This window comes from Rhineura floridana, chromosome 8, assembly GCF_030035675.1.
Source record: "Rhineura floridana isolate rRhiFlo1 chromosome 8, rRhiFlo1.hap2, whole genome shotgun sequence".
NCBI lineage: Eukaryota > Metazoa > Chordata > Lepidosauria > Squamata > Rhineuridae > Rhineura > Rhineura floridana.
This window is the reverse complement of record NC_084487.1, coordinates 32,857,553-33,001,731: the sequence shown is the minus strand read 5'-3', so window position 1 is coordinate 33,001,731 and position 144,179 is coordinate 32,857,553. Positions and strand designations below refer to the sequence as shown.

At 43.1% G+C, this 144,179-nt stretch overlaps 1 protein-coding gene and 1 non-coding gene across 2 annotated transcripts; one reads left to right on the top strand and one right to left on the bottom strand.

The window, feature by feature from the left end:
- The first annotated feature begins 51,324 nt into the window (after positions 1-51,324).
- Positions 51,325-143,334, top strand: AKR1D1 (aldo-keto reductase family 1 member D1). Its single transcript, XM_061638815.1, has 10 exons — positions 51,325-51,407; positions 53,934-55,001; positions 101,134-101,301; positions 118,131-118,247; positions 128,786-128,863; positions 130,609-130,731; positions 136,031-136,140; positions 137,372-137,537; positions 139,483-139,565; positions 142,813-143,334. The coding sequence occupies exons 2-10, from the start codon at positions 54,903-54,905 to the stop codon at positions 142,853-142,855; spliced, it is 987 nt and encodes a 328-aa protein (XP_061494799.1). The 5' UTR covers positions 51,325-51,407; positions 53,934-54,902; the 3' UTR covers positions 142,856-143,334.
- LOC133363513 (5S ribosomal RNA) lies at positions 104,171-104,289 on the bottom strand. The gene has a single exon (XR_009757688.1). It is a non-coding gene; the product is annotated as a 5S ribosomal RNA (ribosomal RNA).
- Positions 143,335-144,179: the final 845 nt, after the last annotated feature.

Below are 144,179 nucleotides of genomic sequence, written 5' to 3'. Positions count from 1 at the left end.
GCTTACAATCCCATGCCAGCCTGTGATAAATGGAAAAATAGAAAATCATATTTCTATGCTTGCTTGTGATACACAGAGGAATAGCAGCTCATACTCCTGTGTCTGCTTAAACATGCAGTAGAAAGGCCCCCATAGAGGCCCCAATGGCATACAAGGAACAAGGAAATGGAAAATATAAAATCGCTTTCATGCTTAGGTTAATGATGTTTTGCTAGAGAACTTCGCCCACAATAACAGGATGCAGGATGTGGACAAAAGATCGTAATGGGTGCAAAGTACGCAGAAGGGTGTTATGTACACCACATTGAGAGCCAGGTGCAAAGGGTGGTGCTGAGTGTATTGATGGAAAATACCAAGATGGAAAGTCCCCAAGGAGCAGAAACACGTATGCACTGGCAAGCAGCCAAAGGGCGGGGGCCCAATGTAAGTCTGTGAAGGGACTGGAAATGTACTCAGATGGGAGGGGGAGTGAGCAGCAAAATATATAAAGCTGTGACTATGTAACCTGCTTCAGACTCTTCTTGGGAGCGCTAGCCCCAGGAGTGTCTCCTTTTGCAAAAGCTGTTGGCAATAAATAAAGGTGTTGGTTCTTAATATTTGGTCTCCTGTCTGGTGTGTATTGGAGCTTCCACCAGGTGATTACGGACCCCTTGTGTAACAAGCCTTTCCTGCTCAGTGTGGGGAATTCAGAGGTGGAGAGATGATCCAGCATGAGAAGCCTTGCCCCTCTCCACAGGTAGAGTTTAGAAATGCCTGAAGAGGGCTGATTGGTTCTCCTTTTCAGGATCCTGGAAAACGTTGGCAACATGAAAACTTAGAGTGCTTCTAAGCTGTTGCTATTGTCAGGTGGGATCCAATCACATACTTGGAAAATTCAGGCTGCACAATTAAAGCTGATTTGGAGCTCTTGCTTAACAAACCTACTTCCTCAAACTATCTGCAATAAAGAGACAAGAAAATGCACTGGGATATCACTTGCTTTCATGCAACATCATCTACCGTCCCCACAAACATAAGAACATAAGAAGAGCCTGCTGGATCAGGCCAGTGGCCCATCTAGTCCAGCATCCTGTTCTCACAGTGGCCAACCAGGTGCCTGGGGAAAGCCCGCAAGCAGGACCCCAGTGCAAGAACAGTCTCCCCTCCTGACGCTTCCGGCAACTGGTTTTCAGAAGCATGCTGCCTCTGACTAGGGTGGCAGAGCCATTGAGCCATTGGTGGTAGTAGCCATTGATAGCCCTGTCCTCCATGAATTTGTCTAATCTTCTTTTAAAGCCATCCAAGCTGGTGGCCAGTACTGCATCTTGTGGGAGCAAATTCCATAGTTTAACTATGCACTGAGTAAAGAAGTACTTCCTTTTGTCTGTCCTGAATCTTCCAACATTCAGCTTCTTTGAATGTCGACAAGTTCTAGTATTATGAGAGAGGGAGAAGAACTTTTCTCTATCCACTTTCTCAATGCCATGCATGATTTCATACACTTCTATCATGTCTCCTCTGACCCGCCTTTTCTCTAAACTAAAAAGCCCCAAATGCTGCAACCTTTCCTCATAAGGGAGTCGCTCCATCCCCTTGATCATTCTGGTTGCTCTCTTCTGAACCTTTTCCAACTCTATAATATCCTTTTTGAGATGAGGCGACCAGAACTGTACACAGTATTCCAAATGCGGCTGCACCATAGATTTATACAACGGCATTACAATATCGGCTGTTTTATTTTCAATACCTTTCCTAATTATCCCTAGCATGGAATTTGCCTTTTTCACAGCTGCCGCACACTGGGTCGACATTTTCATCGTGCTGTCCACCACAACCCCGAGGTCTCTCTCCTGGTCAGTCACCGCCAGTTCAGACCCCATGAGCGTATATGTGAAATTCAGATTTTTTGCTCCAATATGCATAATTTTACACTTGTTTATATTGAATTGCATTTGCCATTTTTCCGCCCATTCACTCAGTTTGGAGAGGTCTTTTTGGAGCTCTTCGCAATCCCTTTTGGTTTTAACAACCCTGAACAATTTAGTGTCGTCAGCAAACTTGGCCACTTCACTGCTCACTCCTAATTCTAGGTCATTAATGAACAAGTTGAAAAGTACAGGTCCCAATACCGATCCTTGAGGGACTCCACTTTCTACAGCCCTCCATTGGGAGAACTGTCCGTTGATTCCTACTCTCTGCTTTCTGCTTCTTAACCAATTCCTTATCCACAAGAGGACCTCTCCTCTTATTCCATGACTGCTAAGCTTCCTCAGAAGTCTTTGGTGAGGTACCTTGTCAAACAATTTTTGAAAGTCTAAGTACACTATGTCCACTGGATTACCTCTATCTAAATGCTTGTTGACACTCTCAAAGAATTCTAATAGGTTACTGAGACAGGACTTTCCCTTGCAGAAGCCATGCTGGCTCTGCTTCAGCAAGGCTTGTTCTTCAATGTGCTTAGTTAATCTAGCTTTAATAATACTTTCTACCAGTTTTCCAGGGACAGAAGTTAAGCTAACTTGCCTGTAATTTCCGGGATCCCCCCTGGACCCCTTTTTGAAGATTGGTGTTACATTTGCCACTTTCCAGTCCTCAGGCACAGAGGAGGACCCGAGGGACAAGTTACATATTTTAGTTAGCAGATCAGCAATTTCACATTTGATTTCTTTGAGAACTCTTGGGTGGATGCCATCCGGGCCCGGTGATTTGTCAGTTTTTATATTGTCCATTAAGCCTAGAACTTCCTCTCTCGTTACCACTATTTGTCTTAGTTCCTCAGAATCCCTTCCTGCAAATGTTAGTTCAGGTTCAGGGATCTGCCCTATATCTTCCACTGTGAAGACAGATGCAAAGAATTCATTTAGCTTCTCTGCAATCTCCTTATCGTTCTTTAGTACACCTTTGACTCCCTTATCATCCAAGGGTCCAATCGCCTCCCTAGATGGTCTCCTGCTTTGAATGTATTTATAGAATTTTTTGTTGTTGGTTTTTATGTTCTTAGCAATGTGCTCCTCAAATTCTTTTTTAGCATCCCTTATTGTCTTCTTGCATTTCTTTGGCCAGAGTTTGTGTTCTTTGTTATTTTCTTCATTTGGACAAGACTTCCATTTTCTGAAGGAAGACTTTTTGCCTCTAAGAGCTTCCTTGACTTTGCTCGTTAACCATGCTGGCATCTTCTTGGCCCTGGCGGTACCTTTTCTGATCTGTGGTATGCACTCCAGCTGAGCTTCTAATATAGTGTTTTTAAACAACTTCCAAGCATTTTTGAGTGATGTGACCCTCTGGACTTTGTTTTTCAGCTTTCTTTTTACCAATCCCCTCATTTTTGTGAAGTTTCCTCTTTTGAAGTCAAATGTGACCGTGTTGGATTTTCTTGGCAATTGGCCAGTTACATGTATGTTTAATTTAATAGCACTATGGTCACTGCTCCCAATTGGTTCGACAACACTTACATCTCGCACCAGGTCCCGGTCCCCACTGAGGATTAAGTCCAGGGTTGTTGTCCCTCTGGTCGGTTCCATGACCAACTGGTCTAGGGAATAGTCATTTAAAATATCTAGAAATTTTGCTTCTTTGTCATGACTGGAACAGTCTATGTCCGGGTAGTTGAAGTCACCCATTACTACCACATTTCCTAGTTTGGATGCTTCCTCAATTTCATATCTCATCTCAAGGTCTCCCTGGGCATTTTGATCAGAGGGACGATAGATTGTTCCCAGAATTAAATCCCTCCTGGGGCATGGTATCACCACGCACAACGATTCTGTGGAGGAGTCTGCCTCTTTTGGGGTTTCGAGCTTGCTGGATTCAATGCCTTCTTTCACGTATAGAGTGACTCCGCCACCAATACGTCCTTCCCTGTCCTTCCGGTATAGTTTATATCCAGGGATAACCGTATCCCACTGGTTTTCTCCATTCCACCAGGTCTCGGTTATGCTCACTATATCAATGCTCTTCTCTAAGACCAAGCACTCCAGTTCTCCCATCCCGTACAGGCACTTGTAAGCAGTGTCTCTCTTCAAGTGTCTTTGGCACTTGTGGTTTGGCCTGTGGTAATTTTGCCCTTCTGAATTTATATCCTGTGCCCCTGCTCTCACAATGCCTACTTCTAGGCCTACCCCTTTTAAAATTTCATCATTTCTTTGGTCTTTATCCAAGGGGGGAGGTTTACTCCGAACCAGACCTTCCTCAGCCCCTGTCGGGTTTGCCCCCTCAGTCAGTTTAAAAGCTGCTTAAAATTAAAAAGGTAGCAGAGCAGCTTTTAAACTGACTGAGGGGGGAAACCCGACAGGAGCTGAGAAAGGTCCGGTTCGGAATAAACCTCCCCCCTGGGATAAAAACCAAAGAAATGATGAAATTTTAAAAGGGGTAGGCCTAGAAGTAGGCATTGTGAGAGCAGGGGCACAGGATATAAATTCAGAAGAGCAAAATTACCACAGGCCTAACCACAAGTGCCAAAGACACTTGAAGAGAGACACTGCTTACAAGTGCCTGTACGCTAATGCTAGGAGCCTCCGAACCAAGATGGGAGAAAATTTCATAATTTCTTTGGGCTTTGTCAGCTGGAGCCTTGACGCTTTGTCAGCTGGAGCCTTGACGCTTCGTCAGCTGGAGCCTTGACGCTTCGTCAGCTGGAGCCTTGACGCTTCGTCAGCTGGAGCCTTGACGCTTCGTCAGCTGGAGCCTTGACGCTTCGTCAGCTGGAGCCTTGACGCTTCGTCAGCTGGGGCTCCCTCTAGCTCGTGGAACAGGCTCCCTCGCTAGGGTGCTCTGAATTTATACGTGTGGCTGGTCCCTCCCAGCTACTGCTGCCAGCCAATGATGTGTTAATTGAGGCTGATGGCTCAACTATCAGCTGGGGCTTAACTCCTTAGGATTATCTCAGGCTTCCTTCCTTTGAAGGCAGGAAAGCAGGCTTCCTTCCTTAGCGAGGGGCAGGGCTGTTTAAGGACTTTTGTTTGTTTGTTGTTTTCCCACCTAGAACAGCCTGATCTTTCTTTAACCTAGGGCAACAGAGCTTGTGGTTGTGTTTAAGGAAGGCTAAAGCTGCCCTTTTTAGCAAAGACTGAGCTGACTCTCTCCCTGTATGTATTGGTGGAGTTTCCTTTTCCCCCTTCTCTCCGACTGGAATTTAGCCTTGTTTACAGTGTCCCCTGAAGCTTTTCTGCTAGGGTGGTGTTGAAAACTAGCTTTCTATAGGCTTCCTTCTCCTAGGATCTGTCTCCTGAGATATAGGTTCTTCAAGGATTTGGCTCCTAGCTCAAGGTGACCTTAGGCTGACCTTATTACTTATTGCTCTGAGCTGTTTTAGTTCAATTAAAGAATGAAATAAATGGGAGCTACTTACCCTCTTTTCGCTCTGCTGCTTAACTCGCCTTGACGCTTTGTCAGCTGGGGCCTTGACGCTTCGTCAGCTGGGGCTCCCTCTAGCTTGTGGGAGTGCTCTAGCTCATAAGAGTGAATGCTCATGAAATACTGATGTCATCTAATCTTCCAGCAAAAAAATCAGGATGAATGCTTAATACACAGGTCATCTGGAAGCAACCTTACTCACGTGACAATTAAGACACTAACTTGTGACAACATACAGAATATTGCTATGGCATTGTTTCTTAAGCCTATTGCTTGCTAATAGCCCAGAATAAATGATGGATAGATTTCCTGAATGGGTGCTAATAATTTGCAAGTTTTCCTGGAGAGACAATTTGCCAGAGGGATGGGATCTGTGACCAGTGTTCCAATTACTTTGTGTATGGAAAGAGAAAGTGGAAAGAGCTTAAATTTGGACACAGAAAGAGGCTGAGAATTCAGTTGCACTGGAAACAATTGGGGAACGACCAGTCGACACAATTGCTGTCTGAGAACTAAAACAGGATAGATAGTTTTACTGTCTCCTGCAAGAATATTTGCTTCCACTATGCTCTGCTTATATATTTGTAAATAAAGCGTATCATCAATAAAGACACTGTAAGCTTTCAGCCTTCTCTCCTCCAAAGGAAACTAAGTCCTGTAATGCTTCTCACTAAGTCCTCTAATACAAGGGGAAATGATGAATGCTTAATACTTCTGGGAGGAAGGGCAGGATATAAATGTAATAAATAAAAGTAAATAAACAAACAAACAAACAATATGCTTGCTTTTCAGTATCGCTATTCTGATGCACCTTCGCAATACATATATATGATGTGTCTCTGCAAGAGGAAAAGCAGTATCAGATGTATTATAAAGTGTCAGGTCTCCAAATCTGTGGGTTGAATATTTATGACCTGTCACAGACTGCTGCAGGGCTTGGTGGAAGGGTTTAGCCAGTGCTCTGTCATATAATATTAATTGTGGCTGCAGACGGGGGCAGTATCTTCAACTACACAGGAGCTAGGGCTTTGTTACAGAGGTAGTGGAATAAGGGAGATAAAGGTGGATGGTTGCAATATCTTCAGATAAAATTGTGCTGTGATATGCATGATGAGTGAGCTCTTTGTCGTCCATTCCTAGGGGAATTCACCAATAAGTGCAAATATTCCATTTTTAAGAATTTATGGTTTCAACAATCAGTGTGAACTAGCAAATTCACAACGAACAATGAGGTTTGTTCATAGGTCTTCTGGCTTGAAATCCCATGGTTTATGGCTTGGACCACATTATCTCAAATGCATTAATGGTGTATTTAACATTACAATTAATAAGAGAGAAAAAGAAACAATCTCTTTCTGTGGGCCTTCTGCTTAAGGAAACAGGTCAAATCTATATAAATGAGTTTGAGGAAATCCTTCATTTCATACACATTTCTGCTATATTATGGAAAAACAATTAAGATGCAGATGCCTTTGTGAGAGGAAGATTTGAATGTCAATTGACTGAGGGGGCATGTTAAAATCCTAGTAACCATCTTAGGAAGAAAAATAACTGTTACATGATTACATCAAGTGAAACACAGCATGTGGTTGCATATCATCATGAAAGTTCTGATTCCAAAAATCTTGCCAACAAAACCTGCTTCTTAACCTTTACCAATTTGTCTTCTGTCACATACCTTAGGTTCATTTTACCACTGAGGTAATTATCCATATTTTTTTCAGTCAACCTGTTATTGATGGACAGTTATCCACCATCCCTTGAGTCAGAACTATTGATGTCACAGTTCTTCTGTTTCAGGTAACCATTCAAGTAAGACATGGAGGGGTTCTGCTAGTCTATGATAACCCATCATTTCTTCAATATGCGGTAAAATTGAGGATTAGTACAGCATAATTTTGGGTCAGCTCCACAATATATGAACTGAAGCTCCTCCTAAATTACATCTCCATCATTTGTCATGCTTCAATTTATTCATCTTTTAGACTGCAATAATATACACACTTACCTGGGAGCCAACCACATAGATAGAGCTTACATCTGAGCAGGTATATATTGGATTGCAGCCTTAAAAACCTAGATGGAACAATGTACTGTCCTGTGAGGGGCAAAAGGTTGTTTTTAGGATTTGGACAAGGCAATAAGCATACCAGGTTTGTTTCTTTCCAGATTATTTTATTCAGAGGGAGAGGAAAAATAACAGCAGCAAAAAGGAAAGGGAAAGGCAGGAAGAGTAACTCATGTCCCTTCAGTTGCTGGGAACCCCGCTACAGCAATGGATGAGCTCCAGGACCAGTCAACAGTAATGTGGGGGCATGAACCTTGCCCATGGAGAGGTTCTCCATTCTGTACTCTCTTGGGACTGAAATACTGTTTCTCCACCATAGGCTCCAGTACATTGTGCTGACTCAGGTTCATCAATCACACCTGTGCATTGACTAGCCTCTAATCAGACTGGGTCACAAGTGAGCTATTGTATTCCACAACTGGTACCTGACTAGTTAATCTGATACACCTGGCTGTCTTGTACTCCCTACACTAGAGAAAGTCTAGGCATGGAGGACACACCAAGGGAAATTCAGGCTTGGAGATTTGAGCATGGGGGAATCATTGTCATACACCACTGTTTCTCTACTTGTAATCACCAAGGTCTTTTGGCATGTCCCACTACATGTACCAGGAATCAGTAGTGGCTGTTGTGATGGGATGGAGTTGCCCTCTTTGCAGGGCAGCTGCTGCAGCTTACCGGAATGGAACTGGAGCGGGGCTGTTTGGCCACATTGGCGGGAATGCTGGATTGGCTCCACTGGTGTGTCTATGAAGCCCCACCTTTGCCACTGCCCCTCCCCAGGTAAGCCGCAGCAATGTTGAAGTGATACACAGAGGTGGCTACTTCTAATGATAGTGTACTTTGTAATAGCTGTCTTTAAGATTTAACTTGTTCTCAGAACATTAGTACAGAACCAGGTCCTGTTGATCAGTTTATTTCATTTTTTTGAAAAGAGAGCTTGAGAGATAGTAGTAGTTGTAGTGCTAGAACTGGACTTTGGGGGTTGAAGTGCAGGCACTCATAGCCCAGGAAGCTCCCAAAAGACTATCTAGAGAGTGGCAGATGATGTGATAGCAGCAAACAGGCCTGACAGCAGCATCTCAGCATGCTGGGGCACACTTTGGTCACCACAACATCCTTCTGTCTTATTTTTTTAAAAAAAATTGGCATCAGCAGCCACGAACACGGGTTAGAGATGCTAATTTTCTTTTTTTTCCTTAAAAAAATAACATTCTTTTCTATGATAAAATGGTGCCTATTCTGATGTAAATGTATTTCACATCACAGCAGCAGAAGCAAACTCTATTTTATGCCTGTAGTCATGCTGGTGCTTTGATGAGAGTTAAATGCTTACAGTCTTTTTTTTAAATCAAGGTTAGCATAATTACTCTAAGATATCACAAATGTAGAAATAGTGATAAAACATGGAGTGGTGGTGAAGTATTGATTGCATGCTTCACAAATGGCCACCTAAAGCCCTTTGCCCCAGACAAAAGTCCAGGGTCTAAAATTGTCTAGTTTCAACCACTGGATGTTAGAATCTAAATAAACTGAATATCTCCAATCTAGACAGGAGATATTAGGATCTCCTAATAATCAACCATGGCCCAACCTTCTCTCTAAAAACTAGCACAGTATAATCAAGATATGAAGACCCTTCATACCTCTAATAAAGCTTCCCAGCAAATTATTCAAACCAGAAGATTTGTTGCCGATCTAAATGTTAGGGGGCATCATGATAATTTAGGTGACAGGATATAAGAGTAAGGCTATTATAATCTGCAAACTGATTTTGAAACATTTCTCAACCACTTTTACTCTTATAATATTTATTTAATCAATTTCTAGCCTACCCTCTAGTGTAGAAACATTCTCCAGGTAGTTTCCAATATAACATCTAAAACGAGAAACACTTTTTTTTAAAAAAAATCCTTGTGTTTTACCTCTGTGTAAATCAAATCTTTCTGAAACATAAACATTGACACAGTCACGTTGGGATCCAATATAAAAGGCTTCAAGAACACTAAATAACTAATTCCATTCAGTGCTGTTGAATGCCTTTTTTTGGTACAAAAGCACTTTTTTTATAGTTTTACCTTATTGAATGCAATAATATATGGACATTTTGAAAGAGAACAACATTCAGTAACAGCAAGTTATCTAGGCACTACTGTTTGCCCCTCAAACCTCTATGCTAATACTTTGAGAACATAAGAACAGCTCTGTTGGTCTTGACCAAAGACACATCTGGCATAATAAAAAGAGCAGCTGGGAACCAAAAATACTTCTTACAAACTGCTTTAAATAACTCCAGTATCAAACACTTTCTATGAAATCAAAGAGCAAGTTAAAAGTAAACGATACACATACACTTTTTATTACAGAAACATGAAAAACTAAACAGAAATTTGCATTTATTACAAAAACTTATTACAAAAAATTGTAATAAATAAATGCACATTGTTTCTGTTTAGTTTTTCATTATTCTGTAACAAGCATATGTATATTGTTTGCTTTTCACTTGCTCTATAATTTCATAGAAAGTGGTGTTTGTATATTGGAGTTATTTAAGGCAGTTTGTAAGAAGTTTTTTGTTGTTGTTGTTCCCAGTACTTTTTATTACATCTTTGGTTTGTTGGGACTTGTTTCCTTTTTTGTTCAAAGACCCATCTGGTTCAGCATCCTGTTCTCACAGTGGTCTGGTCTTACAGATGCCTATGGGAAGGCTGTAAGCAGGACTTGAGTACAACAGCACTTTCCACACTTATGATTCCCAGCAATTAAATAAAAGTGGATGGGGAGGACCCATCAGCTCATATTGATAGTACATTTAAACATCAATACATCCATCTGAGTTTACACATATAGATCAATATATTCCATCCAAATGTCCAAATATGTATCCAAGCAAAGTTGGTGTTTATAGCAAAGTTGGTGTTTATAGAAAGTATGCTCAAATGCAGCAAGGGTATATAGGCCATCAGACTTTTTTTTTAAAAAATCCCCCACTTTTCCTTATTATGTGTTTTTATTTTCTTTCCTTTTTTATTTATTATTTTTTCCTCTCTTTTTTAAATGAAATTGCAATTTTAAAAAGCAATTCACAAAGTGATTCCTAGCAACTGGTATTCAGAGGCAGACTACATGAACTGCATAAACTGAGGATTAATTTCCAATTTGTGATTGATTACATTAGTAAGGGAGTTGTAAAAAAACACCACCACCAAACCCTTTATATGAGAGTAAGGAGTTTTTGTGGTACAGAAAAGAATATAAAATCTTTGAGGAACAACAGATGTGACTGTGGTGTGATCGAACTTAGGTGATACTAAATCCCTATAAAGAGGTGGGGTGTGCTTCTATGTGCGAGCTCTAAAGTTCAGTATATACACGAGTGGAGACATGCACCCTTACCTTACCTGTACTCTTTTTAAAGCTGCTTTTTAAGAGGTGTTTTTCTCCTGGCAAGGGTGCTATCCAGTCACAGTAGTCAATCCATGAGGCAGCTGATCCTTTGTTGGGGTATGGAACCACCAGTCCATGGGCTGAATCTGGCCTGCACTGCTCATCTTCCAGTCTTATATATACCATCCTTAAGAGGTGACCATACCGAAAGAGAGGAACTTCAAAAGGAGATTTCAATGAGAATGCAGCAACTGAATTAGAATTCATCAAGAGGTTCAACGCTATTTCACTTGTGGACTGAATTGGCACAATTAATGCTTGTGACACTACATTTGTTAATTGGCTTACCAATGCCAGAATGTCTGTTATCAAGACAGCTTGTTTTGGTGAATGACCACTGTTAACAATGCAGTTAGCACTGTCTGTGCTTTCCTGCCTTTCCTGCCTTTCCTTCTGATCTCAGTTTACAATTTCATCTCATACCATGCGTACAGGTATCTGCATCTCAGAATAATACTTAATGCATCTGAAGTGTAACCCATGAAAGCTTGTGCCATAATAAAACTTAGTCTTATAAGGTGCCGCAAGATTTCTTTGTTATTTCAGAATCCAACTCCTTTTCCCACAATAGAATTTGACTCAGGGAGGTTGGCATGTGCACCCAATGTGCCTCTCAGTAAGAATGGTCTACCTGCATTGCTTTCAATGATGCTCACTCAGATGAACATCAAACAGAGTTCCAGAGAAATGTAGTGCAACACAGATAGCGCATCTCTGCTCAGATGTGCATCTAAATGAACACTACAAACACCACAAATATTTTCTGCAGGCCTACATAATCTCCTGGCTTACTTAAGAGGGTAGTTGCAAGGCAGGGGCCCTTAGGCATTACCCTTGCTGGAGCAACGGCCACTGGCAGGCGTTATCAAGCTCACCTCCAACAACAGAAGTTTAAATTGGAGACGCCCTTCTTTCCATCTTACTTGAAACACTGACAGAAGCTGCAGAGTTGGGAAGGGAATAGCAACTCAAAAAGCATGCAGGCCCTCCAGAGAGGGTCCCTCTCTCACATCCTGAATTCAGTTGATTGCTTCATTACCATTCTGCACAGTGGGAGGAATCACTTAGAAAAAACACTCAATGATCAGAGGGCTTATTAATGCCTCTCATCTACAACTTGGCCTGCTGTTTTGTGGGGCTTAGAGTGTCAGGTCTCATTTTTACAGAAGAGATTTGAGGATTTAAAATGGGGCAGAGCAACATTTTTATTTTTAGGTTTACAGTACAGCGAACTCCGTTTTTGCTGTCTATGTTTAAACCACACACACACACACCCTTAATTTTTGTGTTTGGTTTTAAAGTTAAATATCGAAATGCCATAGATACTTCCCTAATTTCAAAGTACTTATTCTGCTTCCATGACCACTACTAACTTCATTAGCATACTTAAAACAGCAGATTTGAGAGCATCTTTCCTCCCAGAAAGAGAAAACTGATACCATGAAGTAGGACTATTTGTAGAAATAAAAACATGTGGCTTTTCATATTCCTTTCTAATTGGAGACTGCACTGAACTCAGTGGAGACTGGTGGCTCTGGTGACTTTGTACCTTGGACAGCTACTTGAAAGTTCGGAATAAAACCCAGAACAGATTCACTTCCCCGCTGACATTGGAGTCACTAGACTCCACTGACTGAACTCCTAGATGCATTGGTCAGTGTCAAAGGTTACTCTTAGGCTGGAAATCTTCTATATCTATGAGTAAGTCCCATTGAAGCCAGGCTTGCACTGTCAATGTTTCTATTTAAAATACTCTTAGAATTCATTTTTAAATTTATTTATTAAAAACATTTCTATCTCACTTTTTCATCCTGGCACCTTACTATTCACTGTGTTGAGATTCATGAACATCAGAGACAAGTTAGCATCAATAAAACAAGATACCAGCAATAAAACATTCCTTTTTAAAAACAACAACATCAATTTAACATCTAAACCCCAATACAACAATGAACATATATATCACAACCCAATCCTGTGCACTATTACTCAGAAGTAATTCCCATTATCTTCAATGAGTCTTTCTTATAGATAAGTAATAATTGAACTGCAGCCATAATGGATATTTTTCTTTTAAATAGGATAGCATAATTTTGGGATGTTTATCAAATAATTAGATAGCATTGTGGGCTTGGTGACTTACACAAAGTTAAACACTGCAAATTGATTTACTTCTGGGAAATATGGCAACAGTATATTTCTCCCAACACGCCTTTGTGTTACTTAAATAAATGCAACCTCAAGGAATAAGTGGCTCCAGCAAGTTGTCGTAATGAAATTCCCTGAACAAAGCTCAGCATGAATTGTTTTAATCAAAACCCTTTTGGAATATATATATATATATTCCAGTGGCTAGCCTACTGCTGTCTTCCTGAACTCCAGACAATTCAATAGTGTTGCAAGCTGATTTCCCAAAGGAAGAAGAACCATTAATATTCAGCTATATTATCTTATAGTGTCATGCTTTATTTACACTTTACTCTGTATTGAAGGAACATTGAACTATATGTGTTTTTACATGCGTAAACAGTAGAGATCTCAACCACCACAAGCAGATCAAACAACATGGTCAAGAAACTGTTATTTTTCTCTGCTCCTTGGTTTTACATCACTTTTCTGCATACTGCTGTTTTCCATATCTTACTTTCATGCTCTTACAACTTTCATAGGATTGAAATAACTCTGTGACACATCTTGGGGCCAGTGGCACACCAGTAGTTAGTTGCTGTGCACCATACCAACGTACCATGCATACCTCTCAACTTCCCTTTCAAACTTCCTCATTTTTGTGCAAATACATAATAAATTACATAGCACATTTCTAAAGCTGATAATGCAACACACACAAAAAGTTTCCTCTACAAAAACCAAACCAAACCAAACCAAACCACAGGAAGGAAATTCTAACAATACACGTCTCTGGCTAACAGGAAATGGCACTGTTTCCTTGTATGAAGATATTTTAATTCACTTGACAAACAAGAATTGTTGTTGCATTTAAGTTAAGAACACACTAGCCAGAAAACAATAAAGCTACTTTAAAATATTAGAAAGGAAGTTTAAAACCAGCACTGGATAATTATTTATGTAGCTGTTCTTTTGTAATTATCTGCTAAAGTTATATTTGTTTATCTATTAAAAATATTTATATACTGCTAAATCTTATAGAAAACATCTAAGCAGCGTACAGTAAATATTAAATCACAACATAAAAACAGAAAACATCATAAGGAACTGGCCAATCACATAAAATTCAACCAAATGAAAAATCCTGTTGACACATACATGTCTTCAGAAGACTTCTAAAAATAAAAACAAGGATGCTTGACCAACTTCCATCAGGAGAACATTCCACACTGCTGGAACAGTCATGCACAATGCGTGATTTCTTGTAGATACCAAGTGGGCCTCATCCACACAGGGAACAATTAACAGGATTCCTCCAGCAGATCTCAGTGACTGATCTGGCATATAAGAGCTCTGGTGAACCTTCCGTTACCCTGGACCCAAGTTCTTATGAGTCAATGCAATCCCTCCCCCCAACATCTATTGAAGCTTCTGGGGTGACATCAAATATTAATTTGAATATGACACTAGTAGAGTGATAGTGGGGTGCCATTGTAAGTACCTTTACAAATATTCATCTTTTAAATTATTTTCTCATGGTGACCTGGCAAGTTCAGTATAAAAACATAATCATCCCTCCTCTAATTTGGTAGTTAAATATTAGTCCTAGGCTCTCGAATAATACTCTGCCATAAAAAGGATATTTACAATCAAGAGGCTGGGTTGGTTTAAGTGAGCTATAGGAGAAGTCCCGACAATAGACTGATCCTCTAACCAGCACTTCTAAATCCTTTGGATATGTATATGGTTCTTTTAAGAGGGAGAAGAAACATGATTTCAGGATGCCCGGGTAAAGAAAGTAAATGACCTTAGTATGTGGCTAAACTAGGACAGTCTTTATACCTTCTCTTCAGTTTACCTTTCATCTGTTGGTTGGAATATGGTCTTGACTCCAGACAGCATTAAAAGTTTTAAGTTTGGGAATATTTCATTCAAAAGATTTTTAGATTGTCCTTCAATAAAGCTATTGGGGCAGTGTACAACCAGGATAATAAATCACATGTAGAAGAAAAGAGCAAAGCAAGCAACATATATATAAATAAGCCCAACATAATGTGAATTGCATTGGATGCAATTACAAAATTCATACAATAAATTTTGAGAAAATTCATTCAATAACTAAAGATTAAACACATGGGAGAATTATAAAATAAAGGCTTTGCCAGTTTTGTTTTCAAACTATCCAGTGCACATTGACTAAAGTAATCAGCTTTTCAGAACATGACATACTGCAATTTGTTCTTCTTATTGATGCTGCCTACATTAACATGCTTTACTTCTATATTCAATGGCTGAAAAGCCACGCCCCCATCAAGTACAAATTCAATCTATACATGCTTTCTCAGAAGTAAATCCAAGTGAGTTAAGTGTCAGTTACTCCAGGCTTCCTCCATTAGCTGTAAATTAATATATATTTTAAATACCAACCGTCTCAAGTAGGAACTCTCTCTGACTTCCTCTTTTGAAAGAGGAAGTGGCATCACATTTTCTTGTAGGGAAGTGGCAGGAAGAACAGAGAAAATAATAAAAAAGGAGCAGCTTGATGGCTCATTAGGCTGGAACACACCAAGAAAAAGAACCAGTTTGCACAAAGAGCCCTTTCTTATATTTTGTCCCCTCTGAAGGGTACTACACAACTAGAACTCATCCGAACACCACAGAACATTAATACATTATATTCATTGCTCAAGTGAAAATATGTTATGAACGAACAAGAGGCTGTTTTTAAATTGAGAATGTGAATGTACAATGATAAACTACATTCTACCAGATCATCACCTACAACTGTATTGGTAACTAAGCTGTTTGGTCGATCTCATAAAAAAAGATTTACACATTCTTAACAATTTGCTCACATCATGGATTCTCTTTCCTTACTCAATGGAAATAGTTATTTTGAATGGTGAGATTATTCTCCTATTCACCAATGAACTGAAAAGTCATTAAGCAAACACTACTCTATTAGCACTGACACCAATGATACTCAGAAGAATTTGGGAGTTTTGTTTATTCACACAAGAACTCAAATAAGGGGTTCTTTAGGAGCTCAAGTGGGTTTGTGTAAAGAACTGAGCTAACCTTCCTGAAGCTAACAGCTGCCTGCAAGGGGGGAGGGATCTGGTCTCCATGGAAACATTTGAGGTGGACCGAGCATGGATTAATCATAATACAATGAATCCCTTTTTTTGCAAGATACTGAAGGGGGAGGAGAAAATTCATTCACACTTGAAAGAATGGGAAATCCACCACAGATGTGTCTTGAACATGCACTTCAATGCATTTATAATTAGTGTGTGGCATGGATTTCTTAGTGAAGAAAGTATTTTCCATGTTAAAGGGCCAAAAGGAAATTGTGTATGCTGGTTTGGTCTCCCTTTTTTATCCACTGCTGGTTTTCATATCAAATTCACTTCATTTGAATTACTTTTTTTTGGGAAAAGACTTCAAATAAATTTATAACACTGCTAGCTTTTTATACCACCAGTGAGTGAATAGTTGCCTACGTACCTCTGAAGCAATTTCATTTGGTTCCTTTTGAAATCAGTGAGATTGAATTTGTACATCAGGCCTAATTCTATAGCAGTCATTCAGTCTCAATAACTCTAAATCATCATCATCACCATCATCATTATGGAGTATTACCAAATATCAAATATTTTACCTGCCCATGTGATATTTTTTCCTAGGGCTTGGTATCTGGTATTCTGTTTTTTTAAAAAACATTTATATACCACTTAATATTTCAAAACTCTAAAAAACAAATATATAGTTAAGAACATAAATATGAAAATTGTTGAATAAGCCAACAATTTTGAGCTGGGGTGGTGGCAGCTAGAAAAATCTTTCTACTGTCACCATACTCTGATCCATCAGATTGCCTCCTGATTTGCCAAATCTAGAAGCTCTGCCTTCTGACGCACCAAACCTGCCACATTCTTCCCTTGTCCTATCAAAGCTTACTAGACCTCAACCTCTGGATTGGAACACAGGAAGCTGCCTTATCCTGCAGTCCGATAATTGGTCCATCTAGCTCAGAACTGTCTGCACTGACTGGCGGTGGCTCTCCAGGTTTTCAAACAGAGGCCTGTTCCATACATACCTGGCGATGCTAGGGATTGAACCTGGGACCTTTTGCATGCAAAGCAGATGCTCTACCACTTAACTACGGCTCTGCCTCTGACCTGTCAACACCGCACTGGGACTCAAAGTCATTTATGTTAAATGTACGTTCGTGTACGTTCAGCATGAAATTGTCTTGTAGTCAGCCACTGGGTTCCTAGTATCACATTTAAAACTTCCCATGAAAAATTATAAGCCATATTATGTTGCCCAGTAATTTGTACACATGGTCAAATAAACACTCACACATTCTATCTAGAGATATGCAAGTTATCTCATGAACGGTTTCTTCAAACGTGCCAGATGTGACCAATTTTTCCTTCTTTGTAGTGGAAAGAAATGGGAACACAGAGATGCATTAGGTGCATCTGATTTTTTTCTTTCTACAAAGACCATGCATAAGCTTAACTATTGTTGGAGGAGGAGATATATACTTGGGAGGTTTTAAAGGAAAAGGGAAATCCATATACATATATGCCAAGAGTTATGGATTGCATGGAATCTACCACACACACACATTAGTGACATACTCTCAGATCAGACATGAGTGCAAGATGACTAGGAAATAGAGGAATTCTACATGGGAGAGAAGTTTGAGGTTCTGAAGTGGACAAAGGAAAGCATGCACCTGGAATTGTTGAAGTTGAAACACATTTTAATACCGCAGCCCTTGAGGGAGCACCCAGTATGATACTGATACATATAGAGGGGTATCACACAGAGCAACTCACCATTTGAGGTGGGAAATACTTCAGGGACAGAGCTGATCAGCAAGCTATTTCCTCAATATCCTGCTGCATTCATTAGTTTTATAATCAGTGCTTTTTTGTGCGATGGTATTAACTACTTTCACATTTTTTCCTCTTCCCATGGCAGCCATTTTGTGCTGGCACCTATGGTACTTTCATCAAGGTCTGAGTACAGGCACCACATTTTTAACTGGTTATAGTGGTTATAGTGGTTGCTAGAAAGGAATAGAATTGTGTGGAATGGCCTGTTGGCCACTGTGAGAACAGGTTGCTGGACTAGATGGGCCACTGGCCTGACCACGCAGCTCTTCTTACGTTAATAATGAACATCAGTAGAGTGTTATATAGATGTCCTTATTAATCAAACATCAAATAACCTGAAGGAGGTTAACAGAAGCATAAAGCTTACACAAACATAAGGATTACAAGCATAACATACATATACATAAACCTTTTCTGTAGAGACCTTATCCCAGTCTGCGTCTGTGTTGGAAATGCTTTTTAAGATTTTTTAAAGATGTTTTGTTTTAACATATTTTAAAATATTTTTTAAAAGATGTTTTAAGTGTTTTTAGTATTTTTGTTTGCCACTCTCAGCTCCTTCTGGGATGAAGGATGGGACATAAATTTAATGAATAAATAATAAATAAATAATGAATAACCACAGTTCACAGACAGAGACCTAGTGTAGGCTCTTGGTATAGAACAGAACAACCCAAAGTTAATCTAAACACTGGAAATTTATAAACCTGCCTATAGGAGGCCTATGCAACAACCCAATTTAATTACCACAGGTGCCATCCCATCCAGCAGTATTAACTCTGGTGATTACCAGTATTAAATCTGGTAATTCTAGAGTCGCCATTTTCACCTGTGGAAGCAGGACACTACATGTGTTCTTGCATCCATAACAGCAAGCATGCTAGCAGTTAATGTTCAAGGTCAAATTAAAGTATGAATTTTAAACAAAAGCAATCCTTAAAAGATATGCTAATTCAATTTTGAATGCTCATTCATAAGGCAGAATATTCAGATGTGTTCCTTGAATTGTAAAATTTCTTACAACCCTTCACATACGCCTTCAAGAGTAAATTCTAATAACATCAATGAGTTAAAACCAAGGGGCTACATCTGTAGGAAAGGAGGCTTAAATTCAAAGAAGCATCTGCAGTTAACAAGGACAAATCCATATTATTTTTGTTTTTTTATCATTAATTTTTATTCAAATTTTCAAAGACAAAAAACAAAACAAAACAAAAATAATTAAACAATAAAATAAAATGTTGAGTTCCGATTTGTTGCAGATCAGTTATAGGTCTACAATATATAACAATCCTGTCTCTTAAATTATATTATAAAATCACTTTCCTCCAGTACTTATCTTAATTAATCATCAAATCACATAAACATTACTTTATTCTTTCCACAAAAAGTCAAAGAGAGGTTTCAATTCCTTGAGAGATATATCTTTCAATTTTTCTCCAAATAAACATGTCGATTAATCCATCTCGTTCAAATCTATTAGGTCCAGTAATTTCAGTAGCCATTCTTCCATTATCAGTATCCCATAATAATCTTGTTGTCATAGCCATAGTCCAAATAAACATATCGATTAATCCATCTCATCAAATCTGTTAGGTCCAATAATTTCAATAGCCATTCTTCCATTATCAATATTAATTCCATCTTCCATCTTCAATAGTCCTGTTCAGTCCAGTAATTTCAGTATCCATTCTTCCATTATCAGTATCCCATAATAATCTTGCTGTCATAGCCATAGTCATATAATAAGAGTCTGATGGGAATTTCCTTTATCACAAATATTTCCTTGCCATCAATTCTGAATATGTTGCTGAAATATTGTTGTAAAGTCATATCTCTGTTCTTTTTTACAAAATGCACTGGCTCATCTCTTGAAAATTTTTCCATTGTCACATATCTGTAGTTAATTCCATAGATTTTTTCTATGTCAAGCTCCATCACATCATTCCAGTCCAGAAAATTATCCAAGACCTTGATAACTTTATCTCTAATATCTTCATTAATTTCTTCAGAGACAACGTTGAATTCCAAACAATAAACTTTGTTTCTAATATCCATAAACTCCAAATCTTTTTCCAATTCCACATTTATTCCAATCTCCAGGGCTTGTATCTTCCCTTTAATTTTTCTTTTCTCATCTCTAATCTCATCAATCTCCTCTCTCACAAGATCCCTTATTTCTTTAAGCTCCTGCGTCATTTTGCCAAATTCAATTTTCATCTCCTGTCTACCCTGTCTCAGGGTTTGTTTCGTTATCTCAATCTCATCCATTATTTTCTGAAACATAATTTCTTCCATGGTCTCAGCCACTTTCCTGATCGCCATTCTTAAAACCACGAAAACAAAAATTATTTCAGCCACAATTGGGTTAATATTCCAGGCTTGATGACATCACAGTGTAGACAGTACAGCCTGCCTTATCTCTTATATGTTCAGGAATACAAAACAAATTTAGTTCCCAGCTTCAAAACAGTTAGTGGCATCGTGAACAAGTAGATTCGTCAAAATGAAATAGACCAAAAAGAAAATAGTCCCGGACATATAATACTCCAAAGTTCATAAATCAAATTTATTTATTTATTTTTCCTCCTCGAAATAGAAATCTCTCTTCCGTTTGTATCTTTAGAATGCACTTCCAGGCCAGCTTTTTGCAATAAAAACAAAGATAAGCTTTTTCAATTTCTTTCCTCCTTAATTTCGTGAATAAAAGAGAAGAGTTATAACTCACCCAGAAATTCTTTATAGCTGATTCATTGACAAATCTCTTTTGGCTGCAACAATTTAAACCAAGTGAAAAAAAAATAGAAAGAAGGATGCTTGCCTGTTAAAGTCCATTTTTCTTTGAAGAAAAGATAAACGTGTCGCTTAATCAGCTAGAGCTTGTTGGAAGTCCGTCCATCCGCTGCTGGCTGAACCTTCTCTCATAAATTAATGAAATCCAGTCCTCCCAACAAAAACAGGCTTTTGTGGTTAATCTCTACGTTTCTCCCTGCCCGGGAGAAAATCTTTACCAGTCAAAAAGAACATTCTGACTGATTTTAAAACTGAAAAACCTTCTTCTGAAATGAGAGCTCGTCTCAAAAAGCAGGCACAAGCGAAGTCACCCTTCCCGGAAGTCCCAAATCCATATTATTTTTGTGATGGTGTTATATGTTATGACATATTGTAAGCATTATGCAATTTTACTGGCATGGAAATATTTATCCACCAGCCCTTTCATTAGGCACAGCAAAGCAGCCTTATTGTGTAACAGATCTGCGATGCCTTTAAAGCCTGACTGCCAAAGGGCTGGCTGTGGTGAACACTAGCCATAGAAACATTTGTTAAGGTGCCTGTATGGGCACATCTGGATGTACCGAGGAGTTTTAGAGTGGCATGCCCGTGTCCCATATTCTTGTCTCACACGCCTGTTTTTACTGATCTTTAGGGTTTATTGCTTTCTCAGGCTTGGTACAGTATTCTGAGAAGCTCTGTTTAGGACAGTAAGCTCAATTTGCAGGCCCCCTGCATATGTTGACAAAAAGCTGGGAAGAGGACTTTACTCTGCCTGTGCTGAAAACAAAAGGTGGGAAAAGGCTGTTTAATTAGCCAAAACAAACAGTGGATGAGCTCATCACATACACTGACAGGGGCTGGGAATGAGCTTCACAGCTGTATTCTCAGACCTGGCTAGCACAAATCCAGGGCCACTGAGGGATAAACAAAGGGCAGAGGAGTGAGATTCAAGTAAACTGGCCACTGGGAAAGATTAACATCTCACAGATATAGGTGCCTCCCAGAGGATCTTTTTGGTATAAATAATGGGTCCTAGCAGGGCCGGTTCTAAAGGGCAGCCAGGTGGAGCACTGGCCTGATGGCACCTGGAGCTACAGGGGGCCCCTCAGCTGCCCCTCCGCTCCCCTTCTGCGATCTGCAGCCCCCTCACACACCCCACCTACCTGTCTGCTGTCTTTCACCATTGCCCTTAACGAAGATGGCAGCTGCGGTTTCCCTAAGGTACTGAAGTCTCTGCCGCCATCTTAGTTGATGGCAGAGATGTACGCACATAGCACGCACGGATGCCATCAACAAAGATGGCGGCGGAGGCGTCATCCCCTTAGGGAAACCACGGCCACCATCTTCATTAAGGGCAATGGTAAAAGACAGCAGACAGGTAGGTGGGGGGGTGCGTGCATGCGCGCGCACCCACATGCACCCACACATATGCCCGGGCCCAGGGCAAGCTGATGCCCAAGAGTCCCGGCATTCCTGGAGTCGGCCCTGGGTTCTAGATTTGGGAAGATAAGCCTCAACACCAGCCTGAAGAGAAGCAAAGGGGATTTCTTCACTGTTGCTGTCTGAGGCTTCCAACAGGAAAAAGGAGAACATAAGATAAGATCTGTGCTTGTCATTAGCTGCTTTAAGTGTTTTAGTGCCTGCCTGCCTGTCTGCCTGCCAAAAAACAAAGCTTTACTTCAATAAAGCACTAACTTTTCTTTCTTCACAAGTGTTTCATGGTCTTTGAGATCCCCAACTTTCTTGCCTCTGGCAAAACCACCTTTGGCAAAACAGTGCCATAGAATTATGTGGTACTATTGAAAACTGAGATGAAGACAGATCCCAGGATGAATATGCATACAATGGAGCAATTGTTTCACTAACATTTTATTAAGAATGAAAAGCAGGGATTTGTAATTCTGCAATATATTTCGCTTACTGTAAGGATTTCCAGCTTTTTTTCTCTTTTCAAGAAGTGATGTTTTACTTGTCTTATTTTATTTATTTATTTATTTATTTATTTATATCCTGCCCTTCCTCCCAGCAAGAGCCCAAGGTGGCAATTTTATAATTTTTCATTTTATTTATTCAAGGCATTTACGTATCGTTTAATCATTAGCATTTCCAAGCAGTGTACATAAAAATAAACTGTACAGAGAACAGAATAAGAAGTCATCATAAAAGCAAACATTACCCTAAAATGCCTGCTAGAATAAGAAAGTCTTTGTCACACAGCTGAAGTTCAGCAAGGAGGGTGCCCATCAGTCTAATCTCTGTTGGGAGGGATTTCTGCAGGCTTGTGCTCACAACAGTGAATGCATGAGTTCTAGTAGTTACAAGCCATGCATCTGAGCCATGGTGGGGCCACCAACAGATATTCCTGAAAATATCTCAGGGACTGGCCAGGGATATAACGGATCAGAGAGCCCTTAAGATATCCTGGACAAAAGTTGTTAAGAGCCATGTAAGTTAATACAAGAACCTTGAACCTGGCCACGTCAGCCACTGTAAGATTTTAAGCAGTGCAGTTATGTGCTGGTGGCAGTCTACCCACATTCTAGCTGCAGAATTTTCCACCAGCTGGAACTATGTTGCCCCACATAGAGCATGTTACAATAATCAATCAGGAAAACTGTCTTCACTTTTAAAGTTTTCAATTTTTTAAAAAAGTGTTTGCCCTATTTTATTTTCACATTAGGTTTCTTTCTTGTGCAGAGCAATCTAACTTGTCAAAGGCCGGCAGGAGTGAAGCTGGCAGAGGCAGTGCAGAAGGGTCCGTCACATCCAGCTGCCACTCGGAGGCCTCGTGGTGATGATGACACTGGCTGTGCTGGCAGGGTGTGGTGGAAAGAAACAAAATACATGTTTCCTTCCACCGCCCCTTTTCCCAGCATACTGGCTGCCATGACAGAAGGGCATGGGAGGGAGCTGAATGGGACCTGGATATTGGGTAAATACCCCCCTCAGCCCCACCTCCAACATGCCCCCAGAATGCCCCTTTCGTTGGCCTTCCATTGGCTTCCACCAGCCCCCCTTATGCCGGGCTGGGTTTCTCCAGCAAACCTCTGGCTGCTGGGATGAGGGGCTTATGTTGGTGTAGACTGGCTGAGCCAGGACCCAGCTGGCGGTCTGCCATATCCATCTCCCCTCAGCCCAGCATAGATGCAAGTTGGATTGCACCCTGAGCCTCATAATATCTCTTAGCTGTGTAAAATTAATTTGTCACTTTCTATAAAAACAGCTTAGCACTAAAATGCACAGCAATACAAATAGTTTTTATTTGTTTAGCAAGATTTATATACTGCTTAATAAAAAAACTCTAAGTGGCTTAGATAAAATATTCATTTAAAATAGCAATAAAACAGACTTTAATAACATTAGACATAATAAAGTTATCAAAATATGGCTAGATAACAGTTTTAGAAAAAATGTACATAATAAAACTATACGAATAGCCATACTAAAAGTGTTCATTCACAATAATCACTCATGAAACTAAATACTCTTCCCCCACATAACATATAAAATCAGAACCACAAGAAGCACAACAAAATTAATGTCCAAATGCCTGGGGAAAAAATCCAAGGAATAGTCAGATTCCTGTTTTTAGCTGCCCTTTAGTAGTTATCCATTCTGGTTATTGCTAGTTACATATTATGTATTAAAGAATCAATCAGGGAAAATGATATTTAAAAGTGTTTCGGTGACAATTGTATCTGGTGGTTTTGAAGAGCCATCTAGTGGTTGTCTTATCTTTCTTACATAGGAGACTGCAGAAATGCCGTGGTTTATTGTGCTTTTGGTAGATTTCACTAGTCACCAATAATTGAAGACACGGTGACTTAACTACAACTTCAAAGTTTCAGTCTTCCAGTGAACTTAATTTAAGTGCAACTGCAAACCTATACATGTCTAGTTAGAAGGAAATTCAATGGGACTTTATCCCAGGTAAGCGTATATAGCAGCCTTTCCCAACCAGTGTGCCTCCAGATATTGTTGGACCACAATTCCCATCTTTCCTGACCATTGGCAATACTGGCTGAGGCTGATGGGAGTTGTGGTCCAACAACATCTGGAGGCACACCGGTTGGGAAAGGCTGGTACATAGGATTGCAGCATATGACATCCACAACCTCCATTTCACACCAGGCAAGTTACCATGTCACACCTATCACAGACCTAGCTATCTATATCCCTAATGATCAAATAACCTACTACCAGGACCCTCCCATCCCCCAGATGAATGTCCTCAGCATGAGATAACTACTCATGCCCCAAGGAATTGGTCCCTTCTAGGGGATTATTTCCCTCTTCCTCGGAGTGACACCCTTGTGTCCCTCCTTCTCTGGAAGCAGAGGAGATGTTACCCTAGGAGTGGGCCGCATCTCCACAGGTCTCATCCATCAACCTTTTTACCTCTCTCAGCTTCTCCAGGTCAACTGTCTTGCCCTCGCAGGAAAAAAATGGTTCCCTAACATCCAGATGTTCATTGCACCAGAGCTTGGAAAACTTACTTTTTTGAACTACAACTCCCATCAGCCCAATCCAGTGGCCATGCTGGCTGGGGCTGATGGGAGTTGAAGTTTTAAAAAGTAACTTTTCCAAGCTCTGCATTGCACCAAACAAACATCCTTAAAGTCTGACCTGCAGGCAGATAGTATACATGTGTCATGGCCCCGTCAGAGGACTCATCAGATGAGGATGACTCAGGAGTAACAGCAGCAGACCCAGAAGCAGCAGACCCAGAAGGAGAAATGGAGGAAGCTCCTGAGAACCCAGCTTCTTCTCCCCCTCAGCTGCAGAGCACCGCAGACACAGCTGAAGCCCTTCAGCCAGACGCAGACAGTGAACAGGATACTCCCCCCTCACCTGCAGAATGTAGACAACAGAAGGTCAGGCAGAAGAGGGGCAGGACTGTCCACTTAAGGCCAAAACGCTGATGGCTCACACCTGCTGACAAACCTGCTCCTTAAAAGTCAAACCTTGGCTTCAGCTTGTTGCTGACTACAATGTCAGGTGTGACCACTGTGTGTCTTCCTATCCCCTGAACCTTGACTTGGACTGATCTCTCAGCAAACTAGACCCGGACCTTCACTGATGTCTCTTCTGGATTTCTGGCTTGGCACGTAAGCTTTGAACAGCGTCTGCCCTTATCTTGCTTCCTCCTTGCTAGCCTGGCAGATTTATAGCCAAGCTGCCAGCTGAGGACTTACGGCCTGGCAATTACCAAGGAATCTCCAGCCCTGCCTGCACCCCCACCAACACTGCTGTCTCAGTGAAGAGCTGACAACATGTGACATTCTGTATAATACACTGGAGAGGCCACACACCTCTGCAGGCTTTCTGCATGCATACATGTGTTTACTTACTTTGGATTGTGAGTTGTATTAGGTCAAGAAAAGAAAGGGAGCAGTGTAGCCTGTACTAGCATTTTTGCTCTGCTTCCAAACTCACTTGTTAGCATTATCACAGGGGCCAAAACACTGCATCTGGTGGATCTTCCCTCTTGTTCATAGAACAGTCTCCCTCACTAGGTTACCTTAAGTTTATAGCTCTGGCTTGCTTCCTCCAGCAGCTGCTACAGTCACTTAAGGAGATAAGGCTCAACAATTGGGCTCACCTAATTCCAGTAAATAGAAATTTGAAAATGTGATTTAGGTCAGTTTAGCCCTGATGGAAACTGGGGAGGGGGTTGTCAGACGAGAGAACAATCAATTGTACTTAAGTTGGGATGAAGGGTTATGTGTGGGCAGTTGAAGTCCCTCTAGAAATGCAAGGGACTCCCCGTGGAAGTTTTAACTGCTTTAAATCAATTAAATAAATAAATGGGTGGCACTTACCCCCTCCTTAGTGGAAATAGGTGTGCTTATGTTGTTTGGGATGCTGGGATGGGTTAGGCTCAGATGAGGAGCAAATGGAAGTAGTGGTGTGGCAATTAGGGTTGGGTGAAAATTTTGCTTCAGTTTGCATTTCAAGCAGAATTTATCAAATTTGCAATTTCCGAAACAATATGAGAACCAAAACACATCCTTTGAAATTTGCATTTATTAGAATGTTGGGATGCAGTTTGCCAACTAAACAACATTTACAAAAATGCATATAGTAGGGGAAAGGGTGCATAAAAATGAATACTTGAGTGAAAATAACATGCAAAAAGGCATGAAACGATCAGAAATAGCTTGCAAAAATGTGTACCTTTGTCAAAACTGCTTACAAAAATGTGTTTATTTGGAGAAATTCGCACTAAAATGGTGGAGAATTTTCATGAGGCTTTTTTTTAAAAAAGTTGCAGATTGCTGCAGAAATGTAGAGAACTGAATTTAACATTGGAAAAATGAGAAACTGAGAGAACCGAACAAAGAATCTTTCCATCCCTAGTGGCAATACAGTCAATCTTCTGATACCCTACCACACACGTGACAAAATCCCCCCCCAAATCTGCTAATAAACTTCCACACTAGCAGTGACTGCAGATGTATAATGGGCTATCTCCTTGCTGGAACAGGAGAAGCCTCTTCAGTGTTGGCATTCTGCTGTGAAGACACAACTGTTGAGATAAGCATTTCCCTGATCTTCTGGTGGAACCTCTGGTTTTATCTCTTTTAACTGCTGTTTTAACTGTTTTGCAGTTTTAAGAGGTTTGTTTATTGTGTATTTTAATTATGGATGTTTATTTTAATGTTTTGATGAAATTATTTGATTGGGTTTTTTAATTATGTTATGCAGCCATTTATTTTATTTTATTTCATAAATATTCTTAACAACAACAACAAAGAGGTAACAGTATCAAATTTATGAACACACAAATTCTCTCCCTCCCTCCCATGGGGATCCCTTTTTTCTGTAATTGCTCATTATATTCATCCTTACAGGCATATTGTACATTAATAGATATGGTAACAGAATAATAGAATAAACATTTAGACTGTCCATAAACTTTTCTATGGTTTTGGGACTTGACGATTTGTGTTGCCTCCAGCTGTGAATACAATAAATGGATGTGGCCATATTTTTATACCTATTGCTATCAATTTTATGTTATGCCACCAGTTAGCCCTGTCATCTCATGTTGTGCAATGGTGTGTGTGTGTGTGCCACATGGCCTGCCCTATGTTCCCTAAGCTAGTCTATTGGCCGAAGATGTGGTGGAGGATAGTGCCTCATCAGCTCCAGTGTTGATGTAAGAGTCAACTGTCAGCTTGTTGCCTTCTCTGCATGGAATGGGAGGCAGGGTGCCATCTTGTCTTTCATCTCAAGTAGCAAAATGTCTTTGGCTTATGTAGCCAAAATAACCATGCCCACATTTAAGGGGGAGGCGTCAGCAGCCTCAGGGGAACTCAAAGATTTGCAGAAGTACAAAAGGTGTTTTGGGGAAAATGATAAGTGGGGAAAGAATCCCCATAACAGCCCAATGAGGACCAAATTTCAATGGCCATAGAATGCTGACTGATGGGGGGGGATAGGGCAGCCAGCTGAAAAAGGGGTACAGCTATGTGGATTTCAGAAGGTGTGGTTTGTCATGCAATCTATACCTGCAGATATCCCTCTTCCACACAAGTATTGAAGGTGCAGGAGCCCCCTCTTCTTTTCCACCTTATATGCATGTTACTATTTACAAATGTGTGCATCGTAAATAGCTCAGTCTTTGGCATCTTGACTTTAATAGAGTGGGTTGGAGGATGTCAGGTACCTAAACTAGGAAAGCTCTTTGCTGAGACCATAGTAAGTGTTGGAAGTGCAACAGCAGAGATCATTCACTTTGTAACTTAAGGGTTAATTCTGTTATCAGTAAGTCATCTAACCAAGGGGCGGGGGCAGAGGTGTTGCTTAGCACCTGCACAGAGTGTCATATCTTTATTGAGGTAGTATATGCTCTGATTGGCCATGTAGTTCTGAGGGAGTTTTTTGTCTGTATGCTTTTAGTTGAGTATTTTCCTGCCCTATGCAAACCCTGACCTGAAAGATAAACCCTCTCTCTTCCTTGCTCCTCAAATTATCCATTGTTTTGTTCAGTTTCTCTGTAAAGTGTTATCAGGACTTTTCCTTTTGGACTTTGTCTGCATTATTTACACGAGTTTGCTAACAGTGTGTCCTGACAACCAGTGTTGACCGTACAGTGCTAGATTGTTTACCTTGGTGCCAGACTTCAAGTGATATTTATAAAACAGTACCTGAGCTGCTATAGGCATTGTGTGTCTGGGCTTTCATTTTTGAGGAGCCTCATGAGAACCTCAAAATGTGGAAATTATTTCATTCCATTTATTAATCATTTCCTATAAAAACACCTCAAAGCAATTTAACAATAAAAGCATCAACAATTAAAATTTCACGCCCACACAATTTCAAGTCTAATAAAAACACAAACAGGGATAAAAATCTCCACTTAAAAGGCTTGTTGAAAAAGAAGGGTCTTCAATAGGCTCTGAAAAGACAATAGGGACAGTGCCTGCCTAATATGAAATACTAAAAAGCCCTGTTCCTACAATGTATGGAATGGACTTCTTGATGAGATGGCATCTGTAGGAGGCCCTCTCCTATACAGCATAGTAATCAGTTGGGTAGATAAGGGGTGAAATGACATTTTAGGTATCTTTTAGATCCCAAACTGTATAGGGCTTTATCAGCCAGAACCAGCACCTTGAAGTTAGTTGGTAGCTAATTGGTAGCCAGTGCAATTGTTTCAGTAGTGGCATAACATGATGCCGATAGTCTGCCCCAATGAGCTGTTGAACCACTGATTTCGCTCTAGCTGCAGCTTCCAGGGCAACCTTGGGGCAGTCCCACATGGGGGTTATAATATTTTTCATTTGAGCTAGTTTTAGTGAGGAAAGTTGTTGTTGGGATTGGTTGTAGAATTCATAATATTTGGTTTGAAATGGAAAAGTTTACATTCATTTTAAATGCACTGCTGGTTTTTTCTTCAAGATGGGGCAGCCAATACGTCTTCACAGAAGTGTGCTTTCTTATTACAAGAAAACTGAAGGCAAGTAAAATGGTAGATCAAAAGTTTAGTGATTAAGTGGCATGTCTGTTGCGCCCATTAGTGTGAAAATGTACACCGTTTTTGAAGTCAAATTATCCAGCTAGTCAGAATCTCCCATTCCTCCCGCGCTCTCCCCACCATCCAGTTTGTCAAAGAAAACACTTGCTTATGGCATGTTGAGACAATAGATATGTTTGCAGGCAGTAGCAAATTTTTATTATTTATTTTTCTGCAAAAATGCCTGCTTGAGGTTACCTATAGAGTAGGCCTTGATGGTTTTTCTGCTTTTCACCGATATAAGTAGCAGCCATTAGTGGTCACTGTTGCTCCATAAGTAAGGTAGAAGGTAGCTGTAGCAGATCCTTAAAGGCTCACCAGAGGATTGGAAAGGTTCCAAAGTAGAAATAATGTTAAATGTGTGGCTGCCTGCTGAAAAAGGCAATTGTGCATCTAGCTCCTCCATAATATCTAGTACAACATCGTACTCCCTTAGAATGTTGGTCATGAGCTATATATGCTGAACAAGTGAACTGCAGTTAAGGAACTGGGAGCAAATATCTGAGCTGAAAAATAGATGGATGACAAGTGACAGAGAGAGATTTCACTGAGAACAGCTGTAGGCTGAAACATCAAAGAAACATCAAAGACTTTCACAATTCAGAACATGAGACAAGCCCTGCTGGATCAGACCAGAGATACACATAGTCTAGCATCCTGCTTCCCCAAATAGCTAGTGAGATACCTCCAAGAACTTCATAAGCAGGGCTTGAAGGCAACAGACCTGCTATTGCGTCCCAGGAGCTTTTATTCAAGGCCCCTCCAGACTAGGGATGGGGAATAAACTTTGCATTTAAAGCTCAATCTATCAAACTTGCGCTGTCTGAAAGAATATGAGACCCGAACCACAGCCATCCTTCAAAATTAGTACTTCTCTGAATTTTGCTATGCAGTTCTCCAATCAATGTTTACAAAAATGCATATATTAGGGGAAAGTGTGCATCAAAATGAATATATGTGAAAATAGCATACTAAAATGCATTATATTAAGATAAAATACTTGCAAAAATATGTACATTAGTCAAAACTGTACAAAAATGTGTTTAGTGTGAGACATTTGCATTAAAATGATGAAGAATTTTCATGAAGATTTTTTTTAAAAAAAGACATCTTTTATATTGCACATTCATGATGATTTATGCTGATGATGCTGGAGGGGCTTTCAGAGGTCTGTTGCCTTGAAACCTAGCAGTGTTTGATTTAATTTAATTTAATTATTTATACAACACACTTTCATAAAAGTACAGAAAGGTATTATGCAACATGAAAAACATTACATTAAAGTCCTTAAAAACATCAGTAAAAACAAAAACAAAAATTATCATCAATAAATATTGGGTGGTGAAAAGAAATCTGAGACATTTTGTCTTTGGAAGCCAAATATAACCTTTGCTTGTGTTCCCAGTCAGTTCAACAGCACTTACATCTCACACTAGGTCCTGGGCACTTAAGATTAAGCCCAGGGTCATCTGTTTCCTCTTGTTCTCCCTGAAGATTGTTTCCTATTCATTTATTATTTTGTCTCATTTTAGTCATCTTCCTACAGCAGCAGTCTATTGCAGAAATGTATTTAATACATAATGATAGTTGTTCATAAGTCCTTTTATATACAGATGTCAACATGCCATGTACTATACCTCCAGGCTTTGAAAAATAATTCACTTAGGCTTATCTGATAATAGCTATTTTTATTTATTTTATTTAGATATTTAAGAACTGCACTTTCATAGAAAATTACCAAGGAGGTCTACAATACTGCAATCCAACAGGAAAAACATTGACAACTTTTATTATTATTATTATTATTATTATTATATCCCACAGTGTAAACAACAGTGAGCTGAAGAGCACTCTCCCAGTGCTACTATTTGTACAAGACCCTGCAGCTAGGAACAAAGCCCCCAACAGCACAGTGCCACCTGGTAACAGCTGGTAACATTTTAGCATGGTATTGCAATTTTTAACCTTGCTGTTTTAATCCCAACAGGACTTGTCCAGCACTTATATAGGAAAGTGTGCCATTACACATGTGCAAAGTGCTACTGTCTCCTCACTAAAAGTAAATATATCCGTTTTCTGCACATCTATGAACAGCATAAGAGCTTCCGTGTTAGAGGACCGAGTATGATTTTCATACAAGATTGACTCCACACCTCTTATTTAGAAATTAACCCATACCACATGACAAAGGTTTTTGAATTCATGTATTGATTACACCTGTACATCTATTAAAAGAACAAAGTATTCCAACCAATAGACACAATGATTGTCTTATTTGAGCCAGTGCACTTCAAGCACAGCAGAACATATTTTCAATGCATGGCTCAGTCCTGAAAATGTGAAGTAATAATCTTTGCTGATGTGTAGAGTACACCACACCAGTCTAATCATAATCAGCCTCTGTTATGTCTGAGATCAGGGAAAATATCTTCTAGGTTTGGGGAAGGATGTGGAGTCACAGTCACAGAGCCCAAACTTTTCATTTTAGAAATCACTGACAAAACTCACGAAAAAGCAAATGAGAAATAATAGCACTAGCATTTTCCTCCATTCCTCTGCACTGAAAACATTCTGAACTTAAACTGGAGAAGGGTTTGTTGGAAGCAGATCCACAACCTTGTCTGGAAATATTCTCAAAACTATTTTCTAATTGCAAGTGGCTGAGATCAACCTGCCCTGCTCCACCCAGGTTTTGTTGTTGTTGTTGTTATGTGCCTCCAAGTCGACTACGACTTATGGTGACCCTATGAATCAGTGACCTTCAAGAGCATCTGTCATGAACCACCCTGTTCAGATCTTGTAAATTCAGGTCTGTGGCTTCCCTTTTGGAATCAATCCATCTCTTGTTTGGCCTTCCTCTTTTTCTACTCCCTTCTGTTTTTCCCAGCATTATTCTCTTTTCTAGTGAATCCTATCTTCTCATGATCTGTACAAAGGATGATAACCTCAGTTTCATCATTTTAGCTTCTAGTGATAGTTCTGGTTTAATTTGTTCTAACACCCAATTATTTGTCTTTTTTGCAGTCCATGGTATCCGCAAAGCTGTCCTCCAACACCACATTTCAAATGAGTTGATTTTTCTCTTATCCGCTTTTTTCACTGTCCAACTTTCATATCCATACATAGAGATCGGAAATACCATGGTCTGAATGATCCTGACTTTAGTGTTCAGTGATACATCTTTACATTTGAGGACCTTTTCTAGTTCTCTCAAAGCTGCCTCCCCAGTCCTAGCTTTCTTCTGATTTCTTGACTATTGTCTCCATTTTGGTTAATGACTGTGCCAAGGTACTGATAATCCTTGACAAATTCAATGTCCTCATTGTCAACTGTAAAGTTACATAAATCTTCTGTTGTCATTACTTTAGTCTTTTTGACGTTCAGCTGTAGTTCTGCTTTTGTGCTTTCCTCTTTAACTTTCATCAGCATTCGTTTCAAATCATTACTGGTTTCTGCTAGTAGTATGGTATCGTCTGCATATCTAAAATTACTGATATTTCTCCCTCCAATTTTCACACCTCCTTCATCTTGGTCCAATCCTGCTTTCCATATGATATGTTCTGCATACAGATTAAATAAATAGGGTGATAAAATACACCGCTGTCTCACAACCTTTCCAATGGGGAACCAATCAGTTCCTCCATATTCTGTCCTTACAATAGCCTCTTGTGCAGAGTATAGGTTGCGCATTAGGACAATCAGATGCTGTGGCACCCCCATTTCTTTTAAAGCATTCCATAGTTTTTCATGATGTACACAGTCAAAGGCTTTGCTGTAATCTATAAAGCTCAGGGTGATTTTCTTCTGAAATTCCTTGTTCCGTTCCATTATCCAACGTATGTTTGCGATATGATCTCTGGTACCTCTTCCGTTTCTAAATCCAGAGTGAATACAGGGAAATGGTTAATACAGGCTTTCCTGCAACACAGCTATACATTTGGATTAGGATTGGCTGAGTGCAGACAGCTGATTGGCCAGAGAACAGGAGATTTACAGAAATGCCTTCAAATGTAAATCATAAAATGCGTTTGGGACAGAAAAGAGTACGTAGCTTTGAGACTGTTGAGGGGTGGGGCTTAACATTGCTTGACATTCTCATCGGGAGGGTTGTGCCCAAGTAGCCCCAGTGGACCAGCCTCCAGTGGTGCCACTGATACTCATCCTGTAGTCGGCATTTCTCCCCATTTGTCTCCACCCCAGGAAATGCATTACTTGCTAAATAGGGTATGTGTCCCGCAGCTCATAGAGCAAGGAAAAAGCAGTCAGCGTTAGTTCAGGAAGTTCTAATTTCTTCCCTGATTTCTGGCCCTATTCACCAGATTTCATGATAGGCCAGAACTATGCCATGCCACAGTTACAGAGTGCTAGGATTATAAAGTGAGAATCTTCCCTATTTAGGGTAGCCAGATTGAAAAAGATAACAAGCTGGGAAAAGCTGGCGAAAGGGTTTTTTTTTTTCTTTTTAAAGAGAGCTGAAGGGGGCAGAGACAGAGCTGTCATTGCCCTCAGTGTACACACATTCATTCTTGTTTTTCATCCCACTATCTCCTAGAGGTCAAACATGCTTTGAAGGTTTTTGAAGACCTGTAAAAGCTCTGCAAAACCTGTTTAGTCAGAGAGAGTGTCACACTGTGGGCAATGATGCCCCTGCCACAGGCAATGATGACTGCCCCTATAGCATGATCTGGAGGTTGTGATTTGGTTCAACACTAAAGCTAAGGTGGTCCGGGCCAGAGCAGTGCATGGTGGGACAGTACTGGAGGACTCTGCATAAGCTCTTTTGAGCTCCTTCAGAGAGGATAATAAACATGCCAATATAGAGAGAGAGCCATGGGTAGGGGTAGCCAACATGGCGCCCCCCTGATGTTGTTGAACTACAACTCTCAACATTTCCAGCGTGCAATGGTCAATGGTCAGGGATAACATCATCTGGAAGGCACTATGGAGCATGCCCTGGTTTAGTGACACAGCAATGTTTTGCAAGCAAAGCAAGCCCAGGTTCAATTGCCAGCCTCTCCAGTTTGACAGGTCTTGGTTAGGAGTATAGGAAAGGTCTCAGTTTAGAGCAGCTGCAGTATACGGCAGAGCTAGACATACTGATATAGCCTTTGCCCATCTGCTGTCCTCTATGTTTTGGATTACAACTCCCATCAGCCCCAGCTAGGGATATTCAACTGCTTGCAAAAAAAAGCATACATTAGTCAAAACTGTATACAAAAATGTGTTTATTAGAAGAAATTCACACCAAAATGCTGAAGAATTTTCATAAAGTTTTCACAAATTGCTGCAGAAATGTGGCGAACCGAATTTAAGATTAGAAAAATGAGAAACGGAAAGAACCAAAATTGATTGATCTCTCCATCCCTAGCCCCAGCCACCTTGTAGTCCAAAACATCTGGAGGATCACCAACTTGGTGAAGGCTAGACTAATAGCATATTCCTATGGACACTTAGTGAGCCTCACTGAACACATTGAGACTTTGGGTTGTATTCAACTAAATTCTACTCAGAGTAGACCCACTGAAATTCATAAACCTAAGTTAGTCATGTCTGTTAACTTCAATGGGTCTCCTCTAAGTAGAACTAGCATTGGATTACCACCCTTACTTCTGCATAATGATATCGGATTGTGCTGTAAGGCTTTGATCCTATGCATACTTTCTTAGGAATAAGCCCCATTAAACTCAGTGGGACTTACTTCTGAGTAGACATGTTTAGGTTTACAATGGTTAGGTGCAGAAGAAGGCAGATTGATATGTCCAACTCTCAGTGAAAACTCAAGTCTCACAAGGTGAGTCAGTGTGGTGTAGTGAGGGGTGGTGAATTTTGGCACTCCAGATGTTGCTGAACTACAATTCCCATCATCCCCAGCAAGCATGGCCCATGGGCAGGGATGATGGGAGTTGTGGTTCAGCAACATCTGGAGTGCCAAAGGTTTACCACCCCTGGGACTGAACCTTGGGAGACCAGGGTTCAAATCCCTGCTTGGCCACAAAACTCACTGGATGACCTTGGGCCAGTCAGTATCTCTCAGACTAGCCTATCTCACAGGCATGTAGTGCAGTCAAAATTGGGAAGGGGAGAATTCCACTTTGAGTGCCTTGGAAGAAAAGTGGGATACAAATGAAATAAATAAATGAATAAATCTGCCTCCAGCCACATAGCTTTACCTCAAGATCAAGACTCTCAGTAGCATATAATATAGTATAACCTTTAGTACTGTTTTCAGATATGAAGCTGGTTATATTTAGATAAGAAAACCAATAGTAAATCTAAAAAAGGATTTTGACTTTTCTCTTTGATTCGCACATGTAAAAACACTATCCTTGATGTGTTTCATGTTTTGGGTTTTTCCCCCAAGAAATATCAGGCTGAAGGCTTTGTTCTTCACCCACCTATTATTATTTCTTTATATCTATATGCTTCAAGCTTTCTGCTCTAAATAAACATCAAAAGAGTGAAGTCTCCCCAGACAAACAGTTTACTGACCTTATCATAATTTGGAAATTGTTAATCACAATTCTGGTTACACCAGTAACCCCCCCAACCCCCCAACCCCGTTTTTCACTTTATATAGACGTTAAATAGTAACTCTGCTAAACAGCAAGGTCTTAAGTAGACATTTGTGCCCCTGCTTCCACTTCTCATCCCCCCCATTAAGTAAACCTCTTGCTTTTCTTCCATACATGAAACTTTACCTGTCAGACTAGACATGGCATTTGTCAACCAGTCTGGTGTTGTGTAATGGATTTTTGTTTAATAAATAGCTGTGGTGGTAATAGTGGGGTTGTTTGTCTAAGCTGAATTGGAACATGGTTTGTTTGTGTGTGGAGGGAGCTTTAGGCCTTTGCCCCTTCTGTGGTTGTAACTGGAATTGCACGTACATAGACCGCTTTTTGCAAATGGAGAATAAATCCCACTGGCAGCAACGTAGTTTCCCTCCCATTATGGCAGAGGTGGGGATCTTATGGTCCTCCAGATGAAAACAAATGATGCTTCCAGGGAAGGTGGCCATTTCCACACTGTCAAAAAAGAGGAAGTAACTCTCCAAAACAGAGGACACCGATTTGTATAGGAACATAGGAAGTTGCCTTTGGTCCATCTAGCTCGGTATTGGGTTGTATCCAACTAAGTTCTACACTGAGTAGACCCCATTGAAATTAATGAACCTCAGTCATGCCCATTAATTTCAATGGGTCTACTCTGAGCAAATCTAGTCTTCGATACAGCCCATTATCTACGCTAACTGGCAGCGACTGTATCTGGAGATGTTGTTGGGGATTGAACCTGGGACTTTCTGCATGCAGAGCTGATGCTCTATCACTGAGCTATGGTTGTTATGACGTAAAATGTGCTTGTTCTAATTTATATGTATAGATGTAAATTTAGAAATAATTACTATAATTTAAATAAAAAAGCAACACATCTGACCATAGTGAGCTCACCAACATCCTCCAACATGTGGCCCACTTTTGGCCACTAAAGGGGAAGGTAGCTCGGTGGTAGAGCATCTGTTTTGTATGTAGAAGGTCCCAGGTTCAATGCCTGGCATCTTCAAGTAGGGCTAGGAGAGACTTTCTGAGTGAAACTCTAAAGACCCATTGCCAGTCAGTGCTGCCCTAGATGAACTAGTAGATCTGAGGCTGTGAGCACACTAGTTGCCTAGAGCAAAGCATTTCCATTGGCCACACCTGGAGGGAGAATGGGTTGATCTGCCAATCAGTTGCGAAATCTCTTGAAGTGAATTTTTTTTAAATGCGTTTGAGTGGATCCCAGCAGGCTTTATAGTAAAAAGGGGAGGAGTTTGACTAGCGTCACATGCCCCAGTTTTCAGAAAAGAGAGGTGGAGATGCACTGGAACCAGCAGAACAATGAGTGCATCTCTAGCCTGACTCTGTATAAGGCAGCTTCAAATGTTCCTATGACGTTCAGATCATGCAAGAATGTTGAGGTGATGGATACATAATGGATTTGAGAACAAGATTTCGAATTGTATTTTAAAAAATAAAATAGAGAGCAGGGTGCTTGGGACCCTTCTTTCCCATGATGCTATTGCTTTACTGAAAGGTCTATGTTAGGGCCCACAAGTGGAGACTATATTACATGTTGTTTTGCTAAAAATCTTCTACTAAAATTGCTAGCATAGTATTGAGGCAGTGCAGAGAGAATTATCAAACACACATAAAGCTTTGCCAATAAATGTCATTGTTAAGGCAAAGTAGGTGAACACTGGAGTTCATCACGGTAGGTTTTTAAAGGGAAAAATAAGGACATGCTTTGCCTTTGAACTTTTGCAATACTTCCTTTGGCCTCCTTTGGTTCTACATCCATGGATAATGAACAGCTGGAACATATTGTTCAAGGGTGGGTCATGTGTCAGGTACCACATCGATAGAAATCTCCAGAGAACTACCATCACGCACAGCCCCCTTGCTTTATGTGCCTTCAAGTCGATTATGACTTATGGCGACCCTATGAATCAGCGACCTCCAATAGCATCTGCTATAAACCACCCTGTTCAACCGTATTATTCAAACAATCCAGGCTAACTAACTGCATTATACGCTATAAGAAGATGAAATGCTGCTGCATGCACAGTTGAGGAGACTTAGGTTGTAATCCAATACACACTTCCCTGGGAGTAAGTCCCATTGAACACAATGGAGCTTACTTCTAAGTAGACATGTATTGGATTGTACTGCCAGGCAAGAAGGCCAGGGTGGCCTCTTGGAAATCTCCTGAAGCTTTTTTTAGGAACTGTGCATTTTTGGCCCAACACTTTCTCCAGAGACTGAGGCTGCAATAAGTCTATGTACATTGTGTGGATATTGCTGTTATAGCATTTATTTATTTACTAGTGGAAAGCGCCTAGAGTCACTTGGGAATTCTAAGAAAACAAAAAAAATCAGTGCAGGTTTAGAAACAGTGGCTGAAATCGATGGCTAAAATCAGTGCAGTTTTGAAAGGTTCAGTCTGCCATCTTGATTCAAAATGACATCCAATCGTATCCACACATAGACAAAAGCCTGCTCCTTCATCTCAGGAATTATCATGCAACATTTGGTTGTGATATCTTAAGAGATGTCTAAAAGCATAGCTAACAAACAACTTTCTAAAACATATAGTAGCTTGGAATCGCCCTACTGGGATTCATTCTCAGGTAGTTCAGAAGGAACTCAAAAAGAGGCTGATGGGACATGGTATCCTAATATCTGGAGGGCCACAGATTCACCATCCCTGCCTTAGATGAATATTCTGCTCTCCAGTGCCTCCAAAATCCTGGTTCCATATGGATACCATATAACTTCTGTTCCTGCAGTACTTTTCAGTATTCTTTTATTTTAAGTATCTTTTGTAAGCTGCTTTAAGAGCATCTCAGGGTTCTAAAGCAGGATACAAATATTCTAAATAAGCAAATGCAGCATGTACAGTAGATTGTAGCCATTTACTACTGGCCTTCCAGATGTGGGTAGACTCCATCTCTTATCATCTCCAGCCAGCACAGCCAACGAGGATGGAAGCTATAGCCCAGCAACATGTGAAGAACCATAGATTCCCCACCCCTGCATTAAAAGATATGGACATACTATGGCTCCCTTGTCCTTCATACTGTGCAAGGTTGTCCAAGCAACTCTTGCCATCCTTTCTAAATGTGCCATCCTTTCTAAAGGTGTCATCATCAGGAGAATTCTGAATACAAAAAGAATTCTTGGACGTATATTCATTTTTAATGGTAGCAACTCTATTGACCATAAGAGCTTCAAGTATCTATCAAGAACTTCCTTGACTATATTGATAGTTAATACAGAGGGAGAAATGCTTAACCATTATGAATTTGCATGGGCATTGAGATCATCTTTGGAGACCCTCTTCCAGATGCCCCTGCATTCAAATGGTTTGCAACTGAATTTAGGGACTCATGTAATTCCCTCCTTAGAGAAGCCTGACACCCACTTCTTTGAGTTTGTAGCATAGACTAAAATGTTTTATCCAGGGGTGTCACAACCGGGGTGCGGAGGGTGCAGATCGCACCTGGGTGACACCCTGAGGGGGGTGACACCCAGAACCGCCCCGCCCCGCTCCCTTGGCCGGCAAAGGAGCCAAGAAGCACTCCGGGTCAGCACAACCAACTCCTCCTTGGAGGCCAGTGGGCGAGACCGACAGCAGGTGCCCGCTCACTGGCGGTGAAGCCGGGATGGGCCTTCCACCACCAGCCTGGAGCGTGTGGTGAATGCATGCGCGCACACACGCACGCACGCATGCACACACGCGCAAGACCAACCACCCCCGTCCATGCACCTGGGAGGGCGCATGCCGGAGGTCCGCACCCCCCCACACTCCCGCTAGTGACGCTGCTGGTTTTATCCACCCAGGCTTTTAATGAATTAAGAGGTGTAATGCTGCCACTGCCGTTTTTGCCTGTTGTTTTATGCTGCTGCTTTTATCAATCTTTTGCTTTTGCTTTTATGTATATGTTAGTTGTATTGGGTTAAATCCAGTTATTTCCTTTCCTTTCCCCTGTGTGCAGCCCCTGTGTACCCCCCAATCTGCTCCGAAGGATTGGGGGACCCTCCAAAGCAGTACAGTAGTGGCTGGTCGCCATTGGCACTGGCAGGGCAGAAGGCCAACAGTAGGTGGAGCCAGAGCCAATGACAGGCAGAGTCAACAATGGGTGGACCCAACTAACTCTAGCCTTGTCCCCATCCTCCTTTCTCCTGAGTTCTACAAGGACAATGCTGAGACTAGGGAACAGGAAACTGGCAGGCAGTGCCACCCCTGGACTGGATGTAAAAAGGCAGGCAGGTGGGGGCTGGCTGAGGGCTGAAGGAACTTAGGGGTGCAGTGCTCCATTTACCCTAAAGGAACCCCCCTACACTGAGATTTGTGGGAGCATGGAAGTACGAGAAGACCAATTTCATGAGCAGGATTCCCCTCATGCAATCTAGGATTTCATGCATTGTCTTGGATTGTAAACTATGTCACAAATCCATATACTGTAAATTGTTCACAATTAAAGAATAAAAATGCCTAAAATACATAAAACAAAATCAGCCTTCCTCCACCTGCTACTTCCCCCCCCCACCACACACAAGATGCTTCACTTACCCAGGGCTCCAGATGTGCATTTATCTTGCTCACAAGTGCATGCCCAAAGAATATTTTTGTTGCGTATTCATTCCCTTTCTTAATGGGCCACTATCTGCAGATTGTTCAGAGTATGTGAACTTTTCCCTTTGATCATTTCATTTATTGCATAATAACACAATTAGTTCAGGGTTAGCAGTCCAAAGTAAATAGACTGCTTGCAGGTGTATCTTCTCTCTAGGAAGAAAGGGGGAAGAGGGCATCAGTTTCAGAAATGTAGAGAACAAGAGATCTCAGAGGTGCACACTGTTCGACCAATGGGGATCCAAGAGAACCCAGTCAGATATGATGCCAGATATTTGAGCTTGGATCTGAATGGATCAGGACAGTGGGGGGGGGCTACTTTCCAGGCTACCTTGGGATGCAGTGGTGTTGAACATTGTTAATTGTCCCATTGGTAAGCTTTTCACTCACTTTTGATGTATTTTAAACGAGCTGTTAATTGTTTAAGTGTTTGTGTTATGCTGGAGTGATATTATAACTTTTGTTATGTATTATGATTATGTGTTATAATTGTAGATTGGTTATTTTCTGCGAACTGCCTTGAGCACAAACATATTTGTAGAAAATGTGGTATATAAATAAACTGGGTATGACTAAATACAGTGCATCAAAGCAAGGAGGGCTATGACCAGGTGATCTGTGTACCTATCTGCTCAGTCTGCTGTTCAGGTGCTATTTCTTGATGGGCAACTTCAAGGCCCCTGCTGCTCTCCCTTCTTGGGGAAGGGCAGTAGTTCAGTGGTAGAGCATCTGCCTTTCATGTAGAAGATCCCAGGTTCAGTCCCTGGCATCCCCAGGTAGGGCTGGGAATATTTCCTGCCTGAAACCCTGGAGAGCCACTGCTAGTCAGTGCAGACAATACTGAGTTACATGGATCAATGGTCTGTGTTCCTGTGTTGGTTTATCTTTAAAATGGGCTTAAACTCAGAGAAATATCCTCTAGGATACATGACAATACCCCCATGGCCTAATCACTTACACTAGCTTTAAAAAAAAAATCAGCGGTGACAGGCCAAACCACATGACACATGTCATATTTAGTTTTGCTCTGAGATAAAGTATTTTATACTTTAAAGTATAAAGATAAAGTCTTTGCTCAATTGACTATTGATCTTATGCAGCTTGGCATTTTTTTAAAAAAGTCCTAGCAATATTTATAGCCCATAAAATAATTACACACAAAGGTTGTGAAGCTTTTGAAGAGCTAAAGTTCTAGAGTGCATTTACACTGATTATATACATGTACATATACACACATCCTTGTTTTTGCCTTGAGACTTGGGTTGAACTCCCTGCCAAGGTGAAACTATCAAGGTCCCTCTGCCAGATTTTTCCTTGGCATTTGCCCTCTTTTTACGCTGAAGCACACATACCCTAGCCATTAAAAAGTGTGTGTGTGTTGGGAAGAAACAACAGCACTACAAGTAACCCAGTCCCTGGGCAGGTAGCAAGGGGAGAATGTCTATATATTTATTGCCTTTGGCTCAGAATTGCTTGTCCATCCTTCAAAAGCAGAAGGGGCACAGTGTGGTGTGTCATCCAGTTAACAAAGCCTTAGTTGATTATTCATACAAGTCATAGAAGAGTAGAGTGGGAAGGGGCCTATAAGGCCATCGAGTTCATCCCCCTGCTCAGTGCAAGAATCCAACTTAAAGCATACCTGACAGGTGTCTGTCCAGTTGCCTCTTGAATGCCTTCAGTGTTGGACAGCCCACCACCTCCCTAGGTAATTTTTTCCATTGTCATACTGCTGTAACAGAACGCTTTTTCTCATGATCAACCAAAATCTGGCTTCCTGTAACTTGAGCCCATTATTCCATATCCTGCACTGTGGGATGACCAAGAAGAGATTCTGGCCCTCCTCTGTGTCACAACTTTTCAAGTACTTAAACAGTGGTATTATATCCCTTCAGTCTTTTCTTCTCAAGACTAAACATGCCCCGTCCTCAACATGTTTAGTTTAATCAGAGCTTTTCTGGTAAAAAATAATAATGAGGTGCTGGTACTCATATCTTAATAAAAGTGCTATGGGTGCCAGCACAAAATAGCTGCCATGAGCAGCATGAAAAATAGGTGCCGGTACTCTGTACCGGTGATGTCTGCCACCAAAAAAGCCCTGAGTTTATTAATATGAGTGTTTAGTTAAACACTTGGTTGAATAATCAACTAAAGTTTTTGTTAATTGGGTAACTGCATTGATTTTTGTGTTAATACAATTGTTTTACCAAAACAAAAATGCTGTTGTGGACCACACCCCTCCCCAGCAATTTCCTTTTAAAAAGCCATTCACACACATGTTCACTATCTGAACGCTATCTTTTCAGTATCTGAGCATCTGAGTGCTTGCTTGCTTGCTCTGGGTTGCTGTCTCTTGAGACAGCTGAAGTCCTTGGTAAGTGCTGCAAGGACTGGGACCCCCTGCCTAACCCTGAGTCCAGAGAGAGGCTGCAGTTTATTATTTATTTATTTATTTAATTTAATTTATATACCGCCCTAAGCCAAAAAGGCTCTCTGGGCGGTGCACATAAGAGATAAAACAAGCATAATATATAAATACAATAAGTATAACAAAATCAAAGATCAAAACAAACAATAACAAAGAACCAACAATGTCAAAATACAACAATAATGAAAATACTGATAAAATACACTATAAAATACAATTTAAAATACACTTTAAAATGCCTGGGAGTATAAAAAGGTTTTCACCTGGCGCCGAAAGGATAGCAGCGTCGGCGCCAGGCATACCTCATCGGGGAGACTATTCCACAGTTCGGGGGCCACTACCGAAAAGGCCCTAGTTCTAGTCACAACCCTCCGGGCTTCTCGATGGGATGGCACCGGAGGAGGGCCTTAGATGTTGAGCGCAGTGTACGGGTAGGTTCATATTGGGAGAGGCGTTCCACCAGGTATTGTGGTCCCATGACGTGTAGGGCTTTATAGGTCAAAACCAGCACTTTGAATTTAGCCCGGAAACAAATAGGAAGCCAGTGCAGATGAGCCAGAACAGGTGTTATATGAGCAGACCTTCTGGTCCACGTCAGTAATCTGGCCGCTGCATTCTGGACTAGCTGTAGTTTCCGAACTATCTTCAAGGGCAGCCCAACGTAGAGCACATTGCAGTAGTCCAGCCTAGAAGTTACCAGAGCGTGAACAACTGAGGCGAGGTCGTCACTGTCCAGATAGGGACGTAGCTGGGCTACCAGTCGAAGATGGTAGAAAGCATTCCGTGCCACCGAGGCCACCTGGGTCTCGAGAGACAAGGAAGGATCGAAAAGAACTCCCAAGCTACGAACCTGTTCCTTCAAGGGGAGTGTAACCCCATCAAGAACAGGATGAACATCCTCCATCTGGGCAGTGAAGGCACTCACCAACAGCGTCTCAGTCTTGTCAGGATTGAGCTTCAGTTTGTTAGCCCCCATCCAGTCCATTATCGCGGCCAGGCAACGGTTTAGCACGTTAACAGCCTCACCTGAAGAGGATGAAAAGGAGAAATAGAGTTGCGTGTCATCAGCATACTGATGACAACGCACCCCAAAACTCCTGATGACCGCACCCAGCGGCTGCATGTAGATGTTAAAAAGCATGGGGGACAGTACCGATCCCTGCGGGACTCCACAATGGAGAGTCCAGGGTGTCGAGCAATGTTCCCCAAACACTACCTTCTGGTGACGACCCACCAAGTAGGAGTGGAGCCACTGCCAAGCAGTACCCCCAACTCCCAACTCCGTGAGTCTTCCCAGAAGGATACCATGGTCGATGGTATCAAAAGCTGCTGAGAGATCAAGGAGAATCAACAGAGTCACACTCCCCCTGTCCCTCTCCCGACAGAGGTCATCATACAGGGCGACCAAGGCTGTTTCAGTGCCAAAACTGGGCCTAAAACCGGATTGAAATGGATCAAGATAATCAGTGTCATCCAAGAGCCCCTGGAGCTGGCCGGCAACCACCCGCTCCAGGATCTTGCCCAGGAACGGAACATTCGCCACAGGTCTATAGTTGTTCAAGTTGTCTGGGTCCAAGGAGGGTTTCTTCAGGAGTGGTCTCACCACCGCCTCTTTTAGGCAGTCAGGGACCACTCCCTCTCTTAAAGAGGCATTTATTACCTCCTTGGCCCAGCCGGCGGTTCCGGTCCTGCCAGCTTTCACCAGCCCAGAGGGGCAAGGATCCAGTACAGACGTGGTTGCCCACACCAGTCCAAGGATCCTGTCAACATCCTCAAGCTGCACAGACTGAAACTCATCCAATAAATGAGGACAAGACCGTGATCTGGATACTTCATTAGGTCCAACTGCTATAATATTGGAGTCTAAGTCCCGGCGAATGCATGCGATCTTATCTTGGAAGTGCTCGGCGAACTCATCATAGTGGGCTACAGATGAATCTATAATATCCTGAGGGCCAGAATGTAAAAGCCCTCGCACAATTTTAAAGAGCTCCGCTGGGCGGGAGAGTGATAATCTTGTAGCCTCTTGCATCAGCTCCTGGCTGGGTCAGAGGACGGAAAAGCCTGGCTGCCCTTGGGGAGCCCGGAGGGCGAAGGTGCTACCCCCTGCAATTTTTTCTTTTTCTTTTTTTTACCAATCTAGATTGGTATTAGGGAAGGTGTATGGTACATGTGTAGTTGTGAAGCAGGATGAAAGCCTGTGCAGTGAACTGAACAATAGGAGAAAGTCGCCAGAAGCCTTCAGAGTCTGTAACTGGGAGAAGGCCTGGCCCTCCCTGGCTGTGAGATGGGGGGGGGGACACTAGTAGACATGCCCTGATTGAAAGATATCGCCAACATGGCACCCTGCTGCTGAAAGAATTGCACTGGCTACCTATTAGCTACTGGACTAAGTTGAAGGTTCTAGTTTTGGTGTACAAAGCCCTATACTACTTGGGACCAGGATACCTGAAAGACCGCCTTATCCTTTATATACCCAGTAGATCATTGCACCCTGCAGGCGAGGGCCTCCTGCAGATACCATCTTATCAGGAGGTCCATTCTGCACAACACAGGAAATTGACCTTTAGTGTAGTGGCACCTACCCTTCGGAATGACCTCCCCTTAAATATTACACAGGTGCCATCTCTGTATCTTTTCAGCACCTACAGAAGACCTTCCTCTTTCAACAAGCCTTTTAAGACGCAGTCTGCATCTGTGTTGGAATTCCTTTTTAAGATCTTTTTAAACCTTTTCTTTAAAGATGTTTTTAAAGCTTTTAAAAAAATGTTTTTAAAGATGTTTTGTTTTAATATATTTTAAAGTCTTTTTTTATGACGTTTTAAAGTATTTTTAGTGCTTTTGTTTGCTGCCCTGGCCTCCTACTGGGAGGAAGGGCTGGATATCAATCAATCAATGTGGACCACACTGCATCTGGTTTGGCTCTAGGACCTCTTGCTGAGATATAACTTCTTTACTTATCAAGAGCATCTCACCAGGGAGGCCAGATGGAAAGGAGCTTGGGGCTTTTGCACCTTTAATAGCTGTGTAGAGAAGGGGCTTTTCAGCAGGCATAGCTTATGACAACCCACAGCTGCTGAAAGTCCCTCTTCTACCCATGGGTGGAGGAGACCTGTCCTCTCTGGCATCTGGTCACCCTACATCTAATCTACTCGTATTATTACATTTATATAAGTAGAAAGCAAGTTATAATTATGTCTCTTTACCCTAGCCTTGGAGAGGTGAGACAAATGTTTTCAGAACCCACCCTATTCCTGTGACTGGAATTTTTTTAAACTGTTTCTAATATTGATTTTTAAATTGTTGTAACCTGGTCTGGGACCTTACGGTGAAGGGCAGATGAGAAATCTTCCTCCAACCTTTCTTCCAAGGAGCTCAAGGAGGTGCACATAGTTCTCTTCCCATGTCCAATATATCCTCACAACAACCCTGTGAGGTAGGCTGGGCTGACAGATATTGACTAGACCAAGGCCAGCCAGTCAGCTTCATGGTTAAATAGGGATTTGAAGCCTGGTCTTCCAGGTCCTAGTCCAGCAGTGGGTAACCTTTAGCCTGTGGGCTTAATTGGGCCTACCAGGTCTGCCATTTGGCTCATGATGCTATTTTGGCCAAATATCCATATGCAACATTAAGTGTGGGGCAGTTAGTCTGTTCTTATTATTCTTGATTTTAATTAGGGTTTTTTATGTTTTTAAATACCTGCTTTTAATTTTTTACTGATTATTTTAACGGGTTTTTGTAAACCCCTTTGAGGTTTTATTCCAATCAAGAGGTATATAAGTATTAATAAAATAAAATAAAATAAAGCACAGTTGGACCAAATGGGGGTTTGTGAGTGACCTGCGGATTGGCAGCACACTCAAAGCCCCATGCATGGCTCTTTGCAGGCCCCCACAATCAGCTGATTTGTCCACATGGTTTGATTTCAGACCACACAGTTAAAAATGGGTCACCTACTGTCATTGTGACATCAGGTAACTGAAGTCCCACCTCTGCCCAAGTAAGACAGGAACCACTACAGCTCCCCACTTGTTGGACTAATGCTTCAGTATAAGTTTTATGAAATGCCTTAAGGACCAACCAGGAGCATTGGAACAGGAAGGAAACATTGTGTCTCGTTGCAAATGAAAATAAGGCCTGGAAGATAAAGAGGCAACTTTGAACATTCCATCATTTGGGTATTTATAACCTACAGATTAGTAATGAGCAAGTGCTGTTATTACCCAGAGAATGTTATTTCTTTTTTATGGGTTCAAATTCTCCTTTAATAGCTACAGCTACTAGTGTGTGTTATGTTGACTGAGATGGGTGGGGTGTGTGGGCAAAGGTGTAAATGATCCAAGATGTGGGGCAGAAAGAATAAACAGGTCAAATTTGACCTGGAAGAGAAGCAGTATTGCAAAAATACTGAGTTCCCAAGTTCAGATAATTGGTCAGTTGCCTGCTTTGGATGGAGTCGTACTCCCTCTGAAAAAGCAGGTCCATAGTCTGGGGGTGCTCCTGGATCCATCTCTGTTGCTAGAGGCCCAGGTGATCTTAGTGGCTAGGAGTGCCTTTTATCAACTTTGGCTGGTATGACAGTTGTGGCCATTTCTGGACCGGTATAGCCTGACCATTGTTGTCCATGCACTGGTAACCTCTAGGCTCGATTATTGTAATGCACTCTGTGTGGGGCTACCCTTGAGGTTGGTCCAGAAGCTGCAGCTGGTGCAAAATACAGCGGTGAGACTGCTCACTGGGGCAGGGTATTGCCAACATGGCACCCCGCTGTTGAAAGAATTGCACTGGCTGCCCATTTGCTATCGGGCCAAGTTCAAGGTTCTAATCTTGGTGTACAAACCCCTATACAACTTGGGACCAGGATACGAAAGACCGTCTTATCCCTTATATACCCAGCTGATCACTGCACTCTGCAGGTGAGTGCCTCCTGCAGATACCATCTTATCAGGAGGTCCATTCCACACAACATAGGAAATGGACCTTTAGCGTAGCGGCACCTACCCTGTGGAAATCCCTCCCCTTAAATATTAGACAGGTGCCATCTCTGTTATCTTTTTGGTGCCTATTGAAGACCTTCCTCTTTCAACGAGCCTTTTAAGTTGAGACCTTATCCCAGTCTACGTCTGTGTTGGAACTGATTTTTAATATGTTTTTAACCTTTTTTAAAGATGTCATGAAAGCTTTTTAAAAATGTTTTTAAAGATGTTTTGTTTTAATGTATTTTAAAGGCTGTTTTTATGATGTTTTAAAGTATTTTTAGTGCTTTTGTTTGCTGCCCTGGCCTCCTACTGGGAGGAAGGGGAGGATATAAATCAAATAATAAATAAATAAAAAGACTAACAGTGTGACCCCTAACTCAGAATAAAGCTACATTGCATTCATTGGGGCTGATTCCCAGGTAAATGGGGTTAGGATTGCAGTCTAAATTCATGTGTTCTTGAAAACAACAATGACAAAAAATGCTCATAAATAAAGATCAATGGTGATGAGGATAGCAGTGGAATAACAGAGGACGCCAAAGGAAGAAAGCATGACCCTGGCTCCAGACTTTTCTCTCTTGATACAGAATATCATAGTCCCATCCAATACAATGGCTATGTCATCAAGCTCTCTTTAAATCATCTTGACATTTTTATTTGCTACCCAGCTGGGCTTCTTTAGTTCCCTCTCAGTGCAGACAATGGGCAACTTAAAATGTGCATACATCTGAATGGATGAACACAGGGTACTTGACTGACAAAGTCCTTCCCCCTCCCCACTCTCAAGGAGGCACCTTTGGTCCAGTGACTGGAGTGATGACTTAGGAGATGGGATCCCTCTTCTGCAATAAATTATCTACAGCCCTCCAGCAGCATCCTTATCTGTGAAATAGGAATTTTCATTTCACCCCTGACTGACCTTCCTCCCATGTGCCTGGTGGTTTGCTATGTGGGCACTTAGGAACTGGAAATAATTCTATATTCTCTCACTCCCCTCTCCCCTCAGCATTGCATCAGGTTTGGTCCTAAAAATTTATTTATTTATTTATTTATTACATTTATATACCACCCCATAGCCAAAGGTCTCTGGGCGGTTTACAAAAATTAAAAACATTGAACATTAGAAACAAATATACAATTTTAAAAACAATACAAAGTTTAAAACCATGAAGCACCAATAAACCAGGTAAAAGACTTGGGGTCAGAGCTCAGTACATGCTGTTAGAACAATACAATTCATTCATATTTTATTTATTTATTAATTATTTGATTTATATCCTCCTCCCAGTAGGAGCCCAGGGCAGCAAATTTCATACAGAAATTCATTCATAATTGGAATGATGAAGTACAAGATGCAATCCAGTCGTACATTGTCTTAGGAGGAATTTAAGCACTGGGGGGGGGTTATTGACCCCTTATCTCTTTCTTTACGGTTTTTGCATCTCAGTGGCTCTTTCACCTTATTTATTGGTGAATGTAGTTAGGAAAATATATGATAATGTCCTCATATCTTTAATGTTCTTATATATATTATCCTGGGATACCTTGTTACTGAACTTCCTTGACTAAGAAATCTTATAAAGTGTACCATATATTTATGCTGATTCTGCTGTTACATAATTGTAATAAAACAAAATATATTGGGGTGGGTTTTTTAACAAAAGTAAAGCAACATGCCTCACAAGGATGCCCGAAAGCTATACATACATAAAAAGGAACTTTCCATTTCTAGCTTATCATTCTTTGCAAAAGGCTGGACCTGTGTCTACCTACTTCTTAGCTCTCCAGTCCTCTCATATCAGCTTTGTACATATACAAGCCTAGGATTGTGAACTAATTTGCCAAAAATGTGCAAGAACACCCCCCCCCGTAAATTTACCCAGCCCGATAAAGGCTTGACCTAGATATTACGATGTCTTGAAGACAGGGCTCCACCATGCACCCTTTCTAAATTTTCCTAAGTGGTTCAGAATCACAAGCTGAATATGAGCCAATAGTGTGATGTGGCTGCAAAAAAGGCAAATGCTATATTAGGCTGCATTAACAGAAGTATAGTTTCCAAATCGTGTGAAGTACTAGTTCCCCTCTATTCAGCACTGGTTAGGCCTCATCTTGAATACTGCGTCCAGTTCTGGTCTCCGCACTTCAAGAAGGATGCTGACAAAGTGGAACAGGTTCAGAGGAGGGCAACAAGGATGATTAGGGGACTGGAAACAAAGCTCTATGAGGAGAGACTGAAAGAACTGGGCATGTTGAGCGTGGAGAAGAGAAGACTGAGGGGAGATACGATAGCACTCTACAAGTACATGAAAGGTTGTCACATAGAGGAGGGCCAGGATCTCCTCTCGATCGTCCCAGAGTGCAGGACATGGAATAATGGGCTCAAGTTGCAGGAAGCCAGATTTCGACCGGACATCAGGAAAAACTTCCTAACTGTTAGAGCCATACGACAATGGAATCAATTACCTAGGGGGGTAGTGGGCTCTCCGACACTGGAGGCATTCAAGAGGCAGCTGGACAGCCATCTGTTGGGAATGCTTTGATTTGGATTCCTGCATTGAGCAGGGGGTTGGACTTGATGGCCTTATAGGCCCCTTCCAACTCTACTATTCTATGATTCTATCATCCCGACACACCTTGCTTTCCCTTTCTCCTGGTTAATCCAGAATAGGTTAAAGAGCACATCCTGTGCTTATCTCCCCACCACTCTTGGAATCTGGAAAATGGCCAGGCTACAAAGGCCCTTCCTTGAAGCACAAGCAACCAGACCCACAGATTAACTGCAGAGGAAATATGTTAATTCTTACAAAGAATATCGAAGAACAATCTTGATCATTTCCTTGTCTGTTATAGTTTTAACCTAGAGTTCTAAAACATATTCCTAGTTTTGGTAGAAATATCATGCCTTAACAGTTTGTTAGGAAGAAACATAAGACAAGAAAAAGCTTTATTTTCCTAAGCTTTGAAACCCCTGGAGACGTGCCTTTAATATCAGCTTGTTCTGCACACATTAGCAGGTGATCATGTTTATATCTCAGCTGCACAAGGCTTCACTTGATGAATTCTGCAGATGAAACTCCTACTTAAGACATAAAAATCAGTCCTTTCTTGTGGCAGCACCTGCTCTTTGGAACTCCCTGCCCCTTGACATTAGGTAGGTGCTGTTGCTGGACTGTTTTCAGTATACACTAAAACATTTTTATTTCAGCAATCCTACCAGGGTGTGTAATCTTATTGTGTATCATTTTTTCAAAAATGTGGAATGGACCTCCTGATAAGATGGTATCTGCAGGAGGCCCTCACCTGCAGAGCGCAGTGATCGACTGGGTGTATGAGGGATAAGATTATTAACTATTGTTAAGGTGGGAGATATTGCAAAAAAGCACATGCATTCTAGCCAAGACAGGCTTTATATCTGCAATCAGATGAAAAGGAGGACAGGTATATAGAGAGTTGTGCAGCTGACCATAACTCAGGCATGTACATATTTCTCACCTTTACATCAGTTGCATTAGCTAAAATTCCCTCTTCCTCAACTGTTAAAGATAATGGGGGAAGAGGGCTTCCCATTCCTTTGCACCGATTTGCCTACCCTTTTTAAATTGCCAGAAGGCAGGTGTACCACCTTTTATTCTGGACACTGCTGCTGCGCCTTTCACCTTGGCATAGATTGGGACCCACTACCAGGTCACAGCCTGATTTAAGGTGGGTCACAATAGCAGCACTGCCACCAAGGAAAGCAGATGGTAAACAAGCAAGGAATGGGTCCCCCAAATGCTTGTTTAGGTCAAATCCAGCAGAGTTTTGGCAGGCATCCTTGCTTTTGACCTTCAGGCGTCTCTTGAAGACTTTTCGATGCCAACAGGCCTATGAAGTTGTTTAACAGTCTTCTTGAGCAACCAGCCATGTTAATGTTTTCGGTGGAGGCTGGTGGCTCCCTTGTCAGTGGAGCAATGAATCTGTTCCGTGTTTTAGTCTGAACTTTCAAGGAGCTGTCCAAGGTGCTCAGCGGATTCACTGCCCCACTGACATCAGCGTCACCAGCTTCCACTGCTTGAATTGCTTTGAAAGTTTGTATGTTGTTGTACACTGTCCTGATATCTTGGAAAAGGGCGGTATACAAATACTTTTATAGAAATAAAAGTGGGTCCCAGCTCTGGAACCACTGAGAACTGCTGGCATTGCAAAGACAGCATATATGAGGTTGTTTAACAGTTTTCTGGAGTAGCCAGTCATTTTAATGTATTAAAATGTTATTGTATTAACATGAGGGCTATATATGAGAGCAGAGTGTATTTATCCATTATAATTGTAACACATTGTTGTTTCGTCCAGGGGTCTTCAACCTTTTTGGACTTGGGGATACATTTGGAAATCTAAGAAACTGTTGTGGACAGAGCCGCCCCTAGGCATTGGGAAGCAGGGCAGTTGCCCCAGGCCCCGTGCTTTGGGGGGGCCCCGCGCTTGGTGATCTGCTCACCAGCCGGCTCCTCCCTCCCTGCCTGCTCGCCTTCGCCAGGCAGGGCGCAGCACTCGCTTGCTCTCTTTCCGCCCAGGACGGAGACTCGCTTGCTCTCTTTCCGCCCAGGACGGAGGCTCGCTTGCCTGCCCACCCGCCCGCCATGCCAAAGCCGCCACCGCCACTCCTGCTGCGGTCAGTGAGCGGTAGCCGTCCCGGGGACAGCGAGCTGGGCCAGCAGTTCTGGAACTGGTGCCTGCGCACCTACGGCAGTGACTCGGCCAAGACCATGACCCAGAGCAAATGTGGGGGGCCCCCACTTTGCTTTTGCCCCGGGCCCCGCACATGCTAAGGGAGGGCCTGGTTGTGGACACCACAAAAATACCCATTTCACAGAAGAAACATTGTTAGTGCTCAGTGGGAAAGCATCTCCTTTGCAAGCAGAAGGCTCCAGGTTCAATCCCCAGCATCTCCAGGTAGGACTAGGAGAGACTCCTGCCTGAAATCCTGGAGAGCTGCTACCAGTCAATGTAGACAATACTGAGCTAGACCGATGAGCAGCCTTAATATACAGCAGCTTCCTATGACTCCCCCACCAAAGCAGGCAAAATATTATATTCTGCCCCAAACAAATATGTTTTTTAAAGGTCAATTTAATTTTTTTAAAATTGGGAGGGGCAGAGGGCCTTGGTGAGCACCAAAAGAGAGGGGTGTCTGAGGGCACCATGATGCCAACAGAATCCTAGGAAGTGTGGTTTGTTAAGGGTGCTGGGAACTGTAGCTCTGTGAGGGGCAAGCTTCAGTTCCTAGGAATCTTTGGGGGAAGCCATGTGCTCTGAAGAGAGCCAGTGTGGTGTAGTGGTTAAGGTGTTGGACTGCGACCTGGGAGATCAGGGTTCGAATCCCCACACAGCCATGAAGCTCATGGGGTGACCTTGGGCCAGTCACTGCCTCTCAGCCTCAGAGGAAAGCAACGGTAAACCCCCTCTGACTACCGCTTACCTTGAAAACCCTATTTGTAGGGTCGCCATAAGTCAGAATCGACTTGAAGGCAGTCCATCACCATCATGTGCTCTGAATGGATGGTGTGCATGCCGCCTTAGGTAGAAGGTTTTCCCATCACTTGCTATCTGAGCCTTTTAACGGAAGGTGCCAAGGATTGAGCCTGGGACCTTCTGCATGCAAAGCAGGTGCTCTACTAATTGAACTCATCTCCCGCAGGACCCATCCATGCAGCCCTACAGCGTGTGTGCATGCTTGACGGTGCATCAACTGAACTTCCGCCATCCCACAACAGCGCTTAGTGGTTTTAGTGGGTCCCAGGCCTGCAAACATTGATGGAAACGTCCCAGGTCCCAGGCACAGCGGCCACCCCGAAGGAAAAGAGAGCCGACAAGCCTTTGATCGGAAAGCAGGAGTGCCAGAAGTTGGGCAGGTGCCCTTCAGGCAGGCAGGGTTAAGCCAAAGCCTTCCATCTGCCATCATTTCTTCTGTGATGCACCTGTGCAAGGCACAGGAGCCTTGCCTCGCTGTGCAGCTGGCCGTCCTGCAGTTTGCATTTATAGGCGGGCTGAAATCGATTCCACAGCATCGTGTGGGAACGCCCGGTGAAGCCTGCGATCCTATGTGCCGTGCCTTTGGTGGAAGCCTGCTTGGAGTCAGGGCTTGACTGCTGAGTGCTTGGGGCCTGGATTATAATAAGCAATGGCCCAATACAATGCAAGGATAGCCTGGAAAGAGCTGGAGGACAGCGGTACGAAGGTCGCTTGGTATTTCCTCCATTTGCAATGGGGCATTATCTCGCTCCGCCCTGTGTTTCGATCGCACTGGCGAAAGTTGAGAGTGAAAGATCTTCCCTCTCAGTTTTGCCACTTTTTCTCCTGAGAACTAAATCAGCCTACCCTTTCCCTGAGGGCAGCTCTGCAGACTGCCAATAATTTTCTTCCCACGAAAGCCTTACGGCGCCGGCTTGTATTTAAACAGATGGCGAGTTGATCGCTAGCCCCACAATAAGTCGAGCGACAGAAGGTTGCACCATTCCCTGCTCTCTTGCGCCCTCTGCCGCTAGTTGTGGGCTGTAGCCTGGAGCACGTTGAAGCACACAAAAGGCGATACTCTCAGAAGAGTCTCGTGCACACGAATTGTTGTAAAAAAATAAAAATAAAAAGCCCTGCAATATCTGTTTGTATCATGATGATTAATCTCACCGCTGAAAATCACCGTTTGATGCTGAGTGACGGAAACAGTATCCCTGTGGTTGGACTTGGGACTTACGCTGATCCTAGGAAGGTAAGATCCTTACTTCTCTTCCCCCCCATTATAAACTCACTACAGTGTTTCATTGTTACAATTTATTTAAAATTAGTGCGTCCTTCTCTCTCTCTCTCTCTCCCCCCTCCCCCCCCAGTTTTGGACGCTTATTTGGACTTCAGACTCTTTGTGTGCAATTCCAATTGAATTTCTTGGAATTCAAGCCCCTTTGAACTCTTAAATGTATGCCATGATGTGTATAGCCTTTAAGAGTAAAATGGGGTTAACTCACCCGTTTCTATGGGGGTGGGCTTTTACAAAATCCACTAAGCATGAGTCAACAGATACAGAAACTTTAGGTGTCTTTTAAAACCTGATGATCCATCCATGTTGACTCTGATGTTATTCAATGAGACTTGCTTCCGAGTAAGGCTACAGCCTTATAAGCGCATCCCTGAGGGTTATGCGCACTGAGGCTGCAATGCTGTACACACTTGTCTGGGAAAAAACCTCAGTGAACACATTGTGGGTGGTATCCCACGAAGCCAAACTCAGAGGAGTCCCACTGAAATCCATGGACTTAAGCTGTGCCTTTAAGTCCATGGATTTTGGTTGGTCTACTGTGAGTGTGGTTTAGTCAGCCACCATCTAGCAGGATTTGCTTCTGAGTAAACATGCCTGGGGTTGGACTGTGAAAGTGGGATTTACTTTTCTGAGTTTAGATGTGTGTAAGATTCGGCAGCAAGCCTGTTTACGGATGCCTTCTTTTAAACAAGTTAAGAACTTGTCTATAGAAATCAATGGGACCCTACAATGACTCAACTCTGGCTGGATCCTTCCCTTCATTGTGTGGGCAGATGGCTCCTTGCAATGTTGTAAAGCAGGAGTGGGCAGACTTCAGACTTGTTGGATCTACTTTGCTTCTTACGGAAACCCCAAGATCTATCAGCCAGAGCCCGGTACAAAAGACATACCATTAGAATGGAAGAACAGGGTGCATTTCAGAGCCCTAGAGTTTTATTTCCAGCGCTAGAACTGAACTGAACTGAACTCGCAGTCCTTTCATACAAAAGCCCACTCCATGAGGGTGTCTGCAGAGGGGGCAAGGGGGCACCTGGAATGTAGTGGTGAATGGGTTGTATGAATTGTTACTACAGGTCATTGACATCTTCCCTTGCAGTCCCCCCCCCCAATATTTCTGCAGACACTCTTGCCGCTCTGGTTAGTTTTTTTCATTTCAGCAGCCTAATTTAGGTGGAAAGTCATTTTCTTGTTGCTATTGTTAAATCTTGGAATCGGGAGCACTTGCAAATCTCCTGCAAATCACTCAAAGGTCTACTGATAAATCCCAGTCTACCCTCTGTCCACCAAGGCAAGACCAAGAGTAGGCGGACTTTAGCCTTATCAAATCTACTTCTCTTTTTTCCCCTAGAAAGGCACATGCAAAACTCATACAGTTAGAATTAAAGACCAGGCTGCCTCTGAGCCTAGGGATGTGTTGTTCAGTACCAAGACTGATTTGCGCTCTCTCAAATGCCCACTCCCACTTACCCCCAAATTTCCTTTGTTTCAGGAGCTTTATTTTAGGGAAGGGCTATAGCTCAGCAGCAGAGCATCTGCTTTGCATTTGGAAGGTCCGCGGTTTACTCACCAGCATTTCAAGTCAGGGCTGGGGGAGACCCTAATCTGTAATCCCGGAGAGGCGCTGCCAGTCAGTGTAGGCAGTACTGAGTGGGATGGAGCAGTGACTGTAGGTCCAGATTGACCTTCTGCTCGCCCCTTGCTGTTGAGTGGAAGTTGTTTCAGAAAGTTTACACGTTTGTTCTGATGTGTGTCTTGCCTTGTAGTGGTGGCAGGAGGCCAGGGCAACTATAGCAAGAGGGTTTGAGGTGGAACGAATTGCACTTCTCCAGAACTGGTTCCTCTCCAAGAGTGCTCCTGTTTGCTTTCTATTATCCTTTGGGAAATAGATCCTCTCTCCCTCTGAAAGATCTTTGTTTTTTTAAAAAACAACAACTCTGCATCGGAACAGCTATTCTGTATCTTTTTGGAGGGGGGTTGGCAGTATATTGTGGGCTCAGTGAGTCTGCTATAAATGGCTGTGTGGAAGCACCCTAACAACTGTCCTAAGGCTGCAGTTCAAGGTAATGGAAAGCCCAGACTGGTAAGGGAAGTTCTGCCTCCCTGCAAGAAATAGCTAGTGTGGAATAGTGGTTAGAGTGTTGGGCTAGGACCTGGGAGACCAGAGTTCAAATCCCAGCTCAGCTATGAAGTTCATTGGAGGACATAGGAAACTGCCTTGTATTGAGTCAGATCCACTGGTCCATCTAGTTCAGTGTTGTCTACACTGACTGGCAGGGCTTTCCAGGGTTTCAGATTAGGAGTCTCTCCCAGCCGTACTTGGCAATGTCTGGAATTGAAACTCAGACCTACTGCGTGCAAGGCAGATGCTCTACCACTGAGTTACGGGGTAGCCACTCACAGCTATTCAGTCAAATCTACCTCACAGGGTCATGGGGATAAAATGGGGAAGAGGAGAACCATTTATGCCACCCTGAGCTCCTTGGAGGAAAGGTGCAATGTATGTACTGCCTTCGATTCTGACTTATGGCGACCCTATGAATAGGTTTTTCATGAGGCTGAGGGGCAGTGACCGGCCCAAGGTCATCCAGTGAGTTTCATGGCTATGTGGGGATTCGAACTGTGGTCTCCCAGGTTGTAGTCCAACACTTTAACCACTACGCCACACTGGCTGTGTAATGAAATAAATAACATTCTGTTCTCCTAGGACTGCAGAACCAAAGGGAAGCATGTATTGCCGGGGTAGCCAATATGTTGCCCTCCAGATGTTGTTAGGACCACAGCTCCCATCATCCCTATGCTGACAGAGCCTGAAGGGTGTTGTAGTTCAGCACCATCTGGCAGGCACCATGCTGGCTACTCATGATGCATTAGCCCCATCCATCAGTCAGAGGGCTGCTGACTCATCTCTCTCTCTCTGTGTATACATATATATTTTAACAGCCTGATGTCAACTTTCTTGAGTATCATTTGAATTTATAGTGGAATCTGGAAATGGACTGCCTTCAAGCCGATTCTGACTTATGGGCGAACAGTGGAATCTGACTCTTTAAAATAACTAAATAAATTGAGTATATGCTGGAAAACTAAGTCCCATGGCACAAAGGTACTGCTGCAGGGGTGAGACTGTGCTGGGACCATCAAGGGGCAATTTTTTCCACCTGCTTTGCCCTCTCACCCCTGCTCTTAGTGACATTTTTCTGGGGACTGTCCTTTACCAGGAAGATGAGTGCTTTGGTTTTTAGCCATTGTTGCTTTTTAGAAATGCCAGGATTTTGTTGGCTTGAATTTTTGTAAATTGTGCTGTTTTTATTTGTATTTTGTATTTGTGTTTTTCTATTTGTGTGTAAGCCGCCTTGGGGGCCTTTTTGGCCAAAAGGCAGCCTAGAAATAAAACCTAACATAACGTAACATAACTAAGCAAGATATAATTCTGAGTAAATATCTGTAAGATGAGACTGCACCTGTTTGTTTAGCTTCAGAATATATCTCTAAAGGGAAAGGGAATCTTTTTGTTTGCTCATGATGTCCCATCATGAATGTGTAATGCAACTTTAGAGATGGGGCTTTGTCAGATGAGGGGATTTACTTGTACAGACAATAAGAGGATTTTGTTCTGCATGGTTAAAAACATTTTTTAAAGGCCAGCTCATGTTTATGTACACAGTGGTTTTCCTCTATCTTGACTTCTCACTCAACATTTGATGATTGGCCACTGAATGTGCTGGACAGAGCTGCATTTGCAGCAGTGGGGGAAGTGTTTAGGGCGCTTAGGGCGGTATATAAATTAAATAAAATAAATAAATAAATAAATGTCACATCAAGCAATTGTTATCCCACACTAGGGATGCGAGAGAAATTTGATTGCTTGCATTTAAAGCCAAATCTGTCAAATCCGCACTTTCCAAAACAATATGAGAACCGAAACACAGCCATTCTTCAAAATTTGCACTTATCTGAACTTTGCGATGCAGTTCTCTAACCAAGCGATGTTTGCAAAGATGGGGAAAGTGTGCATAAAAATGAATACATTAGTGAAAATAGCATATAAAAATGCATTTGATGCTTGCAATAATGTGTACATTAGTCAAAACTGCATACAAGAATGTGTTTAGTTGGAGAAATTCTCACTAAAATGCTGGAGAATTGTTGATGAGGATTTTTTTAAAAATTGCAAATTGCTACAGAAATGTAGGTAATGGGATTTAAGACTGGGAGGGAAATGAGAAAGTGGAAACTGAAACTGTCAAAACCTTCCATCCTTATCTCACACTTTCCAATGCATTTTCCCCTCACTTTCTTTATTGCAAGAAATCCAGGGTGTTCTTTTGCAGGGGGTAGGGAGTGCATTTGATGTGCAACAGCATCAGCTCAACTTTAATTCTGCAACCTGGATTTGCAAGTTCATAACAACTGCCTGGAAGTAGCCCCCTAAAGAGCCACAGCCAGTCACTGTTTTCAATACTAGGCTAGATGGACCAATGGCTTGACTCAGTATAAAGCAGCTTCCTCTGAGCAATAGCTACACATTACTGTAACCCCCCCCCCCAAAAAAAATCCCCAAGGATCTGAAAAGACTCCCATAAGAACCCTTTCCTGTTGCTTGCAGACTGAACAATCCCACTGCTGGTTTCCATTATAAATCTGTAAATTGTAGAGGAAATCTGAGATGTAGGCTGGGATGGTGTTCTTTGCAATCACAACCTTTGTGCTTTCCTAGAAACTTTGCACTGAGGGCATATCCAAACGGAGCGGGATAATCCACGGTTTCCATATTCGGTTTGTCATCTGATAGTCCTCACTTGGCCTTTTAGTTCGCTCTTTCCCAATTAAAAAAAATGCTTTTTTGCACCCGCACACACAGTGGTAAGACCCCTACATTCGTTATGCTTTCTCCAAGCTCCGCCTCTAAAACCTCCCCCTATCAACCAATTGGTCAGCAAAAAAATGACATATGCTCCTCTCCCCCTTTGCAAGGAAGCACAATATGGCTGTAAAGGAGTTCTCGCCTGGGAAGGAAAGGCTGCTGGTCGGTTTCACGCCTGCCTTGTTTGTATTTGCGATATTATGCTTAAATGAATGTATGCTTTTCTGCCTTTATGGATATTTAAGGAGATACACATGCTGGCAATTGCACTTATTTCTCCAAAAAAGCAAGAAACGTGTCACTCCCCCTTCTCCCTTTCCTTCCCACTGAGAATGAAATTGACAAAGCTTTCCTGAGGCAGGCTGAAACCGACCACCACCCCCTTTCTCGCTTGCTGTGCATTGCAGATCTCACCCAGAGTGGCCGCCCAGTTTGCAGGCTGGCAAAAAATAAAATGCATCTGCGCAGTAGTTGCAGACCCCCCCCAACACCCCACCATTGTGAAGATTGGTTCAATTTTCCCAGGCTTATTCTCGCACATGCGCAAAAGTGCAGATACGTGATTGGCTGGAATGAGGAGAAGGGGCAAGGGGAAATGCCCAAGAACCGCCCATCAGCTGTAAAGTCTGCGGTATTGCATCCTACCTCCTGAAGGCACAGCGGATGATTCCCGATTTTAAACAGCAAATCACATTTTTGCCGGTATTGCAAGGAGCGGATTTAACCCGCAAAAATGCATAACAGAGCGAGACGTCATTTGGACGACCGAAAAATAATGAACACACATAGCGGGTGTGTCACACATTTTACAGTCGTCTGGATGAGCCCTGAGTCTTCCACTGATGCTGCTGCGCAAAAAGGTGTTTGCGCAGAATGGGATTTTGAGACTCCCCAACTCCAGACATCCATTTCTAAGGTTTGGTTTATGCCTGCCTGTCAATCCTGCTGCACTGAGCAAATATAAAAGATGAAGAAATGCTTCGGTTCCTCTTGCAGCTGGCTCTGATGCTTTCAAAGGAATATTCCTGAAACAAAAGCCCAGATTCCATCATCCCAATTCCTGGGGCTCCTTGAACTGCATGCCAAAACCAACTGTCGGAAGAGGCCAGAGCATCTGTGTGTGCCCCTTGATGTGGCACGGTGGGCATTGGAGCTTAGTCTCTTCTTTCTACAGCCTTAATATCTTCCAAAGCACACTTGATGCTTACAGTCTGTCCCTCCCTGCCCATGTTTACTTAGCAGTAAGCCAGGTTCTACTCATGCAGTAGGGGGAAAGCGGTAAGATGATCTGTACCACCTCAGACTGCTGGTGGGAGGTGCTCATTTTTTCAGTGCTCTCCTACTTTAATGTATATACATTAAAACCTTCCTGCACATAGCAGCACACCAACAGCTCCTTGACTGTTATATTGGTTTTCTATTTCTGGGGGGAAAAAGTAATGTAAAGGAGTATTAAAAATGCTTCCTGTTTGCAGAACATCTGGGTGATACCATCTTTTACACAAAGCGTTTAGCATAGCCCCTTAGTCCCAATACACTACTGCGGCTTACTCCAAGTGCCCTCCAGATGTTGCTGGACTCCAGCTCTCATCAGCCACAGCCAACATGACCAATGGTCATAGATGATGGGAGATGGGAGTTCAAAATCTCATCTAAACCCATTTAAAGCATATTGCTTCCCCCAAAGAATCCTGGGAACTGTAGTTTACCCCACACAGAGCTACGCTTCTCAGCACCCTTAGCAAACTACAGTTCTCAGGATTCTTGGGGGGGGAAGGGGTGTGTTTTAAATGTGTGGGATGGTATTTAATTAATGCATTCCATTAACACAAGGTTTTTTGCTTGCACAATGGGACTTGCCCCATGCATGCCTCATGCCCTCCCCAAATCTGCACCAGATTGTTGGGAGAACCACTATAACAGATTGAGGGGGTGTGCAGAGGAAGGAGACGCGAAGAACGTCCCTCTGTGAAAGCAGAAATCTTTGTGTTGATGGAACACTCATGTAGCGCTACATTGGAGATGACCCATGGCGTGGATGTGACCTAGCAACATCTGGAGGGCAGCAAATTGGAAGAAACTTCCCCACATATGCCCGAAAGAAATACATGGTCTCCCCCTGCTTACCGCTGTTGGCCATTTCCCTCCCTCTCCTGTTAATCTCCTGGGTTGCAGTTTGGATTACAAAGCTCCTTGGAGCAGGGACTTGCCCATCTGTGGTTACTATGCATTTTGGTGGCACTACACCAGTTGTGGGGAACCTTGGGCCAATGGTGGCCCTCCGGGGTCTATCCTTGCTATCCTCCTCTGTTGTTCAGTGTTTTAGCAAGGCTGGAATGTGTCCGTGAACTCTCATAATGCCTCTTGCTTGTCGGGGTGAAGGATAGAGGTAGGTGTGTGTGTGTGTATAGAAACTAGCTTATTGTGCAAAGGCTAAATTTACCATCATTACCCTGCCCACTTTTGCCTCTGGCCCCACTCATCGCTGGCATATGACTTTTGGGAGGTTGCCCAGAAGGAAAAGCAGCTCTTTGGCTGAAAAGGGGCCCTGAACTGCATCACAGAGTTCAGTTGTAAGCCATCTAGTCCAATTGCCTGCTTGATGCAGGAAATCCACAGCTCGGCTTGAAGTCATTCGGCAAGGGACAGCCTGCCTGTCCCTTCCAGGCAGGGGTGTAGTCATCTAGGGTTGGGGTGTGTGTCTGAGACCCCATATTTTTTTGGGAGTCAGGTCTCAGCAGGGTCCCTGTGTCTCCAGCATCCTATTGGCCAATCAGCATGAAAGGGGAGTGTGTTAGCCACTGAGAAGAGTAGTCTAACTTGCTTCCTTGTCCTTTCATGCTGATTGGAGCCAATCAGAGTGACAGGAGATGAGTCAGCCACTGAGACGACCCTAGCAGCAGGCAGATAAATATGTAGACACTGAATTTAGTAATTCAAGCAATATCTCTTGACAGTGAGGAAATACAATCAAATGGTGATAGTGAAACAGAGACCAGTATTCAAGCCTGGCCAGATTATTCTACAATCTTATAAAGTTGTATAATCTTAGAAGGGGGCATGGTTGTGGGGTGTGTGGATGTGACTATAAGGACTGAACTTCTGAATTTCCGCTACTCTGCTGTTTTCAGGTAATTGGTTCCATTAGTGAACTTTTCATACCACAAATGTTCTGGGCTTTGTTTTGTTTTGGTCCCTCTCATGTTGCGCTATAGTCCCTCCGGACAACAATAATATAGTAGCACTAGGGAAGCGTCGCAGAACAACTAATGAAAGTAGAATAAATCCACCACTATTGCACTATTATTATCTTTTATTTATTTATTTATTATTTGATTTATATCCGGCCCTTCCTCCCAGGAGGAGCCCAGGGTGGCAAACAAAAGCACTAAAAACACTTTAAAACATAATAAAAACAGACCTTAAAATACATTAAATTATCTTTATCATTTACTGTTTATTATCCTTCTTGTTTGTCTTTACAGGAACAGAGGAGCAGTGGCAAATTCAGAAGTGCAGGGTTCCTTCATGATAGTTACAGTCATGTCCCTCCCTCCCCTTCTTTGCTGCTGGGTTGAGAATGAGGTCCTTGTTAATACCTTCTCCCACTGCAACAGACGTTCCCTAGGAGCCAATAGGCATGACAGGGAAGAGTGTTAGCTACTGAAAAGAGTCTTCTCAGTGACTGACTCACCTCCTTTCACTCTGATTGGCTTCAGTCAGGAAGAAAGGACAAAGAAGCATGTTAGAAGACTCTTCTTAGTGGCCAACACACTCCCCTTTCATACTGATTGGCTTGTAGGATGCTGGACACAGAGAGGCCCAGCCGAGGCCCAGCTCTGCAAAAAGTAAGGGATCTAAGACCCCCAAAGCCCCCGAATGATTATAGCCCTGTACAGGAATTGTTACTGGGACCTCAGATATGTTCTGTTATGCAGAGAAGGTTGGTCTGTTGGGGCTAGTGGGGCACTGACCCACTAGTCTGCAGTCACCAGTCTGCCCTTAGCCATCCCCCCGGCAGTCTCAGTGTTGCCCTTCCAGAACTCGGCAGTGAGGAGGATGGGGGCAAACCCAGAATTTGCTGGAGCTGCCTGTCATTGACTCTGGCTCCACCTGCCGTTGGGCTCACTGCCTTCCGTCCTAGTGGGCATCAGCCACCAATGTTGTTACGTGTTGATTATTGAAAGTAACTACTTATAAGTAATAAACAAATTTAAAAAATAATGCAGTGCCCCAAAGGAACCCAGGAGTCCACATGAGGTCTCATGTGTGTGTGTGTTTCAATCCAGCTCAGTCTTCCTCATCCTGGTGCCCTCCAGATATTTTGGACTACAAATCTCATCAGCCCCAGCCAGTATGGCCAGTATCAGGGGTAATGTATTGGAATTGTTTTTAAGATTTGTTTAAAAAAATATTTTTTTAAAGGGTTTGTGGGTTTTTTTGGTAAACTGTTCTTTGAGATGTTTTTAGTGTTTTCTCACTTGTTGTCTGATGCCCTGGTCTTGTTCTTGGAAGAAGGGCAGGATATAAATTTAATAATAAATAAAGTAAATAAATAAAGGAAGCTGTAGTCTAAACCAGAGCTTGGAAAAGTTACTATTTTGAACTACAACTCCCATCAGCTCAATCCAATGGCCATGCTGGCTGGGGAACTACACCCCCCATCAGCCCAATCCAGTGGCCATGCTGGCTGGGGCTGATGGGAGTTGTAGTCCAAACTATATAGGGGTTCCCAGGTTAGGGGAAAAGATCCTCCATGGCGCAGAGTGGTAAGCGGCGGTAACGTAGCCGAAGCTCTGCTCACAGCCAGAATTCGATTCCAACAAAAGGAGGAAGTCGAATCTCTGGTAAAAGGGGTCGAGGTCCACTCAGCCTTCCATCCATCCGTGGTCGGTAAAATGAGTACCCGGCATATGCTGGGGGGAAAAGAAAGGCCGGGGAAGGAACTAGCAATCCCACCCCATATATACAGTCTGCCTAGTAAACGTCGCGAGACGTCACCCTAAGAGTTGGAAACAACTCGCACTACAAGTGTGGGGACACCTTTACCTTTTTTAGGTTAGGGAAGGCTGATCTAGAGTCTAATGGTGAAGTCCATTCAGGCACCTCATTCTGCTTCTGCTTCAATAATCACTCATGTGATTATCGAGTCTTGAAGACCTGCAGGCATCCAAAGCACTGCAGCTCTATTTCTCTATAAAGCTGTAGAAACCGAATGCATGAGTTGCCCCATCAAACTTGCACTTCTTGTTTATGTGACCTATCACAATCGCTTGGCAGAACAGGTAAGATAAAAGAAAAGGGAGGGAGCCCACCATCTTGAGCTTTGAGCTAAAAGCCGGCGGGGTGTGTGTGTGTGAACACTTTAAATGCCCAATTCCTTATGTGATCCAAGAATGTCCCTGAGCTAAATACCACTGTTTCCTATGCCAGCAACAAGGTGTGCTGGAACAGTTGCCCACAAATACTTCCCAGTAAATAAGATCAAAGACAAAAGGTCATTTGAATTAAAAAAAAAACACCTTGGAGGCTGAACAAGAGGCAGTGTTTTTAAAGACTGATCCTAGCTGAGTGATCACTCCCTCCCCATGTGCTGATGGAGGCTCTGTCTGCCCACAGGTAGAGCTCTAGCTTGGTGGTAAAGCAAACTCATTGCATGCTGCCCTGAGATCCGTCGGGCAGGAATGGTGGGATATACATTTAATTAAAAAAATAATAAATGCTGATGGTTCTGGGTTCAACCCCCCCCCCCACACACACACAACTTCAGGTAGGACTGGGTGGGAAGGACTCCTCTCTGACACCCTTGGCGATCCATTGATTAGCCTTGGGTAATCTAATATTGGTTCACCTTTAGGACAGACAGAGAATCAACTAATGCAGGTTTCCATATCTTTTCCCAGCCACGCCAGGAAATACTGTATTTTTGTCTTTCATGCAGCTGTTAAAATACAAATAACCTCCATGAGGACATACCCTGATAACTCTAGATCCTAATTCACTTTCTCTTAGAAGAATGGATGCCAACTTTTAAAAAATTGGCTCTGCTTTTGTGCCTTTAACAGCAGTCTGATCAGGGCCGGCTCCAGGCATCCAGGGGCCCTTGGGCATCAGCTTGCCCTGGCCCCCCAGTGTGTGTGTGTGTGTGTGTGTGCGTGTGTGCTTGTGCGCGGCCCCCCGCATGGCCCCCACACGCCCCCCCACCTGTCTAGTCTTTACCATTGCCCTTAATGAAGATGGCGGCCGTGGTTTTCCTAAGGGGAATGAAGCCTCCGCCACCATCTTTGTTGATGGCACACGTGCGCGCTACGCGCACACATCTCTGCCATCAACTAAGATGGCGGCAGCGGCTTCAGTACCTTAGGGAAGCTGCGGCCGCCATCTTCATTAAGGGCAATGTTAAAAAGCTGGCTGACAGGTAAGTGGGGGGCATGGGGGGCACGGATCGTGGAAGGGGAGCAGAGGGCCCCTCAGGGTCTTCTGTAGCTCTGGGGCCATCAGGCCAGTGCCCAACCTGGCCGCCCTTTAGAACTGGCCCTGATGTCTGATACCCCCAAATCAAACTGATTTTCCCCCATCATGACTTCTTACTGGGAGTAAGGGCAGGATATAAATTTAATTAACAATAATAAATAATACCAAAAACTGTACAGTCGAAAGCAACCTGAATCTAGTCCAGGTGTGGGCTTTCCAGATTCTTGCTGAACTACAGCTCCCATCATCCCTGGCTATTCTCCATGCTGGGTAGGGCTGATGGGAGTTGTAGTTCCCATATCTGGAAGGCCAAGGGTTCCCCACACCTGAGCTAGTCCAATGCCCTGCCAAAGCAGGAAATCCAGTGCTACAGAATCCCTGACCAGCGGCTACCCAGCCTTTGTTTAAAAGCTACTAATGTACTAGGCACCTCCTTTCAAAGCAGTCTGTTCCATCTTGAACAGGTTGTAATGACCTAATTTGCATACAGTGCTAAGCCAAACCATGGTGGAAATGGCAGTGCCAGCAACACCAATTTTATTTATGCAGTAACAACAATTACATACATGTATAAAGCGCAAAGCAGCTAGGAACGTCAGCTAATGATGAATTTGACCAAGCCAAAAGTGTAACTGAGGGCTTATCCAAACAGAGCTGGATAATCCACGGTTTCCATATTCGGTTTGTCATCTGATAGTCCTCACTTTGCCTTTTAGGTCGCTCTTTCCCAATTAAAAAAAACACTTTTTTGCACCCGCACACACAGTGGTAAGACCCCTACATTCTTTTTGCTTTTTCCAAGCTCCGCCTCTAAAACCTCCCCCTATCAACCAATTGGTCAGCAAAAAAATGACGTATGCTCCTCTCCCCCTTTGCAACGAAGCACAATATGGCTGTAAAGGAGTTCTCGCCATGGAAGGAAAGGGAGAAGGAGGGGGGTGGTCAGTTTCAGCCTGCCTCCGGAAAGCTTTGTCAATTTCATTCTACTCACTGGGATTTTTGCTTCAAATCATTTCGCCGCAGGAAGGAAAGGGAGAAGGGGTGTGTGACACATTTCTTGCTTTTTTGGAGAAATAAGTGCAATTGGCAGCATGTGTATCTCCTTAAATATCCATAAAGGCAGAAAAGCATACATTCGTTTAAGCGTAATATCGCAAATACAAACAAGAAAGGGGCTGCTGGTTGGTTTCATGCCTGCCTCCTAAAGCTTTATCAATTTCATTCTACTGCCTGGGCTTTTTGTTTCAAATCATTTCGCGGCGGGAAGGATAGGGAGAAGGAGGGGGGGTGACACGTTTCTTGCTTTTTTTTGGAGAAATAAGTGCAATTGCCAGTGTGTGTATCTCCTTAAATATCCATGAAGGCAGAAAAGCATACATTCTTTTAAGCGTAATATCGCAAATACAAACAAGAAAGGGGCTGCTGGTCGGTTTCACACCTGCCTCTGGAAAGCTTTGTCAATTTCATTCTACTCGCTGGGTTTTTTGTTTCAAATCATTTCGCTGCGGGAAGGAAAGGGAGAAGGAGGGGTGGTGACACGTTTCTTGCTCTGTGGTTCTCCAGTCTCTATGGTTCCGGGCGGCGGGGATGCTGTAGCAAACCACTCATACGCAGGGCAGGGAATGCCCATTACTTTCAACAGGTAGAACTGGGGGCAGAAAAGCCCATGCGTCTCAATGGGTAGACCTGGCATCACAAAAGCCAATGCATTTCAATGAATAGATCCGGCATTTCAATGGGTAGACCTGGCGTCTGGAAAGTCTATGCATTTCAATGTCGTTTGTATTTGCGATATTACGCTTATGTATGCTTTTCTGCCTTTATGGAATGTATGCTTTTCAGCCTTTATGGATATTTAAGGAGATACACACGCTGGCAATTGCACTTATTTCTCCAAAAAAGCAAGAAACGTGTCACACACCGCTCCTTCTCCCTTTCCTTCCTGCAGCGAAATGATTTGAAACAAAAAGCCCAGCAAGTAGAATGAAATTGACAAAGCTTTCCGGAAGCAGGCGTGAAACCGATCAGCAGCCCCTTTCTCGCTTGCTGTGCATTGCAGATCTCACCCAGAGCGGCCGCCCAGTTTGCAGGCTGGCAAAAAATAAAATGCATCTGTGCAGTAGTTGCAGACCCCCCCAACACCCCACCATTGCGACGATTGGTTCAATTTTCCCTGGCTTATTCTCGCACATGCGCAAAAGTGCAGATACGTGATTGGCTGGAATGAGGAGAAGGGGCAAGGGGAAACGCCCAAGAACCACCCATCAGCTGTAAAGTCCGTGGTATTGCATCCTACCTCCTGAAGGCACAGCGGATGATTCCCGGTTTTAAACAGCAAATCACATTTTTGCCGGCATTGCAAGGAGCGGATTTAACCTGTGAAAATGCGTAACAACGCTAGACGTCATTTGGACGACTGAAAAATAATGAACATATATAGCAGGCGTGTCACACATTTTGCAGTCGTCTGGATGAGCAGTGAGAGTGCAGTGGCTGCTGGGTGCAACCGTCCTTATTAGGGAAAGTTAAAAAAGGCCACCGCATTTCCTCAAATTTATCAACTTTTTTAATCCCTCAACTAAACTTACTTTGAGTAAGCTTCTCTAACAGAGCCAATTCCCAAACCTTGTGCCACCACGCATCCATAGTAAATGAGGAATTATGCTTCCAATGGTGGGTGTTAATCAGGTCATTGCTGCACCTTTTACATGTACATATGGCAGTCAGGGTAGACGTAGATGCACAGAATAGAGCAGCCAGAGTGAAGCCATGATGAATTAAGAGGGAGGGTCAATTTCACGCTGTGCATGTCATTTTTGGCTGAAGGCTGCTTGTAATTCTATAAACAGTGCACTTTCTACTGCCAGAGAAGAGCTTCTGATAAGAAGTCGGTATGAAGCTGCTTGATAGCCAAAACAATATCTAAGTGAAAGAACAATTACTTATGTGTGTTGACAATTTGCTGAAGGACACTGTTTGGAAAACCACAGATGCAAGGGTCTCAGGTACCAATTTTACTTCCCTCCCAGACAGATTATGGCAATTCATGGTCTGCATATTGTGGGGTGCCACCTTCAATTATTTGAAATTCATATTCTGTTACTGGATAATTCCAGCCACCTGATCCAAGTTTGCTGGGTGATATAAAGGGATGTATTTAAGCTGTAGAAATAAAACTTTTTCTGGGAGGGGGGAATTGCCTTTTGATTACTTTTTCTTATTTTCTTGCTGCTATCTGCTCTGCTTTCACATGCTTTGCCAAGCTGAAGGCTTCAGGCCTACCCACTTGTATTTAGGTTGCTAGGTAGGATGCTGAAAGCCAGGACCTCCAAGGTGGCTTTCTCTGAAATGCTACCGGTTCCACGCGCAGGACCAGCCAGACAGGCCCAGCTTCGCAGTCTCAATGCGTGGATGAGACGATGGTGTCGGGTGGAAGGGTTCGGATTTGTTAGGCACTGGGGAACATTTTGGGACAAGCCGGGCCTGTACAAAAGGGACGGGCTCCACTTGAACCAGAATGGAACCAGACTGCTGGCACTTAAAATTAAAAAGGTAGCAGAGCAGCTTTTAAACTGACTGAGGGGGGAAACCCGACAGGAGCTGAGAAAGGTCCGGTTCGGAATAAACCTCCCCCCTGGGATAAAAACCAAAGAAATGATGAAATTTTAAAAGGGGTAGGCCTAGAAGTAGGCATTGTGAGAGCAGGGGCACAGCATATAAATTCAGAAGAGCAAAATTACCACAGGCCTAACCACAAGTGCCAAAGACACTTGAAGAGAGACACTGCTTACAAGTGCCTGTACACTAATGCTAGGAGCCTCCGAACCAAGATGGGAGAACTGGAGTGCTTGGTCTTAGAGAAGAGCATTGATATAGTGAGCATAACCGAGACCTGGTGGAATGGAGAAAACCAGTGGGATACGGTTATCCCTGGATATAAACTATATCGGAAGGACAGGGAAGGACGTATTGGTGGCGGAGTCACTCTATACGTGAAAGAAGGCATTGAATCCAGCAAGCTCGAAACCCCAAAAGAGGCAGCCCCCCTCACAGAATCGTTGTGGGTGGTGATACCGTGCCCCAGGAGGGACTTAATACTGGGAACGATCTATCGTCCCCCTGATCAAAATGCTCAGGGAGACCTTGAGATGAGATATGAAATTGAGGAAGCATCCAAACTAGGAAATGTGGTAGTAATGGGTGACTTCAACTACCCGGACATAGACTGGCTGCATATGTGTTCCAGTCATGACAAAGAAGCAAAGTTTCTAGATATTCTAAATGACTATTCCCTAGATCAGTTGGTCATGGAACCAACCAGAGGGACGGCAACCCTGGACTTAATCCTCAGTGGGGACCGGGACCTGGTGCGAGATGTAAGTGTTGTTGAACCGATTGGGAGCAGTGACCACAGTGCTATTAAATTAAACATACATGTAACTGGCCAATTGCCAAGAAAATCCAACACGGTCACATTTGACTTCAAAAGAGGAAACTTCACAAAAATGAGGGGATTGGTAAAAAGAAAGCTGAAAAACAAAGTCCAGAGGGTCACATCACTCGAAAATGCTTGGAAGTTGTTTAAAAACACTATATTAGAAGCTCAACTGGAGTGCATACCGCAGATCAGAAAAGGTACCGCCAGGGCCAAGAAGATGCCAGCATGGTTAACGAGCAAAGTCAAGGAAGCTCTTAGAGGCAAAAAGTCTTCCTTCAGAAAATGGAAGTCTTGTCCAAATGAAGAAAATAAAAAAGAACACAAACTCTGGCAAAAGAAATGCAAGAAGACAATAAGGGATGCTAAAAAAGAATTTGAGGAGCACATTGCTAAGAACATAAAAACCAACAACAAAAAATTCTATAAATACATTCAAAGCAGGAGACCATCTAGGGAGACAATTGGACCCTTGGATGATAAGGGAGTCAAAGGTGTACTAAAGAACGATAAGGAGATTGCAGAGAAGCTAAATGAATTCTTTGCATCTGTCTTCACAGTGGAAGATATAGGGCAGATCCCTGAACCTGAACTAACATTTGCAGGAAGGGATTCTGAGGAACTAAGACAAATAGTGGTAACGAGAGAGGAAGTTCTAAGCTTAATGGATAATATAAAAACTGACAAATCACCGGGCCCGGATGGCATCCACCCGAGAGTTCTCAAAGAACGCAAAGGTGAAATTGCTGATCTGCTAACTAAAATATGTAACTTGTCCCTCGGGTCCTCCTCCGTGCCTGAGGACTGGAAAGTGGCAAATGTAACGCCAATCTTCAAAAAGGGATCCAGAGGGGATCCCGGAAATTACAGGCCAGTTAGCTTAACTTCTGTCCCTGGAAAACTGGTAGAAAGTATTATTAAAGCTAGATTAACTAAGCACATAGAAGAACAAGCCTTGCTGAATCAGAGCCAGCATGGCTTCTGCAAGGGAAAGTTCTGTCTCAGTAACCTATTAGAATTCTTTGAGAGTGTCAACAAGCATATAGATAGAGGTGATCCAGTGGACATAGTGTACTTAGACTTTCAAAAAGCGTTTGACAAGGTACCTCACCAAAGGCTTCTGAGGAAGCTTAGCAGTCATGGAATAAGAGGAGAGGTCCTCTTGCAGGAAGGGATTCTGAGGAACTAAGACAAATAGTGGTAACGAGAGAGGAAGTTCTAAGCTTAATGGATAATATAAAAACTGACAAATCACCGGGCCCGGATGGCATCCACCCGAGAGTTCTCAAAGAACTCAAACTTCTAGGCCTACCCCTTTTAAAATTTCATCATTTCTTTGGTTTTTATCCCAGGGGGGAGGTTTATTCCAAACCGGACCTTTCTCAGCTCCTGTCGGGTTTCCCCCCTCAGTCAGTTTAAAAGCTGCTCTGCTAACTTTTTAATTTTAAGTGCCAGCAGTCTGGTTCCATTCTGGTTCAAGTGGAGCCCGTCCCTTTTGTACAGGCCCGGCTTGTCCCAAAATGTTCCCCAGTGCCTAACAAATCCGAACCCTTCCACCCGACACCATCGTCTCATCCACGCATTGAGACTGCGAAGCTGGGCCTGTCTGGCTGGTCCTGCGCGTGGAACCGGTAGCATTTCAGAGAAAGCCACCTTGGAGGTCCTGGCTTTCAGCATCCTACCTAGCAACCTAAATTTTGCTTCCAGGACCTCACGGCTGCATTTCCCCATGTCGTTGGTGCCAACGTGCACCACGACCACTGACTCCTTCCCAGCACTGTCTACCAAACTATCTAAACGACGGGCGATATCCGCAACCTTCGCACCAGGCAGGCAAAACACCTTGCGGTCTACACGCCCATCACACACCCCACTGTCTATGTTCCTAATGATCGAATCACCCACTACAAGGATCCCTCCACCCCTTGGAGATATATCCTCGGCACGAGAGGATAGCTGCTCATCCCCCAAGGAATGGGTCCCTTCTAAGGGATCGTTTCCCTCTTCCTCAGCTGGATGCTCTCCTTCCCCGAGACCATCGTTGTCCATGATAGCAGGAGAGCTATCATCGTTGGAGTGGGACACAGCTATAACGTCCCTGAAGGCCTCCTCCACACACCTCTCTGCCTCTCTCAGCTTTTCCAGGTCCGCCACCTTGGCCTCAATGAAATGAAGTCGTTCCCAGAGAGCCAGGAGCTCATTGCACCGAGAGCACACCCACGACTTCTGTCCAACAGGCAGATAGTCATACATGCTGCAAGCGGTGCAAAACACTGGAAAGCCCCCACACCCCTGCTGGCTTCTTACCTGCATAGTTTTGTTTAAGGTTTATTACGTTAGTGGGTTGGAGACTGTGGTTTGTCTCTTGCAATAGAAAAGCCAGTGGTTATCTCTCCGAGGTAGGGAATGTCACAATCTTGGCATGGCCCACAGAGAAAAAGCCCTTTCCCAGGCCCCAACCACCTATACTCATGTCAAGAAAATATACAAATCAGAGCTTGCACAGCAGATCTTGGAGGAGTGGACCAACAGGTTGGTATGGGAGGAGACAGTATTCATTTACTTTTATTTGATTGAATAGATTTTTCTTTCTTTATTCCATCTTCTGCTCTGCACATTTCATTCAGGTGTCCGCATTAAAGATTCTTATTGACTTATTGTATTTTTATGGTTTCTTGTATTACTTAGATTGCATTTCAGTTTGAATTCTGTGGGATGCAAACTGTAATACAATATGATATATATGTATATAAAAGAAGCAATAAAAATACAATTAAAAATCATACAGCACCTAGCACAGTACATTTCAATTGCTCCAACAGGCAGAAAAAATATTAAGTGGTCCCCAAGACCCTCAGCAATTTTCATGTATAGTCCATGGGGGGGGGGAGTTGGGAACGCTCTGTTTTAGGGTGCTCACCCTCCCAAGGTAGCTTACAAAGCAGCCAGTAAGCAACGATGTCCGCTAACCTCTCCAGGATTATCTCTTGAGGGATTGTAATATATTTATCTAGCTTTTGCGTTTCTTATATTTATTCCCACATTTCCCCTGAGGAGCTCAAGACAGCATACATGGTTCACCCCATTTCATCTTATCTTCACCACCACCATGTGAAGTAGGTTAGGCTGAAAGGTAGTGACTGGCCCATGGTCACTTAGTGAGCTTCATGGGGATTTGAACTCGGAGCCTTTCTAATCATTATACCACACTAGCTCTCTAATATATTATTTTATACTTATATGGTGTTTTTTTCTATTTATTGTCAGTCGCCCAGAGCGCTTTTGCTATGGGGCGGTATGCAAATACTATAAATACAATACAAGAAGACCACAAGCTCTCAAAACAAAATAGATAAAACTATAAATGTAAATGTATTGCCTTCAAGTTGATCCCGACTTATGGCGACCCTATGAATAGGGTTTTCATGGTAAGCAGTGTTCAGAGGGGGTTTACCATTGCCTCCCTCTGAGGCTGAGATGCAGTGACCGGCCCAAGGTCACCCAGTGAGCTTCATGGCTGTGTGGGAATTCAAACCCTGGTCTCCCAGGTCATAGTCCACCTTAACCACACACCACACTGGCTCTCAGAAAAATCCAGTCTGCTTGTGGGTGATTGTATGGTACTGTGTTTTAATAGGTTTATCTATTGCCTACAGATAAAACTATAGGCAATAGATAAACCTATTAAAACACAGTACCATAAAATCACTCATAAGCAGACTGGAATTTTCTTAAAAGTTTTTAGGGCTTTTCTAAAACCCCAAAAGAGGGAGATGTACATATATCCCCGGGATGAGCATCCCACAAATGAGGAGCCACCAAGGAGAAGACCCTGGAACTCACCAAATGGGTTTCACTGATGGACCAGAGAATAGAATATGTGATGGAGATTGTAAGACTTGGGCAGGTACTGTAGGTGGTTCCTTGAGGATCCTAGCCATTTAAAGATAATCACCATTCACCAACATGTTTGAATTGCACCTGGAAATAAATGTGCAAATCCACACAGCAGTTGCAAAATGGGTATAATATGCTTACCCATGGGTGAGCTTGCACTAGCATCCTTGCTGCCTCATTCTAGACCAGCTGAAGTTTCCAGACACTCTTCAGAGGTAGCCCCGTGTAGAGCACACTGCATTCAATAATATTCCAATCTGAAAGTAACGAAAATGTGCATCAACGGATGCAGTATTCATTCTTCAAAATCGGTTGGAGAGAGTTAGGTAGTTGCTTGCAGTACAGAATCTGAGTTCAGGAAGGGGAATCTTTCTTTTAACAATCATCATTGGGAAGAGAAGGGTTAGGAAATTGGGGTGGAGAGAGAACCATATTGAAGTTTTTTTTCCTGCTCCCTTTAGACTGGAAATGTCACACAAAGGTGGCTAATGCCTCCCTTTTTGCATTCAAACAGGAATGATAGAATCAAAGCATTGGAACTTGGGAAGGATCTTAGAATTGTTTAGATCAGTCCCCTGGGCTGAGGAGGGCATTGTTATTATAGATAAATTATTCTTGACAGATGTTTATCTACCTGCCTCTTTAAAAAGCTAAAATGGAATTTTTTCATCTACCTTTTAAACCCACTTGTTTAAATGAGCAAATAGTCTTGTGTTTAGGACTGTCTAAATAGTATTTAGCCCACTTCTACTTCATAGAAACTTTGTACATTGCCATTATTTTTTATTATTTTCTCATACATCTTCGTACCTCTAAAAGTGGTATGATGGGCAGAAACTGGGGGTTGTAGTCTACTAAGGCCTTCTCTGAGCAGACCCATCGAAATGAATGAATCTAAGTTAGTCATGTCCATTAACTTCAATGGGTCTAGCACTGAACACAACTCTGAACAGTTTAGCGTTCTCTCCCCTCCCCGTTTCTGCCCCCTCACAGTTGGGGAGAAGCTGCATCTGTTGTATTTCTACCTGTTACGTGGCTATGAAAGGAACAATGTTTCTGCTAGGGGTGAGGAAATATGACAGCTGTGATATGAATTCACTACAACAGAGAGTAGAAGTACTTGCTCATTGTTTTCATGGAAGCCTTTCAACTCTCACAAAGCAGTTAAGTAACTCACTTTAACTTTTATTGTGGTGTACTTTTTCCCCTGGCTCAAGATGCTTTTGAAATCACATTGATCAAAGCAGAACTTCTCAGAATTATGTAAGCATGCAGAAATGTACCAGGTGAAACCTTTTCTGGGATGGAAAAGAGATGATGATTTGTGAGGAGGAGCCGAAATGCTGCTTGCAAAATGTTTGTATGTTGAGCTGGTACGAAGCACACAACAGCCATGCCAGAGCAACCCTCCTGGCCCCCAGAGTTATGCTCTTAGGCTGCAATTCCAATTCCACTTACGTGGCAGTAAGTTGCCTTGAATTTAATATGACTTACTTCTGAGTAGACATGCTTAGGCTTGTGCTATGGGGATCTGAGGATGTTCTCTTACATTAAAGGCTTAAAAATCCACAAGGCACAGCAAGAAAAAAATATTTACAAAGTAGGGGTTGCAGAGTTTCCCACAGTTTTCCAGAGCAACACAATATTGGGGTTGTTGGTAGATTTTTGTTAAAAACGGTGGCTCGCAGACTCGGCGACCTAGCCTAGGGCAGAAGCTGACACTAATGGGCCCAGCTTGAGGTCTGGGGCCCTCGGGAGTTAACTGAGGGCATTGCACTCAGTTGCAGTTGGTAGGAGCGAGTGGGGTGGAACAGTGTTGCTTACCTGACTTCCCAACACGGAGGTTGCTGGCAGTAACGGGGAGGGGGAGGTGTTGGGATCTTAGCACAGTGTTGGCACGGCATTGGCTTGGCTTCACTGCTGTGCCCACACCATGCTAACCTCCTCGCCGCCTCTCCCTCTCAGTTACTGGCAGAGACCAGCACATTGGGAAGCCAGGGAATGTTGCCAGGGCCGGATTAAGACATGCTGAGGCCCGAAGCCGTGTTAAGATTCAGAGGCCTCATACTGTAAAAAGACAATAAAGAGCGGGAAAGTGTTGGGCAAGTGGCAAGGAGGGGATTAGGGGAGATGATGCCTGGTGTGGAAGGAGGCATTAGATTGTGTTCGTAAGCTAGCTCCCATTGTCTCCTCTTGGGGTCTGAGGTGAGGACGATGCGCAAAATCCAGCAGCCCTGGAAGGGGATTGGATTGGGTATGGATTGGGACGCGGAGGCCAAGTCGTAGATTTTTGGTGGTGGATTTTATATGAAAGGTTATTTAAGCCAAAGCATTTTCAGTAACAATAAATCTTTGTTATCTCAACCGTATTTAGAGGCTTCTCATAATTTGAGGCCTTAAGCTGTGGCTTCTTGGGCTTGTTCCTAAATTCAGCACTGAATTCTGCTCCACCCTACTCTGGCCTGACAACTGCTACTGGTTGTGCTGCTGGACCTGGTCAGGTCGCCCTTCTCTCTTGGGTCATGCTTAGCCGGGGGGGGGGAGGGAGAGAAACCCATTCTCCCTGCTTTCAGCAAAGGCTGCTGAGCCCAGCACTAACTTGCTGCAAACTGGTGAGATCACTACCAGCTTTATTTGCCACAGCAGTCAGCTAGCCCCTGTTGTTGTGTAATAATGACGTTTGCGTGGAATCTTTTTTAAAAAGTAATGAGATGTTGCCTTTTTATTCCACTCTTCCCCAAGGGACACAGAGCAATGTACATAGCCTCCCCCTCCCCAATTGTATCCTTGGGAAAAGGTTGTGAGGTATGTTTAGTGTGAGTGTGTGTTACGGGCCTGACATCACTAGTGAGCTTCATGTCTGAAGAAGGATTTGAACCCGGAGCTCCCTGGTCATAGGCTGCCACTCTAACCTACTAGGCAGCAACCTTTGCCACCAATGATTGCTTGTGTTCCTGTTTGGAGATGCCTGCCAAGATTCCAGATGGCCAGTGGGAGAAGCTGTGCTGTCCTACCAGGTTTGCCCTTGACTTCGGCTGGGCTAGAGGGCCAAGGTGCTCTCTCCATTGGCCTCTTATTATCAAATGACCCCACAATGATGTTAATTTTTTAAAAACTAGCTGCTATTTACATAGGAACATTGAAATAGCTGACCATTTAAGTGCAATCGCTTCTGGAAGGAGGATGTGGGTAAATTAGAACAGGGTCAGAGGAGGACAACAAAGACGTCATATGAGGAAAGATTAAAGGCACTGGGTATGTTTACCCCGGTGAAGAGAAACTAAGAAACAAAGAAGAGCCCACTGGATCAGGCCAGTGGCCCATCTAGTCCAGCATCCTGTTCCACAGTGGCCAACCAGAGGCCCATGGGAAACCCGCAAGCAAGACCTGAGTGCAACATCATTCTCCCCTCCTGTGGTTTCCAGCAACTGGTATTCAGAGGCATACTGCCAAAAACAGTGGAGACAGAACATATCCACCAAGTTTAGTAGTCATTGAAAGCCTTACGCTCCTTGAAATTGTCTAGTCCTCTTTGAAGCAACCCAAGTTGGTGGCCCTCACTGCCTTTTCTGGGAGTGAACTCCATTGTTTAATGAGGCACTATGTGAAGAAGTCAGAGGGAGCATGATAGCACTCTTTGAATATCTGAAGGGTTGTTCTACAGGAGACAACAAAGACTTGTGCTCAGTGGAGATTGGTGGCTCCGATGCCAGTGAGGCAGTGAATCCACTCCAGGTTTTAGTCCGAACTTTCAATGAGCTGTCCAAGGTGCTGCAGCTCCTTGAAAGTTCAGACTGAAAGTTCAAATGAAAACTTGGAGTGGACTCACTGCCCCACTGACATCAGAGCCATCAGTCTCCACTGCTTGGACTCTGCTTACCCAGAGTACAGGACTAGATCTAATGGGCGTAAGTTATAGGAGTGTAGATTCTTGTTGGACGTGAGGGGAACCCTTTCGGATGGTAACAGCCATTTGGCAATGGAATGCATTACCTGGAGGGGTGATGGGCATTCCCATGCTGAAGGTCTTCCATCAGAGGCTGACCAGCTATCTGTTGGGGCTGCTGTTGTTCTGGACTTCATGCAGTAAACAAAGGCTTGAACTAAATGGGCTTCAAGGTCCCCCTCCAAGTATGTGATTCTGTGATTTAGCATTTGTTTGGCCCTTCCTCTGTGACTTCTTTCCAGTCCTCAGCTTGCCCCCTCTTGTAAAGTCTTTAGCCTTTCAGCCACTTTCCATTTCCTCATAGAGGTTGGACTGCAAACGGTTCAGTTCCCTGAGCAGCTGAACATTCTGTGGCACTAGATCAGATCAGCCAATCGGCATTGGGAGCTTCACAAGCATAGTACACAGTATAAGCCAGGTGTAACCAACCTTTTTGGACCAGAGGGCACAGTTCAAGGTGTTGGTTTTAACCTTTAAAACCCTATACGGTTCCGGCCCAGTTTATCTGAAGGAACGCCTCCACTATCACAAAATATGCCGCCAAACAAGATCAGCCTCGCAGGACCTTCTCTCGGTCCCACCGACGAAGACAGCTAGGTTGGTGCGGACCAGGGAGAGGGGTTTTTCGATTGTGGCCCACACCCTCTGGAACTTACTTCCCTTTGACCTTCGGCATGCCCCCTCCCTGTTGACTTTTTGCCGAGCCTTGAAGACCTGGCTCTTTAGGCAGGCCTATGGGATCTCTGGGGTGGGCTAGACTTTATACTGTATTAGCGTAGGATGGTCTGTTAGATGAGATGTTATGATATTAATATTATGATGATTATGTATATGTTGAGATTGTATTTTATATTGTATTTTATATTGTACGTCGCCCAGAGTGTCCGTTCGGTCAGACAGATGGGCGTCTGATAAATAAAATATTATTATTATTATTATTATAGTTCAATTTTTGAGAGTACTGGGGGCACCAGTCACAAAATAGCTATCATGGGTGATGTGGTAACACACAAAATTAGAGACTAATAATGGCTAAGTTTTTCCCATAATTTAATTTCCGTACGAGAAAAAACTTGACCTGTTGAATTTCTGTCTGCCATACAGCTGTTAAAAATGCAAGAACCCTGTTTTTCCCCAATGCCAACCCTAAACCAAAGCCCAGGCTGCCATCCTGTATTCACTTACCTGGAAGTAAGCCGTGTTAAACACAAAGAGACTTACTTCTGAGTAGACATGTATGCCATTGTACTGTAAGTATACAGTGAATTCTTAAATTCAATGGTCTTTAGCTCCTGCAATGCAGGAGACATGCCTAAGCCTCTTTGCAAAGTATTCACATTTGCCTCTTTGTGGAAGGGGGATTCTCTAACATTCACCCGCACTTATTGCACAGTAGTATTTGCCGAAAATAACTTCTAGGAGCTACCTGATGTCGGGCAAACCCAGCACAAGAAAGATACATCCTGGATGCTAGGAAAAAAGGTGAAACTCTGGAGCAAAAGAAAGAAAAAAAGTCAAAAGCAGGAAAAGCACAACAAAAGGAGGGGAAAGCAACAGCGCTTTAGGATCTCAGGGATTATATTATTATTTTATTGTTACCATTATTATTATTAGATTTATATCCTGCCCTTTTTCCCAGTAGGAGCCCGGGGTGCCAAACAAAAGCACCAGAAACACTTTTAACACATCATAAAAACAGACTTTAAAATATATTAAAACAAAATCAACATTAAAAACATATTAACACAAAACATCTCTAAAAACATTTTTAAAAGCTTTAAAAACATCTATTTTTTAAAAAAAGAAGGTTTAAAAACATATCAAAAAGCAATTCCAACACAGATGCAGACTGGGATAAGGTCTCTACTTAAAAGGTTTGTTGAAAGAGGAAGGTTTCTATTACCTGGTGTCCAAACAAGTCACTTGTCAACAACAGCTCTGACTTCACTAGTTGGCTAATAATACTGATAGGCAGGAGCAGCCAGGCTGGCTCATTTCAGAGAAATCACTTTCATGTTTTGCTCCATAACCTTTCTTCTAGGAGCATAGAGACTTTTTTAAAAAATGAAGGCTCATATTCTGGGCTACCGGCCAGGGGTACTTCGCAGGTTACATGGCACCCGCAGGTGACAAGTTAGCAATCCCTGATATAAGCCCTGTAAGGGTGTTGATGCCCTCATGCATGATATGTTCACTGGCCCTGCCCCCTCAGTTGTATTGAGGTCATCCTCCATGTGTTGGATGGGAAGTTCTGCAGCAGGATGCCTGCTGTACTAGTGTAGGCTCCCCGCATGAATTTGAACCCTGCACAATCAGGGTTCAAAATCCCATAAAAAGCTTATCCATGTACAGTGGACTCCCCACTGTAGACCTTCAGCCGCCAATGAATGCTGGAATAAGGATACAGAAGGTGTGCATTGCCCCTAAAGAAGCAGGCACTCATTTCTTACAGTTATACTCTGCATAGCAGCTGTGGGCAGATTTGTGGGATATATTTCATTATACAGAAACAAAAGTGAAAATACTCAAGAGTTAAAAGAGTTAAATTGAAAATACCCCCATACTATTTTGCTGCTTCCCATAAGCTCATTTCAAAACAGAATCTTACAAAACATATCGTCCTAAACTCAGAAACACTTCCTTAACAACCCTCTAAGTTTTCATGGCAATACATAAAACACTCAGAAAACTGAGAGTTCAAAGTGTAAAACAAGAGGGGAAAAATTCAGACCCCATTGGACTTTTTTTCTGTTAGTGGTCCCGTAATTTGTTGAAATTAATGAAAAATTAGCCATGTTCACAGAGTACATGTACTCTTATTACTGACCTTGCCCTATACTCTGACCTTCATCTTCTACACTTTAAAAGTTTTAAAAAATCCATGGCTGATTTTTAATTAATTTAAGAAATTTAACATTGGACTCTATGATAGCACAGGCATGCTCAGTAAGAACCAACTGCCAGTGTTCTAAAAGCCAGACTCACAGCTGCTGGGCTTGGCTAATCAGGGGGCCACACCCATGCCAGACCTTTATTCCACTTTAAACAGCCATGGCTTCCCCAAAAGGATCTTCGGAAGTGTAGTTTGTGAAGGGTGCTGAGAGTTGTTAGGAGGCTTCTGTTTCCTTGACAGAGTTCCAGTGGCCAGGGTGGTTTAACAGTCAGCCCCTCTTCTGGTAATTGTAACTCTCAGCCCCTGCACAAACTACACTTCCCGGGATTCTTTGGGGGAAACCATGACTGTTTAAAGTGGAATAATTGTCTGGTGTGGATGTGGCCAGGGACAGCTTTGGTTTGAATTTGGGTAGGAGACAAGATGTGTCTGCTGTAGAATAAAAAGGTGGGGGAAACCCTGAAAAAGAATGATACTGTTCACAAAGTTTTCCTTTTGGAAAGGAAAGGGGCTTTCCCTCAGTCTAGTGCCCACCCACCCAATCTCTTCCCCTCCCTCCCCTCCTCCTCCCCTCCCTCCCCTCCTTCCCCTCCACCTTCCTCCCCTTCCCCCTCCTCAGGTCAGTTTCACCTATCCTAAGCATAATTGCACCAGAGTAAATCCCGTTGAACTCAATAAGCATGCAAATAATCAATTCATTCTCAGCAAACTTCCACAGGATCCATTTGTTACCTCCTGGATTAAAAAGCAGAGAAATTCAGTACAGTAATACGCAAAAAAACCATTGTGGTTTACCACCAACAGGTATTTCTATCAGACTTTTAAAAGCAGGGAAATTGAGCAGCTGTAGTGAATGCACCAGGGCAGCAAGAGACTTGACCTCCTCCCAGAGATATTGTACTGCCCTACAAATTTCTAAAAATGCAAGCAAAGTTTGGATTGGTCTTTCACAGTCCAATCCACAGTCCAATTTCACAGTCCAATTCCACTGTAGCTTGGAAGAATTTGGGAACATGTGTCTCTGAGCATATAGTGAGTGGTGGCAACACCTGCAATCAAGACTGCATCTCGAATGATAGAGAATTACATTTTTGTATGTTTGTTGGTGTTGTTACGTTGCTTCTTTCCTGTGTTACTACTGTTTCTACAGTGAATCTAACCTAGAAAATTATATTTCTCATTATTCATCTTAGAATCTGAAATTTATTTTTATTAATTTCAAAGCCTTTTTTGGGGTCAATGTCATATGATAGTGAAGATAGCCTTTTGTGTTTCAAACTGGAGGTTATTCTATTTCTATTTTGGGTGCACTAACGGTTGAATCTGAACTGCAGTTTTATGTAAAATTAGACTGATTATTTATTGATTTATTAGATTAATATCCCGCCCTTCCTCCCAGCAGGAGCCCAAGATATTGATTACAATATCTTGCTTCTTAAGCTATGAATCTTGCAATGAATCTAGCTGGGCATGGTCAATTAAAAACATAGAGCACACCTAGAAATTTTCTAAACTATATTTCACCTCTCACTGTTTTATTTTGTGCAAACTGAGGCACTCCTCATGTGCACTGGAGACTATTCTGCAGAATAGTCATTGCCATTATTCCACCATTGTTTTTGGAGTTTTTTTAGTCTAAATTATGGAAAGTGTTGCTGTACTTTACATATTCACAGAAACAGAAGTAAAAAAATAATTTACCATAGGAAACTTCATTAAAATTGCAAAGTAAATCAAACATATTTAAAGTGACTATCTGAACTCTGTCAACTGTCTTAATATAGTTGCTTCCTCCTTGCTAAAACAAGATCAGCACAGCACATGTTTTGTTTTGTGTTATTTGGGTTAATTGCAGGTGTTGCCACCACTCACCATATGCTCAGAGGCACATGTTACCAAATTCTTCCAAGCTACATAGGAAGTGAGAGCCAGTGTGGTGCAGTGGTTAGAGTGTTGGACTACAACCTGGGAGACCAGGGTTTGAATCCCCACACAGCCATGAAGCTTACTGGATGACCTTGGGCCAGTCACTGCCTCTCAGCCTCAGAGGAAGGCAATGGTAAACCACCTCTGAATACAACTTACCATGAAAACCCTATTCATAGGGTCACCATAAGTTGGGACATAGGAAGTGGATTGGATTGTGAAAGACCAAACCAAACTTTGTTTGCATTTTGACAAATTTGTAGGGCAGTACAATATCCCAGAGAGGAGGTGAGGTCTCCTGCTCCCCTGGTGCATTCACTCAAGGTCGATAGAAATGTCTGTTGACTATAGGCACATTTTTAAACTGCAAGGTTTTTGTCTATTAGTGAATTTTTTACTAGAACCGCAAGATCCACCAACCAGAGCCTGGTTCAGAAGACATATACTTAGAATTAAAGAATTCTATGCAGTCTCCCTTTTGGTTAGAAATTGTCCATATTAATTCTGCTTTGGAAAAATCTTTGATGTTTGCAGATGTTCATGCACTTTTAAACTATGTTCCTGCAATGTGAGGAATAAGAGATGCACAACAAAAGTGGATCCTGTGAGCCATCGTGGTTGCAAAGAGACTTATATTTCAAGGTTGGAAGGATAAACCAGGTGTGGGCCCTCCAGATATTGCTGAAGTACAACTCCCATCATCTCTGACCATTGGCCATGCTTGCTGGGGCTGATGGGAGTTGTAGTTCAGCCAAAGGTTCCCCACCCTTGCTTTACTGAGTGGTCTGAAGATCTTACTCGTCTTTCTAAATTTCAACGCATATCTTATAATTGTTAATCTCATTTGGACATGTGGACGGATTATATTTATGTATATGTCTAAATTAGGATTAATAGTTTCTTCTCTTTGTTGAAGGATTGATGGATTATTCATATTGTTAATGGGAACTGATGTCATTTCTTTGCTTCCTCCTCCACCTTTTTTTATATTTGCAATTAAAAAAAAAAATCTGAGACCAGAAATTAATGGAACTCACAATGCTTCCATCTCAAAATCCACTCTTTGTTACCCCAACCTTTTTCCTTTCAATCAGGGCTGTGGAGTCGGAGTCGAAGTCTTGGAGTCGGAGTCGGGAGCAATTTTGGGTGGAGTCGGAGTCGGGAGCAATTTTGGGTGGAGTCGGAGTCGGAGTCAGTAGAAATGTACCAACTCCAACTTCCAAATAAATTTCTATTGACAAGAAGCAATTTTGGGTGGAGTTGGAGTCGGACAGTAGAAAAATAGAGGAGTCAGAGTCAGAGTCGAAGGTTTGGCATACCGACTCCACAGCCCTGCTTTCAATGGTAGCATAGGGCCAGGGGGGGCAGGGATAGGTGGGAGTAATATTGTTGCTGATGTTGTTTAAATAATTGGAAAGTAAGAAAACCTTTCTGATCTACTGCAAGCTACCCAGAGATCTACCAGTTGATCCAGATCTGTCTTCTACCCACCAGGGCTTGTGGAGTCGGTACACCAAACCTTCGACTCTGACTCCTCTATTTTTCTACTGTCTGACTCCCAACACCAAGTCCACCCAAAATTGCTTCCAACTCCACAGCCCTGGAAAGGGCTGTAAATGTCTTTTTAAATTGGAAGCTGTCATGTTGTTGTTGTTATGTGCCTCCAAGTCGACTACGACTTATGGCGACCCTATGAATCAGTGACCTTCAAGAGCATCTGTCATGAACCACCCTGTTCAGATCTTGTAAGTTCAGGTCTGTGGCTTCCTTTATGGAATCAATCTATCTCTTCTTTGGCCTTCCTTTTTTTCTACTCCCTTCTGTTTTTCCAAGCATTATTATCTTTTCTAATGAACCATGTCTTCTCATTATGTGTCCAAAGTATGATAACCTCAGTTTCATCATTTTAGCTTCTAGTGATAGTTCTGGTTTAATTTGTTATAACACCCAATTATTTGTCTTTTTCGCAGTCCATGGTATCCGCAAAGCTCTCCTCCAACACCACATTTCAAAGGAGTTGATTTTTCTCTTATCAGCTTTTTTCACTAGTTGGCTAATAATACTGATAGGCAGGAGCAGCCTTCTTCCGATTTCTTGACTATTGACTCCATTTTGGTTAATGATTGTGCCAAGATATTGATAATCCTTGACAAGTTCAATGTCCTCATTGTCAACTGTAAAGTTGCATAAATCTTCTGTTGTCATTACTTTAGTCTTTTTGATGTTCAGCTGTAGCCCTGCTTTTGTGCTTTCCTCTTTAACTTTCATCAGCATTCGTTTCAAATCATTACTGGTTTATGCTAGTAGTATAGTATCGTCTGCATATCTTAAATTATTGATATTTCTCCCACCAATTTTCACACCTCCTTCTTCTTGGTCCAATCCTGCTTTCCATATGATATGTTCAGCGTATAGATTAAATAAATAGGGTGATAAAATACACCCCTGTCTCACACCCTTTCCGATAGGGAACCAATCGGTTTCTCCATATTCTGTCCTTACAGTAGCCTCTTGTCCAGAGTATAGGTTGCGCATTAGGAGAATCAGATGCTGTGGCACCCCCATTTCTTTTAAAGCATTCCATAGTTTTTCATGATGTACACAGTCAAAGGCTTTGCTGTAATCTATAAAGCTCAGGGTGATTTTCTTCTGAAATTCCTTGTTCCGTTCCATTATCCAACGTATGTTTGCGATATGATCTCTGGTGCCTCTTCCCTTTCTAAATCCAGCTTGGACATCTGGCATTTCTTGCTCCATATATGGCAAGAGCCTTTGTTGCAGAATCTTGAGCATTACTTTACTTGCATGGGATATTAAGGCAATAGTTCGATAATTACTGCATTCCCTGGGATCCCCTTTCTTTGGAATTCGGATGTATATGCAGCGCTTCCAGTCTGTGAGCCATTGTTTGGTTTTCCATATTTCTTGACAGATTTTAGTCAAAATTTGGACTGATTCACTCTCAGTAGCTTGTAGCAACTCTATTGGTATGCCATCTATTCCTGGTGATTTGTTTCTTCCAAGTATTTTAAGAGCAGATTTCACCTCACATTCTAAAATTTCTGGTTCTTCATCATATGGTTCCTCCATGAATAAATCTGTCATCCTGGCATCTCTTTTATAGGGTTCTTCAGTGTATTGCTTCCATCTTCCTTTTATTTCATCTCGGTCATTCAGTGTGTTCCCCTGTTGATTATTCAACATCCCTACTCTTGGTTTAAATTTCCCTTTCATTTCTCTAATCTTTTGGAATAGGGCTCTTGTTCTACCCTTTTTGTTGTCCTCTTCTATTTCTATACAGTAATTATTGTAATAGTTCTTTGTCCCTACGTACTAGTCGCTGTATTGTTGCATTTAGGGTTCTGACTGTGTTTCTATCTCCTTTTGCTTTTGCTTTCCTTCTCTCTTTAACCATTTAAAGAGTTTCTTCAGTCATCCATTGGGGTCTTTCTCTCTTTTTAACTAGAGGTATTGTCTTTTTGCATTCTTCTCTGATAACGTCTCTGACTTCGTTCCATAGTTCTTCTGGTTCTCTGTCAACTAAGTTTAAAGTCTCAAACCTGTTCCTTATTTGATCTTTATATGCTTCTGGGATGTTATTTAAATTGTATTTTGGTGTTATGATTGCTTTGTTGGTCTTCTTTAGCTTTACTCTGATTTTCGATACAACCAGTTCATGATCCGTACCGCAGTCTGCTCCTGGTCTTGTTTTTGCAGAAAGTATGAAACTTCTCCACCTTCTGCTACCAATTATATAATCAATTTGATTCCTATATTGACCATTTGGTGATGTCCACGTGTATAGTCGTCTTTTTGGTTGTTCAAAAAATGTGTTCTCAAGAAACAAATTATTGGCTTCACAGAATTCAATAAGTCTTTCTCTTGCATCATTTCGGTCTCCTAGGCCCCATTTCCCCACAATTCCTAATTCTTCTCTGTTCCCTACTTTTGCATTCCAATCCCCCATGATTATCAGCACATCTTGTTTTGGTGTGTGATCAATTTCCTCCTGTACTTCTGCGTAAAATCTCTCCAATTCCTCTTCTTCTGCGTTTGATGTTGGAGCGTAGACTTGGATGATGGTTATGTTGATAGGTTTCCCATTTAATCTCATTGATATCACTCGCTCAGACCTTGCGTTGTAGCTCCTAATTGCTCTTGCTACATCACTTCTCACTATTAAAGCAACCCCATTTCTTCTTAATTTCTCATTTCCTGCATAAAATATTTTGTAGTTGCCTGATTGGAAATGTCCCATTCCCGTCCATTTTAGTTCACTCACACCAAGTATTGTCATGTTGATGCGTTCCATTTCTTGCGTGACAATTTCTAACTTTCCCTGGTTCATGCTTCTCACATTCCATATTCCTGTTGTGTGCATCGTACAACTCCGGACTCTCCTTTCGCATTTGTGCGCATCAGCCTCTGGGCTTCCTTTTGGCTTTGACCCAGCTACGTCATTAGTCACAGCACTACTCGTACTTGTCCTTTGTTCTTCCCCAGTAGCTTGGTGAATGCCTTCTGACCTGGCGGTCTCATCTTCCAGCACTATCTCGTGTTGCATTTTGGATACTCTGTTCATAGGGTTTTCGTGGTAAGAGATATTCAGAGGTGGTTTACAATTGCCTTCCTCTGAGTTTGAATGCATCTTAGTCTGGTGTTTCAGCTTTGACCATTCCGCCTTGCATGCCCCTGCTACGAGTCTAGCCTCTTGGTGTAGACTCCTGACGGCATTCCTCTCAGCTTCTTCAACACACTCAAACCCCCTCACCACGTCAAGGTGTGCATCCGAAGAGGAGGGGAAGCTCTCATAGCAGCATTTTTATCGCTGCCTGAATATGCGCTGATCTTGGCATCACAGCATTTGTCTTCATCTGGGTCCTGTGTCATACACTGACACACAAAATGTTTTCCATCTTGAGTTATGGTGAAATGCTCAACTACAGCTGACTTCATGGGAAGCTTCTTTGACATTTTGAATTTATATTTTTAAAAAATTGTCAATCAAGATTTATTTTGAAGCCGGAGTCGGAGTCGGTACATTTCTACCGACTCCGACTCCACCCAAAATTGCTTCCGACTCCACGACTCTGACTCCGACTCTACAACCCTGCTACCCACTCTTGGGCTGCATTCAGACATGGGGTGTATTGTGTTACTTTTACTGATTCTAATGGTAGCACTTCTGTCTCGATTTCTAATGTTCCTGTTAGACTGCAGTACCTGTTGCATTATGGAACTGTGGCTTTTTGACCAATGTACCGCCACATTGCACTAAATTTGATTCACACCAGTGGGCATGGTGTGACACAAGAATGAACGTAATTAGACATGTTGCTACTCCCCCACTCTTTTTGCACGTGCACACTTCTGTTCCCCCATGATGCCCCCATCAAGGAAAAGTGGGAAAGAACTGCATGCCAGTATACTGCCCCAAATTCCATCACTTTATGACCACAATTTTCTGGGTTAATGGGGTTGCAAACAGATTCTTTCTGGAATCAATTAACACAGAAATGAGTGCTAAACTTTCCGCCATATTTCCAGAAGTAGCTTTTATGTCATGTGAAAGATCAAATAAAATGAGGAAATTGTCAGGTAAGGAAACATTGGGAAAATGGAAAAACTGCTGTCTGAATGCAGCCATATATTGCAGCCATATGTTGTGTACCGCCCAGAGAGCCTTTGGCTTTGGGCGGTATAAAAATTGAATAAATAATAATAATAATAATAATAAGGAGCTTCTCATATACACATACACCTCTGCTTTCTTTGTTCTTTTACTTTCAACATTCAAAAAATGTAATATTCGTAGATTCCCCCCACCCCAGGTTCTTTATCTTGCTCCTTCAACTTATTTTTCAAGAGGCTTTCAGCGGAGAGAGAGCAGCTGTACAGTTGTACAAACATTTGTTCCTAATAACGCTGACAGATGAGAGCAGAGAATCTCAAAGGGAACTTGATAGTTTGTTGAGAAGTCTTTTCTTTGTAAATGGGGGTTGCTTCTCGCTTTCTCTGCCCATCCCCTCCTTTGAATGTAGAACATACAGGAATGCTTATTTACCCTTTCTCTGCCAGTTGGTCACTTCTGTCATGTTACTGGGTTTCTTTCCCAAAATGTGTATCATGAATTATGAAATTATGTTGCGTTTGGAACAGGGGCCACCATCTATTTGGGGCTTGTGGCACATTTGCAAACTGAAAAAACTGTCATGGGCACCACACACACACAGCAACCAAACACATCCTACAAGCTATTATATTGGCTACAATGGAATGCTTATTTCAGCATTGGGGATGGGGTGGGGTAACCTGTGGGCAGCAGGGAAGGCCTTTGCAAGTATATGTGTGCCTGATGTAGAAGACATTAGTTCCATTTTCATGGCTGTGATTGACTTAGTAAGGGACCAGGGCTTAATCTTAAGGACTCCTAGTGAAGACAGGGCTGCTTAGCTCAGAGGAAACAAGGCATGCTTGCATTCTGGCTGATATCATTGTTCCACCTTTGTGGGAAAAGGCCCCAGACTCTAATCTTGTGCTTTCCCCCTTGATTACACCCTTGCAGTTCCATAACTCATAATTTAAGGCTCAATTAGAAAGCATGCTTGCTTAGATGTAAATCCAGGTGAAGTCAATAGGATTTACTTCCAAATATGCATAGTTAGGAATCAGATCTGGCTGTAAAAATAGATGTCTGTTTTTAAGAACTAATCTTCATGGAACATTTCCACTTAAAATTTCAGATCTGAAGAAGGAACCTTGGGTGACCCAAATGGAGGTTAATTTCACTGCTGTTATCACAGAACTGCAGCTAAGCTCAGTGTATGTGTGCGTGTGTGGTATTGTGGTTCAGATTTGAGAGGTGGGGTGAAAGTGTGCAAGCCATAGTTAAGCACCCCATTGTGTCATAGCTGTTAACAGCCACCCGAGTCTACACCCCAGTGAATTGCTTTCCCCTCAGTGAACTGCAGTCCCTAGCACAACTGCACATGGCGAATGTTGATTTCTGAAATTAAATTTCCTATTTCATTCCAGCTGACAAACCAGGCATCTGTTTTCAAGGAGATTTGCAGTGTGGTACTGAAGTTTGAGATATTTGATATGTTCAAAGTGGGGAGGACATTCGCCATTTTTGAAGTGAGGCCTCTTGAACATGGCCTGACCAGTTAGGTTTATGCCTTAATGGATTACATGTGAAAAGGATGTTAGGATTGCAGTCAGTCAGAAGCTGAGTGAGAGTCAGCAATGTGATATGGCTGCAAAGAAAGCTCATGTGATTATAGGCTGCATTAAGAGAACCACAGTTTCCGAGTCATGAGAAGTAATAGTTCCACACTAGTCAGTCATCAGTCGGAATACAATGTCCAGCTCTAGGTATCTTACTTTAGCCTGGAGAAGAGATGGCTGAGGTAGGATCACTCTTCAAATACCTAAAAGGCTGCCACATAAAGGGCAAAGATTCGTTCTCTGTTGCCCTGGAGGGCAGGACTTGATCTAAAAGTTACAGGAGGGTAAATTTTGGTTGAATATTAGGATAAATTTCTTGATGGTAAGAGCAGTTGGACAACCGAACCAATTGCGTCGGTTGGATTATTGCAATATACTTTACATGGGGCTGGCTTTGAAAATGGTTAGGAAGCTCAATTACTGCAGAACGTTGACAGGTTCGAGGTGAACAAAACATATAACTCCAATTCTGTTCCAACTACGCTGGCTGCCTGTACGCTTCCGAGCCCAATGCAAAGTGCTGGTTTTGACTTTTAAAGCTCTATATGGCTCAGGACCCCCAATATTTTCGGAAACACCTTTCCCAGTATGAACTTACTTGGACTCTTAGGTCTTGTTCTGAGGCCCTTCTCCAGGACCCCCTTTGAGGGAGGCTCAGAGGATGCTAAAGCCTTTTCAGTTGTGGCTCCCCATCTGTGAAATGCTGTCCCCAGCGAGGTCCATCTGGCGCCTTCATTGACATATTTTCTTTTTTTACCAGGCTTTTGATAGACTAAGATGATACTGTTGGTTATTGATGTGCTGCCAAAGTTTCTTGTGGCTGTTATGGGGGTTGCTGATGCTTTGTTTTATGGTGTAATTTTGGGGGGGGGGTAACAGTGTAATAAGTAATAATCGAATAAGTAACAACATCTAATAAGTAATGATAATGATGATAATGATGATGATGATGATAATAATAATAATAATACCTAGAGGAGCGATGGGCTCTTCCACACTGGAGATCTTCAAGCAGACTCCAGTCTAAAGATTTGTACTGAGTAGGGGGTTGGACTAGATTATCTATAAGGGCCAGGGCCAGAATAAGACATGCTGAGGCCCTAAGTGAAGTGTGAGCATTTTAAAAGGTATAAAAATTATCAGAGAAAGTTTTTGGAGACTTTTGACACCTTATTTTCCTCCTTTTGGAACAAGCTCAAAAACAGCATTTGGGCAAGACTTTTTTTAAAGAAAGGTTGGCTGTTTTTGAAACCTTATAAACTTTTTAAAGTATGTTTTTGCTAATTACAACTCCCACTGTTGTGTTTTTTATCTTTGTTTTAGGCTATCATATATCTGGTTATCCTGTAAATATTGTTTGATATTTTGAAGTAAACTGAGTTTTTTTAAAAATAAAAATAAAATAAAGATCTTTCTCTTATGAAATTTGATTCATATTTAATGTCTGTACAGTACCTGTCAGGACTCATACAAAATACAGGTGTGTGTTCTTTATGAGTAATCTCATGCAATCTGTTAACATGGGAATCTCAGAGTTTTGCTGAGCTACTGGGGTTTACGATCTTATCTGTAAGAAGCGTACTGCAACAGTCTGGGTGTTTTTTTTTACATGTAAGAATGACTGCTGGATTAGAGAGTGGAATTAGGTTAGGTCTAGGCAATTTAAAGTGTTAAAACTTTTATTTTTCTCTTGTGATGTTCTGTTGGCTTCCCCTAAACCTGTCTGGAACCCCAACCTATTCTTTTAATAAAGCTTGCTTTAATTTCAGCCTGCTTGGTTGTGGGGTGGGGACTAGAAAAGCCAAGGAGCTTTGCTTTCCCAAATGTGTGTTTGAAGGAGGGTGCTGAAGCCCCTCTGGTCAACAGTGCCTAGAAAGAATAGAGCATCACCCATGAGGTGCCTAAACTCCCCTTCCTGCCCCTATGATGATGGGATTTCTTGCTCTCTGTAGGTCAAGTGCAAGGTGTGAGGGGGATTTGGGTAAAGTATCCTGTGGTGGGCTCCCTCCTTTGTTAGTGGGACCTGGCTGTTTTATCTGGCTGTGCTGGCTGGCTGGCTGACTTTAGCCACCTATTAAATTTTGCACAATTCCCCAGAGTGACACTAAATCAGAGTGACAATAGATTGTGGGAAATGTAGATGATGACTAGATCCAATCATCTGGCACTGTGTTGGGCAAGAAACAAAACTAAGGAGGGTAGCAGGCATAAACTGTGTCAAGGAAATGTGCCCTTGGCAGCTGCCCAAGGATGCCAGGTGCTGGTGCTAGCCCTGAGACCCTGATCTCAGGAGGGCACAAGCCTGGTCAGAACTGGAGCAGCTGGCAATTCTGCTGGGCAAAGGATTATCTTATGGTCCAGATGGGGGACTGAGGGGAAAGACAAGACAGGGGCTTCTTATAACTCTGGTCAATTCAGTGGCACATACCACTTGACTGCTGTGTTCAACGTACTTTAAAGTGTGTATTTGTTTTGTGTCTCGTAGTGGGAGGGAAATAAATTCTCTTAAAATGCATTCTGTTTTCACTTTGAAAACAAAAACTGGAGTGTTTCAAACAGTAGACTCCTGAAAGTTTCCTCTTGCCCTCCCTTCTCTCACAAAATCTGAAATGATGCACCCATTCCAAGAATTGGGCATTGTCTTTTGTCCATACTTCCAAGCCAATTCACCAAATATGCTAGCATAACCACACATACACATCAGCTCTCTGTTTTCGTTTTTTGCTTTCTGTGCTCGGGAAGGAGATCAAAGGGTTGAAATTGTAACAAATCAAGGGAGATGAAAGTCTAACTAGAATTTCAGGAAGTTTTCATGGATCTGGGCCTCATTTTGTGTTAATCAGTCCCTGCTGTTTGGCCACAAAGTCAAAGCATTATGGCTTCAGGTGAGATATTAAAGAGTCAAAAAGACAATAGCAAACTTTTTCATGAAAGAGGCCTTGGTAATAAGCTATAAACTGAGAGGTTGGAAAGAACAGGATTACAGGGTAGAAAAAATGCTACAAAATAACCTTTTCATGCTGTTTTTAACAGCCACACTTTTTTCTGTAAAATGTTCAGATCTGGGGCTCAAAATTGCCAGTTTTAAATTGGGTAATTGGTGGCATTTAAGATCATATGCATGAATGCACATACCCTTGTCTATAGACACATTTGGCTGTCATGTATGTTGAAGCATAATGCAGCAACCCAGGCCTGGTGCCAGCAGGCAGCTAGGTTGGGCGCTGGCTAAGGATCGCTGCAGCTGATAAGGGCCCTGGGGGCTGGGCGGGTGTAGTTCCTGCTTCATGATCCGTATTGGGTCATGGAGTGTGCACACTACAGCCTGATGCTGGTACAGATCATGGAGCGGGGCCCACCCTCCCAGGAAACACCCCCTGCCACCAGTGTGGGCTGGCCATGCCACTTAACATGTGGCTGCATTGCAGCATCAGCACACTAACATGTGCATGCTTGCCATCACCCAAGATGGTGGCATGTACGTGCAGCACACTAATGCACTGACACAGCTGGGCCTATTTAAGTTCCCAGCTGTGGCGGTAGTGTCTGCGGCCTCCACCTTCAAGGGCCGCTGCAGTCTGGTGCCGGCCCTGCAACAACCCTTTCCATATACAGTTGCAACACAGTGGAGTTGCCATTGTTTTGGTGCAGTGATTGGTAAGAATTTAGGAAGAGAGCTCTGCTGGATCTGAACAATGGTCTAGCACCCTGTTTCTCAAACTGGCCAATCTGGGCCTCTGGGAAGCCCACAAGCAAACCAAATCCAGCTGTTGCTCCTGCCTAACCAGCGTTATGCATACTGCCTTTAAACATGGAGGGTTCATTTTGTTCAACAAGAACAAGTTGCTTAAGCATAATAATTAAAACTGTCTGCTGCTGAATTATTGAACAGAGATGAATGTACGAACATTTATACCACAATGGATAAAATACGTTTGAATGACATAAATAAGTATAAGTGCCTGAATACAATATTAAATGAGTACCTGGTCCATGAATTAGCCTGATATACAATATAAGTTATGTCTAAGACCAAACGTTTCAGCCCTATGGGTCTTCCTCAGTGGTCCAAAAAATGTTTTCATACAATTTATCTCAGAAAGACTAACCACTTAACTGGATGAAGTGGTGAACAAACCACTCATAATCAAATTACTCTGCACAAATGAATAGTCACGCTGATGTGCGGGCAAGTATTCAAAATAGTATTCTTATAATGAAAGTGCCCAGTCACATAAATGTTTAGGGCATCTTCCAAGTGGCTTGTAGCTGCTATCAGAACACATAACTTTAGAGGATCCCCTCAAAGTACACGTGATTGGGCACTGCCATTATAATTAGTTTAATCCCTCTTTGAAGTCATCTAAACTGGTGGCCATTGCCACATCTAGGCTACGCGCATACTGTTTACAAAGTACAACATACAACAATGCACTGTATTAGCAGAAATTATTTGCAAAAATATGTGCATTAGTCAAAATGGCATGCAAAAATGTGTGTGCGAGGAGAAATTTGCACTAAGATGCTGAAGAATTTCCATGAGAATTTTTTTTTTTTTTTTGGTAACTTGCTGCAGAAATGTAGATAACTGAATTTAAGATTGGGGAAACAAGAGAACCAAAATTGACAGATCCTTCCATCCCTGCTTGTGACATCAGCTGATGGCTGACTAGGGCAGCCTTTGGCAGCCTAGTGCCCTTCAGGTGTTTGGGTCTACAAGTCCCATCAGCTTCCCTTGAGCAGGATGTAGGTGCAGTACTGGCTGCAGGCCTAAAGGAGGAGGAGTGTTCTGGTAAGGCTTGCACAGTCCCCCTTAAAACCAGCATGAACTGAGACCTCTCCCAGACTTCTCTGGGTCCCCCCCCCCAAAAATAAAACTAACTGTGCCTTTGGGGATGGTGGCTTTCTTCCAGTTTTGAGGATGAGGGAGTCTGGCCTTGCTACACTGCAGAGGTGGAATGGGGGTGGGGGAAGCAGGTGGTTCTGCCTAACTAGTTATCTTGGGGCTTCAGTATTTTACTTGTCTTTGTTTGAAGAACATAAGAAGCCGCCTTTTACTGTGTCAGACCATTTGACCATCTAGCTCAGGACTGTGTACACTGACTGGCAGTGGCTCTGCAGGGTTGCAGGCAGGGGGCATTCTCAAACCGTCCTGGAGGTGCCAGGAATTGACCCTGGGTCCTTCTGCATGCAAAGCAGATGCTCTGCCACTCAGCTATGGAAAACAATAGAAATAATGATTTCAGCAGAGCTTGGAAAATTTACTTTTTTGAACTACAACTCCCATCAGCCCAATCCAGTGGCCATGCTGGCTGGGGCTGATGGGAGTTGTAGTTCAACAAAGTAACTTTTCCAAGCTCTGGATTTCAGAAATGCTTCCGGTTCGTTTTATTTTATCAATACAGACACACACAGGCTCCAAAATGCCTGTGATTTAGGATGCCCTCTAGATTTGACATGTTAGCAAAGCTTTAAAGCACACTAGCCCAAATGTGTGGGGTCTGTTTCTCACTCCGCAAGACTCAATTTATGCAGCAATAGTCTGCCGACTCTCAAAAGGAATGCTACATTTGATGGCTTTGTGGGTTTAAATTAGTATATCTCTCATTGAAATTAGTATATCTTCTCTGAAAAGGTACAGAGAGTCCTTGGAGCTGCCAACCCTGCAATTTTGTGCTAGCCCTGGTAAAATAACCATGTCAAACTCTGCCCACAACAGCAGCAAAAGCCTTCATTTGTGGGGTCGCCTTGGCCAAATGCTACTAGACTACGTATCCGGAATATGTCTGTGCTATCTCTGTGATTATGCAAACTCAACAGATCTTATGAGAAGAATCAAGATGCACATGGTTCAAAACCTCCATCGGTGGTGCTGCTGGGCCAGCAAAGGACCCAGACCGTTTGTCCTTTAACCCAATCACAGTGCTGAACAAAATACAATCGCTACAATGCCTGCCTGGGATTTACTACTTCTTTGTTTCTGCTTTTGGATCAGAAAAGGGGGCAAGGCTAGGAAGGAAGCAGCCTTACACTGAATCAGTGGTGCTTTGCATTGTCTGCCATGAGGGGGGGCTGCCCCACCTCTACTTAGAGATGCTATGGGGGATTCTGCATGCCAAGCAGATGTTCTACCACTGAGCTATGGTGCTTCCCCTAGCACTTCTCTCCCCCCACCCCCACTGTTTGTTAAGCTGTAAACTAGCGATGGGGAACCTGTGGCCCTCCAGGTGTTTTTGGATGCTAACTCCTATCAGCCTGAGCCAGCATTGCCGATGGTCAGGGACAATGCGAGTTGTAGTCCAGCAACATCCTGAGGGCCACAGGTTCTCGTGCCCAGGGTGAGTGGCAATAACGGAACTCGAGGGTGTGATTAATTCTTTCTTTATTAAGGAAATTTCCACATTGAATTTCCTGCGCTTCATGTAAGCCTCTAATCTAACTCACTAGATTCCCTAAGTGCCTATTCCTGCAGCATTGAAAGAAAGTTGACAGAGCGAAGTTTTTCCCGCCTCCCCACCCCTTATGAAGGAGGGAGGCGGTCACGAAGCCTTGCGCTCCTTCGGAGAGATCCCCCTCCCTCCGCCTTTTTCTGTTCCTCCCTCCTTTCCATCTGCGAGCTCTAGGGGAGGGGGGTTCCTCTCCCTCTGAAGCACTGACGTCTCTCTCCAAAGTCTCGACACAGGTTCCCCATCCTTGGTATAAACAGACGGTGTTTGCTCTGAGCTCCACCTACAGACCCTCCCGAAGGGCACACTTTGTCTTTTCCCCGCCTCTTGAACCACCCATGACTGGAATTGACCCAAAGAATTGACGCCCCAGTACCTTTTTTTCCTTGGTGGCACCTTACCAGGGGGAGGGACCATAACTTAGAACATAGGAAGCTGCCTGATACTGAATCAGACCCGTTGATCCATCTAGCTCCGCGCTATCTACCCTGCCTGGCGGTAGCTGTCTAGGGTTTCAGGCAGGAGTCTTTCCCAACTCTACCTGGAGATGCCGGGGATTGAACCAGGGGCCTTCTGCATGCACAACAGATGCTCTACCACTGAGCTACGGATACAGCCTTCCCAGAATACAGCCTTGGGAATACAGCCCTTGCTTTGCATGTGCAGGGTTCTAAGATCTGTGGATATCAATATCTGACTACTGGTCGGAACCAGACAACAGCTGTGCTAGACAAACCAATGGTCAAACTGAAAAAATGGTTAAGCCACTGTAGTGTTGCCGTGAGAGTGTTGGATAAGAACTGCAGAGACCCAAGTCCCAATCCCCGCTCGGCCATGAAGCTTTCTGTCTGATCTTGGTCCAGTCATTATCTCTCAGCCTAAACCTACTTCACAAGGAGGTTGTGAGGATAAATTGGGGGAGAGAGAAAGAGAACTGTGTACACTGCCTCAACCATCTTGGAGGAAAAACAGTGTATAAATGAGAAGCTGGGTATGTGCTGGTGTTTTGGTATTTTCCAGGAAAATATGTTGTACAATATCTCAGTTTTTGCCAGATGGAAATTCTGAGAACACTCCCTTGTGTAACTTGCAGCTTCAAAGTCAACTAAAAAAAAGCCGATTGGCCTGGGCTGTAACATCTCAAAAGACTAAAAGTACTTTCTGTGACCTGCTCTTAATCCTCCCAGATACTTGGCCTTATGTTAAGTAGTTTGCCCAAGAAATGGATGAAGAAATGAAACTTTTTTTAAAAAAATTATCCTCTGCATTTGGGTGATTTTATGGTTGTTAAGATCTATTTTATCAGTCATTGTATTTTACTGCAAAGTATGTTTATTGCTATTTTAAATCATGGATTTTAATGCTTGTATTTTATCGATTTGTTGTAACACACTTTGGGAGAGTATTTGCCCTAAAAGGCAGGCTTTAAGTCCATTAATTAATAAATCATCATCATTATAATTAATAGTAATAAATGTTCAGCTTCGATAAACGTAAGTTTAAAATATAGTGCCCTGAAAGAAATAATAATTTCCAAATAACACTTTAAGGTTTTCATTGAATTCATTAGGACTCTGGGGAGACATGTATAGGATTGTACTATAAAACTCATAGATGACTATATTGGTCCATGGGGGGGGGGGAGAGGGGAATTCCAAACTCCACAATAAAGCAATACCTTTATTTGGACTAACCAACATGTCACATAATACTGAGCAAACATTTGAGTTTCTCCAGAGCTGTTCATCAGGCAATAATGTTAAGTAAAATGAGATGATGATAAACACATGTCTGCAGATTGCAACAGTCTTAAAATGGATTCTAGGATTAGTTGTTTAGATTTAGGCTGCAATCCTAAACACAGACCCCATCTACACTATACATGTAAAGCAGTATCATACCACTTTAAATAGCCATGGCAACCCCCAAAGAATCCTGGGAACTGTAGTTAGTTAAGAGTGCTGAGAGTTGTTAGGAGACCGCTGTTCCTCTCACAGAGCTACAATTTCCTCTTCCCAGGGAACTCAGCACACTAACAGTGGGTTGTGCCTGAACTGAGAAAAGTTCTATGGCTGTAGTCACCCCTTATGTACTACATTCCCCTTATGTACTAGGGTTGCCAGGTCAAACCCTGAGATTTCAGGGACATGCCCTAGTGATATCATGGGACGTGCCCAAGTGATGCCATAGGGGCGGGCCCTAGTGATGTCATTAAGTATGATATATTAAGCATTAACCACAGTTGCTTGGAGCATTCCACTCATAACAAAAAAAATTCTCTGATTGGAAATTAAGATAGAAATCTTAGCTGAATTAGGGTGTTTCCAGGTCCAGATGAAGTGATGGGATCATTCCTTCTTATCTGCTTAAACAGCCTGGGTAAGGAACATTTAATCTAGCCTACTTGCTTCTGGCAAGAAGGGTTTAAGTGCCCTCAGGCCAGGCCAGTCACCAGAAGGCCACTGTAGGAAGAAAGCCTAATGTTGTGGAGATGTTAGATGGGAGCACTCAGGAGTGAAGATGGATGCCCCTGAAGGCTGCAATTCTAAACACATTTACTAAAGGACTAAGCTCCATAGAACTAACAGGACTTATTTCTGAGTAGATATTGTTAGGATTGTGCCGTTGGTAATGCTTGACTAGGGATCCTCTGCAATGATATCCATAGCAAAGCAGGGTTAGCAACCCCCTGCCTGATATGCCCTGCCTGCCTTTTAATGTGGCTGCTCCAAACTTCTTTACAGACTTGACTCTTCATGGCAGAGAGAGGTTTGAGAAATGAGTAAGAATTAAGAAGATTCTCTACTCTTTCCTGCCTACTCTGTGGGCTGCTATAAACTCACTTTGACAGCCAACCCAATTCCAGTGAGCAATAACTGACAGAGAGAAAACACACAGGGTTTGGTCTACCTTCACAGGCGGCAGCTTGGGAACAACAGCAATTGAAGCTACACTTTCCAGGATATGAATTCTCTTTTACCACTATTGGGCAAGAAATAAACCATCATGCAAATAACAAGGTGCATCATCAGCAGGTTTAAGCTGATCACATGTAACCACTGTTGTTTCTATGGAGGTAAGGGAATAAGGTCAGAGGTTCTTTATTTATTTATTAGATTTATATCCCGCCCTTTCTCCAATAGTAGCCCAGTGTAGCAGTGAAATGCAAATAGAAAAAGACAGTGATGATTTCCTAAATGCAATACCATACCAATCACAAGATTCCTATGAGTAAGACAGAAAACATTGTAAGTTAGTTTTTTTCCCCCTTTAAAAATAAATCATCGTAAACTTTTAGTAGTTGTGAGACTAGTTTATTGGAGGATTATAAAACTTTGATTAAGAACTTTTAGAAAAATATTGAGGGAGTTTCTGTCACTTGCCTATTTTTATAACAAGCTTAATGAGCACACTGTCTGAATTAATCTGGAGGGGGCTTCCTCTAAATGCCATCATTCCTGGAAACTAAATTGATGTCTATGAAGATGCAGACTTCCCTATGAAACTCCCTCCCTAAGGTGGAGTAGTGGTTAGTGTCAGACTGGGACCTGGGAGAGCAGGGCTCAAATCCCCACTCAGCCATGAAACTCACTGGGTGGCCCTGGGCTTGTCATCATCTCACAGCCTAATCTACCTCACAGGAATGTTGTGAGGATGGAATGGGGAGGGGAAAACCATGTACGTCACCTTCAGCTCCTTGGAGGAAAGGTGGGAGATAAATGTAATAAATAAATAAAGTTTATACAGCCTCTCCACGCTTTCCCTCTGGAAGCCTTGGAGGCTATATTTCAGTATGCTGTTGCTGTTTTTAGAAGGCTTATGTTTAAATGTGGCTATACACATTTATGTGGATTTATTCAGTCTTTTTGGGGGGCGGAGCTGTGAAAGCTAAAGGGAGGTATAAATACAAAAATAAAGCCTCTCTCTCTCTCTCTCTCTCTCTCTCTCTCTCTCTCTCTCCCCCCCCCCCGATTGGCAGACCCCTAAAGGCACTTGTGCAGAATCTGTGAAAGCTGCCATTGATGCAGGTTATCGCCATATTGATGGAGCTTTTGTGTATCACAACGAACATGAAGTGGGACAGGCTATTCGGGAGAAAATCTCTGAAGGAAAAGTCAAGCGTGAAGACATATTTTACTGTGGCAAAGTGAGAAATCCTAATGAATTATTTTTGAATGGGTGTGTGCTTTGGAGGTGGGGGCGAGGAGTGCCAGGAATGCATGTTGATGTCTTTCATCTGCAGTTTGTTTTTTTCAGATCAAAAGCGAAATGTGGGAAGTTTTGGCAGGTAGACAATTGCTGGAAAATTACCAGCAAATAACAATGGGTCAATCTGTAAATCTTAGTTTCTCATTTTTCCAGTCTTAAATTCAGTTCTCCACATTAGTTTGCATTTTTTTAAAAAAGTCTTCATGGCATTTTAGTGCAGATTTCTACTAATATTCACATTTTGGCGGGCAATTTTGCCTAATATACACATTTTTACAAAAGAACTTGCCCTACAATAATGTATTTTTGTATGCTGTTTTCACTAGTGTATGCATTTTTATGCACAGTTTTGTGGAAGGAAATTAACTTCACCAATCAAAATTTAGAAGAGGCAGTCGATTGGACAAGTTTTATTGCCATAAAGAAATCACTGATGTACATCAGTGATTTCTTTATGGCAATAAAACTTGTCCAGTCGACTGCCTCTCCTAAATTTTGATTGGTGAAGTTATTTTCCTTCCACAGTTTTGGTGTTAGCAGTGGGATTCAAACCCATGCCTCCAAAGAGACTGGAGGCGTGGGTTTGAATCCCACTTCTAACACCAAAACTGTGGAAGGAAAATAACTTCACCAATCAAAATTGATTTTGATGTACATCAGTGATTTCTTTATTGCAATAAAACTTGTCCAGTCAACTGTCTCTCCTAAATTTTGATTGATGAAGTTATTTTCCTTCCACAGTTCACTCTAGTGAAAGCATATTGTACACATTACGTGGCTGGAGAAGTGCAGTGAAAAAATTGGAGACGTGCAGATTTTGAAGGATGGCTGTTTTTCGGTTCATGCGTTGTATTGAAAGGTGCAAACTATCTAAGCTTTCTAAGCCAGCCTTCTCTAACCTGGTGCCCGCCTGCATGACGCCAGATATTGATGGAAATTATTAAGGATAAGCATGGGAAAGATTGTACACTGGCCTGATTGGCAAATTACACTAAGCCAAACCACAGAGCGAATGTGTGAGCATGTGAGCTCCTGGAGAGGCAGTCGTGGCAGCTTTGCTCCTCCCTGGGTCATTCTGCTGCTGTGCTGAGGTAAATCATTCCTTGGCTTAGAGTGACACTAAACATAGGCAAAGCATGAGCCCTAAACCAAACTATAGGACTAACCAGGCCAATTCAACAACAATTAGCAATATGACTCAGATTAGCTGATCTTGCAGCTTGAGCATTTTTATGCTCCCAACTATTCCTGGCTGGTGCTCTAAATTTCTTAAATTTAAAGTAACAACCACATATGTTGGGAGATGAGCTGGAGAGTAGGAAAGGGAGGGGGAGCCTCCCTAATAATTACAAGGACTGCTGAAAGAGAAAAATAGTTGGTATAAATGTGTTTCTAATTAACCTTGACATTGCCACTTTAAAGAACTGGCTTTCGGGGAGGCAAGCCATGAAGAAAAAAGCCAGATTCTGTTAGACCGAGGCCCTGAAGCTGCTAACTGATTGGTACCAGACTGCAGGAAATGGCTAATTTCTTGTGTCTAAGGCTGAGATTTTGAAAGGGAAGAAGAGGCCTCTGAAATCTAGATGGCAATCTTTAAACATTAATCTCCTCCAATCAAGCAAAGCTCTTGAATGATGGAGGTTGGTCTCAAAACAACAGACAAAGATTGAAGTGTTATTTTCACAAATTCTGAATGGTTAGTAGATGCCTAAAGAGGGAGTTATGTCATTCCTGACATGAAACAGTGGTCAAAAGTCTGTCCAAATCACAATGCACCTGCACTTAGGAAAAAGAAACCAGCTCCGCCCCCAAAAAAGAAACCAAATGCACAATTATAAGATGGGGGATACTTGGCTCAGCAATACGACATGTGAGAAGGATTTTGAAATTTTCCTAGTTTGGAGCAGCCACATTAAAAGGCAGGCAGGGCATACCAGGCAGGAGGTTGCCAACCCTGCTTTGATATGGATATCGTTGCAGAGGATCCCTAGTCAAGCCTTACCAACAGCACATTCCTAACAATATCTACTCAGAAGTAAGTCCTGTTGAGTTCTATGGAGCTTAGTCCGTTAGTAAGTGTGTTTAGAATTGCAGCCTTCAGGGGCATCCATCTTTACTCCTGAATGTTCCCATCTAACATCTCCACAACACTAGGCTCCCTTCTTCCTACCCATAGAAAAGGAGAGCCATGTTGCAAGGCCTGAACATAGGCCTAGCAGTAGCAAAATGGTTATTTCAGGGTGTATAGAGAAGCTGGTATTTTACAAACATCGTTGTGCTCCAGAAAAGCTCAGTTTGCAGCAGATCTGCAAAAAGCAGAGGACAAAAGCCTGGTTTTTTTGCAGCTTTGCTGTGAAAGGGACTTCTCTTGAGCCCAGCAATGCCTGTCAAATACCAAGTGTATTTTCTTCTCAAGCTTTCCCAAGAGAAAACTGCTGATGAGCAAACGGGGAGAAGGGAAAGAAAGCGGGCTGTTCACAAAGAGCAGGGTGACTACGAGGAGAGAAACAGGCATGAGGAGAAACTACACTCCCACTGTCTTCCCTGCTCTGCTGCTGGCTGAACCTCCAGTCTGGTTGAGGGAAAGAACTGAAGAAGCAGGTGCAAGACCAGCAGCACAGAGGAGGCAGGGAGCTTTCAGACAGGTGTGCCTGTTTGAACAGAGTAGGATTTAACCCTGCTCGTGTTGTTGTTGTATGCCTTCAAGTCGATTATGACTTATGGCGACCCTATGAATCTCTTGGATATATCCATAGGGTTTTCATGGTAAGAGGTATTCAGAGGTGGTTTACCATTGCCTTCCTCTAAGCCTACAGCACCCGATATTCCCAGGTGGCCTCCCATCCAAGTACTAACCAGGCCTGACCCTGCTTAGCTTCCAAGACCAGATGTGATAGGGCATGTTCAGGGTAGTATGGCTGTAGGCACCGTGCTCATGAGCTGGGATTAAATCCTGCTGCCTTGGCTGTGCAGGCCTGTTCCCTACAGGGAACAGGGTGGATGGCCACTGTAGGATTTATCCTTGTCATCCTGTCCATCAGCTGACATCACTGGTGACATCAGCTGATGGGCAGGTGGGCGTGGTTTTGGGGAAATAACCTTGTGGGCCAAACTGAACTCTCGGGAAGGCAAGATTGGCACACGGGCTGGAGGTTCCCCACTCCTGCTGTATATAATATATATAAAAAAGAAAAAGTAATTGATATAATTAAACCCTGCTGTTAGGGATGGGGAGAAATTTGATTCAGTTCACATTTAAACCACCTTAATTCACACTTTTCTGGAACAATACATGAACTGATACATAGCCAAGTCTCTTAATTTGCATGTCTCCGAATTTTGCAGTACAGTTGTCCAGCCAAACAATGTTTACAAAAATGCATATATTAGGGGAAAGTGTGCATAAAATATAATATATTAGTGGAAATAACATATAAAATGCATAATACTATGAGAACGTGCTTGCAAAAATATGTACAGTCAAAACTGTGTACAAAAATGAATCTATTAGGAGAAATTTGCTAAAATGCTGATGAATTTTCATGATTTTTTTTTTAAAAAATCACAATTTGCTGCAGAAACACGGAGAACTGTTCAAGACTGGAAAAATTAGAAACTGGGAGAACCAAAATTGACAGATCTGTTCATCCTTACCTGCTACAGAACAGAAACTGGCTCTGAGGAGCAAGTAAGAAGTAATTCATCACTAATTTTCCTGGAGAAGAGCAAACAAGCAAACGTTCAACCTCCAGCATCCCCAGGTAGAGCTGGAAAAGGCTTGACTGAAACCCAAGAGGCCTGCTGCCAATCAGTGTAGGTAATATTGACCTAGATGGACCAATCAGTATATGGCAGCTTCCTATGAATTTGCTTGCTAGCATGGGCAGCAAGTGTAGCTTTTTGAAGATCAACGTTATGTGATCTTGATAAGCTGAGGCACTTAGCATCCTAGATGTTGTATTTTGCACTAGCTGCAGCTTTCAAACCATCTTCAAGGGTAGTTCCATAGAGCACATTTCAGTAATCCAAATGAGAGTTTATTGGTGCATGGATCTCTGTGGCAAGACTTTCCCCTTCCAAGAACACGCATAGCTGGTGAACCAACTGAAGCTGGCAAAAAGTGCTCCTAGCCATTGGAAGACACATGCACTGCTGGTGACACTGCTTGCTCACCATTTCTCACTAAAATCCAGTTCTGTGGCAGTAAAGACAGGTCAGGGGCCAGATCCTTGCAAAAATAGTTTTCCATTGTTTTGGAAGCTTAATGTGTTGTGAACCTTTATGAGGGTATAAGGTGGATTATGACAGTCACCCAGCACTGCTAGCCACATGGAATAACAAATCTTGCATCTTTTTTGCACTAGGGCATTAGTTCATCTGAGGCCCGGGCAGCATTTCCGCTATCACAGCCTGCCTGCTGCATATGCAGAATCTAGCAGTTTAAAAAAGTGCACATGCTCACTTGATCAGCACATGTAGCTCCACCCTTTACCCATAGACTTTCTGGTTGAGTCAGCAAGGAGAAGCAGCCTTCATCTCAATTGCTTCTGTGTCTCAGGGAATGTGGTTTAAGTGGTGAATGCAGTGGGAGGATCTGCCAGCCATCATGGAGGATGGAATAAAGGGGTTTGAATCCACCAAATGCTCCCTTCCCAAACAAACACAAATATAAAACCTAGCCTCTCTGTAGAAAAGGCTGAGATATTAGCATTTGCATTTGAGATGATGCTTATTCCCAAGTAAAGTTGCATTGGAATGCAGCCTCGCTTACCCTGTTGCCCATCAGAGCTTCTGTTCAGCAATTCAGAAAAGGCTAAAAAATATTTTTAATACATTTCCTTCAAAATGACTGGCAGGCATCTCCCCACCAAAGATCACCCTACTTCATTTCCTCCCCAGGGGTGTGTGTATGTGTATGTACACATGTATACATATATACATATACACAGACACTATATATTGAGTGCAATGGGGGATGCAACCTCCCCCCCCTTAAGACCAGTAGGAATGAAACAATCCACCCCACACAGCTTAGGAAAGGTTATTTGCTTACTATGTGGTATTATTTTTAAATTGCTTTTTTTTAAAATGTGTTTTTAAATTTGTATATTTGTTTTTAATGTTTTTAATTGTAAACTGCCCAGAGAGCTTTGGCTATGGGGCAGTATACAAATGCAATAAATAAATAATAATAAATAAATAAATATTTTGTTCTTTGCTACATGTCTGCCACCTGGCAGTGGCTGAAATCCCATATTCATAATGCCAAATTATTAGAGGCAAGTTTATAATTTAGTGCTGAGGAATGCACTTAGCACATATTTAGAGAATCTATTTCTTTATTATTATTTCACATATTCATAGCCCAATTCTTGTTTTTGCAAGGACTGGGGAGAATTTCCTTTATTTGAAATGAAAATGATTGGTTTGTAGCTATCTTCTTTTACACAGCCACATTTCAAACATTATACATTTTGCTATGTAAAACACTTTGGGAACTTTTTTATTGAAAAGCAGTATATCAATATTTTTACTACTAGTAGTATTTTTGGCAGGACTCCATATATATTGTATGCTCAAAATATTCTGAAGTTCAGACAAACCTTGCTGCACGCCAAGGTTCTGTTCTTTCTAGTGGCATATTAAATATTCTAAAAACAGAATACATCATTCCTGATTACTTGCTGATCTCCAATTTACTGCTCCGCATAGGCATAAGTTTGGGTGTCTTCAGGTACTTCAGACTTGTGCAGGAATATAGTCTGGTGTTGGAAAGGAGTCTATGACAGCACTTCTTGCTTTGAAGCTAATTAGATAAGATAATATTGATAAGAATATTGAACTGATAATATTGACATCTTTATTCCTGTTGCATTACAGGTTGTAGCGTTCATGTCACATTTCCTAATTGTTGCTAAGACAACCTTTTGGTCACAATATTGCTTTGACTTGACTGATTGTGCATGTTTATTGTTTTTGTAAGCTGCCCTGAGGGCAGGATATAAATTCTCTAAATAAATAAATATTCCCAAGTGTTGGAAACTAGAGTCTAGGCATTGAAGGCAGAAAATGTAAGTTAAAAAAAAAAAAAGGTTCCTCATATCCTCCCCGTTTTTGGTGGTGATTTCTGGAAACAAAAACAAAACAACTGGACAGTGCAACCATTAATATGCTTGATTTGCATAATTAGCAAATAATTTGCATAATTCGCACATTAGCCTGCCTAGATTTGTGGAACTGGAGTATGGCAACCCTAATAACAGGAAGCCAGTGTAACTTAGTCTGGCATGATTTACGCTGGTGTAAGTTACCCTTATTCCAAACTCTGTTCAGGAGCCTGTGGGAGGGGCTACTGCCAACTGAGCTGGCAGGTGAGTGTGGACCTGAGTTTTGAGGATTGGACCCTAGGCAACAGGACAGCTGAACAGGACTGGAATAGGTATAAGTCTCTTCTTGCCCTGTTCCACCCCTGCCACACCCCTTTTTTAGGATTTACGCTGGCTTAAGTTCTGCCATCTAAAGTTCCACTGGCTGAGCCCTGACTGAACATGGCTCAGCTGGAGTGAGGGACTTCTGCAGGCTTAATCCGAGAAAGCCAAATATCCACCAGATCCAAACTGTCTCATCCCAGCAGATTTTGGGTTTGGATTGTGTTATAAGAGTGTTTTAAATGTATGGTGGATGGGACCATGGATATGAAAAAGAATGCTCTGTCATGTTATGTTTTGCTGGATATTAGTCTAATATATTGTGAGTGATAAATGAATTGTTTAATGGAATATTTAAAGATTATATGTCTTTTCTCTTTGCATAATTATGATTGTTACAATTTATATTGAAATTTCTTGTTTCAGTTTTACTGTTTTTAAGTTAAACAAACACAGTATAAAGCACACTAACTGTGTTTGCTCAAAAGAGCTAGATCTCTGAAATTTGTACAGGCTCTAGAGCAACTTTCTCCAGCCTGTTGCCCTCCACATGGTTTGGACTCCAACTCCCATCACCCCCATATGGCCACTGGTGAGGGATTATGGAAGTTGTAGTCCAGCAACATCTGGAGAGCACCAGATTGGGGGTGAATGACCTGAAGTTAGGCAGCTGACTCATCAGAAATGATTTAAAATGAAAAAGTGCCAGGATTACTGAACTAATGATTGGGCATGGTTGTAAAGGATTTGCTGGATGAAATCAGCAGCATCTGTACTTTGGCACATTTCTCAAAGGCAAAGTGTTAATTTTTGCAAGCAAAGATTTTGAAGGTTCCCCCCTTCCCCATTTTCCCCCCACCGCCAGCTGCCATTGATTTTTGTTGGTTTTGGCTGCATCTTTGAGGTCTCCTGTTACATCCCAATAAATCTTTTAATTTCATCAAGTTAAAAGCAATGTTTCCAGATAAAGTGATGTCCTAGGACAGAAGAGTGATTTGGCAGTTTTCTGGAATCCTTAGTTGTTGACACATGACCATTAGGTGTACCGAGAAGAGCTCAATATGCCCAAATAGTAAAGAGAGAGAAAGAGAGAAGACTCATTATGAAACAAGAGGAAAATCTTTGCAAATATTTATGATTTTTTTTAAAAAAGGCACAGTTCATAGCCTCTCCTAGAAGGGGGTTGTTTCCTAGAAGCTGTTTTTCATGTACAGTTTGAAAATGACGAAATGAAGCCAAGAACTGGGTCTAATTCATGTAGTGCAATCCTATACATAGCTATTCACAAGAGTTCGATGAGATTTACTCCCAGGTAACTGGATAAAGGACTACTGCCTTACAGTTTGCTTTTCATAAGGTGGTTCCTTCTGCACTGCCAAAAAGAAAAGAAAAAAGAAAAAACACATCACCAAAAAGGAGGGCCAAAAAGACCATTTTGCGTAACATTTGCATATCCCGATTTTAGATGTTATAGATGCAAATTTAGAAAATCACTACATCTCACTGTAGTGGGAAACACTGTGACCAGGAGACCTGTGTGCCTGTTCAGTCTGCTGTCCTGGTGTCAACGGTTGTTGATAGGCAACTTCAAGGCCCCCGATGCTCTCCCTTCTTTTGGTCCTTTGTGCCTTCAAAACAGAGCCCTCTGCAAAGTAGGAGGCACAAAGGCAACCTAAATCCTATACATGCTTTACTCAGAAGTGAGTTCCGCTGTATTCCTTTCCGAGCTGATGTACAGGTTAAACAACAACAACAACATGTGTTTTATAAGCTGTTTTGGAATTATCTATCCAGAGAGCAGCTGTTGGAACACATGTCTGGATGTTCCCCTTTGTAAAACCTGCCCATATTGGGAAGAAAGCTGCCCTAGAATGTTTTTACTTGACATTCTAACTTTCCACATACAGGGTTGCATTCAGCTAAGTCCTGCTCAGAGCCAGACCCATTGAAATTAATTAATGTAAGTTAGTCATGTCTATTAACTTCAGTGGGTCTGCTCTGAGTAGCAGTGGTGGTTGGTGCCCATTGTGACTAAAAGGGCGAAAGGCAAGGAGCCCAAACAGTCGGTGGACCCAGAGCCAATGACAGGCAGAGCCCACCAATTCTAGTTGTGTCCCTGTCCTCCTCCCTGCTGAATTCTACAAGGGCCACACTGAGACTGAGGAGGAGGACGTTGACAGCCAGGGCCATCCCCTGGACTGCTTATAAATCAGAAGGCAGGCCGGTGGAGGCTGGCAGAGGGTAGACTAGGGATGGCCGGTGCCAGTTTGAAAGCATTCCATCAACCTGGTATCAATTCAAGTTCATTTTTTGTCCTCAATCCTCCGCTCTTACCAATCTATCCCCCCCATAAAAATATTAATATTAATATTAATATTTTGAAAGGAAATATTAATTGAAGGAAATATCACTTCATTGAAGGAAATATTGATATTAACACCAATGTTTCAGACATGGATATATTTTTTTAAAAAAAATTGTTTCCAAAAATAGCCACGGAAAATCACCACATAAAAATCCAATCCATGATAGCGTATAAGTGAATTAATGGAAAATTCAGTATCAAATCTGAATTGGGCAGAATTCTAGCACATCCCTAGCGTGGACTGAGGTTGGCAGGGCACAACTCAGTTTGCTCTAATGGACCAACCTCCACTGTTGAATAGGATTAGCCCTGAATACCACCCACAGTGTGTTTGTTACACAAGGCCGTTATTAAAACATTTACTTCAGGAATTTATATCCTAGCATTCACAAAATGAGGTGTCATAAGGTAACAAAAATCATACAGGAGCAACAGGAGCAATGAAACATTAAAAACAGGAAGCAGCAAATGAAAGACAAGAGGAGTAGGTGACTTAAAAAGTCCATGGAACAACAGTCAGTCCATTAAAGGATAGTGGGGGGAGAGGACGGGAATGGAACCAGTCATCATCCTTTATGTATGCTAAAAGCATTTATAAACCACTTAATTTTTTTTTAGAGAGCCAGTGTGGTGTAGTGGTTAGAGTGTTGGACTACGACCTGGGAGACCAGGGTTCGAATCCCTACACAGCCATGAAGCTCACTCGGTGACATTGGGCCAGTCAGTACCTCTCAGCCTCAGAGAAAGGCAATGGTAAACCCCCTCTGAATACCGCTTACCACGAAAACCCTATTCATAGGGTCACCATAAGTTGGGATCGACTTGAAGGCAGTGCAATTTTTTTTAAAAAAATCTCTTAAATGGTGTAACATAAAACAAAAACAATTAACAGTATCATTTAACACAAAAATGCAGCATAAAAGCAGTAAAACGGTAATATAAAACCATATAAAAACAACTCAAAACAGATTTCAGGAAATTCAGCCAAATAAAAACAGGGTATAATCTTAGGGGTGAGGAAAAGCTTGGCCAAAAAGATCTGTCTTTACCAGATGTCTGAAGCAACCAATGGTTGCTGCTTCATGTATGGCTGAGCTTTGCCATTCAAGGCTCAGGCAAAGAGGATGCCCTTTGCCTGCCACTACACATATAATAAAAGGGCCAGTTGGATATGATTAGGGAGAGGCACTACCATGAAAAAGGCTCACTGTCTGGTACCCACCCACCTAAACTCTGAAGGCAGGAAAAGATCTTAATTTTGTGTGGTTGGACTGCAGCTCCCATCGTCCCTGACCATTAGCCATGCTGTCTGGGACTGATGGGGGTTGGAGTCCAATGACATCTGGAGGGCCGCACGTTCCCCATCCCCACTCTAACTGATGGGCAGTTTCCTATGGGAGAAGATAGCCTTTAAGACATGCAACCTGCATCTTGAATGGAATGGTCCTGGATGGGCTGTATCATGTGATGATTTTCCTAAACAGGGTTTTAGCTCTGTGCCTTTAAGGCTGCAAATCCTACACACAATGGACTCACACTCAGATCTCAGGGCAATGCGATTGACTTCTGTATTGACATTAGGGTTGCCAGGTTGAATCCCTGAGACTGATCCTGTATCTTTAGGAGAAAAGAAAGTCAGCCAAGTGCAGGTGTTCTTGCAACCCTGTAATGGGAAAAACCACAAGGTGGAAATCTCCCTTCCCCCTGCACAACTTTTAAAGATACAAAAGACCTCTTGGAGGCTGGGCCTGGCAACCAAGAGGTCTTTTGTATCTTTAAAAATTGTGCAGGGAGGAGGGAGAATTCCACCTTGCGGTTTTTCCCATTACAGGGTTGCAAGAACACCTGCACTTGGCTGACTTTCTCTTCTCCTGAAGATACAGGATCATTCTCAGTGATTGAACCTGGTAACCCTAACTGACATACACAGTCAAGTATTGACATGGCATAAGAACATAAGAAGAGCCTGCTGGATCAGGCCAGTGGCCCATCTAGTCCAGCATCCTGTTCTCACAGTGGCCAACCAGGTGCCTGGGGGAAGCCCGCAAGCAGGACCCGAGTGCAAGAACACTCTCCCCTCCTGAGGCTTCCGGCAACTGGTTTTCAGAAGCATGCTGCCTCTGACTAGGGTGGCACAGCACAGCCATCACGGCTGGTAGCCATTGATAGCCCTGTCCTCCATGAATTTGTCTAATCTTCTTTTAAAGCCGTCCAAGCTGGTGGCCATTACTGCATCTTGTGGGAGCAAATTCCATAGTTTAACTATGCGCTGAGTAAAGAAGTCCTTTTGTCTGTCCTGAATCTTCCAACATTCAGCTTCTTTGAATGTCCACTTCTAGTATCATGAGAGAGGGAGAAGAACTTTTCTCTATCCACTTTCTCAATGCCATGCATAATTTTATACACTTCTATCATGTCTCCTCTGACCCGCCTTTTCTCTAAACTAAAAAGCCCCAAATGCTGCAACCTTTCCTTGTAAGGGAGTCGCTCCATCCCCTTGATCATTCTGGTTGCCCTCTTCTGAACCTTTTCCAACTCTATAATATCCTTTTTGAGATGAGGCGACCAGAACTATACACAGTATTCCAAATGCGGCCGCACCATAGATTTATACAACGGCATTATGATATCGGCTGTTTTATTTTCAATACCTTTCCTAATTATCGCTAGCATGGAATTTGCCTTTTTCACAGCTGCCGCACACTGGGTCGACATTTTCATTGTGCTGTCCACTACAACCCCGAGGTCTCTCTCCTGGTCGGTCACCACCAGTTCAGACCCCATGAGCGTATATGTGAAATTCAGATTTTTTGCTCCAATATGCATAATTTTACACTTGTTTATATTGAATTGCATTTGCCATTTTTCCGCCCATTCACTCAGTTTGGAGAGGTCTTTTTGGAGCTCTTCGCAATCCCTTTTTGTTTTAACAACCCTGAACAATTTAGTGTCATCAGCAAACTTGGCCACTTCACTGCTCACTCCTAATTCTAGGTCATTAATGAACAAGTTGAAAAGTACAGGTCCCAATACCGATCCTTGAGGGACTCCACTTTCTACAGCCCTCCATTGGGAGAACTGTCCGTTTATTCCTACTCTCTGCTTTCTGCTTCTTAACCAATTCCTTATCCACAAGAGGACCTCTCCTCTTATTTCATGACTGCTAAGCTTCCTCAGAAGTCTTTGGTGAGGTACCTTGTCAAACGCTTTTTGAAAGTCTAAGTTCACTATGTCCACTGGATCACCTCTATCTATATGCTTGTTGACACTCTCAAAGAATTCTAATAGGTTACTGAGACAGGACTTTCCCTTGCAGAAGCCATGCTGGCTCTGATTCAGCAAGGCTTGTTCTTCTATGTGCTTAGTTAATCTAGCTTTAATAATACTTTCTACCAGTTTTCCAGGGACAGAAGTTAAGCTAACTGGCCTGTAATTTCCGGGATCCCCTCTGGATCCCTTTTTGAAGATTGGCGTTACATTTGCCACTTTCCAGTCCTCAGGCACGGAGGAGGACCCGAGGGACAAGTTACATATTTTAGTTAGCAGATCAGCAATTTCACATTTGAGTTCTTTGAGAACTCGGGTGGATGGCATCCGGGCCCGGTGATTTGTCAGTTTTTATATTGTCCATTAAGCCTAGAACTTCCTCTCTCGTTACCACTATTTGTCTCAGTTCCTCAGAATCCCTTCCTGCAAATGTTAGTTCAGGTTCAGGGATCTGCCCTATATCTTCCACTGTGAAGACAGATGCAAAGAATTCATTTAGCTTCTCTGCAATCTCCTTATCGTTCTTTAGTACACCTTTGACTCCCTTATCATCCAAGGGTCCAATTGTCTCCCTAGATGGTCTCCTGCTTTGAATGTATTTATAGAATTTTTTGTTGTTGGTTTTTATGTTCTTAGCAATGTGCTCCTCAAATTCTTTTTTAGCATCCTTTATTGTCTTCTTGCATTTCTTTTGCCAGAGTTTGTGTTCTTTGTTATTTTCTTCATTCGGACAAGGAAGGAAGACTTTTTGCCTCTAAGAGCTTCTTTGACTTTGCTCGTTAACCATGCTGGCATCTTCTTGGCCCTGGCGGTACCTTTTCTGATCTGCGGTATGCACTCCAGTTGAGCTTCTAATATAGTGTTTTTAAACAACTTCCAAGCATTTTCGAGTGATGTGACCCTCTGGACTTTGTTTTTCAGCTTTCTTTTTACCAATCCCCTCATTTTTGTGAAGTTTCCTCTTTTGAAGTCAAATGTGACCGTGTTGGATTTTCTTGGCAATTGGCCAGTTACATGTATGTTTAATTTAATAGCACTGTGGTCACTGCTCCCAATCGGTTCAACAACACTTACATCTCGCACCAGGTCCCGGTCCCCACTGAGGATTAAGTCCAGGGTTGCCGTCCCTCTGGTCGGTTCCATGACCAACTGGTCTAGGGAATAGTCATTTAGAATATCTAGAAACTTTGCTTCTTTGTCATGACTGGAACACATATGCGGCCAGTCTATGTCCGGGTAGTTGAAGTCACCCATTACTACCACATTTCCTAGTTTGGATGCTTCCTCAATTTCATATCTCATCTCAAGGTCTCCCTGAGCACTTTGATCAGGGGGAAGATAGATCGTTCCCAGTATTAAGTCCCTCCTGGGGCATGGTATCACCACCCACAACGATTCTGTGGAGGAGTCTGCCTCTTTTGGGGTTTCGAGCTTGCTGGATTCAATGCCTTCTTTCACGTATAGAGTGACTCCGCCACCAATACGTCCTTCCCTGTCCTTCCGATATAGTTTATATCCAGGGATAACCGTATCCCACTGGTTTTCTCCATTCCACCAGGTCTCCGTTATGCTCACTATATCAATGCTCTCCTCTAAGACCAAGCACTCCAGTTCTCCCATCTTGGTTCGGAGGCTCCTAGCATTAGCGTACAGGCACTTGTAAGCAGTGTCTCTCTTCAAGTGTCTTTGGCACTTGTGGTTTGGCCTGTGGTAATTTTGCTCTTCTGAATTTATATCCTGTGCCCCTGCTCTCACAATGCCTACTTCTAGGCCTACCTCTTTTAAAATTTCATCATTTCTTTGGTTTTTTATCCCAGGGGGGAGGTTTATTCCGAACCGGACCAATCTCAGCTCCTGTCGGGTTTCCCCCCTCAGTCAGTTTAAAAGCTGCTCTGCTACCTTTTTAATTTTAAGTGCCAGCAGTCTGGTTCCATTCTGGTTCAAGTGGAGCCCGTCCCTTTTGTACAGGCCCGGCTTGTCCCAAAATGTTCCCCAGTGCCTAACAAATCTAAACCCTTCCACCCGACACCATCGTCTCATCCACACATTGAGACTGCAAAGCTGGGCCTGTCTGGCTGGTCCTGCGCGTGGAACCGGTAGCATTTCAGAGAAAGCCACCTTGGAGGTCCTGGCTTTCAGCATCCTACCTAGCAACCTAAATTTTGCTTCCAGGACCTCACGGCTGCATTTCCCCATGTCGTTGGTGCCAACGTGCACCACGACCACTGACTCCTCCCCAGCACTGTCTACCAAACTATCTAAATGACGGGCGATATCCGCAACCTTCGCACCAGGCAGGCAAAACACCTTGCGGTCTACACGCCCATCACACACCCCACTGTCTATGTTCCTAATGATCGAATCACCCACTACAAGGATCCCTCCACCCCCTGGAGATATATCCTCGGCACGAGAGGATAGCTGCTCATCCCCCAAGGAATGGGTCCCTTCTAAGGGATCGTTTCCCTCTTCCTCAGCTGGATGCTCTCCTTCCCTGAGACCATCGTTCTCCATGATAGCAGGAGAGCTATCATCGCTGGAGTGGAACACAGCTATAACGTCCCTGAAGGCCTCCTCCACACACCTCTCTGCCTCTCTCAGCTTTTCCAGGTCCGCCACCTTGGCCTCAATGAAATGAAGTCGTTCCCGGAGAGCCAGGAGCTCATTGCACCGAGAGCACACCCACGACTGCTGTCCAACAGGCAGATAATCGTACATGCTGCAGGCTGTGCAAAACACTGGAAAGCCCCCACACGCCTGCTGGCTTCTTACCTGCATAGTTTTGTTTGAGGTTTATTACGTCAATGGGTTGGAGACTGCGGTTTAGTTGAGGTCAGGGAACAGAAGGGCAGAGTGGGGGGCCTGGCCTCCTCACCCTGCTGCCGAACTCGCTCTGCTGCTTAACTCACCTTGACGCTTTGTCAGCTGGGGCCTTGATGCCTTGTGGTTGTGTTTCAGGAAGGCTGAAGCTGCCCTTTTTAGCAAGGACTGAGCTGACTCTCTCCCTGTATGTATCGGTGGAGTTTCCTTTTTCCCCTTCTCTCCGACTGGAATTTAGCCTTATTTACAGTGTCCCCTGAAGCTTTCCTGCTAGGGTGGTGTTGAACACTAGCTTTCTATAGGCTTCCTTCTCCTAGGATCTGTCTCCTAAGATATAGGTTCTTTCAGGATTTGGCTCCTAGCTCAGGGTGACCTTAGGCTGCCCTTATTGCTTATTTCTCTGAGCTGTTTTAATTCAATTAAATAATGGAATAAATGGGAGCTACTTACCCTCTTTTCGCTCTGCTGCTTAACTCGCCTTGACGCTTTGTCAGCTGGGGCCTTGACGCTTTGTCAGCTGGGGCCTTGACGCTTTGTCAGCTGGGGCCTTGACGCTTTGTCAGCTGGGGCCTTGACGCTTTGTCAGCTGGGGCCTTGACGCTTTGTCAGCTGGGGCCTTGACGCTTTGTCAGCTGGGGCCTTGACGCTTCGTCAGCTGGGGCCTTGACGCTTCGTCAGCTGGGGCTCCTTGACGCTTCGTCAGCTGGGGCTCCCTCTAGCTCATGGAGCAGGCTCCCTCGCTAGGTGCTCTGACTTTATATGTGTGGCATGTATTGGCATGACTCTTATCTCCCCAAATCCTAAAGACACATAGGCCAGATGTGCTAAACGCTGTGATCACTCAGGACTTTTCTTTCATTAGAGTGGAGTTTTGCCCAGCACCCACTCTTCATCCTTATACTCCAATGGGAAAAGTATGTCTTTTGGGGTCCCTTATGGTTTGTCTGATTGATTTTGACTAGGGTGGGATGCTGGAGCTAAACAGGGGTGGGGAAAACATGCGCAAACAACTGTTTAGTAATTCACCCTTACAACACTATGAACATGAGAAGAACCCTGCTGGATGAAACTAAAGACCAATCTAGTCAAGCACTGTGTTTCCTACTGTGGCCAACCAGATGTCTATGGAAGGCCCACAAACAGTTTCCAGGAACTGGTATTAAGAAGAATGCTGCCTCTGAACCTAGAGGAAGTATATAGCCATCATGACCAGCAGCCATTGATTGTCGTATCCTCCATGAAAAAAGAACAAAGAGTTTTGTGGCACCATAAAATCTAACAACTTATCATGGCATAAGCTTCCATAGGCTAAAATCCCCTTCATCAAATACATCAGTGGTGGGAAACCTCTAGCCCCTGGGTCGAGTTAGGCCCAACAGAAGTCCTCATTTGGCCCACAAGGCCATTTTCTCCAAGTGATGGCCATCTGCCCCACAACTGATGTCATACATGACATATATGACATCAAGTGTGCAGCCAGTAAAGATGCAGCTGCAAAGGAACAAGCAGAAACCTTAAACTGTGGTCTCCGATTGGGAACTCCAGGGTGTAGCTGATCCTTGCCAAAAGCAGAGCTTGAAATCACTATTGATCAGCTGACTTTAAGCATCCTGCTTAAGGCAGGGATCTTCCTTTGCAGCATGGTTTGAACTCAAGCCATGCTGAACAGGAAAAGTGGATCACCTGACATTAAGCACTCATGATGACTGTTGTTACCATGATTGTTTGAGGAGAATTCCTCAGAGACCACCATACCTTAGTTTTTGTTCCAATCCTGCTATTTATAATTCTCCAATTCTAATCCAATGGTAACTTTCTGTGGTTAATTTTTGTCCATGTGGTCAAAATGTCATCTAATTTATTTGTTTTCTTCCTTCTTTCCCCAAGTTGTGGAACACATGTCACCCACCAGAACTGGTGCGCCCAACATTGGAGAAGACATTAAAGATCTTGCAGCTGGACTACGTTGATCTCTACATTATTGAGCTGCCAATGGCTTTCAAGGTAAAGAGGAGAATTGTGTTAGAGCTCCTCCTAGTGTGTTCCAGTCTGAACTATGAATACCTGGAGTAAACTTCACATTTACAGACCAGAGTGGCTGCTGACGCATCACCCACCCACCCCCGCCCCCCAAAAAGAGGGGAGGCAGATTTGCATAAAAATTCCATCTACTCATTTGTATGTATAGATGCAAATTTAGAAATAGCGACTATATTTAAAAAGAAACAAAATACAGTAGGGCCCCTCTTTACAGCGCTTCAATTTACTGCACTTCGCTAATGCAGCGGTCTCAATTAGACACAATTAGACGAAAGCCCCACTAATACGGCGCTTGTTCCGCTTTTATGGCGGTTTTCGGGCATTGTGCGCCATTCTATTCAATGAGTTCCGCTTTTCAGCGGTTTTTGCTTTTCAGTGGGGGTCCGGAACATAACCCACCATATGAGTGGGGCCCTACTGTACATGTTACCATATTGGGGGAAAGACCAGGTGAGTTTTGTGCCATCTCATTCTGCTGTGTAGTTACTGTTGATGGGCAATTTCAAGGCCGTGCTCACCATTCTTAGTTCTTCACCTATAAAACAGATTTAGACAGGTGTAGTAGTTAAAGTGTTGGACTATGATCTGGGAGACCAGGGTTCAAATCCCCACACAGCCACGAAACTCACTGGGTGATCTTGGGCCAGTCACTGCCTCTCAGCCTCATGAAAACCCTATTCATAGGGTCGCCATGAGTCAGAATCAACTTGAAGGCAGTACATTTACATTTCAAAAAGAGGATGCCTTCAGACTGTTCTCTGACAGACCTCATGAAGCTATGCCTCATGGGCATAGCTCTTTTGACAGATTTTCATGGAAGATTAGGCTGAGTGGCTACTAGCCACAATGGGTATGTTTTGCACTGTCAAAGGCATGATGCCTCTGAATACTAGTTGCTGGGAATGGTACGTGGGGAGAGAGCTATTGCACTCAGGTCATGCTTATGGCCTTCCCATAGGCATCTGGTTGGCCACTGTGAGAACAGGAGGCTGGGCTGGTCCAGCACAGCTCTTCTTACATTCTTATGACCTTCAAATAGAGGACTATTTTCTGTGAAGTAGAACACATATGGCCACGCTATTTACAGACCATTATTTATTTATGTATTATTTTATTTATTTATTTATTAGATTTGTATCCCACCCTTCCTCCTAGCAGGAGCGCAGGGTGGCAAACAAAAGCACTAAAAACACTTTAAAACACATTAAAAACTTTAAAATATGTTAAAACAAAACATTTTTTTAAAAAAGCTTTAAAAACATCTATTTGTTTAAGGTTTAAAAACATATTTAAAAGCAATTCCAACACAGACTGGGATAAGGTCTCTACTTAAAAGGCTTGTTGAAAGAGGAAGGTCTTCAATAGGTGCTGAAAACAGGGCGCCTGTCTAATATTTAAGGGGAGGGAATTCCAAAGGGTAGGTGCCACGACACTAAAGGTCCATTTCCTATGTTGTGCAGAATGGACCTCCTCATAAGGTAACTGCAGGAGGCTCTCACCTGCAGAGCACAGTGATCGACTGGGTATATAAAGAATGAGACTGTCTTTCAGGTATCCTGGTCCCACACTGTATAGGGCTTGCTGTATAGGGCTTTGTACAGCAAAACGAGAACCTTGAAGTTGGTCTGGTAGCTAATGGGTTGCCAATACAATTCTTTCATTAGCGGGGTGAAATGTTGGTGATACCCTGCCCCAGTGAGCAGTTGTGCCACTGCATTTTATACCAGCTGCAGCTTCTGGACCAACCTCAAGGGCAGCCCCACACAGAGCATTACAGTTATCCAGCCTGGAGGTTACCAGTGCATGGACAACAGTGGTCAGGCTATCCCAGTCCAGAAACAGCCACAGCTGTCTTACCAGCTGAAGCTGGTAAAAGGTACTCCAGCCACTGAGGTCATCTAGCCACTGAGGTAATTTCTACCTCATAGGACAGAGACAGGGAACCTGTGGTCCGGATTACAACTCCCATCATTCCTGGCCATTGGCCATGCTGGCTGGGACTGATCGGAGTTGGAGTCCGACAACATCTGGAGGGCCACAGGTACCCCCATTGTTATTAGAGTTTGTAGGTGATCACCACTTGAATTGGATACCTGAAGGGCCAGAAACCATACATTTATGGGGGAGATTCAACAGCTGCTAATCAAAGTGGACTAGCCGGATAGGCATGATAGCCATGGATGTTCCAAAATAGCAATGCTAGGCTATTCCCCTAAACAGACAACAAGGAAGACATCTTTAATGAGGTACTTCCTGCTGCACTTCCTGTTTGCTTGATGTGAAGGGTGCTTCCACATGTTCCTCTAATGAGGAACAGTTGTTGGCAAAGTATTGTAAGCCACACTATTTAAAACATGCCTTTGGTTACAAAACCTTTCATTCTTTGCCTGAGTTTCTCCTTTCACTTGTGGAATGGTATTTTTCTTTTTATTATGGAGCTGCCTTGGAAGATTTTTTTTCCTTTTTAAATGTGAGGTATATATCCTTGAGATATATAAAATTTTAAAATGCAAGGCATTGTCTTCTAAAATGGCTGCATCACGAGCCTGGCAAAAAGCCTTCATTGCTCAAATTAGGAGACCTTCTTTTAATAGGAAAACACATAACCCGATGGAGTTGTGGGTGTTTTAAGTGTACATGAATCAAATGAAAAATTTGCTAAGGATTTTCTCAAGGAAAGATGTTAATCTTCAAAGCCTTTTATAGTACACTCAGCTGTTAACCAATGGCCATTACCACTTTCAGGAGAATAAATTTCAAAGATCCAAACTCCCAAAAATTTAATTTCAGAATTTTTTTACACACTAGCCAAATATACCAATGGATTTGCCAGATTATTAAAGTCCTATAGGGTTTGGGGACATAGGTATCTGGAGCTCTCCTTCAAGAAACTGATTGTTAAATTGTAGAGCCTTCTCTGAGTGTCCCCATCATCAGAGATGGCCAGAGGAAGGACCTCCCCTGCTCTATCTTTGGAACGTCCTCCCCAGAGAAGCTTGCCAGGTATATAGTCTAATTCAGAATCAAGTCCAGTTAAGAGTGGAATTTACTCCCAGATAGCGATGGCGAAGAAATTCTATTCTGTTCATATAAAGGCAAAACTATTTAATTCACACTTTCCGATACAATATGAGAATCAAAACACAGCCATGCTTTGAAAGTTGCACTTATCCGAATTTTGTGATGCAGTTTTCTTATCAAACAATGATTGCAAAAATGCATATGTTAGGGGGAAATGTACATAAAAATGAATATGTTTGTGAAAATAACATCCAAACATGCATTATAATAGGAAACACTGCTTGCAAAAATGTGTATGTTAGTCAAAACTGCATACCAACATGAATCTATTAGGAGAAATTCACACTAAATACTAACGAATTTAAATTGCAAGTTGCTGCAGAAAAGTGGAGAACTGAATTTAAGGCTGGGAAAATGAGAAACTGGGAGAACAGAAACTGACAGATTCTTCCATCCCTGCTCCCAAGTAATGTGTATATAGCAGCCTTTCCCAGCATGGTGCCCCCTAAAACAGGGATAGCAAAAGTGGTGCCCTCCAGATGCTGTTCGATTCCAACTCCCATCAGCCCCAGCCAACATGGCCAAGAGTCAGGGATAATGGAAGCTGTAGTCCAAAAACATTTAGAGAGCGCTGTGCTGGCTACCCCTGCTCTAAACATTTTAATCTACATATTCCAGATAGCACAACCATTGAATTGTAATCCAAAATATCTGGAAGACACCAGATTGGGATAGGCTGGTATATAGGATTGCAGTCTTAGTAGCTTTTAGGTTCCATCCAGTGACTTTTAACCTAGAATCATAGAATGGTAGAGTTGGGAGGGCCCTATAAAGCCCATCAAATTCAACCCCCTGCTCAGTGCAAGAATCCAGCTTAAAGAATATCCGACAGGTGGTTGTCCAGCTGCCTCTTGAATGCCTCCAGTGTTGGAGAGCCCACCATCTCCATAGGTAATTGATTCCATTGTCGTACTGCTCTAACACTTAGGAAGTTTTTCCTGATGTTTAGCCGAAATCTGGCTTCCTGTAACTTGAGCCCATTATTCCTTGTCCTGCATTCTGAGATGATTGAGAAGAGATCCTAGCCCTCCTCTGTGTGACAGTCTTTCAAGTATTTGAACAGTGCAATCATATCTCCCCTCAGTCTTCTCTTCTCCAGGCTCAACATGCCCAGTTTTCAGTCTCTCCTCATAGGGCTTTGTTTCCAGTCCCCTGATCATCCTTGTTGCCCTCCTCTGAACCTGTCTGCATCCTTCTTAAAGTGCGGTTTCCAGAATTGGATGCACTACTCAAGATGAGGCCTAACCATTGCCGAATAGATGGGAACTAGTACTTCACGCAATCTGGAAACTACACTTCTGTTAACGCAGCCTAAAATAGCACTTCCCTTTTTTTGCAGCCACATCACACTGCTGTCTCATATTCAGCTTATGATCATCAACAATTCCAAGATCCTTCTCACATGTAATATTGCTGAGCCAAGTATCCCCCATCTTATAACTGTGCATTTGGTTTCTTTTTCCTGGGTGTAGAACTTTGCATTTATCCCTGTTAAATTTCATTCTGTTGTTTTTGGCCCAATGCTCCAGCCTATCAAGATCCCTTTGAATTTTGTTTCTGTCCTCCATCGTATTAGCTATCCCTCCCAATTCTGTATCATATGCAAATTTGATAAGCATTCCCTGCACCTCTTCATCCAAGTCATTGTTGAAGAGCACTGGCCCCAGGACTGAGCCCCGTGGTACCCCGCTCATTACCTCCCCCCAGTTTGAGAAGAAACCATTGATAAGCACTCTTTGAGTATGATTCTGTAGCCAACACTGGATCCACCTGATAGTTGTTCCATCCAGCCCATATTTAGCTAGCTTGCTAATCAGAATATCATGATGCACTTTGTCAAAAGCTTTGCTGAAGTCGAAATATATTATGGCCACAGCATTCTCACATTTCTACCAGGGAGGTTACCCGATCAAAAAATGAGGTAAGATTAGTCTGGCAGGATTTGTTCCTGACAAATCCATGTTGGCTTCTACTAATCACTGCGTTGTTTTCAAGGTGCTTACAGATTGATTTACAATCTGCTCCACAATTTTTCCAGGGATTGATGTAAGGCTGACTGGTCTGTAGTTCCCAGGTTCCTCCTTTTTGCCCTTTTTGAAGAGAGGCACAACATTATCCTCCTCCAGTCATCTGGCACTTCACCCATCCTCCAAGATTTTGCAAAAATTATAGACAATGGTTCTAAGATTTCTTCAGCTAGTTCCTTCAATACTCTAGGATGCAGCTCATCGGGCCCTGGAGATTTGAACTCATTCAAAGTGATTAGGTATTCCTTGACCTACCCAGAACTTTTAAAGTATTTGCTTGCTATTGCTTTTCTGTACATTTTATCTGCTGGTGCTACCATGTTATCTGCTCTGCTGCTTTTAAATGGCTTTTTAAAATGTATTTTAATCTATTTAATTTTTCTAAGCCACCTTGAAAATTGTGTAGTTGAAAGTCGGGATAGAAATCTTTTCAATTAGCAACCCATTCATTCCTCTCTCCTTTTCCTCATACAACACCACCTGGTGGCAGCACAGGACTGAGCAAGCTGAGCACAAGCTTAGGTGGGCCAACATTGCCTACAGACCTCACATTGGCCGCCCCAACACCAACAATATTTGTTGACAAATATTTCACAGATTCCTGTCACTTGATTTTCACACACATACCCTTGATGAGTGGCAGCTGAAGTGTGCACCAACTCAACAATTTTTGATGGTGTTTGAGTCAACATGGAAGTTCTGCCTGTGATGTTATCTTGATGCCTCTTGATACACCTTCACATCTGCAAGTTTCCACTTGATGTTGCGGTCAAGTCATAAGCATGCATGTGTGAAATGAGCCTTTGCTACGGTCATTCGGTGTTGCCATTCTTTCCCGTCTGTCAAATGATGGTAAGAACTAATAAAAGATTGCTTTTGCTCTGAAAGTGGCTGCTCCTGTTGAACTCCTGCAAGCTATAACACTGCAGCTGCCGCAAAATGCAGCGGCACAACTGCTCACTGGGGCAGGGTATCGCCAACATGTTATTCTGCTGCTAAAAGAATTGCACTGGCTGCCCATTAGCTACCAGGCCAAGTTCAAGGTTCTGGTTTTGATGTACAAAGCCCTGTGCAGCTTGGGATCAGGATGTCTGAAAGATCATCTTACCCCTTATATACTCAGTTGATCACTGCGTTTTGTAGGTGAGGGCATTCTGTAGATACCATCTTATCAAGAGGTCCATTTTGCACAACATAGGAAGCGGACATTTAGTGTTGTGGCACCTAACCTTTGGAATTCCCTCCACTTAAATATTAGACAGGTGCCATCTCTGTTATCGTTCTGGTGCCTACTGAAGACCTTTCTTTTGTAACAAGTCTTTTAATTAGAAACCTTATCCCAGTGTTGAGTCTGTGCTGGAATTGTTCTAAGATGTTTTAAAAGGTTATTTTTTAAGATGTTTGTTTAATATGTTTTTAAAGATATTTTGTGTTAATATGTTTTAAAGTCTTTCATTTTTCAGTTGTTTTAAAGTGTTTTAAGTGTTTTTGCTTGCCACCCTGGGATCCTTCTTGGAGGAAGGGCAAGATATAAATTTAACTCATTAACAGGGCCGGCGCCAGGCGTGACTGGGCCCTTGGGTGCCACCCTTCCTTGGAGCCCCTGCTCCCAGCCCACCCACCCCCTCAAACCATGCAGGACCGCTCCACCTACCTCCTCTCTCTTTCTGTGAATGCCTTGCATGCTAGGCACACATGTCACTGTCATCAACCAAGATGACGGTGGAGGCTTCTCTAAGGGACTTATACCCCTGCTGCTATCTTTGTTGATGGCACTCATACATACTACGCTGCGTGTGCACTCATGCCTGCCATCAATTAAGATGGCGGTGGGGCATCAGCACCTTAGAGAAGCCTCTGCTGCCATGTTGGTTGATGGCAGCTGCACACACAGCACGCAGAGCATTCACAGAAAGGAAGGAGAGGTAGGTGGAACTGGTGGGCACCGCAAGCCTGCACGATCTGGGGGGGGGAGTGGGAGCTCCATCTCTGCGATCTGTGGCAGGGTCAGGAGTCAACCCTGCCAAGGATCGCAGAAGGGGACAGCTACCCCCACACCCTATGGAGGGGCCCTTAAGGGCCGCTCTAGGCCACAGGAGCCCTCGGTCAGGTCCCAACCTTGCTGCACTTTGATGCTGACCCTGTTGCAGTTTAAGAATGTACCTATAGCCAATAAATACTTCTATCAAACTCTAAAAAGCAGGGAAATTGGGCAGCTATAGTGAATGCACCAGTGGAACAGGAGACCTGACCTTCTCTCTGAGATAATGTACTACCCTACTACCCTACAAATTTGTAAGAATTCAAACACAGTTTAGCTTGGTCTTTTACAGTCCAATCCACTTCCTGTGTAGCTTGGAAGAGTTTGGTAACATGTGCCTCTGAGGATATGGTGAGTGGTGGCAAAAAACACAAGATTTTTTTTGCCTATTAGTGAATTTTTCTGCTTTTTAATCTGGGAGGTAAAAAATGGGATCCTGTGCAAATTTGCTGAGAATGGATTGATCATTTGGATGCTTATTGAGTTCAATGGGATTTACTCCCCTGCAATCAAGCTTTAAATAGGTGGAACTGACCATGGGGAGATGGGGAGGGGAGGACGAGGAAGTGCCAGGGGGAGGGGAGGAGAGGGGAGGGAGGGGAGGAGAGAGGGGAGGAGGAATGGCGGAGGGGAGGAGAGAGGGGAGGAGGAATGGCAGAGGGGAGGAGGGAGATAGGAGCAGGCAGGAGGAGAAGGGGAGGAGGGCAGGTTTGATCATTTGCATGCTTATTGAGTTCAGTGGGATTTACTCCTGTGCAATCATGCTTAGCATATGTAAAACTGACCGGGGGGAGGAGAAGGGGGAGGGAGGGCTGGAGTGGGCAGGGGAAGAGGAAGAAGAAACAGTTGAGGGGAGGAAGAAGGGAGGAGGATGGGAGAGGAGTGGGGAAGAGGGGTAAAGGAGAGAGAGGGAAGGAGAGGAGAGAGGGGGAGTGGAAAGGCAGGTCTGATAATTTGTGTGCATATTGAGTGGGATTTACCTCCATTCAATCATTCTTAGAATAGGTAAAACTGACCACGGTGGATGAGGAGGAGGGGACAGGCGAGGGAAGGAGGAAATGAGGGGAAGGAAGGGTAGGGAGGGGCAAAGGGAGGAGGAGGGAAGGAGGGCAGGTTTTATCATTTGCATGCTTTTTGAGTTCATTGGGATTTACTCCTATACAATCATGATTAGGACAGGCGAAACTGACCTGGGAGAGGGGCAGGGAGGGGGGAGGAGCGGGAAGGGGAAGAAGGGGGAGGAGATTGGGTGGGCGGCACTGGGCAGAGGGGAAGCCCCTTTCCTTTCCAAAAGGAAAACATTGTGAACAGTATCTTTTCAGGCTTTCCCCCACCTTTTTATTCTACAGCAGGCACATGTAGCCTCCCAACCAAATTTAAACCAAAGCTGTCACTGGCCATATCCACACCAGACCTTTATTTCACTTAAGACAGTCAACACTTTCCCCAGAGAATCCTGGGAAGTGTAGTTTGGGAAGGGTGCTGAGAGTTGCTTGGAGAGGCCTGTTCCCCCCCACAGAGCTACAACCTTCAGAAGAGGGGCTGACTGTTAAACTACTCTGGACACTGTCTGGGGAATAGGAGTCTCCTAACAATATGAGTGAGTGACACATTCACTAGTCCTCAAGCATCCAGCATCCAGTACACATCATTCACAACAATCCTGTGAGGTAGAATGACACGGTTCAATTTTTTTAACCATCACAAGGTTACAGATTGAGCTTCATGGTTGCATATGCATTTATGCTGATGCATAGAAGGACATCACTTCCCCGGCTGCTGTAAAGTAAATGGCACCTTTGGGGGCAAATGGCTGGATTAGAGGGTAGGGGCTTAGCAGAGAAACCATAACAGGCCCTCAATCTGGATACAGCACAGCACTACACTTATGGTTCTACGGCTGCTTTCCCTTCACAATAAAAGTGGCACTATTAAGCACACTTTTTAGCAAGTATGATTAAGGGGTAGTTTGGTGCTTACACATAATCTGTCAAGCACTCATCCCTGCAGACAAACGACCCTTTCAAAGGACCATCCACAGTCATTAAGAAACATTAACATTATTTTGTCCAAATCCTAAAACTTCATCAGACCTGTGGCCCTGATTCAGTCATAGCAAGAGGAAGGGCATTCTGGCCTGGGCCCCTCCCATTATCTTAAAGGATCGAAAAGCACCAGGGAGGACACTACCCCCAGGAAGGAATCAGCCAAGCCTCAGCCCAACACTCATCCAGGGAGTTTCTTTCCCCCTACACTCTGCTTCAGCTGCAAGTTGCCCTGTGACAAGCAGTAGCCAGAGGTGTGTTCACATGTAACGTTCAACCAGTGTACAATCTGGGTACACAAATAGTTGAGCTGCACATTTGTACTATTATTCTCTTGTAACATCGAAGAAGTGTACAGGCAGTGTACCCATGTACACAAAAGTTGAGCTGTGCAAATCAACAAGTGTACACTCACGCAAACGCTTGTAAACAGCTTGTGCATGTCTTCAGTGTAATGTGTGAACAAGTCTGAGGGGAAGGGCACTCAGGCTTCTGCTGCTGGCAAAAGAAAAGGATATTATTATTGCTGTTTTTGTATCATTTTAGTATATTGTAAGTTGCTTTGAGGATCATTTTGATCAAAAGGTGGGGTGTAAATCTTTAAGGTAAATTAAACCTCACTTGAAGGCCAGGCCTACTCTTGGGAATCAAGGCAGCAAAACTTGCAACAGAAAATATGTTTTGTAATGTGAGGTCTCTGTTGACCATTGGGATTTCAGAATGAAATTTGATAAATGCCTTCAGGGAACAAAGGCACATCTCAGCTGCAAATGAGAGTCCAGCCTCCACATCCATTTCAAAATCTGCAGGATGGTGGTGGAGAGAAAACATAAAACAAACACAACTCACTCCAATTTCTCCCTGGACAACTGAGATACTGGAATGAGAACCTGGGTGTGCAAATTCAGGACACCATTTCATGTTCATGAGCTCCACCCATTCATGCACCTGTCTTCTACCATGTCTAGAAGCATGACAAGACTTGTCAGATACCTTGATTTACTAGGGTTTTTTTTTTGCAGGAGTTAAATCACTTCACTTTATAACCCAATACATATTTGGATTCTCACATTATTCAACTAGTGGACGAATATATATTTTCATCCACCTAATTAGAGATGTCTAGCAATATGTGCTTTTTTTGCAATGTAGTCACTTATCACTTGCTTCTACACACAACTTTCTGCCTTTCCAACAAGCCCCAAAGGACCCTGCCCCCACCCTCACCTCAGAAAGTAAAAACAAAATAGTTATGCATTGTGGATATCTCTTCCTCAAACTTGTGCTTATGTGTGTGTGTTTTTCCAGCCTGGAGAACGCATCTACCCAAGGGATGAAAATGGGAAATGGATGTACCATGAGACAAACTTATGCGCCACTTGGGAGGTGAGTTCTTATGAGGCTTCGGTATGACCATAATCCTTGCATCTCCTAAGATAAGGGATGGATGGATGTCAGGCTCCTTCCTCAGGGAGTCCAGGCTCCCTTTACTTTGGTTTTTCTGGCCTGGCTGTCTGAGCAACTATTTGGGTGGGTCTGGATTTATGCCACTGTTCTAATTTCCCACAGTGCTCTCAACCTAGTTTTGCTCTGAGGGTTTGTGGGAAATTTAGAGGGCAGCAAGAAATACTTCAGCTGCTCAGAGATACTTGGGATACTGCCAAGTATCACCAGGCACTTTATCCTCTTAAATTTAGAGATGGACCCAAAATTAGCTATGCAGGCCTGCTTGTGATCTTTATAAACAATGTGGACTGGTACGCAAAATGGCCTGAGTAAATAAAAAAAACAATTCTTGGAGCACCATTACTGGGTCTCTAAGAATGGCCAACCAGATGCTCTTAGGAAGCAGAGGACAATGGAGTTAGGTATCCTTGTTGATTTGTCCCCAGCATCCAATAATCATTCTTGGAAGGGGGAGGGAACTGAATGTTCCTCTGAAAAGGCTGGGCAGGTGGAAGAAATGCATGAGAAATTGAATGTTCATAAGAAACTGGGGCAGGGGGTTGTGACCTCTCCCCATTGGCCCATCAAGGCAGGAAAGGAGCCTGGAGGAAATCCTCAGAAAAGATAATGAATGCTGGGCTTTAAGCTAGAGACCTGCCCCTTTAAGGCCTTCCACCCCCAAGGAAGAGGTGGACCCGGAGACATAACGGCGTCAGGCAAGTCCCAGATGTCCTTAGGGCAAGTTGCTCATTTTGGAGCTTTCCACGGTGCTGCTTTGCTCCCTATTGTGCCCTGTGGGCTTCTAGTCAAGGTCACTTAGGTAACACCATAATGGTACTCCTGGCCTAGTCAATTTTGCACTGTAAAATATGCCAGGTGAGTGCATATGTGTTAGTTCACCCACCCTTTGAATGAATGAATGAAATAAAGCAAACATTTATAAAACCAGTTCCCCAAGTGCTCCAGACACTGGATGTGGGGTGAGGGAATCTGAGGTGAAAGTGTGATGCTTTGCACTAGTGGAGGCTTGTCCATTAGGGCAAACAGGGCACTGCCCCACCAACCTTAGCCTGCCCTTAGCCAGCCCCACCTGCCTGCCAATTCAATTCAATTCAATTCTTGCATCCAGCCCAGGAGGTGGCACTGCCTGGCAGTTTCCTCCTCTTAGGTCTCCCTGTTGCCCATTGTAGAACTCGGCAGGGAGGAGGGTGGCGGAAGGGGTGGTGGACTAGAATGAGTTAGCACTGCCTGCCATTGGCTCTGGCTCCAGCTACTGTTGGCCTCCCTGCCTTCTGCCCAATGGGTACCAACTACCACAGCTTTTCACTGGCAATGTAATTTAGGACCTTACTGTTTTCCCTCTCCTCTGCTCTTCCCTCCATCATTACTCTCTCTTATTGCTCCCCATATTAGACTCCTCTTCCAACTTCTCCTTTCCTTTCTTCTGCTATGTAGAACTTGTATTTCCTTCTTGTATTTCCTCATTTAAGTTCTTGCTCAAAGGTCTTCAGCAAACTTTTTGTGTGTGTGTGCACGTGGGGAGTCCTTCCTGGGCTTCTCCTGGCCTCCTCTACGTCTTGTTTTTTCACTGCCACTACTCAGTCCCCTCCTTCCCTCCTTCAGGAATTGCTGCACATTCACTACATGGCTGCATTCCCATTATTTTGTCTGCTTCATCCTGACAGGCTTTGGAAGCCTGTAAAGATGCTGGGCTGATGAAATCCATTGGGGTGTCCAACTTCAACCGTAGGCAGCTGGAGATGATTCTGAACAAACCAGGACTTAAGTATAAGCCTGTGAGCAACCAGGTAATGGTGACAAGTAGATGATCAGTGAGCATTGTGGTGTTGATGTTGCTTTCACATCTGACATGCAACATATGCATTTGGTCATGGGTGTCACATCAGAGTGCCGAAACATCTTGCACGGAGCAGCTGTAGGACTTAGCAGCTGTGTTAGAAGAACTACTCAGTGGTGAGCATGTTTACTCTTTCACCACCACTCCTTCCTCATCTATAATTTCCTTCCAGCTTTGCCTCCCTTCCTCCTTAAAACTGAGATATATCTTACCCAACATGACTTCTCCCCACCACCACATTCATGTCTCTGCATCCACCCCCATTCCACTCATATGGCTCTACCTAAATAAGGAGAGCCCTGCTGGATCAGATCAATGGCTCATCTAGTCCAGCATCGTGTTCTCACAGTGGCCAACTGGATGCCTCTGGGAAGCCTGCAAGATGGAAATGGACTGCTCTCAAGTTGATCCCGACTTATGGCTACCCTATAATGGTAAGTGGGATTCAGAAGGGGTTTACCATTGTCTCCCTCTGAGGCTAGTCCTCCTCCACTGGCTAGGGCCTGCTCAGCTTGCCACAGCTGTACAAGCCAGCCCCTTCCTTGTCCGCAACTGCCAGCTGGGGGGCAACTGGGCTCCTTGGGACTATGCAGCTTGCCCACGGCTGCACAGGTGGCAGGGCACGTAACCCCTGAGCCACTCACTGTGGAGGTGACCTTTAGCTGGCCCTTTACACCCAGGAGACACAAGCAGGGATTTGAACTCCCAGACTCTGGACTCCCAGCCAGGCTCTCCTCCTCACTGTGCTATACCAGCTGCAAGCAGGTCTCAAATGCAACACCACTCTCTCCATTTGTGATACCTTCATCTCTCTCTCTGTCCCCCTCCCATAAACACACAAACACACACGCACGTTAACAAGCCTGTCCCTATTTTAGTCTGTGAACTGCTGGTTATGGGGATACCTCGATTGCTGCTGTTGTGAATTGTCATTGACTCTCCAGATAGGAGACAGAGAAGAGACTATAAGGCTGATCATAACTCTAAACTCTCAAATAGTTTTCTATGGAGTTATAAGACACAGTGAGGCAATCTCATCTCACGCTTAGCCTAACTTACCTTACTGTTTTGAGCATGAGAATATAATACTTTTAGGGGTAAGAAAGAAGGTAGGAGGGCACGAAGAGCAGCTGCTTGGCACCTACACAGAGGGAACAGATGTGGCAAAAATAAAGAGTTAGAAGTTCTGAGTTGGAGCTGGCTGGCACAGGAGTTTGCACTGCAGGCATAAGCAGGGCTAGCTCTCTAGCCCAGCAGGACTCTAGGGCACGGGCAGCTATCCTTTTTTCAGCCTGAGGGCTGCATTCAAGATTGGCCAACCCACAAAGGGCCACACGGCAGTAATGGCCACAGCCAAGACAATCAATCATGCACCATACCCACCATACATAAGACCTCCCTCACCACACGTGCACTCTCACTAAACATGCTATACATACAACATGCATGCAATACATGCTTATTATTATTATTAAATTTATATCCCACCATTCCTCCCAGTAGGAACCCAGGACGGCAAACAAAAACACTAAAAACACTCTAAAACATCTGAAAAACAGGTTTTAAAATATATTAAAACAAAACATATTTAAAAACGTCTTTTTAAAAAAAGCTTTAAAAACATTTTTTAAAAAGCTTTAAAAACATCTTAAAAAGCAGTTCCAACACTGATGCAGACTGGGATAAGGTCTCTACTTAAAAGGCTTGTTGAAAGAGGAAGGTCTTCAGTAGGCCCCGAAAAGATAACAGAGATGGTGCCTATCTAATATTTAAGGGGAGGGAATTCCAAAGGGTAGGTGCCACTACACTAAAGGTCCACTTCCTATGTTGTATGGAATGGATCTCGTGGTAAGATGGCATCTGCAGGAGGCCCCCATCTTCAGAGTGCAGTGATTGACTGGGTATATAAGGGTAGGATGATGATGATTTATTACCCACCCTTCACCCAAAGGTCCCAGGGCGGGTTACAACAATTTTAAAACACATAATTAAAAAGTTTAAAACAACCTAAACAAAGCCTAAATATGACTATGCACGCACAGGGACAGGCATATAGCATGCACACTCACACACACACCTCCAGGTTTAAACCTCTCTGCCCAGCCCAGCCCTGCAATGGAGAAATTGCCCTATCACAAGGATGGCGTGGGATAAGACATTTAAACCTGTCTGCCCAGCCCAACACTGTGATGGAGACTGATCGCCAAACGGCAGAGGCAGCTATTTCCCTCTTTGTCTGATCTGGCTTGCAGGCTGCAGCTTATCCACCCCTGTTCTAGGCTATCAGGCATCACCTGCTACCAGAGCCTTTTTAACTGGAAATGCTGGGAATTGAACCTGTGGCCTTCTGCAGGCCTTCTGTGGTCTGTTCTGCCACTGAGCTATGGTCCTACCCCATGAATGGGGGAAGGTACTTATGTACCCAGCACCATGTGCTCCAAGGAAGAAACGTAGGGTGTAAAATAAATAAATATCATTATTATGACATATTAAAGAAATGGGGAAAATATCATTTTCTTAAAGTACACTTACATTTAAATTTATATTATGAGAAAGCAAGAAAGGGAGGACCTTTGGAGCTTCCTGCATCTCATGCCTCCCAACCGTGGCATTTAAAATGGTGCTGATTTTTGGTGGTCTACACATCCAGCCATGCTTGAAAGAAGCCTCTGCTTACCAGGAAACAGTGCCTTGAGTCATAACTCTTGCCTCTTTTAAAGGGACTGTGCACCTGATAGCAGACAGGGCAGAAATGAATTAGGGTGGCTACTTAACAAAATACAATTGCCAAAAAATAAGAGAGGAAATGCATCACTACAAGAGATGACAAAATAGGATAGAGATTTGCATAAAATGTGCATAGGCTAATTTACATGTATAGATGCATATATAGAGAAAAATGAGTATAATTTCAATAGGAACATAAGAAGAATCCCGCTGGATCAGGCCAATGGCCCATCTAACCAACCATCTTGGGTGATGGCAGGCATGTGTGCTGATGCAGCAATGCAAGAGGTGGCATAACTGGGTGTATTTAAACATGCTCAGGGTTAGGGCCCTCTGCTGCAGTCTGGTGACAGCCCTGCCTCCAGGAACATAGGAAGTTGCCTTATACCAAGTCAGACCATTCGTCGGTCTAGCTCAGTTTTGTCTACACTGACTGACAGCAGCTTTCCAGGATTTCAGGCAGGGGTCATTCTAGATCCTATCTGGAGATGCTAGGGACTGAACCTGGGACCTTCTGCATGCAAAAGTACAATTACACCTCGCCATAATGGGGAAGACTGTGACCTGCATGCCTGCTCAGTCCGCATACAATGCCGCCCTGGGCTCCTGCTGGCAGGAAGGGCAGGATATAAATCAAATAAATAAATAATAAATAGTAATACTGGCAGAATGACCAGGTGTCCTGTGTGTCCAATCTGCTGTCCAGGTGCTCACTGTTGACTTCAAGGCCTCGCCTGCTCTCCCTTCTTGGGGTCTGTGACAGCCTTTCCTGGCTCTCCCTGTCAGGTTCCTACCTGCGCGTGGCTACTGCCTGTCACTAGGCACCACCAGGGAGTCCACCAGTCCGGACTGTCCTTTTTATTGTTTCTCTCCCCGCTCTAGCACAGATCTCAACAGATCCCCCTGCTAGGCAACCACCAGTCACGTCCTAATACTAGTATTCCCAGAGACTCTGAATACTGGTATTGTTATTCTCTTCACCGCTGCCACCATTTGTTACAGTTTCCCTTCAGCCTTGGTCATTACCTTACCCTCCCTTCTGGTCTGTGAAACCCCAGCCAAGGATCAGGCCTTTGGTAAACCAAATTAAGTATTTATTAAAGATAACAAAGCTAACAAGATTAACAAGATTTCTTCTTAAGGCACATAAGCATATGGTTTTACTCAATACTAATCCGAACTCCACCCCCCTCCTTCTCCACTCTCTCCTGGCAAACAACTCTCTAAACTCCACCAAGCAACCCACTCAGTTTCACCTCATCCACCCCCCAGATTCCACTCTCACTCTTCCTTTTATACGTTCAGCCATTTTAAACACTCAGCCAATCATCTAGCATTCTACTGCCCATTCACTCCCCCTCCTCTTTCACTCCACTTACCATGTATCTTCTAAACAACCAACACTTACCATATATACATTAATATAGGAACATCACAGGGTCGTCTTTCAATCAGACATGAATTGGGTAGCCCTTGGAGCAGAGGACATCTTCAAATAGAGGACTGTCCCCTACAGAGAGGTCCACCCTAGTAGGAAAGGCCACTCAAGAATGAATACAACCCATTCCTTTTTACAAGATGTTCATTTAACCCCGTTTCTTGATTAACAACAACTGTAAATGAGAGACTCTGAAGCTAAGAAAGCTGTGTCATCAAAAAAATAATTAAAAAAATTATAAAACGGCTATCTCGGAGACAAGCACTCTGCACTTTTTAGATAAAACCCACTGAGAGAAAGAGCTGGAAGACTGTTTTCTTGGCAATTGGATGAGGCCAGTTCCATCAGCTTAAGCTTGTAGTTGGAACATATTGCCTAGCCTAATTGAAGCCTTTCCCCACCAGCACTTCCAGAGGCTCTGGTGTGAGCAAAGAAGGGCTAGTGTGGAGTAGAACTTACGCTATACTGGGACTAGCGTTGCTGTAAACATCAGACACAATTACTCAGTCCCGGGATAAATTGGTACCACTCCATGGAACAGATACTTTTTATCTCTGAAATTTTTGGCCTGTGTAGATAGTTACCAGGGTCAACAAAAGTTTTCAGAAGCCTGAGGCAAACCAATTGTCTCCTTCTCTGCTCTGGATTTTCTCTGCAAGGCTATCGTAGCTTATCCAAGCCTATCATAGCTTTGCAAGGGATCTGTATTCATGGCAAAGCCTGTTGAGCAGGGATGGGGAACCTGTGGCCCTCCAAATGCTATTAAGGCTCCATCTGCCCCAGCAAGCCTGGCCATTGATCAGGGATGATGGGAGTTGTCATCCAGCAACATCTGAAGGGCCACAGGTACCCCATCTTAACTATAGCAGCATGGCTTCATTGTGTACTCTGGTGAGCTCCAGTCACTAGTTGAGTAATCAATACAGTTTGAAATGGTTGTGTGAAAATGAGAGGCAAGGACTTAATACTTTCCCCTCCAGCAGTTTTTCCGCTGAAAATTATCCCCCAAAAGCTGTAGGTACCTTAATGGCTCTTGCTGGTTCATTTTGTTCTGAATCCAGTCTTCTCTATTTTGCCTCTACAGATTGAATGCCACCCATATTTCACCCAGCCCAAACTTTTAGAATTTTGCAGACAGCATGATATTGTCCTTGTTGGGTACAGTCCTCTAGGAACATCAAGAGATGAGTCCTGGTGAGTGAGATTTTGGGTTTTGGAATATTGGCCAGGGGACCGGTGCCCCCCAAATATTGTTGGACTCCCAGTTTCCAACAGCCCCAGCCAGTGCAACCAGTGGTCAGGGATGATGGGAGTTGTTGCTGGGTGTGTTAGACAACCTTACCCTGTTACCTCTGCATCCAGGCTGTTGGGTTCATTTTGTCCTTCGGCTGCTTCATGTGTACTGCTTAGACTTAGGGCTTAGCCACATGGCAATTTACTGTGTATCTGGTGCTACTTGCATCCCCTTTTAATTTGCATGGTTCACATGACGTTACTGGCAAACAAGATATCACACAGTTTCTCCCCTGTAAATCCTACTAACCCAATCCTCTGATAATCTGAAAAGGGAAGGACAAAACATCTCCACTCCGTATCTCTAGGGCTTGCAGACACTGTGCTCCTGTGCTTTTAGGTGGGTGTATCCATCGTTCCCCTCTCCACGCCCACTCCCTCCTCCTCCCTTCTTTCATTTCATTTCCTGTGGGATGAAGAAAAACTTCAGCTTCTCTCTCCCATTCTGTAAACTTCTTTATGTTGCTGCAAACAGTGCCTTTATTTTCTTCCCCCCCCCAACTTGTGCACAAAAGCATAATGCTGCTCAAACCAAGATTTGTATTTCATCTGTATTGTACCAGTGAAAATACAAATAATCGCACTTCCAGGTTGTTGTTTTATAAAATGAAACTTACTGGTAGAACAAACTGAGCATACTTGGTTGCCAGGTAAACAGAGGGAGTGGAAATGTTAAATTAGAGGGCGTGGTCTTTAGCAAACTCTGTGATTGATGCTTCCCCTCAAGTGTGACTAGAAAACACTGTGTTTGCAGCTGGTATTGATCCCTTACCGTAGACAGTGCAAACAGAACTTTGAGGTACAAACAGCATCTTTAGCACGAAGTTATGCTCCCATGTGGATAAGCCCATACATATGTCTGAAATATGTGAGCATGCCCCCATGGTGCTCACCTGGTCCAAAGATCACTGGCATGTTCACACTGCATGGAGAGGAAAGGTGACTCAATTTAAGCATCAGCCTCATAATGCACTCATCTGGATAGTACATGCATTTAAAGTGATGGTTTCTAAAACCTGATAACAATTGGTTTGGTCTTGCTTCAGGCCTTTCCAACCCCCAGTAATTTTCTTTCTGCAATCAGGCTCATAAGAAAAATCTGCTTTAATTTCCCTTCCCTTTTTACACCCAGGGTAAATGTGACTTCCCCTCCATTATTAGAGGACCCCATCCTGAATGCAATTGGGAAAAAATACAAGAAGACAGCAGCCCAGGTGGCCCTCCGCTTCAACATCCAGCGAGGAGTAGTGGTCATTCCCAAAAGCTTCAACCCGGAGCGTATTAGAGAAAACTTCCAAGTAAGGTTTCAGAAAACACAATGTATGTAGCAAAACATCTGCCACTGTTTCTCCCCACCTCACTGGAAGGAAGCAACACCCGCTAGTCTTGCCTATACAAACAGCCTCCAAAAGAGGTTCTGTTTGCAAAACAGCATGAAAATCTCACACAATGAACACAACCTTCAATTTTATCAGACCAACCATGGACTTGGGGACCCACTATTTATTTTTATTATATATTTCTGTGATAGTATTCATTGGAGGCTAGTCCATTACAGCAGGTGGGGCATGGCCCCACCAACCTCAGCCTGCCCTCACCTGTCTGTCTTCATACTTGCAACCAGTCCAGGAGGTCAGTATCAGCTTCCTCCTCCTTAGTCTCATTGTTGCCCTTGGAAAACACAGCAGGGAGAAAGATGGGGACAAAACTAGAATTAGTTGGCTCTGCCTACCATTGGCTCTGGCTCCACCTGCTGTTAGCCTCCCTGCCTTCTACTCTACCAGGCCCAACAGGCATCAGCCACCACTGGTAGTATTGCAGCTGCCTAACATTGGCTCAGGATGCATCCCAGTTGTGGATCTTAACCCATCAGCTGAAGACCACAAAGATGCCTTTTACCCTAGGGTTACACTTCTTCTGGCCTAGGGAAGTCTGTAATGCCTTCTTCCACATACTGTGGCTCTTGAGGGACACATGTCTGTCCTTGCTCTAAAATAAGAAGTTGCTGGGGGTAGTGATGCCTCCCTGGTAGAGCAACTGAACCCTCCATAGCCACAACAGCTTTTTTGCTGTTGATGTCTGACAGAGTCCAAGGGAGCATTCTGCAAGCATCTTAGGGGTGGATCAGAGTAGGACTGAGATCTGGCTGGACCCAAAGCCTCCTCTGCTCCTGAGCACCCCTCACGGGGTGGGAAGTTCACCAGCCCTATAGCTTTTCCCCTTCCCATTGGAACCCACAGGAGGGAAAATAAAAAAGAGCAATTGGCAAGAAACGAAGTGGGGTGGGGGAAAAGCTATCCCTTCCTTAACTTACAACTGTTGAAAACCATTGTGTGCAAGGCTATATATACACACAGTATCTTGTATATATGTGCAGATGTCACACAGGCAAGAAATCGGATGTTGAATGTGTATGTGTGGATTTGCCTTTATTTATTATTTATTTATTTATTTATTAAATTTATATACCGCCCGACTAGCAATAGCTCTCTGGGAGGTGAACATAAAATAGCATAAAAATGCAATGAATAACAAAATAATACTAAAATACAATCATCAATCCAATACAATAAACATTTTAAAAAGTAAATCAGTGTAACTTAAAATGCTTCAGAGAATAGGAAGGTTTTGACCTGGCGCCGGAAGGAGAGCAGAGTCGGCGCCAGGCGTACTTCCTCGGGGAGACTGTTCCATAGTTCGGGGGTCACCACTGAGAAGGCCCTAGATCTTGTCATCACCCTCCGGGCCTCCCTGTGAGTTGGAACCCGGAGGAGGGCCTTCGTAGCAGAACGTAGTGCACGGGCCGGTTCATATCGGAAGAGGCGTTCCGCAAGGTTTAATCCTGGATACATAGGTAATTGCCTTATACTGCGTCAGACCACTGATCTTATCTAGATTAGTATTGTCTACACTGACGGACAGCAGCTCTCCAGGTTTTCAGACCAGGAATCTTTCCTAGCCCTACCTGGAGATGCCAGGTATTGAACCTGCAAACGTCTGCATGCAAAGCCATTGCTCTGCCACTCAGCTTGTGGCTCATAACTGATCTCACTCCACCACAAATTCTGCTATCATGTGCTCCTCCCCTGCTCCTTGGGGGAGAGCTGCAGGAATGACACTATGCCTGCTGTCCAGTATCCATCACATTTTAGGTCAGAGAATGGACACTGAAGACGCATGCTTAGACATCAGTTGCATAAATGGAGAATAACTGGGGTTTTTTTTCTTCCCTTTTCTGCTAAGATCTTTGATTTTTCCCTCACTGACAAAGAAATTAAGGACATCGAAGCTCTGAATAAAAATATCCGCTACGTGGAGATGTTAATGTAAGTGTGATTCTAGACATGCAGCGTCTGGAAGCATTAGTTGTACCATTGTGTATAATTATGGCTGCAACACCACTGTTTTGTATTCTTTAAACAAAGCTGGGGCCTTACCTGATTATTCTAACTCAGGATACAAATGTGTATCCAACTGGAGGAAGATGGGCCAGCTTTGGATAGATCTGGGGTCCGCATTGCTGGGCAGTTGCCAGTGTCTCAAGGGGACCCACTGCCAATCATCAAGGCCGATTACAATCACCTGGGGCTGGTGGTCTTCTTCATGCTGGCCAGTGATTGGTTTTTCTTTTCCTGGCACTGGAGCCCGGGCACTATGGCTGGCCTTTGCTATATATCATGGGCTCAAAGGCATTGTGGGGGATTAAAATGGCAGGCAGCAGCTTTCACCAGCTAGACTGGGTTTGTTTTTTACTAACATCGGAAACTACCTTATACCCTGAGTAAAGTAAGGACCGCGGCTGTGCTACTGGTTGCTGGCGAGTCCCTAGCGTGGCTCTTGTGTTAATCCTGAAACCTGAGAATATCCTCCGTGCGTTCTAGGAAATGTGGAAAACTGGTCACTTGCAATAAAGTTTTAGGAGAACTTCATATTATGTTACTTACATTTGGCTAGTTCTGGCCTAAGGACTCGCACTACTGAATTTTTTTATTGTCAAGTCTGCAGCAAAAATGGTCTTGGAAAAACAAATGCACCAGTAGATGCCAGCTTTAACATCATTGCTCCTGAGACTCCTGGAAGTCAGTCAGGATGTCAATGTCCTCTTACATAACCAGACAAGGGATCCAGGTTTGAGTCCCAGCAGTTTAATTAGAGGGGGCAGCCAGGTTTCAATTGGATTCCTGTCAGTGCAGTGGGGAACTGAGGGGGAGGGGGCAGAGACAACAAAAATTAAAGCCGGATAGATCTACCCTTTGGCAGCTCAAAGAGCTACATGCATGCCGTGTTTCGCTGCAGCTCTTACCACCTGTAGCCAGACCACGATGACTGAAAACCACATTTTTAATCTTAATAACTTTAGCTGACCACTTTTGTGTTAAGCCAGTGTACTCGTGGTTAACAAGACACAAACTTTGAATATGAGAGGGTCTTTCCGCAAAAAGTATCTTTTAACATATTTATACTTATTTTAAAATGAACCGTTCATGCTGACGTTTAAAACATGTGTTATGCACAGATTCCCTCCATCAGTTTGGGAAAGACAAAGTGGCATGTCCAGATACATCTGTCTTGCCTTCCATTTCTAAAATGGTGTATTTGAGGGGGAAGGGAGAGGTTTCTGTCTTGAGGCAGCAAACAGCCATATTTTAGATATTTGAAAATATTCTGTCCTGCCTTACAATTTAAAGAAAACATTCAGGGTGGCTTACAATACTTCAATAAATAAAATTTTAAATATGCAAAATATCAAGATACCTTCCATAACAAAAACACATTAAAAGCCCCATATACACAGCACCATAAAATTGTCCTATCACTGAATACTGGGGGAAATAAAAAATAGTCTTAGACTGAGAGCCAGTGTGGTGTAGTGGTTAAGGTGTTGGACTACGACCTGGGAGACCAGGGTTCGAATCCCTACATAGCCATGAAGCTCACTGGGTGACCTTGGGCCAGTCACTGCCTCTCAGCCTCATGAAACCCCTATTCATAGGGTCGCCATAAGTCGGAATCGACTTGAAGGCAGTACATTTACATTTACAAAACCTAAAAATGATTAAACTGTGTACTAGGCAAAGTTGGCACCAAAGCTGGCGCCAGTACTCAAAAGACCTTTTCCCCTATCGCTGTCCTCCTAATGCAGAGGTGGAGAACCTTTGGCCATCCAGATGCTATTGGTCTACAATGGAACAGAGGGCAGCATATGGAAGTCCCCTATCCAAGCTCTGGCCAGACCCAGACTTGCTTAGCTTGAGCAAGTTTGCCTGCATCATATCAATAGAGACCATGCTCAGGCTTCAAGAGCTAGAATGTTTTAAACACACAATGACAAATCTTTGTAACCTTAAATTGTCTTGTAGAAATGTAACTGTTAACACGATGTTTAAAGGGCAGTATTGTAATAACCTTTTTGAGACCAATCACAGTGTGGTATGTTAGCTTTCATATTACCTACGAAGACATTTTAAAAGGGAAGGAAAATATTTTTCTGGCAAAGGGCTTGGCCCTAAGTCCTACTCTGCTATTTGTTTCAGTTGTGAGGTGGTAATAAAGGAAGCTCTTGCCAACATATTGGGTTATATAGATGTGCCTTCTGCAAAAGATCCTAGGTTTTGCAAAGGTATGCACAGACAGAAGCCAATAGAATCTCTAGAAATACAAACACCTGCAATTATGAGTTTAGACGTTGAACTTCAGAGACCACCTCTCTAAAACATGCATTTTTATATTCTCTTTTTCCAGTTTAATCAGATTTATTAGGTGGTCTGAAGAGAACTGCCATTTGAAATCCTGTTGGGATATAACTACATGCACTGAGGTGGAGAGATGTTTTTCACATTTTCTGATAATATACTAGAATCTGTGATCATTCAATGAACCTGAATGGCAGGAGATTCAGGATGGGCAATAGGAAGTACTTCTTCAAATGCTGCATAGCTAAACTACAGAATTTGCTATCATAAGTGGTAGTGGTGACCGGCAGTTTAGGAGGTGTTAAAAGAGAATTTGACATTAATGGAGGATAAGGCTATCAATGGCTACTAGTTATGATGGTTATATGCTACCTTGTCAGAGACGTTATGCCTCTGAATAACAGTCGTTGAAGAGTACAAGTGAGAGTCCCGTTCCGGTCCTGCTTGTGAGTTCCCCATAGGCATCTGGACAGCCACTGTTAGAACAGTAGCCTGATCCAGCAAGGTTTTTCGTATGTTCTTATAGAGTACAGTCTACATGTGTCTTGCGCAAGCTCTGTTGAAAATAGCTGTGCTGTTGCACAGCTCTCATTCATTTCAATAAGTGGCTTGTGCAGACAAATATAGCAGTAGTCAACATCGTCTCTCCAGATGTTTTGGACCACAACTCTCATAATCATCTACCATAGGCCATGCTAACTGGGGCTGATGGGAGTTATAGTCCGAAACATCTGGATGGCACATTCTGGATCTAGATTCGGATCTGAATCTACCTATAGTAGATCATGCCAATAGCAAGTCTCTGGTCAAAGCTGGAGGAGTGCGTGGTTATTTATTGTGTTAGTTGTCACTCTTAATTGTGACTTCCAATTTGTTACAGGTGGCAGGACCATCCAGAATATCCTTTCCATGATGAATACTGAAAATGGTGCATCGGCTAGCTTGTGCTTGATTTTAGTAATTTTTGTTTGTTATCTTTTAGTTTTGAATTTAGTAACAGCACAACTTCTATCTTTCTACAAGGCACATGATTGTTCCTTCCCCAAACCGCAATGGTATATTCCATGAAGAATATGGAACTTAAAGCCCACCCAGAAGAGTATCTTCAATTCAGTGTCCAAACACAACTTTCTTGTGATTTACATAGTGATGGAAGAGAGCCAAAGGTTTGTTGTTGTTGTTTTTTAAGGTAGAGGAACTCTGTTTCTCTAGCTGCCTCAAACCTTGTTTTGTGTAGCAAACTTTAAAGAGTGTTTCGGGTTAAACCTTTGATGAACTTAAACTGTTGGAATGAAGGGCAGAAAACATAGTTATGAGGATGGCAATCATTTAAATCAAATCTGGATGTGACATTTGGAAGCAGCTTGTTTTTAAAAATAAATAAATGTGATCATCTTCTAGATCAGCATGTTCCCTAATCTTATGTTTTCTTGGCATTTGTGCCCATCTTATGTGTGTTTAAAAGGAATTATGGACCAAAGCCACCTTTAGAATGAAGTCAATGATCAGTTATAAAAGAGGACAGGGCTGGTGCCAGACTAGGGGTGGTGGTGGTGTACAATCCTAACAATGGGCCCTCCACCACCACCACCACCACCCCAACCATGGCAGAGCCCATCCCTGCTTGTGACAGCGGCCACCACATGCTTTATCTAGGTTATGGGTCTATGAAAATCTTAGATCTATGGGCAGGGACATTGCATTTTGGGTAACTTAAAATGGCATATGGTCACCACTAGGGATGGGGAGAAAATTAGATTTCATTAATTCACATTTTCCAAAACAATATGAGAATGAAAACACAGCCTTCGAAATTTGCACGTATCTGAATTTTGTGATGTAGTTCTCCAGTCAAGCAATGTTCACAAATATTCATATATTTGGGGGGAATATTAAGAGTGAATATATTAGTGAGCATAACATACAAAAATGAATTATATTAGGAGAAATTGCTTGCAAAATGTGTATATTAGTCAAAACTACCTACAAAAATGAGTTTATTAGGAGAAATCCATACTAAAATGATAAGAATTTTCATGAGGATTAAAAAAAAAAAGTTCTGCAGAAATGCAGAGAACTAAATTTAAGACTGGAATAATGACAAATGGAGATAACTGAAAGTGACAGATCCTTCCATCCCTAGCCACCACCTAGCCTGGGAGCTGAGCTTGTCTCCCATTCAAAAGCAGCACTGCTGTCTGGCACTGAAAAGCATCTGGGCACCTGGCAGGGAGGGCAATAAATGGC

Excerpts from the sequence above, each read along its gene's own strand:
- AKR1D1 (XM_061638815.1), top strand. The coding sequence starts at position 54,903 with ATGATGATTAATCTCACCGCTGAAAATCACCGTTTGATGCTGAGTGAC. Across the intron at positions 101,302-118,130 it reads ACATATTTTACTGTGGCAAA|TTGTGGAACACATGTCACCC; the intron begins GTGAGAAATCCT and ends TCTTTCCCCAAG. Across the intron at positions 130,732-136,030 it reads ATAAGCCTGTGAGCAACCAG|ATTGAATGCCACCCATATTT; the intron begins GTAATGGTGACA and ends TTGCCTCTACAG.